This window comes from Oncorhynchus gorbuscha, linkage group LG09 (assembly GCF_021184085.1).
Source record: "Oncorhynchus gorbuscha isolate QuinsamMale2020 ecotype Even-year linkage group LG09, OgorEven_v1.0, whole genome shotgun sequence".
In the NCBI taxonomy this organism is placed as follows: Eukaryota; Metazoa; Chordata; class Actinopteri; order Salmoniformes; family Salmonidae; genus Oncorhynchus; species Oncorhynchus gorbuscha.
This window is the reverse complement of record NC_060181.1, coordinates 17358357-17502535: the sequence shown is the minus strand read 5'-3', so window position 1 is coordinate 17502535 and position 144179 is coordinate 17358357. Positions and strand designations below refer to the sequence as shown.

Genomic DNA, 144179 nt, shown 5'->3' with positions numbered 1-144179 from the left:
ATTTCTGTCCCTGTTCATTGATGTGTTCATTCATGGACATGTAAAGCGGCTGCCAATAGTAGTCATATGTAAGATATATGATGGCAGCACATCTGTGGAAACAAAACTGCTTGATTTTGTTGAATTGGAGAAACAGCAGAAAAAAATTGCAGCTGAGGTCCTGGTGGTCATCAAATAATGTAACCTGGAAAACATCCTCTGCTGACAACAAATACCAACTTTGGGGGACTGAATAGGCTGGGGGGGGGTCAATGTCCATACTAAAGTTAAAAATGTTCTGCAGTGGGAGGTGATTGGCTTAGGTTGTCCTGCCCACATCATTCATAACACAGCCAGAACAGCTTTGGATATGATGTTGAGTACCTGCTCACAAACATATTTGGAATATGTTCATATTTTCACCGTCGGAGTATAAAGACTAAAGGGCCTTTGTGAGTTTGTTGGCCAGGAGTACCATAACATTTTAGGAAACAGCTATGTTCGCTGGATGTCCATGCTCCCTGCTCTAGAAAGAGTGCTGAAAATGTGCCATTGGAATCCTTTATTTCTTTTGACAAATGCCCTGTGAACAATGTTTGAAGATCCACTGACTGAACTTTGGCTGGCCTTTGGCCATGGAAACTTGGCCGTATTCAGTGACACGATCAAGATGCTTGGAGGCCAGGACCGCTGTGCTGTGGAGTCCGCTGCAATTCTGAGAAATGTTGAGGCAAAATTGACTTATGTGACAACTTCATTCCAGTTTTGGTCAGAGGACTTCTGAGAGAGCTGGAGCCATGTCTAAAGAGAGCTTTCTCAAAACATCCCAATCATTCTTCACTATGGCTGTGAACTACTTGCAAGCATGGGGAAAGCACACAGATAATCTAAAAGATTTACATTGTCTCCTTTTAAAAAGGCAACCACTGCGTGAAGGCAGCAGGCACACTGCAGGAAAAATGCCCCAATGTGACCATCAATGAGGATACATTGTGTGACAAGGTTACTGGCCTGCAAGAGTTCCTAAAGGGGGGATCGCTTGAAGAATGGAAAACATCTGAGACACCGCTCAGTCAGAGATGGAGCACGGTGGTTAACGACTTCAAAGAGAACGACATCCCACACACTAACCTGGCTAGATTAGCGTCTGTTGTCATGTGCTTACCTGGAAGTAATGCACCAGTCGAGAGAGTGTTCTCCCAAATTAATGCTCTATGGACAGCAGCTCCGAAATAGATTCACTGTTCCTACCATCAAGGCTGTGCTTATTGTGAAGACAAACTTCAACCTCCCTTGCCAGGAGTTCATGGAGAAGCTGGCCAAAGACAGAGCAATCCTGAAGAAAATACATTCTTCTGAGAAATATACAGATTAGGTCACTATAAGTACAGTGGGGAGAATAAGTATTTGATACACTGCCGATTTTGCAGGTTTTCCTACTTACAAAGCATGTAGAGGTCTGTAATTTTTATCATAGGTACACTTTAACTGTGAGATGGAATCTAAAACAAAAATCTGCTCTTATTCTACACAGATTAGCAGGACCACTGAATGGCTGTTCAGATCGGACAGTTCTGTCTTGTCTGTAGTGTTTCTGTAACAGTTGTTTTCTCTGTCTATCAGTCTGCCTGTTAGACTCAATACATGAAACCGGAATTGTCCCCCTTTTTTATTTCATAGATAATAACATTGGATATTTTAATGATATATTGACCGCAGAACTGGAAATGTCCCCGGTTTTCATTTCAGAAATCTAGTCACCTTAGGTTAAAGAGCTATTGAATTTAGAAAAATTTGATTTGTCATTATGTTGACGGTCCCTAACTGCTGTTGGTGCACGTAAGGAAAACTACATGCGAATATCCAACCTGAAACTGTCTTTACCTCGGTGCGAATTGGTTAGGTTACTAATGTTTACTCATCTGATGTTGTAGCTGTCTGACTTTATTAGCAAAGCTCATTTTTACACCATAAACTCACTTATTTGACCAGATAAATTGGCTAATGTTGCTCAACATCTCTCTGCCGAGTCCATCACTATTTCTCCCTCACCTCAAACTTTACAAATGCCAGTAGGTTTCGGTTACAGCTCATGAAGTACGCTTCGTCACCTTCTCACCCCGGTCAGGTTTATCACCTAACGTTATCGTTCAGGGGGCGCGCTGCTCTAAATGACAAGCTGCCTTTCCAGTGCGCGCGCTGGTGCTGTAACTAGTGATTGGCTGTCTCTTCTTTCTTCCATTCTGTTATGTAAACGATTGGCGGAGCCTTGCATAGTCAACATTGCTACAAACGCGGTTTACTCGTTCGCTTACAGACAGCTGTGATCCAACCCACCCCCCCAAACTTTTTTTCATCGGATCTACACGAATCACGTAGGTCACCTATTTTGGATTCAAAACGGCGAATTACGCTAAAAGGTGACTAGTTTGTATCCCTGCAGGATTCAGTCTATTACAGTCAATGAGTTGAGGACAGTTTGAGTGTGTTTCTCCATCCTTGTAGTGGATCACCAGGAAAGCTATATATACACTCATTATACTGCACTTCACACAGGTCAGAGATCACTAGGAAAGCTATACACACTCATTATACTGCACTTCACACAGGTCAGAGATCACCAGGAAAGCTATATATACACTCATTTTTCTGCACTTCACACAGGTCAGAGATCACCAGGAAAGCTATATATACACTCATTATACTGCACTTCACACAGGTCAGAGATCACCAGGAAAGCTATATATACACTCATTTTTCTGCACTTCACACAGGTCAGAGATCACCAGGAAAGCTATATATACACTCATTATACTGCACTTCACACAGGTCAGAGATCACCAGGAAAGCTATATATACACTCATTTTCTGCACTTCACACAGGTCAGAGATCACCAGGAAAGCTATATATATATACACTCATTCATTTTTCTGCACTTCACACAGGTCAGAGATCACCAGGAAAGCTATATATACACTCATTTTTCTGCACTTCACACAGGTCAGAGATCACCAGGAAAGCTATATATACACTCATTTTTCTGCACTTCACACAGGTCAGAGATCACCAGGAAAGCTATATATACACTCATTTTTCTGCACTTCAGAGATCACAGGTCAGAGATCACCAGGAAAGCTATATATACACTCATTTTTCTGCACTTCACACAGGTCAGAGATCACCAGGAAAGCTATATATACACTCATTTTTCTGCACTTCACACAGGTCAGAGATCACCAGGAAAGCTATATATACACTCATTATACTGCACTTCACACAGGTCAGAGATCACCAGGAAAGCTATATATACACTCATTTTTCTGCACTTCACACAGGTCAGAGATCACCAGGAAAGCTATATATACACTCATTTTTCTGCACTTCACACAGGTCAGAGATCACCATCAGCCAGGCTCAGATCAATGGCCCCATACACACTCAGGTTGTACAACTGATGTTCATTGCATTTGGTGAACACCAGAGTCAGGTGATAGTTGAGTTGAATATTCCGATAAAGAGAGATTCGTTAATTTGTTCAAATTGCCAGTTGTACAAGTTGGTACCTGGTAGAAATACACATTTAGGTGGTCACACCTGCGGAAAAAATATGGTCCAAAGGCCCCAAACATGTTGCCATGGTAACGTGGGCAGGTGCGTGGTCTTGGTGGTGTGTGCTGGGTTGGTCTTAGAATTCCTAGGGACTGGGGGGAGAGCAGGGTGGGTCCTCCCACCATTGATATACAATATCAAGTGACGCAGCAGTGGATAGTTGAAGAGGTCTGTCTCCAGTACGCACTACCACCACTTCTCAAACAGTATCCTGTCCTGGGATAGGCCTAAACTGAGCAAGGTCTGGACCACGCTCTCTATCATAGGTGGAGGGCCACACAGGTAACACAGCATAGTGTTAGGGTCGACGTGGCGACGCAACTCCCCTTCTGATAGCCTCCCACCTGTGGAAGATCAAATCAACAAGAAAATGTACTTTCATGTAGTGCTGTCATTTTATGGGCTAGCATCCATTTAAATGAATTGGGAATGTATTTTTTAACAGCCAAACAAAATAAACTATCTTTAGTTTCATTTCCAACCCATTGCAGATTGTCTCAGTAAACATTTGTGGTTGTGTCAAGGTCATTCTGTAGTACTTACGGTACATGGACGGTTGGAGTTCCTGGTCGATGTCTGCCGTCTGTGCAGTGATGTGGAAGCCACAACTTCAACTGTAAACCCTTGCTCATCAAAATGTCATAAATCGATAGAATGAATGCATCAAGGGTGGCCATCTTGATTATAGTCAAGTTCTGCAAAGATGGACCTAGTTAAGCTGCAAGCTAACCCAGAACAGAGCGAGACATTTTACTCTTCATTGTAATCAGTGGGGTGATATCAATACTATGCATGGCAGACTCTCTTGGCTAAGAGTTGAGGAAAGACTGACTGCATCACTTCAAGTTATAAGAAATTCCAAATAGTTTGCACAGTCAACTTACATACAGCACTGAGAAACATACACTTTCCCCCACCAGACATGCCACCAGAGGTCTTTTCACAGTCCTCAAGTCCAGAACAAATTCAAGGAAACATACAGTATTATACAGAGCCATGACTGCATGGAACTCCCTTCCATAGTGAAGAGCAAACCTGGTTTCAAAAAACAAATAAAGCAACACCTCACGGCACAACGCCTCTCCCCTATGTGACCTACTTGCGGTGTGTGTGCAACTGATACACACACTACATGTTCATGTTTTTGAATGCATGTAAAGTCTTGTCTGTAGTCTTTTTTGTTACGTGTCAGACACCAGTAAGACCAAATTTCGCCATAATGGGGATCCTAATAAAATCAAATCAAAATTCTCTCTGCTTCTCTCACACAGCAAAGATGTTTAGGGACTGGGGAGAAAATGCAATAACGCAAAGAAAGCAACATTTTCAAACTGACATCAGTTTGACCGGTTTTAAGGAAATTAAAAGCTGTTAAAACGAGCCAAAAAATGTTTTGTTTGGCTTAGATGCATATTTTATGTGGTTGAAAGACTAAAATCAGATTTTATGGTGCTTATAAAGATAGGGCCCGTCTGTAAATGTGGCAGTGCTGGTCGTGTATTCATTCTCTATGATGAAATAAATAAATCATATTTCTCCACTCCTGTTCCTGAGTCAAAATTTACATTTGGTGTGTAATTTTACTGCAACAAATGCTTCATTCTGCAGGTGTTAATGTTATATTAGGCAATGCGAGAGGTTATAGACTTACAGTCCAGATTTCAGTTAGGTTACTATTCCATTTAAACCATCTGAACAGCACAGTTCCCTTGACGTGCCATTTTGACAGACACTACTGCACTGTTGGAGCTAGGAACACGTTTCTCTACACCCGCAATAACATCTGCTAAATATGTGTATGTGACCAATAAAAATGGATTTGAAGTCCCTTAGGCTACACACTAACAACAGATAATAAAAGAAACCTCAATGTAAACCCACCTACTCCCCTCCCAAACCCACCCGCCCTGCGGATATAACCACAGGGATTGCGAGTTATGAGTCAACCCACGTACCCCCCCTCACTTTGAAGAGCAGCTCTTGTTCGTTCTTGGCGCTGTAGCAGAGGTGGGTGGAGCCTATGTTGTAGCCCCTCCCTACTTTTGCGGGGTTCTGTCGTAGCAGGTCAACGTCGTGAAGCAGGATGGAGTATAAAGGGTTAATGCCCACGCCCCCAACAACAGGTCAACACAGGGGTCAGAGGGCACGGGGTCAAAGAAGAAGTTACCGCCCACACGCATTGCTACATGGGAGTCCATGGTGCACTGAGGAGAGAGAGAGAGAGAGAGAGAGAGAGAGAGAGAGAGAGAGAGAGGGAATAAATAGTTTTTATTTTGTAATGATAAATAACTCAGGTATGAGATGTGTCCACATTCTAGAAGTCTGCTTTCTGTTCCCTATTGTGGAGAAAGTCTGTTTTAGAGGTTAAAAAAGCAACATCCAGTGCAGCATCGGAGTCTCAGGAGACACAGACGCTGTTACACACACACACACACACACACACACACACACACACACACACACACACACACACACACACACACACACACACACACACACACACACACACACACACACACACACACACAGAGCTGTTACACACACAGCTGTTACACACACAGCTGTTACACACACACACACAGCTGTTACACACACACACACAGCTGTTACACACACACACACAGCTGTTACACACACACAGCTGTTACACACACACACACACACACACACACACACACACACACACACACACACACACATACACACACACACACACACACAGCTGTTACACACACACACACACACACACACACACACACACACACACACACAGCTGTTACACACACAGCTGTTACACACACACACACACACAGCTGTTACACACACACAGCTGTTACACACACACACACACACACAGCTGTTACACACACACAGCTGTTACACACACACACACACACACAGCTGTTACACACACACAGCTGTTACACACACACACACACACACACACACACACACACACACACACACACACACACACACACACACACACACTGTTACACACACACACACACACACACACAGCTGTTACACACACACACACACACACAGCTGTTACACACACACACACACACACAGCTGTTACACACACACACACACACAGCTGTTACACACACACACACACACAGCTGTTACACACACACAGCTGTTACACACACACAGCTGTTACACACACACACACACACACACACACACACACACACACACACACACACACACACACACACACACAGCGGTTACACACACACACACAGCTGTTACACACACACACACAGCTGTTACACACACACAGCTGTTACACACACACAGCTGTTACACACACACACACACACAGCTGTACACACACACACACAGCTGTTACACACACACACACAGCTGTTACACACACACACACACACACACACACACACACACACACACACACACACACACACACACACACACACACACACACACACACACACACACACACACACACACACAGCTGTTACACACACACACACAGCTGTTACACACACACACACAGCTGTTACACACACACACAGCTGTTACACACACACACAGCTGTTACACACACACACACAGCTGTTACACACACACACGGTTTTTCGGATGACTGCCTTGCCTGGTTCACCAATTACTTTGCAGACAGAGTTCAGTGTGTCAAATCGGAGGGCATGTTGTCCGGTCCTCTGGCAGTCTCTATGGGGGTGCCACAAGGTTCAATTCTCGGGCCGACTCTTTTCTCTGTATATATCAATGATGTTGCTCTTGCTGCGGGCGATTCCCTGATCCACCTCTACGCAGACGACACCATTCTATACACTTTCGGCCCGTCATTGGACACTGTGCTATCTAACCTCCAATCGAGCTTGAATGCCATACAACACTCCTTCCGTGGCCTCCAACTGCTCTTAAACGCTAGTAAAACCAAATGCATGCTTTTCAACCGATCGCTGCCTGCACCCGCTTGCCCGACTAGCATCACCACACTGGATGGTTCCGACCTTGAATATGTGGACACCTATAAGTACCTAGGTGTCTGGCTAGACTGCAAACTCTCCTTCCAGACCCATATCAAACATCTCCAATCGAAAATCAAATCAAGAGTCGGCTTTCTGTTCCGCAACAAAGCCTCCTTCACTCACGCTGCCAAGCTTACCCTAGTAAAACTGACTATCCTACCGATCCTCGACTTCGGCAATGTCATCTACAAAATTGCTTCCAACACTCTTCCCAGCAAACTGGATGCAGTTTATCACAGTGCCATCCGTTTTGTCACTAAAGCACCTTATACTACCCACCACTGCGACTTGTATGCTCTAGTCGGCTGGCCCTCACTACATATTCGTCGCCAAACCCACTGGCTCCAGGTCATCTACAAGGCCATGCTAGGCAAAGCTCCGCCTTATCTCAGCTCACTGGTCACGATGGCAACACCCATCCGTAGCACGCGCTCCAGCAGGTGTATCTCATTGATCATCCCTAAAGCCAACACCTCATTCGGCCGCCTTTCGTTCCAGTACTCTGCTGCCTGTGACTGGAACGAATTGCAAAAATCGCTGAAGTTGGAGACTTATCTCCCTCACCAACTTCAAACATCAGCTATCTGAGCAGCTAACCGATCGCTGCAGCTGTACATAATCTATTGGTAAATAGCCCACCCATTTTCACCTACCTCATCCCCACAGTTTTTATTTATTTACTTTTCTGCTCTTTTGCACAAGAATATCTCTACCTGTACATGATCAACTGATCATTTATCACTCCAGTGTTAATCTGCAATATTGTAATTATTCGCCTACCTCCTCATGCCTTTTGCACTCATTGTATATAGACTCCCCTTTTTTCTCTACTGTGTTATTGACTTGTTAATTGTTTACTCCATGTGTAACTCTGTTGTCTGCTCACACTGCTATGCTTTATCTTGGCCAGGTCGCAGTTGCAAATGAGAACCTGTTCTCAACTAGCCTACCTGGTTAAATAAAGGTGAAATAAAATAAATAAATAAAAACCACACACACACAGCTGTTACACACACACACACACACACACACACACAGCACACACACACACACACACACACACACACACACACACACACACAGCTGTTACACACACACACACACACACACACACACACACACACAGCTGTTACACACACACACACACACACACACACACACACACACACACACACAGCTGTTACACACACACACACACACACACACACAGCTGTTACACACACACACACACACACACACACAGCTGTTACACACACACACACACACACACAGCTGTTACACACACACACACACAGCACACACACACACACACACACACACACACACACACACACACACACACACACACACACACACACACACACACACACACACACACACACAGCTGTTACACACACACACACAGCACACACACACACAGCTGTTACACACACACACAGCTGTTACACACACACACACAGCTGTTACACACACACAGCTGTTACACACACACAGCTGTTACACACACACAGCTGTCACACACACACAGCTGTTACACACACACAGCTGTTACACACACACACACACACACACAGCTGTTACACACACACACACACACAGCTGTTACACACACACACACACACACACACACACACAGCTGTTACACACACACACACACACAGCTGTTACACACACACACACACAGCACACACAGCTGTTACACACACACAGCTGTTACACACACACAGCTGTTACACACACACAGCTGTTACACACACACAGCTGTTACACACACACAGCTGTTACACACACACACACACACAGCACACACACACACACACACACACACACACACACACACAGCACACACACACACACACACACACACACACAGCACACACACACACACAGCTGTACACACACACACACACACACACACACACAGCTGTTACACACACACCACACACACACACACACACACACACACACACACACACACACACACACACACACACACACACACACACACAGCACACACACACACACACACACACAGCTGTCACACACAGCTGTTACACACACACACACACACAGCTGTACACACACAGCTGTCACACACACACACAGCTGTCACACACACACACACACACACAGCTGTCACACACAGCTGTCACACACACACACAGCTGTAGCTGTCACACACACACAGCTGTCACACACACACACAGCTGTCACACACACACAGCTGTCACACACACACAGCTGTCACACACACACAGCTGTCAAACACACACACACACACAGCTGTCACACACACACAGCTGTCAAACACACACAGCTGTCACACACACACAGCTGTCACACACACAGCTGTCACACAGCTGACACACACACACACACACACACACACAGCTGTCACACACACACACAGCTGTCACACACACACAGCTGTCACACACACACACAGCTGTCACACACACACACACACACACACAGCTGTCACACACACACACAGCTGTCACACACACACAGCTGTCACACACACACAGCTGTCACACACACACACACACACACACACAGCTGTCACACACACACACACACACACACACACACACACACACACACACACACACACACACACACACACACACACACACACACACACACACACACACACACACACACACACACAGCTGTTACACACACAGCTGTTACACACACAGCTGTTACACACACAGCTGTTACACACACACACACACACACACAGCTGTCAAACACACACACAGCTGTCACACACACACACACAGCTGTCACACACAGCTGTCACACACACACACAGCTGTCGCTGTCACACACACACACAGCTGTCACACACACACACAGCTGTCACACACACACAGCTGTCACACACACACAGCTGTCACACACACACAGCTGTCAAACACACACACACACAGCTGTCACACACACACACACACAGCTGTCACACACACACACACACAGCTGTCACACACACACACACACACACACACACAGCTGTCACACACACACACACACACACACACACACACACACACACACACACAGCACACACACACACACACACACACACACACACACACACACACACAGCACACACACACACACACACACACAGCTGTCACACACACACACAGCTGTCACACACACACACACACACACACACAGCTGTCACACACACACACACACACACAGCTGTCACACACACAGCTGTCAACACACACACACACACAGCTGTCACACACACACACACACACAGCTGTCACACACACACACACACACAGCTCTCACACACACACACACACACAGCTGTCACACACAGCTGTCACACACAGCTGTCACACACACACACACACACACACACACACACACACAGCTGTCACACACACACACACACACACAGCTGTCACACACACACACACACACACACACACACACACACACACACACACACACACACACACACACACACACACACACACACACAGCTGTCACACACACACACACACACAGCACACACACACACACACACACACAGCTGTCACACACACACACACACAGCTGTCACACACACACAGACACACACACAGCTGTCACACACACACACACAGCTGTTACACACACACACACAGCTGTTACACACACACACACAGCTGTTACACACACACACACACAGCTGTTACACACACACACACACAGCTGTTACACACACACACACAGCTGTTACACACACACACACACAGCTGTTACACACACACACACACACACACACACACACACACACACACACACACACACACACACACACACACACACACACACACACACACACACACACACACACACACTCCTCTGCTTTATCTGTTGTCACAGTCCCCACACTCTAACCCAGTACAGACGGAAGAGTTAACAGGCCCATCAAACAATCCCAGGGCTGAGTACAGTCTCCAACCACTTTACTGTGGAATATCAGACGGCTTTATGTGGCGACAACCACAGTCACACACAGCTTACTGCTCAGAGAAGACACAGCTACTGGATGAGATCAGACTTACAATACAACCTAGAAAAACACACACACACACACACACCAAATGGAGAGACAGGCAGAAAGACTGACAGACACTGCTATTGATTTTGAGGCAGAAACAAAGTACATATGAAAATGTTCATTTCAATGTACACACACACACACTTACCTTGGTGTGTATCCAATGTGCGGGGGGATGTTCTGTGTATTTGACAGCCAGCTCGATAATGCCCTCTCTCTGCAGCAGACCTGGACTGGAACACACAGAGAATCCTCCTACCTTCTCCATACCAGGGATAAAGAAGTCCACCCTGGACACACAGAGAGACAGACCGAGAGACAAAAAGAGAATCCTCCTACCTTCTCCATACCAGGGATAAAGAAGTCCACCCTGGACACACAGAGAAACAGACCGAGAGACAAAAAGAGAATCCTCCTACCTTCTCCATACCAGGGATAAAGAAGTCCACCCTGGACACACAGAGAAACAGACCGAGAGACAAAAAGAGAATCCTTATTGTTAAATAATGCAAAACATGTCCAACTGAGAACGTAATCTAACGGATTCAAAAGCAACCTCAAAATGTACAGAATGTGTCCATGTCACTCACATATCTTTACATAACATACCACAGGAAGTGGTAACTTTCCACAAGTTTGGAGAAAAAGAAGAAAAAAAGTAGGCAATAACAACTAGCAAGCATCTCTCCCTCTCTGACACGTAAAACAGACACACACACACGTCTCTCCCTCTCTGACACGTAAACAGAGACACACACGTCTCTCCCTCTCTGACACGTAAACAGAGACACACACACACGTCTCTCCCTCTCTGACACGTAAACAGAGACACACACACACGTCTCTCCCTCTCTGACACGTAAACAGAGACACACACACACGTCTCTCCCTCTCTGACACGTAAACAGAGACACACACACACGTCTCTCCCTCTCTGACACGTAAACAGAGACACACACACACGTCTCACCCTCTCTGACACGTAAACAGAGACACACACACACGTCTCTCCCTCTGACACGTAAACAGAGACACACACACACGTCTCTCCCTCTCTGACACGTAAACAGAGACACACACACGTCTCTCCCTCTCTGACACGTAAACAGAGACACACACACGTCTCTCCCTCTCTGACACGTAAACAGAGACACACACACACGTCTCTCCCTCTCTGACACGTAAACAGAGACACACACACACGTCTCTCCCTCTCTGACACGTAAACAGAGACACACACACACACACACACACACACACACGTCTCTCCCTCTCTGACACGTAAACAGAGACACACACACACGTCTCTCCCTCTCTGACACGTAAACAGACACACACACACACACACACACGTCTGTCCCTCTCTGACACGTAAACAGACACACACACACGTCTCTCCCTCTCTGACACGTAAACAGAGACACACACGTCTCTCCCTCTCTGACATGTAAACAGAGACACACACGTCTCTCCCTCTCTGACATGTAAACAGAGACACACACTTCTCTCCCTCTCTGACACGTAAACAGAGACACACACACGTCTCTCCCTCTCTGACACGTAAACAGAGACACACACGTTTCTCCCACTCCTCCTACCCATCTGTCATATGGACTGGAGGAGGTGTAAGGTATAGTATTTACATCCATTACTGAACCCCGGCGGGGCAACGTACCAACCTCTTCTGTTTATACACAACACAAACCGCCCACCAACAGTATGGGCCACAGAGTTGAAGGGGATATTTATCAACTGAATGTACTTTTACATCATAAATTAAACATGTTTATGGATGTGTGCTTTGCTTTTAGCTACAATACTAATGCTGTTTTCCTTTGTAGCTCAGTGGGTAGAGCGTGCCACGTGTAACGCCAGGGTAGTGAGTTCGATTCCCGGGACTACCCATTGGTAATGAATGCACGCATGACTATGTCGCTTTGGAAAAACAGAGTGCTAAATGGCACATGTTATGAAGCCTGTTAGTGGGTCTGAAACAATCTTGTAAGTTGGAAATCCCCCCTAACTGCTTCCTGCTGTCATCATATGCATTTGTTTATCAACTTATTTTTTTACCTGTATTTTAACCAGGTGGGTTGATTGAGAACAATGTCTTTTACAGTTTCTCAATTGCTAAAACACTAAAACACCATTGGCTGAACAAAGTTCTCAGTTGCCTGGACTCATTTAGCTAATTATGCAGTCTGTTGTCAATACCTTAAACCATTTCACATGATAAAACACTATTTGCAGATCTCACTTAGACTTTTCAGCAAAACTCTAAACACATTCTCATTCTCAAAACACATTCTGCACTCTAATGCACATTTCATCCATACTGGTACTACAGTGGCAACAATCAAATACAAATAGAGAACATATGTCATTGATTGAACACAACCACTCAAAGATGATTTAACCCGTTTCAAATGATGTGACACAACCAATATTGATTTTATTTATTTCACCTTTATTTATTTAACCAAGTTGAGAACAAGTTCAACAATATAAGCCAGTTCAGAGAGCAAACAGGTTGTTGAAGGTGGGAAGGAGAAAGTCTGAGAATGGATACTGTAGTACAGTGTATTGTAGGCTGTATACTGTACAATGGATGAATTGTATGGCCCTGAACATTGTGCTTTCCATTTATTAACAGAACTGACTGCGCAATAGATTTTGACTGGTTGCAGGTTCATATCAACAAAGAACAAGAATTACAGTATCACAGAGACAAAGGGCAAGTTTGTGAGATGCAGGGTACAGTACTGTAAAAATAGGGGTACAAGGAGGAGGAAGAACAAAAAACTAAATTGCAAAGAGCAAAGCAGAGTAGTAATTTCTGATCAATTTTGAGCTACTAAGATAGAACATGTTTCCGTTCATCAAAGGACAATGACGAAAAAATATGAATATTTTTATTTATTAAAAATGTTCTTCTCCCTGAGAATTGTTTCTATTTTTTGGTGTATTGTTTGCTGACTGCTTGAGAGTGTATATCATTTTGATCTCATTGTTTATGATTTGAGAGCAGTGTTTGAACACAGGTAAAACTGTTTTGAGGCGAATGTTTTATTTTGCGAGAGGAGTCAGAGGTTATGTAAATAGTGCTTGAATACGAGGTTTTGTGTTGAATGTTTTCAGGAAATGGAGCAAGGTTTCAGAAATTGTGTTTTAGCAATTGAGAAAAACGAACACAATGACCTGGGGAACAGTGGCAGGGCAGAGCAACACTGTAAATAGCATTACACACATTCAATACAACACTTCCCTCTAGTGCCTGGTAAAGGTATTACAGCCATTATAAAAAGAGGTTTGCGCAAGACCTTGATGGATTGCAGCAGGTCATTTCTCTCACTGTGCGTGATGATTGACAGCAGCCTGTGCCCGATAATGAATCTGTTAACCTCTATACCTTTTGTCCAACAAACTGTTGATGTGATATACTGGTTAATTTACCGTATCTACCCATACCTATAGCCTACGCACTTGTGCAGATCTGAAAGGTGTAAACATCCTCTCCCCAAAGCCATTGGTGTAAATGCTGTATTCAGTCTCCTTTCAATGAGCTATGTATGTCGCCAAACAAATGACAGTACTGTACTACTCACCCACTGGCCAGCTCTGAAAGTGAAGTCTGGATGGACAGCTAGCCAGAGGCGTTTCACTGTCTCAGACTCGTTCGTCCATGATGCCACATACCCGCGCCGGATATACACGCTGGACACACACACCAACACACAGTTTACAAATGAAATAACCTGTCAATCAATCATGAAGATTAACACAATTAAACAGTGGCAATAGTTGAGAATCTGTACATTAGAAACCTTTAGCCTAGACATACACAGATTAACAAAATGTCTTCGATATTGTCAGTCTCATAACACAGATCTAAAACTGTTTTCAGTTTTGGATTGCATAAACCACAGGTTTGTTGCTACAGTACAAACACAGCTGGATGGTCACTCACATCTTGTCTGTAGTTGCTGGCTGTCCTCTCTAGATGGTCCGTTTGTCTTCTGGATGACATTTTCCTGAAAAGACAACAGAAATGCCTACTTTATTTAAACATGTCTGTCTATTAGAAAATAATGTAGCCAAGCGAATCAGCACAAAGGTCAGTTACGTGTTTAACCTCTGTGGCCCTTAGAAAGACTGCGGTCTCACCTGTGTGCTGACGTCAAAAGAAACAATAAATAGACTTGTACCCATTGTCAAATGGGTCCAGCAAACTGTAAGTAAATCATGATCATCTAAAAACAGGCGAGTAGCTCCGAGTGTATGGCAGCTTTGGTGTTGTTAAAGACGTGACAGGTGTAGTAGCCGCACAATCATAACCACCGTTTTTAAAAACAGAGAAATCCATAGCATGCTAACTCAGTCAGCCCAGTCACACAACAAGCCTATGCCCTTTTCACTTAACATTTACAGCTATCGTAGCACTGACTGCATTCCCTAAGGAATATAGCTAGTCTCTTTGAAAAGCAAGTCTTGCCAATGTATGACAATATGTTTGATATGATTTGCTTGCAGGTTAGATAACCTTCCTGAAATGTGTGGAAGATTTGTTGACTCCGGAAGTGATTGACGGCATGCTCTTTCGTGTGTTCATATTTGCGCAGATACTGCGCATGCCACATGGATGTTCTATCAATAATCAGTTAAAGCATTTGAGTCATGCAGATGTATAGTGTATAGATTTATTTTTTGGATAGTGCAGCCTAATGTTTTATTTTTTAGTGTGTTGGATAGGATATCATTGTGGTGAGCTGGTCTTGAGTTCAGTCTAACGTTACCTACCTCGTCTTTCTCGCAGAATTCAATGGAAGGGGAACGTGTCGACGGAGATACTCAAGTCCACACGATGAATAACAAACCTGGGAAAAAGCAAAGCAACACAACCAAGAGGACTATACAGTCTAACACTAATGGGGTTACTTTCAACTCCATCCGAATAAAAAAAGAACCAGGAGACTTTGAACGGAAGGAAATTGGTGACCATTCCAAACGTCCTTTGCTGGAGAAGCAAAAGCACGTCAAGCAGCATCAAACTACGTCCAACCAAGCGACCCGGTGTAGCAAGATATCGAGGAGTCCTGTGGTGATACTAACAAAATTGTCCAACGTAAGATGAGTTAGTAGTCTTTCCCCAACATGCGACTTTTAAGGATGGATCGAAATGTACAGAATGGTTACCTGGAGGAAAATCTAGTCCAGGGGAGGGTCATGTCATTTATGAAATTTCAAATTCCCAGTGTTTTAGAATTAGTTTCTTATTAGGCTATTTATCGACGTGCCTGATGCTGCCCCTCATCTCTGATTCTAAGCTGGGCACTCAATATCAAGTGAGCATATTGGCTATTTAGTGTGATGCACAGAGCAGTGCAGAGCAAGTTATATTTCTAAGATAGCTGCTGGGATGGTGTAAATTACAACTAGGCTGCATTATACACTGCAATGGATATTCCAACCCTGAGCTCTGGCCTGCTCTGCTCTTGCTGATCTGCCTAACCAATGGCTGTGCTGTGTAGCCTACAGTGGCAGTTCAGCAAGAGAGTCAAATGCTTCTTCCGCAAATACTATTTGATTAGGCCTAGTCCAAAAGATGAACTATCTTGCTCGCTGACTAGTCTATATCCTGTATCCTGTTCAGTTTGAGAAGATGAGGAGGACCGGAGGTCAACTTTGATAGCTTGCGGCTACTATATTGTTTTTAATTAAATCAATTATGTTTCCTGCCCATGGTGTATTTATCAGAGTTATTGACCTCCCAATAAACCAGATTTGAGTAACTTACATTGTGCTGAAACTAAAGCTGCAGCCGCAGCACAATCAATCGAAGATGGACAGCTCATAAACAAATTATGTAAGGTGTTGGTTTCACGAGCTGAAATAAAAGATCCCAGAAATGTTCCATAAACACAAAAAGCTTGTTGTGGACACATTTGTTTACATCCCTGTTAGTGAGTATTTCTACTTTACCAAGATAATCCATCCACCTGACTGGTGTGGCATATCAAGAAGCTGATTAAACAGAATGATCATTATGCTGGGGACAATAGAAAGCCACTCTAAAATGTGCAGTTTTTGTCACACAACACAATGCCACAATTGGCATGCTGACTACAGGACTGTCCACCAGAGCTGTTGCCAGAGAATTTAATGTTAATTTCTCTACCATAAGCCACCTCCAATGTCATTTAGAGAATTTGGCATGTGGTAACCACACCAACCCAGGACCTACACATCCGGGTCCTTCACCTGTGGGATCGTCTGAGACCAGCCACCTTGACAGCTGATGAAACTGTGTGTTTGCACAACCAAAGAATTTCTGCACAAACGGTTAGAAACCGCCTCGGAGAAGCTCATCTGCTGCTCGTCGTCCTCACCAGGGTCTTGACCTGATTGCAGTTTGAAATCATAACCGATAAATGCTAACCTTGGTTTGCTGATGTCAACGTTGTGAACAGAGTGCCCAGTGGTGGTGGGGTTATGGTATGGGCAGGCATAAGCTTCGGACAACAAACATAATTGTATTTTTATCGATGGTAATTTGAATACACAGAGATACCGTGACGAGATCCTGAGGCCCATTGTCGTGCCATTCATACTCACCAGACATGTCACCCATTGAGCAAGTTGGAGATGCTCTGGATTGACATGTACGACAGCATGTTCCAGTTCCCGCCAACATCCAGCAACTTCACACAGCCATTGAAGAGGAGTGGGATAACTTCACACAGCCATTGAAGAGGAGTGGGATAACTTCACACAGCCATTGAAGAGGAGTGGGACAACTTCACACAGCCATTGAAGAGGAGTGGGATAACTTCACACAGCCATTGAAGAGGAGTGGGACAACTTCACACAGCCATTGAAGAGGAGTGGGATAACATTACACAGGCCACATCCATAGACCAGGGCCTAATTTATTTTAATTGACCGATTTCCTTCAATGAACTGTAACTCGGTAAAATCCTTGAAATTGTTGCATGTTGCGTTTTATATTTTTGTTCAGTGAAGGTTGTTGGTTTATGCTGACTGTGGTTTCTTCATCTTTCTAATCTATTAAGGTGGTGCTTAAGACTCTTCTGAGAGAAACTAAAGTGCGTTTGGTGAAGGAGGAGACAGATGCCAGGAGGGATGAAGACAACAGTGAAGGTAGGACATGTACATACTCCAGTCTACACCCAATACTGCAGTGAAAATGGGTGATACATTACTGAAGATTTTAATTTTATATCAGCAGGGATTATTTCTTTATTCTGGAATTAGGAAAATTATATTTCTCTTTTTTATGTGTCCCCTCTCCCACCCCATAGGGTGTGAACATTATTTACAATAAGGGTTAGATGAAGAAAATCAGACCACTAATGAAAATGGATGGCCTCCCTTCAGCAAAATATATTTAACCTAAACCCTCCCTGAAGACTGTAAAAAAACAAGTGACCCTCCCCTATACCCAAATAGGAATTAAAACACAAAGCGGGTACCAGAAAACATGCCTAGCATTTATCCTCACTTCTTGGACAGACTAGAGCCTTACATATGTAGTTTTATAAACTGTTATTCGACCTGTGTGCATTAGAGGGCAATGCAGGAATTTTTATAGCACACAGGGCTGAGGGCCTGAAGGTTGTGAGTTCGCCATGGACAAGAGTTTGGGTGGAAAGATCTCCTTTATTGTAAAATCATTGCATGAATCTGTCACTGTGTTTTCAGGTCAGAGAAAAAATTGCCTTTTTATAAACATTTCATGCAATTGTTCATATTAGCAGAATCTTTTTTAATAACACACAAATTACAAGACTATACAAATGGATGGAGAGCGAGGCCTATGTGTTAATCTTATCATATTTCTCTAATGCCAAATCAGTGTGTTTTGTTTGCAACAAAACTGTCCCTGTTTGCAAATAATTAAATCTGAGACATCATTAGGAATTTGAGCATGGTACTTTCAAAAGTTAGGACTACCTTTCCACCCAAGACTGAGTAGGCCCTACCTTTCCACCCAAGACAGAGTAGGCCTACCTTTCCACCCCAGACAGAGAAGGCCCTACCTTTCCACCCCAGACAGAGAAGGCCCTACCTTTCCACCCCAGACAGAGTAGGCCCTACCTTTCCACCCCAGACAGAGAAGGCCTACCTTTCCACCCCAGACAGAGTAGGCCCTACCTTTCCACCCCAGACAGAGAAGGCCCTACCTTTCCACCCCAGACAGAGAAGGCCCTACCTTTCCACCCCAGACAGAGAAGGCCCTACCTTTCCACCCCAGACAGAGAAGGCCTACCTTTCCACCCCAGACAGAGAAGGCCCTACCTTTCCACCCCAGACAGAGAAGGCCTACCTTTCCACCCCAGACAGAGTAGGCCTACCTTTCCACCCAAGACAGAGTAGGCTTTCCTTTCCACCCCAGACAGAGAAGGCCTACCTTTCCACCCCAGACAGAGAAGGCCCTACCTTTCCACCCCAGACAGAGAAGGCCTACCTTTCCACCCCAGACAGAGAAGGCCTACCTTTCCACCCCAGACAGAGAAGGCCTACCTTTCCACCCCAGACAGAGAAGGCCTACCTTTCCACCCCAGACAGAGAAGGCCTACCTTTCCACCCCAGACAGAGAAGGCCTACCTTTCCACCCCAGACAGGGAAGGCCTACCTTTCCACCCCAGACAGAGAAGGCCTACCTTTCCACCCCAGACAGAGAAGGCCCTACCTTTCCACCCCAGACAGAGTAGGCCCTACCTTTCCACCCCAGACAGAGTAGGCCCTACCTTTCCACCCCAGACAGAGAAGGCCTACCTTTCCACCCCAGACAGAGTAGGCCCTACCTTTCCACCCCAGACAGAGAAGGCCCTACCTTTCCACCCCAGACAGAGAAGGCCTACCTTTCCACCCCAGACAGAGAAGGCCTACCTTTCCACCCCAGACAGAGAAGGCTCTACCTTTCCACCCCAGACAGAGTAGGCCCTACCTTTCCACCCCAGACAGAGAAGGCCTACCTTTCCCACCCCAGACAGAGAAGGCCTACCCTTCCACCCCAGACAGAGAAGGCCTACCTTTCCACCCCAGACAGAGAAGGCCCTACCTTTCCACCCCAGACAGAGTAGGCCTACCTTTCCACCCCAGACAGAGTAGGCCTACCTTTCCACCCCAGACAGAGTAGGCCTACCTTTCCACCCCAGACAGAGAAGGCCTACCTTTCCACCCCTGACAGAGAAGGCTCTACCTTTCCACCCCAGACAGAGAAGGCCTACCTTTCCACCCCAGACAGAGAAGGCCTACCTTTCCACCCCAGACAGAGAAGGCCTACCTTTCCACCCCAGACAGAGAAGGCCCTACCTTTCCACCCCAGACAGAGAAGGCCTACCTTTCCACCCCAGACAGAGAAGGTCTACCTTTCCACCCCAGACAGAGAAGGCCTACCTTTCCACCCCAGACAGAGAAGGCCTACCTTTCCACCCAGACAGAGAAGGCCTACCTTTCCACCCCAGACAGAGAAGGCCTACCTTTCCACCCCAGCAAAGTACATTTGTCTCATCTGCTATAGGAGGTTGTAGTTTAGCCTCTGATTGTCAAAGAAATGAAGCAATGCATATCCCCATATGCATTGGAGTCACGTCTGTCCTGTGTATTTTACAGCTTGGTTCACAAAGCATCTCGGACCAAAGCTCTGTTATACATCACTTTATTTAATCAGATCTGTTTTTTTTCTTAAATCTTAAGCTAACAATCTTCTCATAAAAGTTGTTCATAGTGCGTCGGACAGATGCGTTTTGCCATTTTCTTTCATACCTTCTCAATTCGAGTCTTGGTTTTAAATTAACAGCCCTTCACTGACAGAGGTATGCTATTTAAAGAGTGGATATTATTATTTTGAGGTCAACAACTCTGATAAATTCATAACGGGCAAGAAACCTATTGTTTTTAAATCTATTATAGTAGTAGCAAGCTATCAAAGTTGATATTTGGTCCTCATTTTCACAAGCTGAACAGAACACACTGCTATTCTGAGTTCAAGGCCTAATCACCTCTTTATCCCTTTCCCTCAGTCTCTTCTCCGCAGTTCTTTCCTTGTCCACACTGCACCATCTCCTTCACTGACTGTTACTTCCTGGAGAACCACATCAAGACCAAACACCAGAAGCAGTACCTGGCCATGCTGAAAAGCCATGTCTCAAAGAGTAAAACCGTGTACGCCCCCACACACAGCTGTCCCCAGTGCAGCTGCATGTTCCATACCCCACGACAGCTACACATCCACACCCGCCAGGCCCACCCCTCCGCCCTTCCCCAGAAACCTGCCCGTCCCCCCAGGGTTCCGGGGAAACTCCACCCCTGCCCGCAGTGTGCCCGTAGATTCCCGTACCTGGGAACCCTGCTGAAGCACTGCAAGAATTTGCACAAAATGGCTGTTTTTCGCACCGATGGTCATATCAGTTGTGCTGACTGTGGGAAGAGCTTTGAAAATTGCTGGGGACTAGGGCCACACCGGTGTCAAGAACCAGAGGGCACTAAACCTAAGGACACTAAGACGGTGGTCTGTCTGGAAGTCGGTTTCCATTGCTCAGAGTGTGGGAAGATCCTCAGTACTCCTACGAGCCTGGACACTCACATGCGCATCCACACTGGAGAGAAGCCGTACGAATGTAAGGAGTGCGGCAAGCGCTTCTCAGAGAACAGCGGTTACCGTTATCACTCGTTAATACACTCGGGGCTCAAGCCGTTCAAATGCCAGGACTGCGGGAAGACTTTCAAACGGAAGTCGCTCCTCTGGACTCACATGTCGGTTCACACTGGTGAGCGGAAGTTCTCCTGCACCCAATGCGATAAGCGGTATGCAAGCAGGGCCCATCTGAAGCTTCACCTGCGAACACACTCGGGGGAGAGACCTTTCAAATGCACCGTTTGTGGTAAAGACTTTGCTGACAAAGCTTATCTGAAAACACACTTGAAGATCCACAGCAACGAGAAGAACTACCACTGTGGGGTTTGTGGGCGGGCGTTCTTGAGGCTGGGGTTGTTGAAGTTACACATGCGCTCACATACCGGGGAGAGGCCCTACCACTGCACAGTGTGCGACAAGAAATTTTTCAGACTCTCACACCTGAAGAACCATCACCTGACTCACACGGGTGAGAAACCATACACCTGTACCGAGTGCGGTAAAAGCTTCACTCAGTCTGGGGATCTGTCCAAGCACAAGCTCCTACACACTGGGGAGAAGCCATTTGAATGCCCTGAATGCCCCAGCCGGTTTAACCGTTCTGGTTCTCTGTCCAGTCACATGAGGACCCACACTCACCGTGATATAAAGCCATACTCCTGCCAAGAATGTGGGAAGAGCTTTTATGAACAGAGTCACGTCAAAGTCCACATGAAGACCCACACAGGGGAGAGACCGTATCCCTGCCCCCACTGCCTTTTCAGCTTCACTCGGAAAGCACATCTCTCCAAACACCTGCCTAGATGTCGTAAATGATCCATGGTTGCCATTTTTTATTACACCTTTTTTATTATGAAATTCATTGTATTCATAGGAATCACTTTTAGATGAATCCACCACAGTAAAACAATAATGTTATATAGTCATGGAATACATTGAAACATTATTATACAGAGCAAAAATATAAACGCAACATGTAAAGTGTTGGTCCCATATTTCATGGGCTGAAATAAAAAATCTCAGAAATGTTCCATAAGCACAAAAAGTTTATTGCTCACAAATTTGTTTACATCCCTGTTAGTGAGCATTTTTTCCTTTGCCAGGATAATCCATCCACCTGACAGGTGTGGCATATCAAGAAGCTGATTAAACAGCATGGTCATTACACAGGTGCGCCTTGTGCTGGGGACAAAAGGCCCTAAAAAATGAGCCATTTTGTCACAAAACACAATGCTAGAGATGTTTCTAGTTTTAAGGGAGCGTGCAATTGACTTGCTGACTGCAGGAATGTCGACCAGAGCTGTTGCCAGACAAATGCTATGTTAGTTTCTTTACCATAAGCCGCCTCAAGTCGTTTTAGAGAATTTGACAGTACATCCTACCAGCCTCTCAACCGTAGACCATGTGTATGGCATTGTGTGGGCAAGCGGTTTGCTGATGTCAATGTTGTGAACAAAATGCCCAGTGGTGGTGGGGTTACGGCATGGGTAGGCATAAGCTATGGACAACCAAGACAATTGCATTTTATCGATGGCAATTTGAATGCACAGAGATATTGAGATCCTGAGGCCCACTGTCGTGCCCTTCATCCGCCGCCATCACCTTGTGTTTCAGAATGATAATGTTGCAAGGACGTGTACACAATTCCTGGAAGCTGAAAATGTCATAGTTCTTCCATGGCTTACATACTCACCAGACATGTCACCCATTGATCAAGTTTGGGATGCTCTGAATCAACGTGTATGACAGCATGTTTCAGTTCCCACCAATATCCAGCAACTTCGCAGAGCCAGTGAAGAGGAGTGGGACAACATTCCACAGGCCACAATCAACAGCCTGATCAACCTCTATGCGAAGGAGATGTGTCGCGCTGCATGATGCAAATGGTGGTCACACTAGATACGGACTGGTTTTATGATCCACACCCATACTTTTATGTTTAATTAAGGTATCTAGGACCAACAGATGTATATCTGTATTTGCAGTCATGTGAAGTACATAGATTAGAGCCTAATTGATTTATTTTAATTGACTGATTTCCTTTATATGAACTGTAGCTCAGTAAATCTTTTAAATTGTTGCATGTTGCGTTTATTTTTGTTCAGTATAGTAGATCATAGTTACATTGTTTTGTTAATGAACACCCTTTTTAGTACTTTTTTTCATTTCATTTAAAATAATATTACTGTATGCTGAATCTCCTGGGAACAACTGATGGTGACAAAGCCTACGAAAGAGAAATAAAAGTTATCAGTCAGCGAATTGATCAGTCTGCCATCTGAATGGTCTGAATTGTATGGCTCAAATCTTGATTGTGTACTCTAATACAAAATTATTCAGTCAGTTATCCTCAGATAATGGCTACAACTGTTTCCATCTGAACTAGGGGAGGCATAGCAAATACATAGTGTATTCAGACCCCTTAACTTTTTCCTCATTTTGTTACGTTACAGCCTTATTCTAAAATGGATTAAATAATTTCCCCCCTGAATCTACACACAATACCACAATGACAAAGCAAAAACATTTTATAATTTTTTTGCAAAAAAAATATCAGATTTACATACTGTAAGTATTCAGACCCTTTACTCAGCACTTTGTTGAAGCATCTTTGACAGTGACTTTTGGGTATGACGCTACAAGCTTGGCACACCTGTATTTGGGGAGTTTCTTCTGTTCTTCTCTGCAGATCTTCTCATGCTCTGTCAGGTTGGATGGGGAGTGTCGCTGCACAGCTATTTTCAGGTCTCTCCAGAGATGTTCAATCCGGTTCACATCCAAGCTCTGGCTGGGACACTCAGTGACATTCAGAGACTTGTCCCGAAGCCACTCCTGCGTTGTCTTGGCTGTGTGCTTAGGGTCGTTGTTCTGTTGGAAGGTGAACCTTTGCCCCAGTCTGAGGTCCTGAGAGCTCTGGAGCAGGTTTTCATCAAGGATCTCTTTGTACTTTGCTCTGTTCATCTTTCCTGACTAGCCTCCCAGTATCTGCCGCTGAAAAACATCCCCACAGCATGATGCTGCCACCACTATGCTTCACCGTAGGGATGGTGCCAGGTTTCCTCCAGACGTGATGCTTGGCATTCAGGCCTGAGAGTTCAATCTTGGTTTCATCAGACCAAATAATATTGTTTCTCATGGTCAGAGTCCTTAAGGTGCCTTTTGGCAAACTCCAGGTGGGCTGTCATGTGCCTTTTACTGAGGAGTGGGATCTGTCTGGCCACTTTACCATAAAGCCCTGATTGGTAGAGTGCTGCAGAGATGGTTGTCCTTCTGGAAGGATCTTCCATCTCCACAGAGGAACTCTGGAGCTTTGTCAGAGGGACCATTGGGTTCTTGGCCACCTCCCTGACCAAGGCCCTTCTCCCTCTGATTGCTCAGTTTGGCCGAGCAGCCAGCTCTAGGAAGAGTCTTGTTGGTTCCAAACTTCTTCCATTTAAGAATGATGGAGTCCACTGTGTTCTTGGGGACCTTCAATGCTACAGAAATTGTTTTGGGACCCTTCCCCAGATCTGTTCCTCAACACAATCCTGTCTCCGAGCTCTACGGACAATTCCTTCGACCTCATGGCTTGGTTTTTGCTCTGACATGCACTGTCAATTGTGGGACCTTATATAGACAGGCGTGTGCCTTTTACAAATCATGTCAAATCAATTGAATTTACCACAGGTGGATTCCAATCAAGTTGTAGAAACATCTCAAGGATGATCAATGGAAACAGGATGCACCTGAGCTCAATTTCAAGTTTCATAGCAAAGGGTCTGAATGCTTACATAAATAAGGTATTTCTGTTTTTAATTTGTAGTACATTTGCAAAAATTTATAAAAATCTGTTTTGCTTTGTCATTATGGGGTATTGTGTGTAGACTGAGGGGAAAAATGTAATTACGGCCTTATTGTCAAAAATACATACAAATTTGAAAAAAGGGGGAGGGGTCTGAATACTTCGGAATGCATTGTAGAGCCTGTATGTCCCCTTTCCTTTTGCCCTGTGAACCAGATGTGTGAAAAAAGGGGGAGGGGTCTGAATACTTCGGAATGCATTGTAGAGCCTGTATGTCCCCTTTCCTTTTGCCCTGTGAACCAAACGTGTGAAAAAAAGGGGGAGGGGTCTGAATACTTCGGAATGCATTGTAGAGCCTGTATGTCCCCTTTCCTTTTGCCCTGTGAACCAGATGTGTGAAAAAAGGTCAGGCCCTCAGCACGACTCCTCTTTTAAGACGGCAGAACACACCGCAGCACACCATCTCACATAGGCATCATTACTATGACCTTTAGAACACAGAATGAGAGAGGCCAGGAATACTGGGAGAAATGGGATTCATCATTGGAAATTGACTGATTGAAAGATGATGTAATTGTAACCTGTTCATTGTACCTGCCTGTTTTGTGTTTGTTTTCAATAAAAACAAATAAAAGGATTAATCATTATGCCTACATTATAGGCTATTTGCCAACAAACTCTGGCAATTTCATAAAATAGAATATTCCTTTATGTGCAGCATTGTACAAAATCATAATTGATTTCCTCTGTAATGTATGGGTAAATGATTTCCACACCATAGCACTTGCATTATATCCTTAACAGAAACACATCTAAATACAGGTATCGACAGAGGCAAGATTCTGATGCCACATGGGTAGCGTTGGCCCATCTCTGGTGACCTTCTGTGTCTTTCTCCTTCACAGCTTCTAGACATCTCTGGGTCTGCAGGTGAACAATCTGGCCACTCAGCTGAAGAAAAATCTAAATAATGAATTGTGTTTGTATCATCATGTCAAGTAACCACACAAACACCTACAGTGCCTTCAGAAAGTATTCAGACCACAGGATGTTGGTGTCAACTTAATTGGGGAGGACGGGCTCGTAATGGCTGGAGTGGAATGGTATCAAACGCATCAAACACATGGCTTCCATGTTTTAGATACCATTCCATTAGCTCTGTTCCAGCCATTATGAGCTCTCCTCCCCTCAGCAGCCTCCACTGATTCACACCCCTTGACCTTTTCCAAATTGTATTGAGTTACAGCCTAAATTTTAAATGGATTACATGGAGATTGTGTGTCACTGGCTTACACACAATACCCCGTAATGTCAAAGTGGAATTATTTTGGGGGGAAATCTTTACAAATAAATGAAAAGCTGGAATGTCTTGAGTCCATAAGTATTCAACCCCTTTGTTGGGGGCGGCAGGTAGCCTAGTGATTAGAGCGTTGTGTTTGATACCATTCCACTCCAGTAACCGAAAGGTTGCAAGTTCGAATCCCCAAGCTGACAAGGTACAAATCTGTCGTTCTGCCCCTGAACAAGGCAGTTAACCCACTGTTCCTAGGCCGTCATTGTAAATAAGAATTTGTTCTTAACTGACTTGCCTAGTTAAATAAGAAATGACATCATACGTTTCATGGACTCACTGTGTGGGCAATAATGTTCACCATGATTGTTTTATGACTCCCTCATCTCTGTACCCCACACATACAGTTATCTGTAAGAGCCCTCAGAGGAGCATTTCAAACACAGAGTCAACTACAAAGACCAGGGAGGTTTTCCAATGCCTCACAAAGCAGGGCAACTATTAGATCAAAGTAGATTGAAAAAAGAATAATAATAAACAACGACATTGAATATCTCTTTGAGCATAGTGTATCAGCTGCCGGAGATCAAGGAAACCGTCAGATTTCACCATGAAGCCAAAGTACTTTAAAATGGTTACAGGGTTTAATGGCTGTCATAGGAGAAAACTGAGGATGAATCAACAACATTGTAGTTACTCCACAATACTAACCTAATTGACAGAGTGAGAAGGAAGCCTGTACATAGTAAAAATATTCCAAAACATGCATCCTGTTTGCAATAAGGCACTGAAGTAAAACTGCAGAAAATGTTGGGCAAAGAAATGAACTTTATGTCCTGAATACAAAGCTTTATGTTTGAGGCAAATATAACCGATCACTGAGTACCACAACATATATTTTCAAACATGGTGCTGGCTGCATTAGGTTATGGATATGCTGGTCATCGGCAAGGACGAGGGTGATTTTTAGGATAAAAAGAAATGGAATAGATCTAAGCACAGGCAAAATCCTAGAGGAAAACCTTGTTCAGTCTGCTTTCCATTAGTGACTGGCGATAAATTCCCCTTTCAGCAGGACAATAACCTAAAACACAAGGCCAGATATACACTGGAGTTGCTTACCAAGACAACATTCAATGTTCCTGAGTGAACTAGTTACAGGTGTGACTTAAATCAGCTTGAAAATCTATGGAGACCTGAAAATGTCTGTCTAGCAATAATCAACAACCAATTTGCCAGAGCAAATAAAAAGAATAATGGTCAAATATTGAACAATCCAGGTGTGGAAAGACTCACAGCTGTAATTGCTGCCAAAGGTGATTTTAACATGTATTGGCTCAGCGGTGTGAATACTTATTCTAATAACATGTTTTTACTTTGTAATTATGGAGTATTGTGTGTAGATGGATATGAAAAACATGTTTTCACTTTGTAATTATGGAGTATTGTGTGTAGATGGGTAAGAAAAACGTTTTTACTTTGTAATTATGGAGTATTGTGTGTAGATGGGTAAGAAAAACATGTTTTCACTTTGTAATTATGGAGTATTGTGTGTAGATGGGTAAGAAAAACATGTTTTCACTTTGTAATTATGGATTATTTTGTGTAGATGGGTAAGAAAAACATGTTTTCACTTTGTAATTATGGAGTATTTTGTGTAGATGGGTAAGAAAAACATGTTTTCACTTTGTAATTATGGAGTATTTTGTGTAGATGGGTAAGAAAAACATGTTTTCACTTTGTAATTATGGAGTATTTTGTGTAGATGGGTAAGAAAAACATGTTTTCACTTTGTAATTATGGAGTATTTTGTGTAGATGGGTAAGAAAAACATGTTTTCACTTTGTAATTATGGAGTATTGTGTGTAGATGGATATGAAAAACATGTTTTCACTTTGTAATTATGGAGTATTGTGTGTAGATGGGTAAGAAAAACGGTTTTACTTTGTAATTATGGAGTATTGTGTGTAGATGGGTAAGAAAAACATGTTTTCACTTTGTAATTATGGAGTATTTTTCCGTAGATGGGTAAGAAAAAAATAAGTATGAATAACGTCTGAAGGCACTGTAAATAAGTACAATTTCATACAAATATAAATGATTTATTTTGTTGAAGTTTACAGTCGTGGGCGTTGATGTCACTTCATGACCTTTGCCCTTTCACTGACCTTGATGACCCTCTACCGTGATTTGCTGTGGGGCGGCTGATGGGCGGGACATGGTGTTAGTACCACCTTCTCCCCCTGGACGTCAAAACACAGCTGCCTTTTCTGGCACTCAAAGCACCTCGACCATGGAGTTCAGCTCACAGTGGTGGAGAGAGAACAGACGGAAGTAAAACTCTATAGTCTTTATCACTACATCAGCATCGTCATGACGTTTTGATTTAGGAATTTACCATCTGTTCTCACAGTCTGAAATTTCATAATCATCATAATCACCACCATTATCATCATCACCATTATCAGCATCATTAGATCATTGTCATCATCACCACTCAACACCATCATAATCACCACCATTATTACCAGGATCATTATCATCAACATCATCATAATTATCATCATCACCACCACCATGACCAGGATAATTATCATCAACATCATCATAATTATCGTCATCGCCACCATTATCAGGATCATTATCATCAACATCATCGTCTTCATGATTATCATTACATCACTCATCATCATGGTTACATGGTACCCGTTGCTGTTGCAGAGTGCTATGACCTCCGTCCTCCAGGGTCATCTGTACAATAGCCAGTGCCAACACTGTACAGCTTAAAAAATACAGGCATAATATGTTACAGGATACATGTTCAACATACAAGAAAAAACATACAGTATATTAATCAAATAAAAACACAGATAAGTGGGGGGGGAGGGGTGAGAGACTCCTACCTCCCCTGAGGGTGAAGGTCTGCCCTGTGGTATATAGAGTTCTGGGTAGACATCAGTCAGGAACCAGTGGAAGTTTCCTCCCCTCAGCAACCTCCACTGATATAAACGCATGCACACACACAGCACTTACCTGTCTGATGAAGTGATCTCTCTGTTAGTAGATCTTCCAGCCAGGTGTCAGCGATGCGGATGTTGTTCCTCTGGAGGATATCCTGGTCAGGGAGGGGGTAGGACAGGTGATGGCTCCTCAAGTGAGTCACTCTGGAGCAGGGGACCACCGCCATGAAATCCCCCACACAACTACACCTGGACAGAGACACACAGACAGATAGACAGACAGTTGACAAACATACAGTAGAGACAGACAGAGACAATTGGCAGAGACAGACAGACACAGTTGACAGATTTAGAGAGTTGCCAGACAGACAGTTGACAGACATAGAGTCTCCATTGAGTCCAATCAGACTCCATTACTTTTGCTACCATGTCAAAATGTCTCTGCATGCCTGTCAGACATCTCAGCTTGGATGTCAGCCCTCCACATCAAGCGCAACCTCGACTAATGAAGCTGCTCTTCTTCCCGGGGAATGCCTGCTCGCTCCATGACCTCTCCATCATAAGTTTTCCCATGTCACTCCACTCCTCCGCACACTCCACTGGCCTCCTGTCAAACCTTGCATCATCTTCCAAGACCCTGGTGCTTGCCCACGGAGCAGCAAGGGGACCTGCCTCTCCCTACCTTCAGGCTCTGCTCCAACCCTACATCCCAACCCGAGCACTCTGTTCTGCCTCCTCTGGTCTCTTGGCCTTCCCACCCATAGGGGAGGGCAGCTCCTATTCTGCCTTCTCTGGTCTCTTGGCCTTCCCACCCATAGTGGAGGGCAGCTCCTATTCTGCCTTCTCTGGTCTCTTGGCCTTCCCACCCATAGGGAGGGCAGCTCCTATTCTGCCTTCTCTGGTCTCTTGGCCCTCCCACCCATAGGGGAGGGCAGCTCCTGTTCAGCCCAATCAAAGCTTTTCTCTGTCCTGCCACCACAATGGTGGAACAAGCTTCCCCCTAGTCAGGACAGCGGAGTCCCTTCCTATCCTTCGATAACGTCTGAAACCCTACCACTTTGAAGAGTATCATCAATAACTCTCACGGCTCCCCCCAAAAAGCACAGACTTTGCTGATAAATAACTTGCTGAGGGGAAATGTATTTGATACGATTGTGATGTGTTGTTTTAAGACGAATGCACTAATTGTAGGCCGCTCTGGATAAGAGTGTTTGCTAAACAATATGGATATAGTTATCTGCAAGTAACCATTTCATAACCAGAATCATTTCATAAAAGATAATGGAAGAGGAGCAGGGGGATGGAGACAGTAAGGAAATAAAGTGGCTAAAGAGCGAGATAGAGAGGGGGGAAAGAGAGAGATGTGGGAGAAAGAAAGAGGGAGCGAGAGAGAGGCAGGAGAAAGAGAGGGAGAGAGAGAGGTGGAGTAGTGCCAGGCAGCAGGATAAGGACTCTGTTTAATCAACTAGTCTTAATGGCTGCTACCCTGCTGGACACAGCTCAGCCAGGTTGCACACCAGCTACGTACTGTAGGTCCGGAGGCAATTCAGGACTGGATATAATACACGGAGACATAAGGAAGAGAGATGTTTGTGTGCATGCGGTCCTGATGTGTGGATACCTGTCCTGTGCCACTCCAGTAGTGACTCCAGCCAGCCACTGCTGCACCGGCAGTGTGAGTCCATGAAGACCAGTGCCTCCCCCACAGCTCTGGCAGTGTGAGTCCATGAAGACCAGTGCCTCCCCCACAGCTCTGGCAGTGTGAGTCCATGAAGACCAGTGCCTCCCCCACAGCTCTGGCAGTGTGAGTCCATGAAGACCAGTGCCTCCCCCACAGCTCTGGCAGTGTGAGTCCATGAAGACCAGTGCCTCCCCCACAGCTCTGGCAGTGTGACGACCTGCCACGCCCAGACGCCGCATCCTGCAGACCAGACGCACTCCTTCCAGCCACGACACATACTCACTCTGCACATTTGTCAGGTGACCTTCAGATAGAAGAGGCAGAGTCAGGTTCAGGTGACCTAGAGATAAGGGATGTAGGTTCCGGTTCAGGTGACCTAGAGATAAGGGATGTAGGGTCAGGTTCAGGTGACCTAGAGGTTAGGGATGTAGGGTCAGGTGTGGTCCTTCTGTGGCACAGTTGGTAGAGCATGGCGCTTGTAACGCCAGGGTAGTGGGTTCGATTCCCGGGACCACCCATACGTAGAATGTATGCACACATGACTGTAAGTCGCTTTGGATAAAAGCGTCTGCTAAATAGCATATATTATATTATATTATTACCTAGAGATAAGGGATGTAGGGTCAGGTGACCTAGAGATAAGGGATGTAGGGTCAGGTTCAGGTGACCTAGAGATAAGGGATGTAGGTTCAGGTGACCTAGAGATAAGGGATGTAGGGTCAGGTTCAGGTGACCTAGAGATAAGGGATGTAGGGTCAGGTTCAGGTGACCTAGAGATAAGGGATGTAGGGTCTGGTGACCTAGAGATAAGGGATGTAGGGTCAGCTTCAGGTGACCTAGAGATAAGGGATGTAGGGTCAGGTGACCTAGAGATAAGGGATGTAGGGTCAGGTTCAGGTGACCTAGAGTTAAGGGATGTAGGGTCAGGTGACCTAGAGATAAGGGATGTAGGATCAGGTTCAGGTGACCTAGAGATAAGGGATGTAGGTTCAGGTGACCTAGAGATAAGGGATGTAGGGTCAGGTTCAGGTGACCTAGAGATAAGGGATGTAGGGTCAGGTTCAGGTGACCTAGAGATAAGGGATGTAGGGTCTGGTGACCTAGAGATAAGGGATGTAGGGTCAGCTTCAGGTGACCTAGAGATAAGGGATGTAGGGTCAGGTGACCTAGAGATAAGGGATGTAGGGTCAGGTGACCTAGAGATAAGGGATGTAGGGTCAGGTGACTTAGAGATAAGGGATGTAGGGTCAGGTTCAGGTGACCTAGTGATAAGGGATGTAGGGTCAGGTTCAGGTGACCTAGAGTTAAGGGATGTAGGGTCAGGTGACTTAGAGTTAAGGGATGTAGGGTCAGGTGACTTAGAGATAAGGGACGTGGGGTCAGGTGACTTAGAGATAAGGGATGTAGGGTCAGGTGACCTAGAGGTAAGGAATGTAGGGTCAGGTTCAGGTGACCTAGAGGTAAGGAATGTAGGGTCAAGTTCAGGTGACCTAGAGGTAAGGAATGTAGGATCAGATTCAGGTGCCTAGAGATAAGAGATGTAGGGTCAGGTTCAGACAAATGCCCAATTCCAAATGAACCCTTGGGATGGATGGGCACAGTTGTAACATGGGCATAGCACCACTCAGATTGACTACTTGGGGGCTAGGGGTCTATTCAGCTAACGAAAATAGTTTAAAAGGGTGAGAAGAGAGTGAACAAGTTTAGTTTGATATGCAGTTATGTTGTAGTGGTACTTTAGCCTATTGAGATACACTTCCTGTCTTGTGTTTGAGTACTGTGTCTTCTTCATGCACCATGCTGACTAAAAGTCTTCCACGAGAAGGACCTTGAGCAGGTGCTGCTTTGGCGCAGTGTTGGGCATGCTGTGCACAGTGCGCAGAAGCGCGGACCAAGCCTCATCATGGAAACAGATCCACTACGCTCTCGGGCGGCAGGGACTCACTGTAACGTTCCACGAGGCACCAGTCAATGCATTCCAATTGATTGGCGGGAGAATAGAGAGGGGATGGGCAATTACGCATGAACCCATAGGCTTCCCATTAAGCAATATACCATATTCGTGGTAGGGGTATCTTGAAAATAGAAGACATATTTATCCTTGATCGAGTTATCTAGTTATTTTTGCAACTTGGGGCTGAGGCACTGCATCTCAGTGCTAGAGGCGTCAATCCAGACACCCTTGTTCGAATCCAGACTGCATCACAACCGGCTGTGATTGGGAGTCCCATAGGGCAGCGCACAATTGGCCCAGTGTCATCCGGGTTTGGCCGGTGTAGGCCGTCATTGTAAATAAGAATGTGTTCTTAACGGACTTGCCTATTTAAATAAAGGTTAAACGATTTTTTTTTTTTTTACCGTGGTCCACTCCTTCGGCACATGCAGGACACTTACGCAGGATGACGTGCCTCGGACAGTCTTCTGTGCAGTGACATCCTTTCGCTCTCCACCACCTCGTTAAAGCCGTACTTCTGCAAAGCAGACTTGTTCATGTCCTTCTCCAGCCCCTCCAGCTTCAGCCGCACCGGTCTCCCCATACGGGACTGTCGATTCCTTCTTTAGCGCTCAATATAACCACCCAGTAACCACCCTTCCTCTGTGGAAGTGCTGGTTCCTCACCTGGGTTGAGGGCATGTAGAGAAGCTGGCCTTCCTGCAGCAAGTTAAGCGACTGGAGACCGGTTTGGCCCGGTCCCAGGAGTTCACGATCACCGGAGAGACGCTGGTCGGGACGGCGGGTCAAGCTGGGTGGGTCTGGGTTTGATCCCGAAAGACCAGCCATCAGACAGAGCATCATCTGTCGGCAGGCTCAAGGTCTGCTCCAACGCCTCACAGGGAGAGAGAGGAGGCGGAAGGGTTCACATAGATAAATCAGCGCTGAATCGTATTCCCTACATCCTTTACAGATGCTGTGCCTTTTGGCTACAATTTAATCATGAAGCTTCAGGCTTGCAACATATAGTCCGGAATTAAATGTCCCAAAGGTGTTACGCACAGATGTTGTTGATCTAGATTTTTTTCATCCCTGCATGGTAATTCCACCACGAGCCTACATTTTTCCCAAAACTTCAGTTCTACGCACTTCGCCTCAGCTTGGACAAGTGCATCCGAAGTGCCGCTGGTTTGCAGTTCTATGCCCCTTGTTCGTGATGCTCATTGCTGTGGGAATGAGAGAGGTGCGTAAAATATTCCCTTCCACTGCGCTCCCGTGGTCTTAACGCAAGATTTAACCCTTGCAAGAATAACGGATTTGAAGCGCACACCTGTTTAAACACTGTAGCTCTCTGTCACCATAATGACTTAATGGGAATAACAGTTTAGGAAAGACCAAGGTCAAATTCGTTTTATACTGGATATTCGATAGATGTTCGGTTTTCTCTAATCAATAGCTTTTGAACCAAGCATGCCATGACAATGAAGATGGTATATTCTGAATCAGGGTGGATGGAGAACAAGCCACATCAACTTTTTTTAATAATAAGATTTCGGCTTTCAGTCTTTAATAGCTCTTACACAAGTGTTCCATGAATAGGAACATTATGTTTTCGGAATCAGGTGAGGATGGACAACAATCCACGGCTTTGACAAAAAGTATTATATATATTTATTTGCTTTCAATCTTCAATAGCTCTTACACAAAGTGTGCCAAGACTATAGAAGTTATATATTCTGAAATGGGAGGATAGACAAAAATCTAAGGCTTTAGTTTTTTACAAATTTCAATTTTTGTCCATCCTCCCCCAATTCAGAACATATAATTGCCATCGTCGTGGCACACTTTGTGTAAGAGCTTTTGAAGACTGAAAGCAAAGATCCAGAATATATCACTTTCATTATCATTGCACGCTTTGTGTAAGAGCGATTAAAGATATCCCCCCAAAAAGCTGTGGATTTTTGTCCATCCTCCGCTGATTCAGAATATATGATTTATATGGTCATGGTACGCATTGTCTATGAACTATGGAAGACTGAAGGCAAAACAAATCAAATAAATATGACATTTAAAAAAAAAATCTAAGCCCGATTCAGAATATATCGTTTTTATAGTTTTCATAGCTCCCGCTCTCCCTCTCTGGTGCCAGGCTGCCCTTCATTACACACTCCTGTCACAATCATTACGCGTAGCATTGGACTCACCTGGACTCCTTCCCTTTGTTGATTTCCCCGTCTCTAACTGTCTGCTCCCCCGTTTGTTCCCTGTATCTGCATTAATGTTGTTATGTGTTCTTGTCCAATCTCCGTCCTGTCCTGTTCCCTTCCATGTCTGTTTATAATTAAATGTTCACTCCCTGTACCTGCTTCTCGCCTCGACCAGCTTCAATCCCTACAGAATGCAGACACCACTAAAAGAAGCATCAGGGAGTTTTGGTTGGTGACGTCGGGTCTGGGGGCCGTTGCCGAGGGAACTGGGGGTGCCTCAGCTAGCTCCTCGGGCTACCATGCCTTAGCTGGCTAGAAAGGTTGTCTTGCCTCAGTGGGCTCTGCAGGCGCCCACACCACGTCATGCTTCAGCCGGCCCATCAGACTCCCACGCCTCAGCCGGATCGTCGGACTCCCACGCCTCAGCCGGATCGTCGGACTCCCACGCCTCAGCCGGATCGTCGGACTCCCACGCCTCAGCCGGATCGTCGGACTCCCACGCCTCAGCCGGATCGTCGGACTCCCACGCCTCAGCCGGATCGTCGGACTCCCACGCCTCAGCCGGATCGTCGGACTCCCACGCCTCAGCCGGTTCGACTCGCCCAGGTGGGACGCCGGGTGGCGCCCCTAGGGGGGGGGTACTGTCACACCTGCTCCCGCGCTCCCTCTCTGGCGCTCGAGGACGCCAGGCTGCCCTTCATAACGCATACCTGTTACCATCATTACGAGCAGCAGCAGCGCTCATTGGACTCACCTGGACTCCTTTACTTTGTTGATTGCCCCGTCTATAATGATCTGCTCCCCTGTTTGTTCCGTGTCTGGATGAAAGTCGTTATGTGTTCTTATCCAGACGCTGCCCTGTCCTGTTCCTGATCCATGTCTGTTGATTATTACATGTTCACTCCCTGTACCTGCTTCTCCTTTCTACCAGCGTCCATCCTTACACAAAGTCATGGCACACTTTGTCTAAGAGCTATTGAAGATTGAAAGCAAAAAATGCAATAATAAACTAAAAAACTAAAGCTGTGGATTTTTGTCCATCCTCCCCTGACTCAGAATAGTCAAGGCATGCTCGGTTCAAGAGCTTTTGATGAGAGAAAACCCAATTTCCACCATATATCCAATATAAAACTACTTTGACCTAATTTTAGGGAACCAATATCTATAGCCTTAGGCAGGCTACTATAAAAACAGAAAAGCAAATAGAGGCAAATAACTCAAATACATTAGGTCATCCAAATCCATTTGTCATGAGTAACTATTTAGCCATCATTAGGGCCTATATCTGTTGTCAAACTGAAAGAAGGGGCAATATAAACAGAGAACAGACCCGTTCATCAACATCATTTATTTGTGTGGCTCAGTTGGTAGTACATGGCACTTGCAACACCAGGGTTATGGGTTTGATTCCCATGGGGGACCAGTATGAAAATGTATGCACTCACTACTATAAATCCAGAGCATCTGCTAAATTACTACAATATTTATTTTTTTAAATGGTAAGCGTACTTCCCTCCTCGCAGTGACCTCAAGACAGCATCTCTCCCTGGTGCGTCACACATCAACGTTTTTCCCCGAGCCAACTGGCCAACTGCTTCATGGTCCCATGACTGTCTGTTTGCGCTGTGAGGCCAGCGGCCGCAGACACGATCTCTCCAGTTTTCACATTGATTATTGGCAGCCTCCACAGCTGTTTTCTTCCCCTTTGTTGGAAGCAGGGCTCCACAGGGGCCCAAAATCTCCTTTCCTCCTTCCCCCCTTTTGGTCAACTTTTAGATTTAACATATTTTCAATGAGACCCATGCAGCCAACTTTAACATGAATGTGGCCACAGTATGCTGAAAGGACAACATGAGAAATACATAGTCTACATAGTCCATATAGTCTTAAGTCTGTCTCTATCTTGTCGCTCTGTATGTTTCTCCTTATGTCTCAGTCTCATGATATATCACAGGGGTGGGCAATTCCAGTCCTCCAGGGTCTGGTTGGTGTCACACTTTGTCTCCATCCCTAGCAAACACAGCTGATTAATAAAATTGAATCCTAAACTAAAGATCATGATTAGGTGATTATTGGAGTCAGGTGTGTTAACTGGGGCAGAGCTGTGACACCAATAAGGCCCTCGAGGACTGGAATTGCCCACCCCTGTATGGACTCACTATGTATGGCCTTCTCTCTATGTTGGCATGCTGTCTGTCAGTGTTGACAGAGTTATTTCTGTCTTTATAGTTGGTTGTCTCTATAATTACACAGAGTGAGTGGGTGGTATAGCTCTGTCCCCCCTCCCCCCACTAAACGGTCCCCTCCAGGATGACATCCGTCCCCCTCTAAAGGATGACAGGGCGGAGACATCAGTCTCCCTGATGGAGTCCACTGCTCTCGTGTGTGAAGTCTCCCCTAGGTACAGATCTAGGATCAGCTCCTAATAAACTTAACATTTAGTGTGGATAATGCAAAGTTTTTTATTTTTTATATTTTTTATTTTACCCGTTTTCTCCCCAATTTCATGGTATCCAATTGTTTTACTAGCTACTATCTTGTCTCAACGCTACAACGGGCTCGGGAGAGACGAAGGTTGAAAGTCACCACCCAACCAAGCCGCACTGCTTCTTAACACAGCACGCCTCAAACTCGGAAGCCAGCCGCACCAATGTGTCGGAGGAAACACCGTGCACCTTGGTTAGCGCGCACTACGCCCGGCCCGCCATAGGAGTCGGCCAACCCCTCCCTAACCCGGACAACGCTAGGCCAATTGTGCATCGCCTCATGGACTTCCCGGTCGTGGCCGGTTACTACAGAGCTTAGGCGCGAACCCAGAGACTCTGGCGCTGCAGTACAGCGCCCTTAACCACTGCGCCACCCGGGAGGCCGGATAATGCAAAGTTGACTTTAGATCAGGGTCTAGGGGTGACCACCCTACTCCGATTACAGAGGAGAAGGAGGGGGAGGGCACACCTGGAGAGAAGGAGGGGGAGGGCACACCTGGAGAGAAGGAGGGGGAGGGCACACCTGGAGAGAGAAGGAGAGGGAGGGCACACCTGGAGAGCGAAGGAGAGGGAGGGCACACCTGGAGAGAGAAGGAGAGGGAGGGCACACCTGGAGAGAGAAGGAGGTGGAGGGCACACCTGGAGAGAGAAGGAGAGGGAGGGCACACCTGGAGAGAGAAGGAGGGGGAGGGCACACCTGGAGAGAGAAGGAGAGGGGAGGGCACACCTGGAGAGAAAAGGAGGGGGAGGGCACACCTGGAGAGAGAAGGAGGGGGAGGGCACACCTGGAGAGAGAAGGAGGGGGAGGGCACACCTGGAGAGAGAAGGAGGGGAGGGCACACCTGGAGAGAGAAGGAGGGGAGGGCACACCTGGAGAGAGAAGGAGGGGGAGGGCACACCTGGAGAGAAGGAGGGGAGGGCACACCTGGAGAGAGAAGGAGGGAGGGCACACCTGGAGAGAGAAGGAGGGGAGGGCACACCTGGAGAGAGAAGGAGGGGAGGGCACACCTGGAGAGAGAAGGAGGGGGAGGGCACACCTGGAGAGAGGAGGGGGAGGGCACACCTGGGAGAGAAGGAGGGGAGGGCACACCTGGAGAGAGAAGGAGAGGGGAGGGCACACCTGGAGAGAGAAGGAGGGGGAGGGCACACCTGGAGAGAGAAGGAGGGGAGGGCACACCTGGAGAGAGAAGGAGGGGAGGGCACACCTGGAGAGAGAAGGAGGGGGAGGGCACACCTGAGAGAAGGAGGGGGAGGGCACACCTGGAGAGAGAAGGAGGGGAGGGCACACCTGGAGAGAGAAGGAGGGGAGGGCACACCTGGAGAGAAGGAGGGGGAGGGCACACCTGGAGAGAGAAGGAGGGGGAGGGCACACCTGGAGAGAGAAGGAGGGGGAGGGCACACCTGGAGGAGAAGGGGGGGGAGGGCACACCTGGAGAGAGAAGGAGGGGAGGGCACACCTGAGAGAGAAGGAGGGGAGGGCACACCTGGAGAGAGAAGGAGGGGGAGGGCACACCTGGAGAGAGAAGGAGGGGGAGGGCACACCTGGAGAGAGAAGGAGGGGAGGGCACACCTGGAGAGAGAAGGAGGGGAGGGCACACCTGGAGAGAGAAGGAGGGGAGGGCACACCTGGGAGAGAGAGAGAAGGAGGGGAGGGCACACCTGGAGAGAAGGAGGGGAGGGCACACCTGGAGGAGAAGGAGGGGGAGGGCACACCTGGAGAGAGAAGGGAGGGGAGGGCACACCTGGAGAGAGAAGGGGGGGGACCTGGAGAGAGAAGGGGCACACCTGGAGAGAGAAGGAGGGGAGGGCACACCTGGAGAGAGAAGGAGGGGGAGGGCACACCTGGAGAGAGAAGGAGGGGAGGGCACACCTGGAGAGAGAAGGAGGGGGAGGGCACACCTGGAGAGAGAAGGAGGGGAGGGCACACCTGGAGAGAGAAGGAGGGGAGGGCACACCTGGAGAGGGAGGAAGGAGGGAGGGGAGGCACACCTGGAGAGAGAAGGAGGGGGAGGGCACACCTGGAGAGAGAAGGAGGGGAGGGCACACCTGGAGAGAGAAGGAGGGGAGGGCACACCTGGAGAGAGAAGGAGGGGGAGGGCACACCTGGAGAGAGAAGGAGGGGGAGGGCACACCTGGAGAGAGAAGGAGGGGAGGGCACACCTGGAGAGAGAAGGAGGGGAGGGCACACCTGGAGAGAGAAGGAGGGGAGGGCACACCTGAGAGAGAAGGAGGGGAGGGCACACCTGGAGAGAGAAGGAGGGGGAGGGCACACCTGGAGAGAGAAGGAGGGGAGGGCACACCTGGAGAGAGAAGGAGGGGAGGGAGGAGGGAGAGGAGGGGAGGGCACACCTGGAGAGAGAAGGAGGGGGAGGGCACACCTGGAGAGAGAAGGAGGGGAGGGCACACCTGAGAGAGGAGGGGAAGAGAGAGAAGGAGGGCACACCTGGAGAGAGAAGGACCTGGGGGAGGGCACACCTGGAGAGAGAAGGAGGGGAGGGCACACCTGGAGAGAGAAGGAGGGGAGGGCACACCTGGAGAGAGAAGGGGAGGGGGGGAGGGCACACCTGGAGAGAGAAGGAGGGGGAGGGCACACCTGGAGAGAGAGAGGGGGGCACACCTGGGAGGGAAGGAGGGGAGGGCACACCTGGAGAGAGAAGGAGGGGAGGGCACACCTGGAGAGAAGGAGGGGAGGGCACACCTGGAGAGAGAAGGAGGGGGGAGGGCACACCTGGAGAGAGAAGGACCTGGAGGGGGAGGGCACACCTGGAGAGAGAAGGAGGGGAGGGCACACCTGGAGAGAGAAGGAGAGGGAGGGCACACCTGGAGAGAGAAGGAGGGGGAGGGCACACCTGGAGAGAGAAGGAGGGGGAGGGCACACCTGGAGAGAGAAGGAGGGGGAGGGCACACCTGGAGAGAGGAGGGGGAGGGCACACCTGGAGAGAGAAGGAGAGGGAGGGCACACCTGGAGAGAGAAGGAGAGGGAGGGCACACCTGGAGAGAAGGAGGGGTAGGGCACACCTGGAGAGAGAAGAGGGGAGGGCACACCTGGAGAGAGAAGGAGGGGAGGGCACACCTGGAGAGAGAAGGAGGGGGAGGGCACACCTGGAGAGAGAAGGAGGGGAGGCACCTGGAGAGAGAAGCACACCTGGAGAGAGAAGGAGGGGAGGGCACACCTGGAGAGGAGAAGAGAAGGAGGGAGGGCACACCTGAGAGAGAAGGAGGGGAGGGCACACCTGGAGAGAAGGAGAGAGAAGGAGGGGAGGGCACACCTGGAGAGAGAAGGAGGGGGGAGGGCACACCTGGAGAGGGAGAGAAGGAGGGGGAGGGCACACCTGGAGAGAGAAGGAGAGGGAGGGCACACCTGGAGAGAGAAGGAGAGCACACCTGGAGAGAGAAGGAGGGGAGGGCACACCTGGAGAGAGAAGGAGGGGGAGGGCACACCTGGAGAGAGAGAGAAGGAGAGGGAGGGCACACCTGGAGAGAGAAGGAGGGGGAGGGCACACCTGGAGAGAGAGGAGGGGAGGGCACACCTGGAGAGAGAAGGAGGGGGAGGGCACACCTGGAGAGAGAAGGGGGGAGGGCACACCTGGAGAGAGAAGGAGGGGAGGGCACACCTGGAGAGAGAAGGAGGGGAGGGCACACCTGGAGAGAGAAGGGGGGAGGGCACACCTGGAGAGAGAAGGAGGGGAGGGCACACCTGGACCTGGAGAGGGGAGGGCACAGGAGAGAGAAGGAGGGGGAGGGCACACCTGGAGAGAGAAGGAGGGGAGGGCACACCTGGAGAGAGAAGGAGGGGGAGGGCACACCTGGAGAGAGAAGGAGGGGGAGGGCACACCTGGAGAGAGAAGGAGGGGAGGGCACACCTGGAGAGAGAAGGAGGGGAGCACACCTGAGAGAGAAGGAGGGGAGGGCACACCTGGAGAGAGAAGGAGGGGAGGGCACACCTGGAGAGAGAAGGAGAGGGGAGGGCACACCTGGAGAGAGAAGGAGGGGAGGGCACACCTGGAGAGGGGGAGAAGGAGAAGGGGAGGGCACACCTGAGAGAGAAGGAGGGACCTGGGGGAGGGCACACCTGGAGAGAGAAGGAGGGGAGGGCACACCTGGAGAAGAGAAGGGGAGGGCACACCTGGAGAGAAGGAGGGAGGGCACACCTGGAGAGAGAAGGAGGGGGAGGGCACACCTGGAGAGAGAAGGAGGGGGAGGGCACACCTGGAGAGAGAAGGAGGGGAGGGCACACCTGGAGAGAGAAGGAGGGAGGAGGGGGAGGGCACACCTGGAGAGAGAAGGAGGGGAGGGCACACCTGGAGAGAGAGAGAAGAGAAGGAGGGGAGGGCACACCTGGAGAGAGAAGAGGGGAGGGCACACCTGGAGAGAGAAGGAGGGGAGGGCACACCTGGAGAGAGAAGGAGGGGAGGGCACACCTGGAGAGAGAAGGAGGGGAGGGCACACCTGGAGAGAGAAAGGGGGAGGGCACACCTGGAGAGAGAAGGAGGGGGAGGGCACACCTGGAGAGAGAAGGAGGGGAGGGCACACCTGAGAGAGAAGGAGGGGAGGGCACACCTGAGAGAGAAGGAGGGGAGGGCACAGAGAGGAGGGGGAGGGCACACCTGGAGAGAGAAGGAGGGGAGGGCACACCTGAGAAGGAGAGAACCTGGAGGAGGGGAGGGCACACCTGGAGAGGAAGAGAGAAGGAGAGGGGAGGGCACATGAGAGAAGGAGAGAAGGAGAGGGGAGGGGGCACACCTGGAGAGAGAAGGAGGGGGAGGGCACACCTGGAGAGAGAAGGAGGGGAGGGCACACCTGGAGAGAGAAGGGAGGGGAGGGCACACCTGGAGAGAGAGGAGGGGAGGGCACACCTGGAGAGAGAAGGAGGGGAGGGCACACCTGGAGAGAGAAGGAGGGGAGGGCACACCTGGAGAGAGAGAGAGAAGAGAGAAGGGGAGGGCACACCTGGAGAGAGAAGGAGGGGGAGGGCACACCTGGAGAGAGAAGGAGGGGGAGGGCACACCTGGAGAGAAGGAGGGGGAGGGCACACCTGAGAGAGAAGGAAGAGAGCACAAGGAAGGAGGGAGGGCACACCTGAAAGAAGGAGAAACCTGGAGAGAAGGAGGGGAGGGCACACCTGGAGAGAGAAGGAGGGGGAGGGCACACCTGGAGAGAGAAGGAAGGGGGGAGGGCACACCTGGAGAGAGAGGGGAGGGGGAGGGCACACCTGGAGAGAGAAGGAGGGGAGGGCACACCTGGAGAGAAGGAGGGGGAGGGCACACCTGGAGAGAGAAGGAGGGGGAGGGCACACCTGGAGAGAAGGAAGGGGAGGGCACACCTGGAGAGAGAAGGAGGGGAGGGCACACCTGTCTGCTAGAAGGAGGGGGAGGGCAACCTGGAAAGAAGGAGGAGGGCACACCTGGAGAGAGAAGGAGGGGAGGGCACACCTGGAGAGAGAAGGAGGGGGAGGGCACACCTGGAGAGAGAAGGAGAGGGAGGGCACACCTGGAGGAGGGGAGGGCACACCTGGAGAGAGAAGGAGGGGAGGGCACACCTGGAGAGAGAAGGAGGGGAGGGCACACCTGGAGAGAGAAGGAGGGGAGGGCACACCTGGAGAGAGAAGGAGGGGAGGGCACACCTGGAGAGAGAAGGAGGGGGAGGGCACACCTGGAGAGAGAAGAAGGAGGGGGAGGGCACACCTGGAGAGAGAAGGAGAAGGGGAGGGCACACCTGGAGAGAGAAGGAGGAAGGGAGGGCACACCTGGAGAGAGAAGGAGGGCACACCTGGAGAGAAGGAGGGGAGGGCACACCTGGAGAGAGAAGGACCTGGAGGGGGGCACACCTGGAGAGAGAAGGAGGGGGAGGGCACACCTGGAGAGAGAAGGAGGGGGAGGGCACACCTGGAGAGAGAAGGGAGGGGAGGGCACACCTGGAGAGAGAAGGAGGGGGAGGGCACACCTGGAGAGAGAAGGAGGGGAGGGCACACCTGGAGAGAGAAGGACCTGGAGGGGGAGGGCACACCTGGAGAGAGAAGGAGGGGAGGGCACACCTGGAGAGAAGGAGGGGGAGGGCACACCTGAGAGAAGGAGGGGGAGGGCACACCTGGAGAGAGAAGGAGAGGGAGGGCACACCTGGAGAGAGAAGGAGAGGGAGGGCACACCTGGAGAGAGAAGGAGGGGAGGGCACACCTGGAGAGAGAAGGAGAGGGAGGGCACACCTGGAGAGAGAAGGAGAGGGAGGGCACACCTGGAGAGAAGGAGGGGTAGGGCACACCTGGAGAGAGAGAGAGAGGAGGGGGAGGGCACACCTGGAGAGAGAAGGAGAGGGAGGGCACACCTGGAGAGAAGGAGGGGAGGGCACACCTGGAGAGAGAAGGAGGGGAGGGCACACCTGGAGAGAGAAGGAGGGGAGGGCACACCTGGAGAGAGAAGGAGGGGAGGGCACACCTGGAGAGAGAAGGAGGGGGAAGGGACACCTGGAGAGAGAAGGAGGGGGAGGGCACACCTGGAGAGAGAAGGAGGGGAGGGCACACCTGGAGAGAAGGAGGGGGAGGGCACACCTGGAGAGAGAAGGAGAGGGAGGGCACACCTGGAGAGAGAAGGAGGTGGAGGGCACACCTGGAGAGAGAAGGAGAGGGAGGGCACACCTGGAGAGAGAAGGAGAGGGAGGGCACACCTGGAGAGAGAAGGAGGTGGAGGGCACACCTGGAGAGAGAAGGAGAGGGAGGGCACACCTGGAGAGAGAAGGAGAGGGAGGGCACACCTGGAGAGGGAAGGAGAGGGAGGGCACACCTGGAGAGAGAAGGAGAGGGAGGGCACACCTGGAGAGGGAAGGAGAGGGAGGGCACACCTGGAGAGAGGAGGGGGAGGGCACACCTGGAGAGAGAAGGAGAGGGAGGGCACACCTGGAGAGAGGAGGGGAGGGCACACCTGGAGAGAGAAGGAGAGGAGGGCACACCTGAGAGAGAAGGAGGGGAGACCTGGAGAGAAGGAGGGAGGGCACACCTGGAGAGAGAAGGAGGGGAGGGCACACCTGGAGAGAGAAGGAGGGGAGGGCACACCTGGAGAGAGAAGGAGGGGAGGGCACACCTGGAGAGAGAAGGAGGGGGAGGGCACACCTGGAGAGAGAAGGAGAGGGAGGGCACACCTGGAGAGAGGAGGGGGAGGGCACACCTGGAGAGAGAAGGAGAGGGAGGGCACACCTGGAGAGAGAAGGAGAGGGAGGGCACACCTGGAGAGAAGGAGGGGTAGGGCACACCTGTAGAGAGAAGGAGGGGGAGGGCACACCTGGAGAGAGAAGGAGGGGAGGGCACACCTGGAGAGAAGGAGGGGAGGGCACACCTGGAGAGAGAAGGAGAGGGGAGGGGCACACCTGGAGAGAGAAGGAGGGGGAGGGGAGAGAAGGAGGGGAGGGCACACCTGGAGAGAGAAGGAGGGGAGGGCACACCTGGAGAGAAGGAGGGGAGGGCACACCTGGAGAGAGAAGGAGGGGAGGGCACACCTGGAGAGAGAAGGAGAGGGAGGGCACACCTGGAGAGAGAAGGAGGGGAGGGCCCACCTGGAGAGAGAAGGAGAGGGAGGGCACACCTGGAGAGAAGGAGGGGAGGGCACACCTGTAGAGAGAAGGAGGGGAGGGCACACCTGGAGAGAGAAGGAGGGGAGGGCACACCTGGAGAGAGAAGGAGGGGAGGGCACACCTGGAGAGAGAAGGAGGGGGAGGGCACACCTGGAGAGAGAAGGAGAGGGGAGGGCACACCTGGAGAGAGAAGGAGGGGGAGGGCACACCTGGAGAGAGAGGAGGGGGAGGGCACACCTGGAGAGAGGGGAGGGCACACCTGGAGAGAGAAGGAGGGGAGGGCACACCTGGAGAGAGAAGGGAGGGGGAGGGCACACCTGGAGAGAGAAGGAGGGGGAGGGCACACCTGAGAGAGGAGAAGGAGGGGAGGGCACACCTGGAGAGAGAAGGGGGGAGGACACACCTGTAGAGAGAAGGAGGGGAGGGCACACCTGTAGAAAGAAGGAGTTGGAGGGCACACCTGGAGAGAAGGAGGGGAGGGCACACCTGAAGAGAGAAGGAGGAGGGAGGGCACAGCGTCTGCTAAATGACTTAAATGTAAATGTGATGTAAATTAGAGAGAAGGAGGGGGAGGGCACACCTGGAGAGAGAGGAGGGGGAGGGCACACCTGGAGAGAAGGAAGGGGAGGGCACAGAGAGAGAAGGAGGGGAGGGCACACCTGGAGAGAGAAGGAGGGGGAGGGCACACCTGGAGAGAGAAGGAGGGGAGGGCACACCTGGAGAGAGAAGGGGGAGGACATACCTGTAGAGAGAAGGACGGGGAGGGCACACCTGTAGAAAGAAGGAGTTGGAGGGCACACCTGGAGAGAAGGAGGGGAGGGCACACCTGAAGAGAGAAGGAGGAGGGAGGGCACAGCGTCTGCTAAATGACTTAAATGTAAATGTGATGTAAATTAGAGAGAAGGAGGGGAGGGCACACCTGGAGAGAGAAGGAGGGGAGGGCACACCTGGAGAGAAGGAAGGGGAGGGCACACCTGGAGAGAGAAGGAGGGGAGGGCACACCTGGAGAGAGAAGGAGGGGAGGGCACACCTGAGAGAGAAGGAGGGGGAGGGCACACCTGGAGAGAGAATGAGGGGAGGGCACACCTGGAGAGAGAAGGAGGGGAGGGCACACCTGGAGAGAGAAGGAGAGGGAGGGCACACCTGGAGAGAGAAGGAGGGGGAGGGCACACCTGGAGAGAGAAGGAGGGGGAGGGCACATCTGGAGAGAGAAGGAGGGGGAGGGCACACCTGAGAGAGAAGGAGGGGAGGGCACACCTGGAGAGAGAAGGAGAGGGAGGGCACACCTGGAGAGAGAAGGAGAGGGAGGGCACACCTGGAGAGAAGGAGGGGAGGGCACACCTGAGAGAGAAGGAGGGGGAGGGCACACCTGAGAGAGAAGGAGGGGGAGGGCACACCTGGAGAGAGAAGAAGGAGGGGAGGGCACACCTGGAGAGAGAAGGAAGGAGGGAGGGCACACCTGGAGAGAGAAGGAGGGGGAGGGCACACCTGAGAGAGAAGGAGGGGGAGGGCACACCTGGAGAGAGAAGGAGGGGGAGGGCACACCTGGAGAGAGAAGGAGGGAGGGCACACCTGGAGAGAGAAGGAGGGGGAGGGCACACCTGGAGAGAGAAGGGCACACCTGGAGGGAAGGGGGGGCACACCTGTAGAGAGAAGGAGGGGGGAGGGCACACCTGTAGAAAGAAGGAGTTGGAGGGCACACCTGAGAGAGAAGGAGGGGAGGGCACACCTGAAGAGAGAAGGAGGGGGAGGGCACACCTGCTAAATGACTTAAATGTAAATGTGATGTAAATTAGAGGGAGGGGGAGGGCACACCTGGAGAGAGAAGGAGGGGAGGGCACACCTGAGAGAGAAGGAGGGGGAGGGCACACCTGGAGAGAGAAGGGGGGGAGGGCACACCTGGAGAGAGAAGGAGGGGAGGGCACACCTGGAGAGAGAAGGAGGGGGAGGGCACACCTGGAGAGAGAAGGAGGGGGAGGACATACCTGGAGAGAGAAGGAGAGGGGAGGGCACACCTGTAGAAGAGAAGGAGTTGGAGGGCACACCTGGAGAGAAGGAGGGGAGGGCACACCTGGAGAGAGAAGGAGGAGGGAGGGCACAGCGTCTGCTAAATGACTTAAATGTAAATGTGATGTAAATTAGAGAGAAGGAGGGGAGGGCACACCTGGAGAGAGAAGGAGGGGGAGGGCACACCTGGAGAGAAGGAGAGGGGAGGGCACACCTGGAGAGAGAAGGAGGGGAGGGCACACCTGGAGAGAGAAGGAGGGGGAGGGCACACCTGGAGAGAAGGAGGGGGAGGGCACACCTGGAGAGAGAAGGAGGGGAGGGGACACCTGGAGAGAGAAGGAGGGGGAGGGCACACCTGGAGAGAGAGGAGGGGAGGGGAGGGCACACCTGAGAGAGAAGGAGGGGGAGGGCACACCTGGAGAGAGAAGGAGGGGAGGGCACACCTGGAGAGAGAAGGAGAGGGAGGGCACACCTGAGAGAGAAGGAGGAGGGAGGGCACACCTGGAGAGAGAAGGAGGGGAGGGCACACCTGGAGAGAAGGAGGGGAGGGCACACCTGGAGAGAGAAGGAGGGGAGGGCACACCTGGAGAGAGAAGGAGGGGGAGGGCACACCTGGAGAGAGAAGGAGGGGAGGGCACACCTGGAGAGAAGAGGGGAGGGCACACCTGGAGAGAGAAGGGAGGGCACACCTGGAGAGAGAAGAGGGGAGGGCACACCTGGAGAGAGAAGGAGGGGAGGGCACACCTGGAGAGAGAAGGAGGGGGAGGGCACACCTGGAGAGAGAAGGAGGGGAGGGCACACCTGGAGAGAGAAGGAGGGGAGGGCACACCTGGAGAGGAGGAGAAGGAGGGGAGGGCACACCTGGAGAGAGAAGGAGGGGGAGGGCACACCTGCTAAATGACTTAAATGTAAATGTAATGTAAATTAGAGAGAAGGAGAGGGAGGGCACACCTGGAGAGAGAGGAGAGGAGGGGGGCACACCTGGAGAGGGGAGAGGGGAGGGCACACCTGGAGAGAAGGAGGGGAGGGCACACCTGGGAGAGAAGGAGGGGGAGGGCACACCTGGAGAGAGAAGGAGGGGAGGGCACACCTGGAGAGAAGGAGGGGAGGGCACCCCTGGAGAGAGAAGGAGGGGGAGGGCACACCTGGAGAGAGAAGGAGGGGGAGGGCACACCTGGAGAGAGAAGGGGGGGCACACCTGGAGAGAGAAGGAGAGGGAGGGCACACCTGGAGAGAAGGAGGGGTAGGGCACACCTGTAGAGAGAAGGAGGGGGAGGGCACACCTGGAGAGAGAAGGAGGGGGAGGGCACACCTGGAGAGAAGGAGGGGGAGGGCACACCTGGAGAGAGAAGGAGGGGGAGGGCACACCTGGAGAGAGAAGGAGGGGGAGGGCACACCTGGAGAGAGAAGGAGAGGGAGGGCACACCTGGAGAGAGAAGGAGGGGGAGGGCACACCTGAGAGAGAAGGAGGGGGAGGGCACACCTGGAGAGAGAAGGAGGGGGAGGGCACACCTGGAGAGAGAAGGAGAGGGAGGGCCCACCTGGAGAGAGAAGGAGGGGAGGGCACACCTGGAGAGAGAAGGAGAGGGAGGGCACACCTGAGAGAGAAGGAGGGGAGGGCACACCTGGAGAGAGAAGGAGGGGAGGGCACACCTGAGAGAGAAGGAGGAGGGAGGGCACACCTGGAGAGAGAAGGAGGGGAGGGCACACCTGGAGAGAAGGAGGGGAGGGCACACCTGGAGAGAGAAGGAGAGGGAGGGCACACCTGGAGAGAGAAGGAGGGGGAGGGCACACCTGGAGAGAGAAGGAGGGGAGGGCACACCTGGAGAGAGAAGGAGGGGGAGGGCACACCTGGAGAGAGAAGGAGAGGGAGGGCACACCTGGAGAGAGAAGGAGGGGAGGGCACACCTGGAGAGAGAAGGAGGGGGAGGGCACACCTGGAGAGAGAAGGGGGGGAGGACATACCTGTAGAGAGAAGGACGGGGAGGGCACACCTGTAGAAAGAAGGAGTTGGAGGGCACACCTGGAGAGAAGGAGGGGGAGGGCACACCTGAAGAGAGAAGGAGGAGGGAGGGCACAGCGTCTGCTAAATGACTTAAATGTAAATGTGATGTAAATTAGAGAGAAGGAGGGGGAGGGCACACCTGGAGAGAGAAGGAGGGGGAGGGCACACCTGGAGAGAAGGAAGGGGAGGGCACACCTGGAGAGAAGGAGGGGGAGGGCACACCTGGAGAGAGAAGGAGGGGAGGGCACACCTGGAGAGAGAAGGAGGGGGAGGGCACACCTGGAGAGAGAAGGAGGGGAGGGCACACCTGGAGAGAGAAGGAGGGGAGGGCACACCTGGAGAGAGAAGGAGAGGGAGGGGGGCACACCTGGAGAGAAGGAGGGGAGGGCACACCTGGAGAGAGAAGGAGGGCACAGCGTCTGCTAAATGACTTAAATGTAAATGTGATGTAAATTAGAGAGAAGGAGGGGGAGGGCACACCTGGAGAGAGAAGGAGGGGGAGGGCACACCTGGAGAGAAGGAGGGGGAGGGCACACCTGAGAGAGAAGGAGGGGAGGGCACACCTGGAGAGAGAAGGAGGGGAGGGCACACCTGGAGAGAGAAGGAGGGGAGGGCACACCTGGAGAGAAGGAGGGGAGGGCACACCTGGAGAGAGAAGGAGGGGGAGGGCACACCTGGAGAGAGAAGGAGGGGGAGGGCACACCTGAGAGGGGGGGGCACACCTGGAGAGAGAAGGAGAGGGAGGGCACACCTGGAGAGAAGGAGGGGAGGGCACACCTGTAGAGAGAAGGAGGGGAGGGCACACCTGGAGAGAGAAGGAGGGGGAGGGCACACCTGGAGAGAAGGAGGGGAGGGCACACCTGGAGAGAGAAGGAGGGGAGGGCACACCTGGAGAGAGAAGGAGGGGAGGGCACACCTGGAGAGAGAAGGGAGGGAGGGCACACCTGAGAGAGGGGGAGGGCACACCTGGAGAGAGAAGGAGGGGGAGGGCACACCTGGAGAGAAGGAGGGGAGGGCACACCTGGAGAGAGAAGGAGGGGGAGGGCACACCTGGAGAGAGAAGGAGAGGGAGGGCACACCTGGAGAGAAGGAGGGGAGGGCACACCTGGAGAGAGAAGGAGGGGGAGGGCACACCTGAGAGGAGGGGGAGGGCACACCTGGAGAGAGAAGGAGGGGAGGCACACACCTGGAGAGAGAAGGGGAGGGCACACCTGGAGAGAAGGAGGGGGAGGGCACACCTGAGAGAGAAGGAGGGGAGGGCACACCTGGAGAGAGAAGGAGGGAGGGCACACCTGGAGAGAGAAGGAGGGGGAGGGCACACCTGGAGAGAGAAGGAGGGGGAGGGCACACCTGGAGAGAGAAGGGGGAGGACATACCTGTAGAGAGAAGGAGGGGGAGGGCACACCTGTAGAAAGAAGGAGTTGGAGGGCACACCTGGAGAGAAGGAGGGGAGGGCACACCTGAAGAGAGAAGGAGGAGGGAGGGCACAGCGTCTGCTAAATGACTTAAATGTAAATGTGATGTAAATTAGAGAGAAGGAGGGGGGGAGGGCACACCTGGAGAGAGAAGGAGGGGGAGGGCACACCTGGAGAGAAGGAAGGGGAGGGCACACCTGGAGAGAGAAGGAGGGGGAGGGCACACCTGGAGAGAGAAGGAGGGGGAGGGCACACCTGGAGAGAGAAGGAGGGGGAGGGCACACCTGGAGAGAGAAGGGGGGGAGGACATACCTGTAGAGAGAAGGACGGGGAGGGCACACCTGTAGAAAGAAGGAGTTGGAGGGCACACCTGGAGAGAAGGAGGGGGAGGGCACACCTGAAGAGAGAAGGAGGAGGGAGGGCACAGCGTCTGCTAAATGACTTAAATGTAAATGTGATGTAAATTAGAGAGAAGGAGGGGGAGGGCACACCTGGAGAGAGAAGGAGGGGGAGGGCACACCTGGAGAGAAGGAAGGGGAGGGCACACCTGGAGAGAGAAGGAGGGGGAGGGCACACCTGGAGAGAAGGAAGGGGAGGGCACACCTGGAGAGAGAAGGAGGGGGAGGGCACAGCGTCTGCTAAATGACTTAAATGTAAATGTAATGTAAATTAGAGAGAAGGAGGGGAGGGCACACCTGGAGAGAGAAGGAGGGGGAGGGCACACCTGGAGAGAGAAGGAGGGGGAGGGCACACCTGGAGAGAGAAGGAGGGGGAGGGCACACCTGGAGAGAGAAGGAGGGGAGGACACACCTGGAGAGAGAAGGAGGGGGAGGGCACACCTGGAGAGAGAAGGAGGGGGAGGGCACACCTGGAGAGAGAAGGAGGGGGAGGGCACACCTGGAGAGAGAAGAAGGGGGGAGGGCACACCTGGAGAGAGAAGGAGGGGAGGGCACACCTGGAGAGAGAAGGAGGGGAGGGCACACCTGGAGAGAAGGAAAGGGGAGGGCACACCTGGAGAGAGAAGGAGGGGGAGGGCACACCTGGGAGAAGAGGGAGGGCACACCTGGAGAGAGAAGGAGGGGGAGGGCACACCTGGAGAGAGAAGGAGGGGGAGGGCACACTGGAGAGAGAAGGAGGGGGAGGGCACACCTGGAGAGAGAAGGAGGGGAGGGCACACCTGGAGAGAGAAGGAGGGGAGGGCACACCTGGAGAGAGAAGGAGGGGGAGGGCACACCTGGAGAGAGAAGGAGGGGGAGGGCACACCTGGAGAGAGAAGGAGGGGGAGGGCACACCTGGAGAGAGAAGGAGGGAGAGGGCACACCTGGGGAGAGAAGGAGAGGGAGAGGGCACACCTGGAGAGAGAAGGAGGGGGAGGGCACACCTGGAGGAGAAGAGGGAGGGCACACCTGGAGAGAGAAGGAGAGGGAGGGCACACCTGGAGAGAGGAGGGGGAGGGCACACCTGGAGAGAGAAGGAGAGGGAGGGCACACCTGGAGAGAGAAGGAGAGGGAGGGCACACCTGGAGAGAAGGAGGGGTAGGGCACACCTGTAGAGAGAAGGAGGGGGAGGGCACACCTGGAGAGAGAAGGAGGGGAGGGCACACCTGGAGAGAGAAGGAGAGAAGGAGGGCACACCTGGGAGAGAGAAGGACACCTGGAGAGAGAAGGAGGGGAGGGCACACCTGAGAGAGAAGGAGGGGAGGCACACCTGGAGAGAGAAGGAGGGGAGGGCACACCTGAGAGAGAAGGAGGGGAGGGCACACCTGGAGAGAGAAGGAGAGGGAGGGCACACCTGGAGAGAGAAGGAGGGGAGAAGGGGGGGGCACACCTGGAGAGAGAAGGAGAGGGAGGGCACACCTGGAGAGAGAAGGACCTGGAGGGAGGGCACACCTGGAGAGAGAAGGAGGTGGAGGGCACACCTGGAGAGAGAAGGAGAGGGAGGGCACACCTGGAGAGAGAAGGAGAGGGAGGGCACACCTGGAGAGAGAAGGAGAGGGAGGGCACACCTGGAGAGAGAAGGAGAGGGAGGGCACACCTGGAGAGGGAAGGAGAGGGAGGGCACACCTGGAGAGAGAAGGAGGGGAGGGCACACCTGGAGAGAGAGAGGCAAGGAGAGGGAGGGAGGGCACACCTGGAGAGAGGAGGGGGAGGGCACACCTGGAGAGAGAAGGAGGGGAGGGCACACCTGGAGAGAGAAGGGGGGGGCACACCTGGAGAGAAGGAGGGGGAGGGCACACCTGGAGAGAGAAGGAGGGGAGGGCACACCTGGAGAGAGAAGGAGGGGAGGGCACACCTGGAGAGAAGAGAGGGAGGGGGAGGGCACACCTGGAGAGAGAAGGGAGGGGGAGGGCACACCTGGAGAGAGAAGGAGGGGAGGGCACACCTGGAGAGAGAAGGGAGGGCACACCTGAGAGAGAAGGAGAGGGAGGGCACACCTGGAGAGAAGGAGGGGGAGGGCACACCTGTAGAGAGAAGGAGGGGAGGGCACACCTGGAGGGGGAGAGAGAGAGAAGGAGGGGAGGGCACACCTGGAGAGAAGGAGGGGGAGGGCACACCTGGAGAGAGAATGAGAGGGAGGGGGAGGGCACACCTGGAGAGAGAAGGAGGGGAGGGCACACCTGGAGAGAGAAGGAGAGGGAGGGCACACCTGGAGAGAGAAGGAGGGGAGGGCACACCTGGAGAGAGAAGGAGGGGAGGGCACACCTGGAGAGAGAAGGAGGGGGAGGGCACACCTGGAGAGAGAAGGAGGAGGGAGGGCACACCTGGAGAGAAGGAGAGGGAGGGCACACCTGGAGAGAGAAGGAGGGAGGGCACACCTGGAGAGAAGGAGGGGGAGGGCACACCTGTAGAGAGAAGGAGGGGGAGGGCACACCTGGAGAGAGAAGGAGGGGGAGGGCACACCTGGAGAGAGAAGGAGGGGGAGGGCACACCTGGAGAGAGGGGGGAGGGCACACCTGGAGAGAGAAGGAGGGGAGGGCACACCTGGAGAGAGAAGGAGGGGGAGGGCACACCTGGAGAGAAGAAGGGGGAGGGCACACCTGAGAGAGAGAGCACACCTGGAGGAGGGGGGAGGGCACACCTGGAGAGAGAGAAGGGGGAGGGCACACCTGGAGAGAGAAGGAGGGGAGGGCACACCTGGAGAAAGAAGGAGTTGGAGGGCACACCTGGAGAGAAGAGAGGGGGAGGGCACACCTGAGAGAGAAGAGAAGGAGGGAGGGCACAGCCTGCTAAATGACTTAAATGTAAATGTGATGTAAATTAGAGAGAAGGGGGGAGGGCACACCTGGAGAGAGAAGGAGGGGAGGGCACACCTGGAGAGAAGGAAGGGGAGGGCACACCTGGAGAGAGAAGGAGGGGGAGGGCACACCTGGAGAGAGAGAGGGGGAGGGCACACCTGGAGAGAGAAGGAGGGGGAGGGCACACCTGGAGAGAGAAGGGGGAGGACATACCTGTAGAGAGAAGGACGGGGAGGGCACACCTGTAGAAAGAAGGAGTTGGAGGGCACACCTGGAGAGAAGGAGGGGAGGGCACACCTGAAGAGAGAAGGAGGAGGGAGGGCACAGCGTCTGCTAAATGACTTAAATGTAAATGTGATGTAAATTAGAGAGAAGGAGGGGAGGGCACACCTGGAGAGAGAAGGAGGGGGAGGGCACACCTGGAGAGAAGGAAGGGGAGGGCACACCTGAGAGAGAGGACAGGGAGGGCACACCTGGAGAGAGAAGGAGGGGGAGGGCACACCTGGAGAGAGAAGGAGGGGGAGGGCACACCTGGAGAGAGAAGGGGGGAGGACATACCTGTAGAGAGAAGGACGGGGAGGGCACACCTGTAGAAAGAAGGAGTTGGAGGAGGGGGGAGGGCACACCTGGAGAGAAGGAGGGGGAGGGCACACCTGAAGAGAGAAGGAGGAGGGAGGGCACACCTGGAGCTAAATGACTTAAATGTAAATGTGATGTAAATTAGAGAGAAGGAGGGGGAGGCACACCTGAGAGAGAAGGAGGGGAGGGCACACCTGGAGAGAGAGGAGGGGGAGGGGGGAGGGCACACCTGGAGAGAGAAGGAGGAGGGAGGGCACACCTGGAGAGAAGGAGGGGAGGGCACACCTGGAGAGAGAAGGAGGGGGAGGGCACACCTGGAGAGGGACCTGGAGAGAGAAGGGGGAGGGCACACCTGGAGAGAGAAGGAGAGGGAGGGCACACCTGGAGAGAGAAGGAGGGGAGGGCACACCTGGAGAGAAGGAGGGGAGGGCACACCTGGAGAGAGAAGGAGGGGGAGGGCACACCTGGAGAGAGAAGGAGGGGAGGGCACACCTGGAGAGAGAAGGAGAGGGGGCACACCTGGAGAGAGAGAGAAGGAGGGGGAGGGCACACCTGGAGAGAAGGAAGGGCACACCTGTAGAGAGAAGGAGGGGAGGGCACACCTGGAGAGAGAAGGAGGGGAGGGCACACCTGGAGAGAAGGAGGGGGAGGGCACACCTGGAGAGAGAATGAGAGGGGAGGGCACACCTGGAGAGAGAAGGAGGGCACACCTGGGGAGGGCACACCTGGAGAGAGAAGGAGGGGGAGGGCACACCTGGAGAGAGAAGGAGGGGGAGGGCACACCTGGAGAGAGAAGGAGGGGAGGGCACACCTGGAGAGAGAAGGAGGGGAGGGCACACCTGGAGAGAGAAGGAGAGGGAGGGCACACCTGGAGAGAGAAGGAGAGGGAGGGCCCACCTGGAGAGAGAAGGAGAGGGAGGGCACACCTGGAGAGAAGGAGGGGTAGGGCACACCTGTAGAGAGAAGGAGGGGGAGGGCACACCTGGAGAGAGAAGGAGGGGGAGGGCACACCTGGAGAGAGAAGGCGGGGAGGGCACACCTGGAGAGAAGGAGGGGGAGGGCACACCTGGAGAGAGAAGGAGAGGGAGGGCACACCTGGAGAGAGAAGGAGGGGAGGGCACACCTGGAGAGAGAAGGGGGGAGGGCACACCTGGAGAGAGAAGGAGGGGAGGGCACACCTGGAGAGAGAAGGAGAGGGAGGGCACACCTGGAGAGAGAAGGAGGGGAGGGCACACCTGGAGAGAGAAGGAGGGGGAGGGCACACCTGGAGAGAGAAGGGGGGAGGACATACCTGTAGAGAGAAGGACGGGGAGGGCACACCTGTAGAAAGAAGGAGTTGGAGGGCACACCTGGAGAGAAGGAGGGGGAGGGCACACCTGAAGAGAGAAGGAGGAGGGAGGGCACAGCGTCTGCTAAATGACTTAAATGTAAATGTGATGTAAATTAGAGAGAAGGAGGGGAGGGCACACCTGGAGAGAGAAGGAGGGGAGGGCACACCTGGAGAGAAGGAAGGGGAGGGCACACCTGGAGAGAGAAGGGGGGAGGGCACACCTGGAGAGAGAAGGAGGGGAGGGCACACCTGGAGAGAGAAGGAGGGGGAGGGCACACCTGGAGAGAGAAGGGGGGGAGGACATACCTGTAGAGAGAAGGACGGGGAGGGCACACCTGTAGAAAGAAGGAGTTGGAGGGCACACCTGGAGAGAAGGAGGGGGAGGGCACACCTGAAGAGAGAAGGAGGAGGGAGGGCACAGCGTCTGCTAAATGACTTAAATGTAAATGTGATGTAAATTAGAGAGAAGGAGGGGAGGGCACACCTGGAGAGAGAAGGAGGGGGAGGGCACACCTGAGAGAAGGAAGGAAGGAGGGCACACCTGGAGAGAGAAGGAGGGGGAGGGCACACCTGGAGAGAAGGAAGGGGAGGGCACACCTGGAGAGAGAAGGAGGGGGAGGGCACAGCGTCTGCTAAATGACTTAAATGTAAATGTAATGTAAATTAGAGAGAAGGAGGGGGAGGGCACACCTGGAGAGAGAAGGACCTGGAGAGAGAAGGAGGGCACACCTGGAGAGAGAAGGAGGGGAGGGCACACCTGGAGAGAGAAGGAGGGGAGGGCACACCTGGAGAGAGAAGGAGGGGGAGGACACACCTGGAGAGAGAGGAGGGAGGGGACACACCTGGAGAGAAGGGGGGAGGGCACACCTGGAGAGAGAAGGAGGGGGAGGGCACACCTGGAGAGAGAAGGAGGGGAGGGCACACCTGGAGAGAGAGAAGGAGGTGGAGGGCACACCTGGAGAGAGAGAGGGGAGGGCACACCTGGAGAGAAGGGGGAGGGCACACCTGGGAGGAGAGGGGGAGGGCACACCTGGAGAGAGAAGGAGGGGAGGGCACACCTGGAGAGAGAAGGAGGGGGAGGGCACACCTGGAGAGAAGGAGGGGGGAGGGCACACCTGGAGAGAGAAGGAGGGGGAGGGCACACCTGGAGAGAGAAGGAGGGAGAGGGCACACCTGGGAGAGAAGGAGGGGGGAGGGCACACCTGGAGAGAGAAGGAGGGGGAGGGCACACCTGGAGAGAGAAGGAGGGGGAGGGCACACTTGGGAGAGAGAAGGAGGGGGAGGGCACACCTGGAGAGAGAAGGAGGGAGAGGGCACACCTGGAGAGAGAGAGAACCTGGAGAGAAGGGGCACACCTGGAGAGAGAAGGAGGGGAGGGCACACCTGGAGAGAGAAGGAGAGGGAGGGCACACCTGGAGAGAGAAGGAGGGGAGGGCACACCTGGAGAGAGGAGGGGAGGGACCTGGAGAGAAGGAGAGGGAGGGCACACCTGGAGAGAGAAGGAGAGGGAGGGCACACCTGGAGAGAAGGAGGGGGAGGGCACACCTGAGAGAGAAGGAGGGGGAGGGCACACCTGGAGAGAGAAGGAGGGGAGGGCACACCTGGAGAGAGAAGGAGGGCACACCTGGAGGGAGGGCACACCTGGAGAGAGAAGGAGGGGGAGGGGACACCTGGAGAGAGAAGGAGAGGGCACACCTGGGGAGGGGGAGGGCACACCTGGAGAGAGAAGGAGGGGGAGGGCACACCTGGAGAGCACACCTGGAGGAGGGGGAGGGCACACCTGGAGAGAGAAGGAGAGGGAGGGCACACCTGGAGAGAGAAGGAGGTGGAGGGCACACCTGGAGAGAGAAGGAGAGGGAGGGCACACCTGGAGAGAGAAGGAGAGGGAGGGCACACCTGGAGAGAGAAGGAGGTGGAGGGCACACCTGGAGAGAGAAGGAGAGAAGGAGGGCACACCTGGAGAGAGAAGGAGGGGAGGGCACACCTGGAGAGAGGAAGGAGAGGGAGGGCACACCTGGAGAGAGAAGGAGAGGGAGGGCACACCTGGAGAGAGAAGGAGAGGGAGGGCACACCTGGGAGAGAAGAGAGGAGGGGAGGGCACACCTGGAGAGAGAAGGAGGGGAGGGCACACCTGGAGAGAGAAGGAGGGGAGGGCACACCTGAGAGAGAGAAGAGAGAGGGAGGGCACACCTGGAGAGAGAAGGAGAGGGAGGGCACACACCTGGAGAGAAGGAGGGGTAGGGCACACCTGGAGAGAGAAGGAGGGGAGGGCACACCAGGAGAGAGAAGGAGGGGAGGGCACACCTGGGAGAGAAGGAGGGGAGGGAGGGCACACCTGGAGAGAGAAGGAGGGGGAGGGCACACCTGGAGAGAGAAGGAGGGGAGGGCACACCTGGAGAGAGAGGAGGGGGGCACACCTGGAGAGAGAAGGAGAGGGAGGGCACACCTGAGAGAGAAGGAGGGGGGAGGGCACACCTGTAGAGAGAAGGAGGGGAGGGCACACCTGGAGAGAGAAGGAGGGGAGGGCACACCTGGAGAGAAGGAGGGGGAGGGCACACCTGGAGAGAGAATGAGGGGAGAGGGACACCTGGAGAGAGAAGGAGGGGAGGGCACCCCTGGAGAGAGAAGGGAGGGAGGGCACACCTGGAGAGAGAGAAGGAGGGGGAGGGCACACCTGGAGAGAAGGAGGGGGAGGGCACATCTGGAGAGAGAAGGAGGGGGAGGGCACACCTGGAGAGAGAAGGAGAGGGAGGGCCCACCTGGAGAGAGAAGGAGAGGGAGGGCCCACCTGGAGAGAGAAGGAGAGGGAGGGCACACCTGGAGAGAAGGAGGGGTAGGGCACACCTGTAGAGAGAAGGAGGGGGAGGGCACACCTGGAGAGAGAAGGAGGGGGAGGGCACACCTGGAGAGAGAAGGCGGGGAGGGCACACCTGGAGAGAAGGAGGGGGAGGGCACACCTGGAGAGAGAAGGAGAGGGAGGGCACACCTGGAGAGAGAAGGAGGGGGAGGGGGGGAGGGCACACCTGGAGAGAGAAGGAGGGGGAGGGCACACCTGGAGAGAGAAGGAGAGGGAGGGCACACCTGGAGAGAGAACCTGGAGAGGGAGGGCACACCTGGAGAGAGAAGGAGGGGGAGGGCACACCTGGAGAGAGAAGGGGGGAGGACATACCTGTAGAGAGAAGGACGGGGAGGGCACACCTGTAGAAAGAAGGAGTTGGAGGGCACACCTGGAGAGAAGGAGGGGAGGGCACACCTGAAGAGAGAAGGAGGAGGGAGGGCACAGCGTCTGCTAAATGACTTAAATGTAAATGTGATGTAAATTAGAGAGAAGGAGGGGGAGGGCACACCTGGAGAGAGAAGGAGGGGAGGGCACACCTGGAGAGAAGGAGGGGAGGGCACACCTGGAGAGAGAAGGAGGGGGAGGGCACACCTGGAGAGAGAAGGAGGGGGAGGGCACACCTGGAGAGAGAAGGAGGGGGAGGGCACACCTGGAGAGAGAAGGGGGGGAGGACATACCTGTAGAGAGAAGGACGGGGAGGGCACACCTGTAGAAAGAAGGAGTTGGAGGGCACACCTGGAGAGAAGGAGGGGGAGGGCACACCTGAAGAGAGAAGGAGGAGGGAGGGCACAGCGTCTGCTAAATGACTTAAATGTAAATGTGATGTAAATTAGAGAGAAGGAGGGGGAGGGCACACCTGGAGAGAGAAGGAGGGGGAGGGCACACCTGGAGAGAAGGAAGGGGAGGGCACACCTGGAGAGAGAAGGAGGGGAGGGCACACCTGGAGAGAAGGAAGGGGAGGGCACACCTGGAGAGAGAAGGAGGGGGAGGGCACACCTGCTAAATGACTTAAATGTAAATGTAATGTAAATTAGAGAGAAGGAGAGAGAAGGAGGAGGGGAGGGCACACCTGAGAGAGAAGTAGGGCACACCTTAGAGAGAAGGAGGGGGAGGGCACACCTGGAGAGAGAAGGAGGGGGAGGGCACACCTGGAGAGAAGGAGGGGGAGGGCACACCTGGGAGAGAGAAGGAGGGGGAGGGCACACCTGGAGAGAGAAGGAGGGGAGGACACACCTGGAGAGAGAAGGAGGGGGAGGACACACCTGGAGAGAGAAGGAGGGGGAGGGCACACCTGGAGAGAGAAGGAGGGGGAGGGCACACCTGGAGAGAGAAGGAGGGGGAGAGGTAAAGAGAAGAAGAGAGGATGAGATGGAATGAAAGGGAATGGAGAGAAAGGAAGAGAGAGCCGAGTCAGGGAGAAAGAAAGACTGACTAAGTAACAGAGGGGATGAGAGGTAAAAATACGATCTAGAAAATGAAAGAAAGGAATGTTAGAAAGAAAGAGAGCATAAGTTACAGGGCAGATTTCTCATCCCACACATCCTCCCCAGGAATGTTCCTTCATTCCTTCCTCATCTAGAAGCCAGTGGTGTAAGTAAGGAGGGGGGCAAGGGCTTGCTTGTAACCCCCCCCCCTTCCCCTTGTCAGAGAGGTATATTTGTTCTGAATAGCCTATTTCTATCTGACAGTTCCAAAGCGTTGGGTTGTATTCGGTCATCACTAGTTAACACAACCCTAACCCTAACCCTAATTATGACCAAAAAGCACATTTTTGTAGCCAAATTTGACTTTGTGTCTGTGGAGTCTGGTTTTATGGCTGGGTTATGTATTGGAAGCCCTTGTAGTCTGTCAACACTTCCTGGTTTTGTGTGAACTCAGATGACAGTTATCAGGTCTAGCCAGCAGAGGGTGGCATGAGTGTTCAGCCAGAGAGTAAATATTCTCGGTGTCATCTGCTTCAAGATCAGTAGCTCTGGATCATTATTTTTCCAGATTCCAGCAGAACCTTCAGCCATTGGGACCAGAGTGACAGCCAGTAAATCAAAGAGAACATTCAGGTTAAGCAGGTAGAGACCTCCCTCCCAACCCCACAGGACCTTTCTCTATGTAAATACATTTCATTACATCACTTATTTGAAGCTTCGCTAAGATCCTTTCATTTTCAGCCAGAGCTAAGATATGCTATATCCCCAGACCTCAGACATCATCAGAAATATTGTAAATTGTGAATCAACACCTGCTCACACAAAACCAATATACATTGGAGGTTGGTTCACTACAACCAATAGATGAGTTGAAAATGTAATTTGATTTCCGTAACTGGAACTAGGGGCCTAGCCGAACCATGAAAAACAGCCCCGCACCATTATTCCTTCTCCACCAAACTTTACAATTAGCACTATGCATTGGGGCAGGTAGTGTTCAACTGGCATCCGCCAAACCCAGATTCATCTGTCTGATTGCCAGATGGTGAAGCGTTAATCATCACTGCAGAGAACGCATTTCCACTGCCCCAGAGTTCAACGGCGGTAAGCTTTACATCACTCCAGCCAACGCTTGGCATTTTGCATGGTGATCTTAGGCTTATTTGCGGCTGCTCAGCCATGGAAACCCATTTGATGAAGCTCCCAACGAACAGTTCAGTCAAATTTCAATCAAATGTTATTTATATAGCCCGTCTTACATCAGCTGATATATGCTGTACAGAAACCCAGCCTAAATCCCCAAACAGCAAGCAATGTAGGTGTAGAAGCACGGTGGCTAGGAAAAACTCCCTAGAAAGGCCAAAACCTAGGAAGAAACCTAGAGAGGAAACAGGCTGTGAATGGTGGCCAGTCCTCTTCTGGCTGTGCCGGGTGGAGATTATAACAGAACATGGCCAAGATGTTCAAATGTTCATAAATGACCAGCATGGTTGAATAATAATAAGGCAGAACAGTTGAAACTGGAGCAACAGCACGGTCAGGTGGACTGGGGACAGCAAGGAGTCATCATGTCAGGTAGTCCTGGGCATGGTCCTAGGGCTCAGGTCCTCCGAAAGAGAGAAAGAAAGAGAGAAGGAGAGAATTAGAGAACGCACACTTAGATTCACACAGGACACTGAATAGGACAGGAGAAGTACTCCAGATAAACAAACTGACCCTAGCCCCCCGACACATAAACTACTGCAGCATAAATACTGGAGGCTGAGACAGGAGGGGTCAGGAGACACTGTGGCCCCGTCCGATGATGCCTCCGGACAGGGCCAAACAGGCAGGATATAACCCCACCCACTTTGCCAAAGCACAGCCCTCACACCACTAGCGGGATATCTTCAACCACCAACTTACCATCCTGAGACAAGGCCGAGTATAGCCCACAAAGATCTCCACCACGGCACAACCCAAGGTGGGTGCCAACCCAGACAGGAAGATCACGGAAGACAGGAAGAACAGTTCTTGTGCTGACGTTGCTTCCAGAGGCAGTTTGGAACTTGATAGTGAGTGTTGCAAACGAGGACAGACGATTGTTACGTGCTTCAGCACTCGGCGGTCCGGTTCTGAGAGCCTGTCTGGCCTACAACTTCGCGACTGAGCCGTTGTTGCTCCTAGATGTTTCCACTTCACAATAACAGCACTTACAGTTGATGGGCAGCTCTAGCAGGGCAGAAATTTGACAAACTGACTTGTTGGAAAGGTGGCATCCTATAACGGTGACACTTTGAAAGACACTGAGCTCTTCAATACAAGCCATTCTACTGCCAATGTTTGTCTATGGAAAGTTCATGACTGTGTGCTCAATTTTATACACGTCAGCAACGGGTGTGTCTGAAATAGCTACATCCACTAATTTGAAAGGGTGTCCAAATACTTTTGTTTATGTAGTATATCACACAATGACTAATGCCTCTACATTTCTCTCTCAGATATTTTTGCGTTTAACATCTTGTTTCTAATCCACTTTTCCTTCTTCTTTGCTGCCTGAATCTCAGTGTTTTCATTCTTCCTTAATCTCCTCTTTTATCTCTTCCTGTCCCTGAGACTCTTTAACCTCGCCCTCTGCTTCCTGTCCCAGAGACTCTTTTACCTCTGCTTCCTGTCCATGAGACTATTTTACCTCACCCTCTGCTTCCTGTCCCAGAGACTCTTTTACCTCTGCTTCCTGCCCCTGAGTCTCTTTTACCTCACCCTCTGCTTCCTGTCCCTGAGACTCTTTTACCTCACCCTCTCTTCCTAACTCCCTTTACCTGCATTAAAGCCCTTGTTCCACTCTCAGTAGTGGACCTCAGTTCCTCCTTAGCCCAGGGGGAGATGGGTGGGAGGATGGGGGGAAGGAGAGTTTGTTGCCATGCAACACAGGAAGGAGGGACCTCGATGGAGGGAGGGGCCATGTCTATCTACCACCCAGGCCACGCCCCTTTAATCCGATCACCCCTCAGCTACCGCCCCTGCCCCTTAACCACCAGACCTACTGGTCCGCCCACGCCCCCACCCAGCTCTAACTTCCACTACGCTCTGTCAGACTCATCCCGCTCTGACTCTATGATGTTCGTGGTGGTGAACTCCTTCTCATGGTCAAACTCAGCTCCAGCCATCATCTTCCGGATGTCCCCCTTGGATTCCATGAAGACCTTCCTAAGCTGGTCATCCGTCTGAGCTTCCCAAACCCCCTCTCTGATCTCATCCACCATCCTCTTCATGGGCTGCTCCACACGTCTCTGTCTCTTTTTACAGCACTGGCCCTCGTGGTTCAGACCGTCTTTCCTAGTTCTCTCCCGAAGCTCCAGGCTTTTCTCCAGGCTCTCTGCTGTCCTCTTCACTTAATCCAACTGCGCTTAATGTTTACTCACTAAACCGTTTGGTAAACTTATAGGTTTTAAACTGGGTTGTCTACTATATATGGATTTGAGAACTACATAAATAAAATGTGTGTTTGTAAATGAAATCTAATGACATGTATGATACATGATAACCATACATAATGACTACTGTAAATTATAAACATCTAATGACATGTATGATACATGATAACCATACATAATGACTACTGTAAATTATAAACATCTAATGACATGTATGATACATGATAACCATACATAATGACTACTGTAAATTATAAACATCTAATGACATGTATGATACATGATATACATAAACTACTGTAAATTTATCCTGGTGCCATCTTTGATACATGAGAAAACATTTACCTGGGCCTTTTGAAACATTTGCAGGATGAGTATGTTCAGTTACAGCACTAACCTCACCGGCCGACGGGCGACCATCCAAGCACCTGGACAACGGGGTGAAACATCTCCATGTGCACAGCTATCTCTGAATAGTATGGTATGGTATGGAAGGATGTAGGCCTACCATCATTGTGTGGTAGGATGTAGGCCATTACTTTCATCCTACAATGCTGCACACTTCATTGTATTTCTATGTGAAATTGAGCAGACATGTCAAAGTGAAGGGTTAATGTCATTGTGTGGGACAATGTCTGGTTCCACCATGCAGAGGCGGTGCAGGCAGAGGCGGTTCAGGCATGGTTTTGGGCCCATCCCCGATTTGTGACCCTATACCTGCCCCCGTACTCATACTCTCCTATTGAGGATTTGTTTTCAGCATGGGGGTGGAAGGTGTACGATCGCCATCCCTATGAGCACCCTCCTTCTGACCATGGATGAGGCATGAGACGACATCAATTCAGACCACAGGAGGCTGCTGATGGGAGGACGGCTCATAATAATGTCTGGAACGGCGCAAATGGAATTGCAGGCCGAGTATGGAAACCATGTTTGATGTATTTCCTAGCATTCCACTCATTCTGTTCCAGCCATTACCACGAGCCCATCCTCCCCAATTAAGGTGCCACCAACCAATGTCAAGCTTGGATTCACCATGCCATGTTTTAGCACGTAGTGGCACTCCTACTGAATTAAAGCAAGCAAAGGCATGGAGACTATCTGGTTGCTAGACTCAGGGTTGTTGATCGTGATCCTGCAGTCACCAGCATGTCTGGACTCCACAGTTGGCTCATGACAGTCATCAATCTGCAAGTTAACTACGGAGAAATGAAAATGAGAGAGAGAATATAAATACTGCAGAAATTCAGTTAATTCGGTTAATTCAATGTACTGGTAGAGTAGTGAGTGAGTGAGAGCCAGAGAGTGAATGTTCTCTCTGTCCCCCCCTCCCTCCCTCCACACGCACCTCCCAAATATTTATATTAGGTGTAGAAATCATTTGCTGTCCTGATGTCATGTGACAAGGTAGACATGGGTCAGTCAGTGGTCCAAACTGGTGTCTCTTGTTAAGCTGTCTAATTGATAGGACATCTCCGATGGTCACATGTTCATTTGTGCTTATCAACCAGGCCATCAAAAGCAGATAGTTGTCACGTACTCTACCCCGGTCAAAAGTTTTAGAACACCGACTTATTCCAGGGTTTTTCTTTATTTTGACTATTTTCTACACTGTAGAATAATAGTGAAGACATCAAAATTATAAAATAACACATATGCAATAATGTAGTAACCTAAAAAGTGTTAAACAAATGTATTTTATATTTGAGATTCTACAAATAGCCACCCTTCGGCTTGATAACAGCTTTGCACACTCTTGACATTCTCTCAACCAGCTTCCCCTTTAATGCTTTTCCAACAATTTTGAATATGCTGAGCATTTGCTGGGTGCGTTTCCTTCACTCTGCGGTCCGACACATTGCAAACCATCTCAATTTGGTTGAGGTCGGGGGATTGTGGAGGCCAGGTCATCTGATGCAGCACTCAATCACTCTCCTTCTTGGTAAAAGAGCCATTACACAACCTGGAGGTGTGTTGGGTCATTGTCCTGTTGAAAAACAAATGATAGTCCCACTAAACACAAACCAGATGGGATGGAATATCGCTGCAGAATACTGTGGTAGCCATGCTGGTTATGTGTGCCTTGAATTCTAAATAAATCACAGTGTCACCAGCAAAGCACCCCCACACCATAACACCTCCTCCTCCATACTTTACTGTGAGAAATACACACATGGAGATCATCCATTCATCCATTCACCCACACCGTGTCTCACAAAGACATGACAGCTGGAACCAAAAGTCTCCAATTTGGTCTCCAGACCAAATGACAAATTTCCACCGGTCTAATGTCCATTGCTCATGTTTATTGGCCCAAGCAAGTCTCTTCTTATTATTTGTGTCCTTCAGTAATGGTTTCTTTGCAGCAATTTGAGCATGAAGACCTGATTCACATAGTCTCCTCTGAACAGTTGATGTTGAGATGTGTCTGTTACTTGAACTCTGTGAAACATTTATTTGGGCTGCATTTCTGAGGTGCAGTTAACTCTAATGAACTTATCTGCAGAAGAGGTAATTCTGGGTCTTCCGTTCATGTGGCGGTTCTTATGAAAGCTAGTTTCAACATAGCGCTTGATGGTTTTTGCGATTGCACTTGAAGAAACTTTTAAAGTTCTTGAAATTTTCTGCATTGACTGACCATGTCTTGAAGTAATGATGGACTGTTGTTTCTCTTTGCTTATTTGAGGTGTTCTTGCCATAATATGCACTTGGTATTTTACCAAATAGGGCTATCTTCTGTATACCCCCCTACCTTGTCACACAACACAACTGATTGGCTCAAACACATTAAGAAGGAAATTAGCTTTAAGGCACACCTGTTAATACCACATTATATTTGGTATTGTATTTTTGTATTTGGTTTAGTCTCAGTATGAAAGTGTGCTGCAAGACAGGGTTGTAGACTATGACGAGTACATCGAGTCCCTGACAAGAGACCTGAGGGAGGCCATGGAGACGGTACAGGTGTAGGCAACCAAACCGCTGAAGAGGCATGCAAGCCTCTCCAACAGGTAGATCAGAGGAGCTCCAGTGGAGGTCAGTGATCCGTTGCTGCTGGCGAATAAGGGTGAACGTGGAAAGAGGAAGCTGGCTGATCGTTGGGAAAACAACCTCTATATTGTTACGGAGAAGAATAGTGACATCCACATCTTCAAGATACATAACATGTCGACTAGCCAGGAGAAAAAGGTCCACCGTAACCTGATAATGCCTGTAAACGTCTAGCCTCTCCCTGACACTGCCTTAGAGACACCTAATACGGGAGACCGTGAGGTTCAGAGTGAGGAGATGGAGGACTCATTAATGAACGATATACCAGAAATGGACGTTGGTGAGAGGACTAGTGTGTGGGTATTAGAACAGACCTCGGAGGAAACAGAGTCGGAGCCCTCTGAAAGAGACCCCAGATGTGCTGGAAGATGGGCCACTGGCGAGGGACCCTCAGAACTCACCACATTCTGAGGGTGCCACAAGCGTGTCAGCGCTAACCTTTGGAGAAGAAATGTCCGAACGCTCTGAAGAAGGAAGGCATTCTGAAGATGCCGCTGGTCGCACAAGCTCCAGCAACAGTCACAGAACCTTTGACCTTGACTATCCACCGACTGTGGACAGTGACCCACCAATGGTGGTTGTAGTTGAACAGGTTAAACTTAATGATAACTCTGTTAGGCCTGTCAGGTCAGGGGCTGGTCAGGTTAGGAAACGCCCAGTGAGACTTATAGAGACTATGCAGACACAGAGGGTTTTTCATACAGAGTTCATTAGAATACCTGTGTGGGCACCTGTGTCGGCATAGGATTAGAATCCAAGTTGGCCTGTAGATTTCCTGTAGAAAGCCCTCTTTTTTTTACTTTCAAGAGACCCCATGGAGGTAATGGGTCAGAGGTCAAGTAGGCCAAGGTTTTTCTGTCTTGGTTGTAAATGATCATCGTTGGTGGAATTAGACCAAGATGCAGGTTAATCATATTCTTTAATGATAACCAGAAAACCAAGAACGCTCTAACCAACAAAACCTACAGCCTTGTAGTGCTCAACAGCAACAATACAAGGACAAGATCCCACAACATAGGTGGGGAAAAAAAGGCTACCTAAGTATGATTCCCAATCAGAGACAACGATAGACAGCTGCCTCTGATTGGGAACCACACTCGGCCAAACACAAAGAAATACAACACATAGAATGCCCACCCAAATCACACCCTGACCAAACCAAATAGAGACATAAAAAGGCTCTCTGGGGTCAGGGCGTGGGTTCTTATTGTCACTGAGTGTACTGAACATGTAACAGGCATGTTTCCCTGTGGGGTCTTTGAATTCCCCTAATTCTCTTTAGAGAATAGTCTTTGCACTGGAATATTTGGTGACATATGCATTGCAAGGTATTGCATACCTAGTTTTGCAAGTGTAATTTAGCACGGGAGAATGTAACAGGGTTGGTTATGTTTCCAGTTGCCTCTAAAGAAAGGTGTATTTAGTGTTCAAGTATTCTTATTGGTTGTTCAACTCTGATGACAATAAGGCGTGTTGTGATTGGCCTCGCTTGCAGATAGGGGAGATCCCGAACGCCAAGTCTCCCCAGTATGAAAATGTGATGCAAGGGGCATGTTCTGAATACTGTTTTCTATTTTACATTGTGTACAGGTTTGCTGTACATTGCTGATTTATACATGTATGGGTATATGGTACCTGTTCGGGGATTGAGGTGCTTTCTGGGATGTGCTTTAGTATATGATTGCTGTATATAAGTGTGTTAGCTAGCATGCTAGTCACATAAGCCCACTGCTAACACAGTTGTTTTCATGCTACAGATTTGACCATCGACAGCCATCAACATCATCAAGCCCTGCACAACTAACGTGCTGTTTCCTATTTAACAACAGCAGATACTAAATAATGCTCAACTGGGACCACTGGCTGGGGTGATTTATTTGGACAAAACACAATGCAAGGAGAGTACGATCGACATATGTTACAAAGGCACACCTGTTAAATGAAATGCATTCCATATGACTTCCTCACAAAGCTGGTTGAGAGAATGCTAAGTGTGTACAAAGCTGGTTGAGAGAATGCTAAGTGTGTACAAAGCTGGTTGAGAGAATGCTAAGTGTGTACAAAGCTGGTTGAGAGAATGCTAAGTGTGTACAAAGCTGGTTGAGAGAATGCTAAGTGTGTACAAAGCTGGTTGAGAGAATGCTAAGTGTGTACAAAGCTGTTATCAAGTCAAAGGGTGACTATTTAAAGAATCTCAAATATAAAATAGATTTGGATTTGTTTAACACTTTTTTGGTTACTACATGATTCCATATGTGTTATTTCATAGTTTTGATGTCTTCACTATTATTCTACAATGTAGAAAGACCTTGAAAAAACCTTGAATGAGTAGATGTTCTAAAACTTCTGCCTGGTAGTGTATACGCAGGTGCAGAAGGTGAGTTTAATCATGAAGAATGCAGATTAACAAAACATGAGAAGCATACAGAACATAAATGAAAACAAACCAATAATGCCTGATGACTGAGACTACTGAGGGCTAAATAAAGGGAAGGTAATCAAGGTGATGAGGAAGTCCAGGTGTGCATAATGAAGATTGCCGGTGGTTAGTAGACCAGCAATGTTGAGCACCGGAGTGGGCATAGGTGTGACAATAGTAAACAGACAGGAGTATGTTATTTTGGAGTGAGAAATTGTATCATTCATTTGAATTGTTTTCACAAATGGTGTTAAGTGTTTTAATTTAATTGACCAAAATATGAATTCTCAGAGCAACAATGTTTGTTTTTGTCATATAGGAACCCAGCGCCTGATTTGGATTGATTTAATATGACCCATTGAGTCTGACTAAGGGGAAATACAGTATAGGCCAATTCGATAGTATAGAGGGTTAGTTTGTCAAAAACAACGTTATTAAATTATCATTAGGATTCATCAAACAGCACCACGTGATGGCAGGACCAAAATGATTGCCTATATCGACTAGAACAGGCATAGTAGCTTTCTCAACTTCACTGGGTTACCAAATCATCAGACCACCTGTCATTAATATTCCTCCCACGTGCCAGTTAGGCTACTCTCATAATAATCCAGTATTTTCTCGCCAAACAATACATAATTGTAGCTACTTTTATGCCTAACAGAAAGAATCCCTACACCACTCAAAATGCCATAGCAAATTGCAGCCGTTTTTTATTAAATAAAACACACTTTTGATAAGAATCGCAATAATATATTTGTGAAGACCAATAGACTGGCCAACTGTAGGCTACATGACAGATTTCTCATTGCCTTGTTTTTGCACTCGCTGGGGCTGTTCTCGTGACAGCAGACTGATGGCTGGTCACGATGATCGTCACAGGTTGGGCTGAGTTAACGAGACGGCTCGCGCGCCATAAGATAACCGCACACTTTCCGGTTTGCATAGGGCAGTATAGACCTATACCGCTGCGTTGACGTGAATTTGAGAGAATGTCCCAAGACCTATGCAGTAAAATTCGTCAGATATACGTTGAATAAAGCCATTTATTTGATTATGTGATTTGTGCGTAAAGGCAGCATTTCAACAGGAATGCAGGAATTGTACATTCCTGTTGAAATGCTGCCTTTAAGGAAAAGGCTATAGGCCTACACAAATATGTATTTATTAGCCTATCGAAATATGTTTTCTTTTGATGTTTTACCTAAATTGTTATTGATTTTTGTTTAAAAATGGTTAGGATTGAACAACACAAAACACATTCGAAAATATTATCTCCATCAATAAAAAAACTCGGTAATAAGGCAATATTAAAATTAATAGGCTCTGTTTGATCAAGATGTACAGGAACTGTCATGATTCAAAATTTAAGTAGAATATGCGAATATTTTGATAAAATAATATTCGGTATTTTAATTATTACAATAACTCGTGAAATAGCTTGGGTCTCTATTTCATTGAATTTCGATGCTTCATACAAATCCAGACCTGGCTAAAGGCCTTTTAGCCAGACAAATCCAGACCTGGCTAAAGGCCTTTTAGCCAGACAAATCCAGACCTGGCTAAAGGCCTTTTAGCCAGACAAATCCAGACCTGGCTAAAGGCCTTTTAGCCAGACAAATCCAGACCTGGCTAAAGGCCTTTTAGCCAGACAAATCCAGACCTGGCTAAAGGCCTTTTAGCCAGACAAATCCAGACCTGGCTAAAGGCCTTTTAGCCAGACAAATCCAGACCTGGCTAAAGGCCTTTTAGCCAGACAAATCCAGACCTGGCTACAGGCCTTTTAGCCAGACAAATCCAGACCTGGCTAAAGGCCTTTTAACCAGACAAATCCAGACCTGGCTAAAGGCCTTTTAACCAGACAAATCCGAATTTGTTGACTTACATTTACATTTACATTTAAGTCATTTAGCAGACGCTCTTATCCAGAGCGATTTACAGCCTCCACCAAATTGGACTAGGATTTGACTCCATGCATATAGCTTCTACCCTTTCAGACCTCCAATTATTCTTCCACTTCTTGGATACTGGTAAATTATTATGTATGTTGTTGTTTAGGTGACGAGAGAACATGAGACATTTTGTAGTTGTTTTAAATGTAAGAGACAGGACAGAGCAGAGGGGATGGGGACTGAGACGGTCCACATGAGGCTCGCGACCTAATGAAGGATGAGATGCGTCTTGTTATCAACATCACATGTTTGCGCGTGCATGCAGCCCTGTATTAAATTATGGAACTCGGGGCACGCGGGGGAAGAAAGGGAGAATACATGTGTGTGCGTGAAGGAGCAGTTCTGTTTTTGGTGGGGTCTGCGTGAGGTGCAGCTTTTTATTCAAGTCGAAATGGGAGCTTTACATTATGTGTGTGTTCTGGCTTGCACTGTTTTCGTTTCTCAAGCAAATGGACTCAAAAGTAAGTACATTTTTGTTAGCTTTTTGGGTTTTAGCTGTGCCTATCAATCAGGGTTGCGGTATAGGATGCTTGGATGCAGATGACGTATCCGGTTTTGGCAAATGATTAACTGAAATGATATAGGGATAGTTGTTACATTGTTAATTGATAATTGCTATGCTGTTTGTTTTCTATTTGTCATTTTCAGCCTATAAAGGTTTATTACTGCACTCTGTCAAGTCTTTCAATTAACTATAGGTCGAAATCATTTACATTTATATGCCTTTTTTTCAGTTTACCCTGTGGTTTTCTAAATACTATTTACAAGGAAAAGGCAACGCTCCTTTAATTGTTTTCTTCTGACCTTGCTCATCTCATAAGAATTTCAGAGAAGCGCGAGCTGTTATTGCGTTGCCAACGTCCGTGCGCTTGTCCTGTCAGTCACAGTCCCATGAGCCCAATTACACAATTTGCGCGCATGCACTTGGAGATCTGTCCTGTGCATTTTCCAAAGGTTACTTTTATTCAGTATACAACACGAATATTTAAACAAAATATTTTCCACTGGTCAGTCCATATCCAGAAAAGTACAGTTTATTATGGTTAAGGAAATAGACCTTGTTAAACGAATTAACACGATAAACTTACATTAGGGCACTCACATTAGATAGATTTTCCAAAGTTTTTTAAAAGCGCAATTTTAACCATAAATCTATAGGCCTAAGTCTCAAAACAAAATTGTACTCTCTCTCCCTTCCTCTTTCTTTCAGCTTACCGGGACATGTTCCCTCACAAGCATTCATTGTCGATGAAGTTCCCGCCGATCCCTGGTTGGAGCCCAGACAGCAACCCGTGGGATGACTATATCTACCCGCCCTTTGGCCCCAAGGAACTAACGCGGAGAAAAGGTGAGCACCTTGTCAAATTATGCAAATAAAGTTTATAATGTTCTCACTTTAAAACATTACAACATTTATCAACTAATTTCACCTCTGTATCCAGGTAAGCCCGTCAAAGTGCGCCTGACCAGCGACAGTCCAGCAATCAAAGGTTCTATAGTGTCATTCACTGCCAAGCTGGAGTACCCCCCATGTCAGAAGGAGGACACCAACGGGGAGCTGGTGTGGGATGAGCACTGTCCAGATGGTATGGAGCTGGAGGCCTCAGGTCCTTCCCACAAACCACTCTACACCAGCACTGTCACAACACAAGCACCTAGCACAAACAAACCTACACACTCCCACTCAGAGACACCCAGACATGCACACACACATGCACCTTGGTGGACTTACCATGAGGAGGAATAGGCAATTACCTCAGGCCTCTCATCATCAAGTGGCCTCATTCCTGTGCATTGTTTCACATGATATGATTGCAAAAGATTGTCACTGAAATTAAGTTGCAGCAATGAGAAGAAACAGAAAGATGTCATTTTCAACAGAAAAATGACCTAAATTCTTTAGTAGAAGGACAGGTCTGCTGATAATAAGGTGCTGCTGATAATACTGCCGTAGTCCTCCAGGCAGAGGACATGTCCCACTGGGCACACTGGTTGAATCAACGTTGTTTCCAGATAATATAAATGAAATTACGTCAAACCAAGGTAGAATAGACGTTGAATTTAGAATTCAGCTACATGTGAATTGATGGAAAGTTGGAAGGTATACAGTGCACTGTTCGGATCCTGCAATTATTTTGGATGAATGTGCAAAGGTAACCTACTTTTTGAAGTGATTTGTTTGAAAATCAAATTAAAGCTGGTTGTGTTCATGGCACATTAAAAGGTGATACATTTTTACAGTTTAATTAAATGTCTTCATGACAAAACCCATTTTCAAAATGTGTGCCTCAGTGTCCTCAGTCTGGCCTCTGCCTGGGGCCTCCACATTGTATTGTATTGTATCTAAGGATCTCCATTAGCTGCTGCCAAGGCAGCAGATACTCTTCCTGGGGTCCAGCAACATTAAGGCAGTTATATACAATAAAAATATGACATTACATTTTATAAACACATCAAGTGTGTTCTCTCAGGCCACTACTCTACTACCACATATCTACAATACAAAATCCACGTCTACCTATGTGTAGAGTGCGTGAGGTATCATGTGTACAGTTGAAGTCGGAAGTTTACATACACCTTAGCCAAATACATTTAAACTCCGTTTTTCACAATTCCTGACATTTAATCAGAGTAAAAATTCCCTGTCTTAGGTCAGTTAGGATCACCAGTTTATTTTAAGAATGTGAAATGTCAGAATAATAGTTGAGATAATTATTTATTTCAGCTTTTATTTCTTTCGACACATTCCCAGTGGATCAGAAGTTTACATACACTCAATTAGTATTTGGTAGCATTGACTTTAAATTGTTTAACTTGGGTCAAATGTTTCGTGGTAGCCTTCTACAAGCTTCCCACAATAAGTTGGGTGAATTTTGGCCCATTCCTCCTGACAGAGCTGGTGTAACTGAGTCAGGTTTGTTGCTCGCACACGCTTTTTCAGTTCTGCCCACACATTTTCTATAGGATTGAGGTCAAGGCTTTGTGATGGCCACTCCAATACCTTGACTTTGTTGTCCTTAAGCCAATTTGCCACAACTTTGGAAGTATGCTTGGGTTCACTGTCCATTTTGAAGAACCATTTGCGACCAAGCTTTAACTTCCTGACTGATGTCTTGAGATGTTGCTTCAATATTTCCACGTAATTTTCCTCCCTCATGACGCCATCTATTTTCTGAAGCGCATCAGTCCCTCCTGCAGCAAAGCACCCCCACAACATGATGCTGCCCCCCCCCCCAACCCCCGTGCTTCACGGCTGGGATGATGTTCTTCAGCTAGCAAGCCTCCCCTTTTTACTCCAAACATAATGATGGTCATTATGGCCAAACGGTTCTATTTTTGTTTCATCAGAACAGAGGATATCTCTCCAAAAAGTAGGATCTTTGTCCCCATGTGCAGTTATAAACCGTAGTCTGGCTTTTTTATGGCGGTTTTGGAGCAGTGGTTTCTTCCTTGCTGAGCAGCCTTTCAGGTTATGTCGATACAGGACTTATTTTACTGTGGATATCAATACTTTTGTTCCTGTTTTCTCCAGCATCTTCACAAGGTCCTTTGCTGTTGTTCTCAGATTGATTTGCACTTTTCTCACCAAAGTACGTTCATCTCTAGGAGACACAACACGTCTCCTTCCTGAGCGGTATGATGGCTGCGTGGTCCCAGGGTGTTTATACTTGTGTACTATTGTTTGTACAGATGAATGTGGTACCTTCAGGCGTTTGAAATTGCACCCAAGGATGAACCAGACTTGTAGAGATCTACACTTTTTTTTCTGAGGTCTTGGTTGCTTTCTTTTGATTTTCCCATGATGTCAAGCAAAGAGGTACTGATTTTGAAGGTAGGCATTGAAATACTTCCACAGGTACACCTTCAATTGACTCAAATGATGTCAATTAGCCTACCAAAAGCTTCTAAAGCCATGACATCATTTTCTGGAATATTCCAAGCTGTTTAAAGGCACAGTCAATTTAGTGTATGTAAACTTGTGACCCACTGGAATTGTGATACAGTGAATTAAAAATTAAATAATCTGTCTGTAAACAATTGTTGGAAAAATTACTTGTGTTACACACAAAGTAGATGTCCTAACCGACTTGCCAAAACTATAGTTTGTTAACAAGAAATTTGTGGAGTGGTTGAAAAACAAGTTTTAATGACTCCAACCTAAGTGTATGTAAACCTCCAACTTCAACTGTGTCTGTGCCTGTGTGTCTCTCCTGTGTGTCTCTTCACAGTACTCTGTTCCACAAGGTGTATCTTTATCTGTTTTTAAATTGTGATTCTACTGCTTGCATCAGTTACTTGATGTGGAATAGAGTTCCATGTAGCCATGGCTCTGTGTAGTACTGTGCACCTCCCATAGTCTGTTCTTCACTTGGGGATTGAGAAATCACTAAGTACGCCCCTGCACATAAAAAAAACACACACACACACAACAGCTGATTACAAGATCATTATACAATCAGCAATTAAGCATTCATAAAAACTGAATAACTCAACATTGAGACATGAAATAGGCTAGGGTGTACTACATTCTGTGAATTGACTGTAATTCTCCCCTCCACTGCCCTATTCAGCTAACAGTCAGCTTAAATCTGGCTATGTATTTAACTGGACCTCCTGGCTAGATGACTACGGCTTTGGAAAGTGTACTGACCTGAAGAGATGTAACGTCTTCCCAGATGGGAAACCCTTCCCTCAGAGCAATGACTGGAGACACAAGGGCTACGTCTACGTATGGCACTCCATGGGTAAGAGTCTCACTCAAACACAGTCATAAACACACATATACATGCACCATGTCCCTCTCCCTGTCCTCCCGGAGGACCTGAGCCCCAGGACCATGCCTCAGGACGACCTGGCCTGATGACTCCTGGCTGTCCCCAGTCCACCTTGGTTGTGCTGCTGCTCCAGTTTCAACTGTTCTGCCTGCGGCTATGGAACCCTGACCTGTTCACCGGACGCGCTACCTTGTCCCAGACCTGCTGTTTTCAACTCTCTCTCTCTCTCTACCGCACCTGCTGTCTCGACCTGAATGCTCAGCTATGAAAAGCCAACTGACATTTACTCCTGAGGTGCTGACCTGTTGCACCCTCTACAACCACTGTGGTTATTATTATTTGACCCTGCAGGTCATCTATGAACGTTTGCACATCTTGGCCATGTTCTGTTATAATCTCCACCTGGCACATCCAGAAGAGGACTGGCCACCCCTCAGAACCTGCTTCCTCTTTAGGTTTCTTTCTAGGTTCCTGCCTTTCTAGGGAGTTTTTCCTAGCCATCGTGCTTCAATCTGCATTGCTTGCTGTTTGGGGTTTTAGGCTGGGTTTCTGTATAAGCACTTTGCGACATCGGCTGATGTAAAAAGAGCTTTATAAATACAATTTATTGAATTTGATTGATTAGATGAGCTCTATTAAAGGTGAGGAGGCAGGTGCTTAGAGATGGAGATCTGCTATTACTCAAACTCTTTCTGCACTCTGATTCCTCCCTCCATCTCTCGTTCCCTCCTCCCTCCCTCATCTCTCCTTCCTTCCTCTCTCCTTCCCTCCTCCCTTCCTCCCTCTATCTCTCCTTCCCTCCCCCTTCTCTCCCTCCATCTCTCGTTCCTCCCTCCCTCTGTCTCTCCTTCCTTCCTTCCTTCCTTCCTTCCTTCCTTCCTTCCTTCCTTCCTTCCTTCCTTCCTTCCTTCCTTCCTTCCTCCTTCCTCCCTTCCTTCCTCCCTCCCTCCCTCCCTCCCTCCCTCCCTCCCTCCCTCCCTCTATCTCAACTCCCTCCCTCCCTCCCTCATCCCTCCTTCCTTCCTCCTCCCTCCCCTCCCTCCCTCCCTCCCTCCCTCCCTCCCTCCTCCTTCCTTCCCTCCTTCCCTCCCTCCCTCCCTCCTTCCTTCCTCCCTCCCCCTCTATCCCTCCTTCCTTCCTTCCTTCCTCCTTCCCTCCATCTATCTCTCCTTCCTTCCTCCTTCCTTACTCCCCCTCTCTCTCTCTCCTTCCTTCCTCTCTTTCCATCTATCTCTCCTTCCTTCCTCCTTCCTTACTCCTTCCCTCCCTCTCTCTTTCTTTCTTTCTTTCTTTCTTTCGTTTCCTTCCTTCTTTCTTCCTTCCTTCCTTCCTTCCTTCCTTCCTTCCTTCCCTCCCTCCCTCCCTCTATCTCTCCTTCCTTCCTCCTTCCCTCCCTCTATCTCTCCTTCCTTCCTTCTTTCTTCAATCCCTCTATCTCTCCTTCCTTCCTCCTTCCCTCCTTCCCTCCTCCCTCCCATCTCTCCCTCCCTTTCTCTCCCTCCCCCAGGTCAGTACTCTGAGACGTGTGATGGCTCCTCTTCCACCCTAATAGTGAACACCAGTGACATAATTTTGGGGGCGGAACTGATGGAGGTCATGGTGTACAGGAAACGCGAGCGCAGAAAGTACAGCCCCCTGGCCACCGACAAGGCAGTCTTCTTTGTCACAGGTGAGTTCGCTGTATACACTACGTCTACTCTCCAAGCATCACGTATCTCAATCAGCAACCTTTCTTCCTCCCATCTACTATCCTTCCTTCCCCTTGTACATCTTATAGGTCACCAAGCCCTTCCCCTTGTACATGTCTCTCTCAAATGTCAATATGCCTTGTATACTGTTGCTCAGATTAGTTATCATTGCTTTAGTTCACTATGGAGCCCCTAGTCCCACTCCTCATACCCCTGATACCTCCTTTGTCCCTCCTCCAACATATGCGGTGACCTCACCCATTACAACCAGCATGTCCAGAGATAAAACCTCTCTCATCATCACCCAGTGCCTGGGCTTACCTCCGCCATACCCGCACCCCACCATACCCCTGTCTGCGCATTATGCCATGAATATATTCTACCATGCCCAGAAACCTGCTCCTCTAATTCTCTGTCCCCAATGCTCTAGGCGACCAGTTTTGATAGCCCTTAGCCACACCCTCATACTACTCCTTCTCTGTTCCGCGGGTGATGTGGAGGTAAACCCAGGCCCTGCATGTCCCCAGGCACCCTCATTTGTTGACTTCTGTGATCAAAAAAGCCTTGGTTTCATGCATGTCAACATCAGAAGCCTCCTTCCTAAGTTTGTTTTACTCACTGCTTTAGCACACTCTGCTAACCCTGATGTTCTTGCCGTGTCTGAATCCTGGCTCAGGAAGGCCACCAAAAATTCAGAGATTTCCATACCCAACTATAACATCTTCCGTCAAGATAGAACTGCTAAAGGGGGAGGAGTTGCAGTCTACTGCAGAGATAGCCTGCAAAGTAATGTCATACTTTCCAGGTCCATACCCAAACAGTTCGAACTACTAATTCTGAAAATCACTCTCTCCAGGAATAAGTCTCTCACTGTTGCCGCCTGCTACCGACCCCCCTCAGCTCCCAGCTGTGCCCTGGATACCATTTGTGAATTGATTGCCCCCCATCTAGCTTCAGAGTTTGTTCTGCTAGGTGACCTAAACTGGGATATGCTTAACACCCCGGCAGTCCTACAATCTAAGCTAGATGCCCTCAATCTCACACAAATCATCAAAGAACCCACCAGGTACAACCCTAACTCTGTAAGCAAGGGCACCCTCATAGACGTCATCCTGACCAACTGGCCCTCCAAATACACCTCCGCTGTCTTCAACCAGGATCTCAGCGACCACTGCCTCATTGCCTGTATCCGCTACGGTGCCGCAGTCAAACGACCACCCCTCATCACTGTCAAACGATCCCTAAAACACTTCTGTGAGCAGGCCTTTCTAATCGACCTGGCCCGGGTATCCTGGAAGGACATTGACCTCATCCCGTCAGTTGAGGATGCCTGGTCATTCTTTAAGAGTAACTTCCTCACCATTTTAGATAAGCATGCTCCGTTCAAAAAATGCAGAACTAAGAACAGATACAGCCCTTGGTTCACTCCAGACCTGACTGCCCTCGACCAGCACAAAAACACCCTGTGGCGGACTGCAATAGCATCGAACAGTCCCCGCGATATGCAACTGTTCAGGGAAGTCAGGAACCAATACACGCAGTCAGTCAGGAAAGCTAAGGCCAGCTTCTTCAGGCAGAAGTTTGCATCCTGTAGCTCCAACTCCAAAAGTTCTGGGACACTGTGAAGTCCATGGAGAACAAGAGCACCTCCTCCCAGCTGCCCACTGCACTGAGGCTAGGGAACACGGTCACCACCGACAAATCCATGATTATCGAAAACTTCAACAAGCATTTCTCATCGGCTGGCCATGCCTTCCGCCTGGCTACTCCTACCTCGGCCAACAGCCCCGGCCCCCCCGCAGCTCCTCGCCCAAGCCTCTCCAGGTTCTCCTTTACCCAAATCCAGATAGCAGATGTTCTGAAAGAGCTGCAAAACCTGGACCCGTATAAATCAGCTGGGCTTGACAATCTGGACCCTCTATTTCTGAAACTATCCGCCGCCATTGTCGCAACCCCTATTACCAGCCTGTTCAACCTCTCTTTCATATCGTCTGAGATCCCCAAGGACTGGAAAGCTGCCGCAGTCATCCCCCTCTTCAAAGGGGGTGACACCCTGGACCCAAACTGTTACAGACCTATATCCATCCTGCCCTGCCTATCTAAGGTCTTCGAAAGCCAAGTCAACAAACAGGTGACTGACCATCTCGAATCCCACCGTACCTTCTCCGCTATGCAATCCGGTTTCCGAGCCGGTCACGGGTGCACCTCAGCCACACTCAAGGTACTAAACGACATCATAACCGCCATCGATAAAAGACAGTACTGTGCAGCCGTCTTCATCGACCTTGCCAAGGCTTTCGACTCTGTCAATCACCATATTCTTATCGGCAGACTCAGTAGCCTCGGTTTTTCGGATGACTGCCTTGCCTGGTTCACCAATTACTTTGCAGACAGAGTTCAGTGTGTCAAATCGGAGGGCATGTTGTCTTGTCCTCTGGCAGTCTCTATGGGGTTTCCACAGGGTTCAATTCTCGGGCCGACTCTTTTCTCTGTATATATCAATGATGTTGCTCTTGCTGCGGGCGATTCCCTGATCCACCTCTACGCAGACGACACCATTGTATACACTTTCGGCCCGTCATTGGACACTGTGCTATCTAACCTCCAATCGAGCTTCAATGCCATACAACACTCCTTCCGTGGCCTCCAACTGCTCTTAAACGCTAGTAAAAACAAATGCATGCTTTTCAACCGATCGCTGCCTGCACCCGCATGCCCGACTAGGATCACCACACTGGATGGCTCCGACCTTGAATATGTGGACACCTATAAGTACCTAGGTGTCTGGCTAGACTGCAAACTCTCCTTCCAGACCCATATCAAACATCTCCAATCGAAAATCAAATCAAGAATCGGCTTTCTATTCCGCAACAAAGCCTCCTTCACTCACGCTGCCAAGCTTACCCTAGTAAAACTGACTATCCTACCGATCCTCGACTTCGGCGACGTCATCTACAAAATTGCTTCCAACACTCTACTCAGCAAACTGGATGCAGTTTATCACAGTGCCATCCGTTTTGTCACTAAAGCACCTTATACTACCCACCACTGCGACTTGTATGCTCTAGTCGGCTGGCCCTCACTATCAAATCAAATCAAATCAAATCAAATCAAATCAAATTTTATTTGTCACATCCACATGGTTAGCAGATGTCATCTACAATGCTTGTGCTTCTAGTTCCGACAATGCAGTGATAACCAACAAGTAATCTAACTAACAATTCCAAAACTACTGTCTTATACACAGTGTAAGGGGATAAGGAACATGTACATAAGGATATATGAATGAGTAATGGTACAGAGCAGCATACAGTAGATGGTATCGAGTACAGTATATACATATGAGATGAGTATGTAGACAAAGTAAACAAAGTGGCATAGTTAAAGTGGCTAGTGATACATGTGTTACATAAGGATGCAGTCGATGTTGTAGAGTACAGTATATACATATGTATATGAGATGAATAAAGGGTAAGTAACATTATATAAGGTAGCATTGTTTAAAGTGGCTAGTGATATATTTACATCATTTCCCATCAATTCCATTATTAAATGGCTGGAGTTGGGTCAGTGTCAATGACAGTGTGTTGGCAGCAGCCACTCAATGTTAGTGGTGGCTATTTAACAGTCTGATGGCCTTGAGATAGAAGCTGTTTTTCAGTCTCTCGGTCCCAGCTTTGATGCACCTGTACTGACCTCGCCTTCTGGATGATAGCCCTGAACAGGCAGTGGTTCGGGTGGTTGATGTCCTTGATGATCTTTATGGCCTTCCTGTAACAACGGGTGGTCAGGTGTCCTGGAGGGCAGGTAGTTTGCCCCCGGTGATGCGTTGTGCAGTCCTCACTACCCTCTGGAGAGCCTTACGGTTGAGGGCGGAGCAGTTGCAGCTGTACATAGGATCTATTGCATCTGTAAAGTTTGTGAGTGCTTTTGGTGACAAGCCGAATTTCTTCAGCCTACCTCTTCTTCACGACGCTGTCAGTGTGAGTGGACCAATTCAGTTTGTCTGTGATGTGTATGCCGAGGAACTTAAAACTAGCTACCCTCTCCACTACTGTTCCATCGATGTTAGGGGGTGTTCCCTCTGCTGTTTCCTGAAGTCCACAATCATCTCCTTAGTTTTGTTGACGTTGAGTGTGAGGTTATTTTCCTGACACCACACTCCAAGGGCCCTCACCTCCTCCCTGTGCTCGTTGTTGGTAATGCCTACCACAAACTTGATGATTGAGTTGGAGGCGTGCTACCTGTGAACAGGGATGATCATGGGGCCCCCGTGTTGATCGGGGAGGAGATGTTGTTTACCCTCACCACCTAAACACACCGGCCAGCTGGTCTGCATGCTCGGAGGGCGCGGCTGGGGATGCCGTCTGGGCCTGCAGCCTTGCGAGGGTTAACACGTTTAAATGTCTTAATCACCTCGGCTGCAGTGAAGGAGAGACTGCATGTTTCCGTTGCAGGCCGTGTCAGTGGCACTGTTTGTCCTCAGCGGGCAAAAAAGTTATTTAGTCTGCCTGGGAGCAAGACATCCTGGTCCGTGACTGGGCTGGATTTCATCTTGTAGTCCGTGATTGACTGTAGACCCTGCCACATGCCTCTTGTGTCTGAGCCATTGAATTGAGATTCCACTTTGTCTCTGTACTGACGCTTAGCTTGTTTGATAGCCTTACGGAGGAATAGCTGCACTGTTTGTATTCAGTCATGTTGCCAGACACCTTGCCCTGATTAAAAGCAGTGGTTCGCGCTTTCAGTTTCACGAATGCTGCCATCTCCACGGTTTCTGGTTAGGGAATGTTTTTATCGTTGCTATCGACATCTTAACGCACGTTCTAATGAAAACGAATCAGCGTATTCGTCAATATTCCCACCTGAAACATGTCCCAGTCCACGTGATGGAAGCAGTCTTGGAGTGTAGAGTCAGCTTGGTCTGACCAGCGTTGGACAGACCTCAGCGTGGGAGCCTCTTGTTTTAATTTCTGCCTGTACAGGGATCAGCAAAATAGGTCGTGGTCAGCTTTTCCGAAAGGGGGCGGGGCAGGGCCTTATATCCCGGAGGGGCTTGGTGTCCTATATTGTCGCCAGACCCACTGGCTTCAGGTCATCTACAAGGCCATGCTAGGTAAAGCTCTGCCTTATCTCAGTTCACTGGTCACGATGGCAACACCCATCCTTCCAGCAGGTGTATCTCATTGATCATCCCTAAAGCCAACACCTCATTCCGCCCTTCCAGTACTCTGCTGCCTGTGACTGGAATGAATTGCAAAAATCGCTGAAGTTGGAGACTTTTATCCCCTCACCAACTTCAAACATCAGCTAGCTGAGCAGCTAACCTTCGCTGCAGCTGAACATAATCTATTGGTAAATAGCACACCCATTTTCACCTACCTCATCCCCACAGTTTTTATTTATTTACTTTTCTGCTCTTTTGCACACCAATATCTCTACCTGTACATGATCATCTGATCATTTATCACTCCAGTGTTAATGTGCAATATTGTAATTATTCGCCTACCTCCTCATGCCTTTTGCACACATTGTATATAGACTCCCCTTTTTTCTCTACTGTGTTATTGACTTGTTAATTGTTTACTCCATGTGTAACTCTGTGTTGTCTGCTCACACTGCTATGCTTTATCTTGGCCAGGTCGCAGTTGCAAATGAGAACCTGTTCTCAACTAGCCTACCTGGTTAAATAAAGGTGAAATAAATAAATAAAACATCTTATAGGTAACCAAGCCCTTCCCCTTGTACATCTTATAGGACACCAAGCCCTTCCACTTGTACATCTTATAGGTCACCAAGCCCTTCCCCTTGTACATCTTATAGGTCACCAAGCCCCTCCCCTTGTACATCTTATAGGTCACCAAGCCCTTCCCCTTGTACATCTTATAGGTCACCAAGCCCTTCCCCTTGTACATCTTATAGGACACCAAGCCCTTCCCCTTGTACATCTTATAGGTCACCAATCCCCTCCCCTTGTACATCTTATAGGTCACCAAGCCCTTCCCCTTGTACATCTTATAGGACACCAAGCCCCTCCCCTTGTACATCTTATAGGTCACCAAGCCCTTCCACTTGTACATCTTATAGGTCACCAAGCCCTTCCCCTTGTACATCTTATAGGACACCAAGCCCTTCCCCTTGTACATCTTATAGGTCACCAAGCCCTTCCACTTGTACATCTTATAGGACACCAAGCCCCTCCCCTTGTACATACTATAGGACACCAAGCCCCTCCCCTTGTACATACTATAGGACACCAAGCCCCTCCCCTTGTACATACTATAGGACACCAAGCCCCTCCCCTTGTACATACTATAGGACACCAAGCCCCTCCCCTTGTACATATTATAGGTCACCAAGCCCCTCCCCTTGTACATACTATAGGACACCAAGCCCCTTTCCTTGTTTATAGGTTAAGCCCCTCCCCTTGTACATCTTATAGGACACCAAGCCCCTCCCCTTGTACATCTTATAGGTCACCAAGCCCCTCCCCTTGTACATCTTATAGGACACCAAGCCCTTCCACTTGTACATCTTATAGGTCACCAAGCCCCTCCCCTTGTACATACTATAGGACACCAAGCCCCTTTCCTTGTTTATAGGTCACCAAGCCCCTCCCCTTGTACATCTTATAGGACACCAAGCCCCTCCTTGTACATCTTAAGCCCCTCCCCTTGTACATCTTATAGGACACCAAGCCCTTCCCCTTGTACATCTTATAGGTCACCAAGCCCTTCCACTTGTACATACTATAGGACACCAAGCCCCTCCCCTTGTACATCTTATAGGACACCAAGCCCCTCCCCTTGTACATTTTATAGGACACCAAGCCCCTCCCCTTGTACATCTTATAGGACACCAAGCCCCTCCCCGTGTACATCTTATTATAGGACACCAAGCCCCTCCCCTTGTACATACTATAGGACACCAAGCCCCTCCCCTTGTACATACTATAGGACACCAAGCCCCTCCCCTTGTACATACTATAGGACACCAAGCCCCTCCCCTTGTACATATTATAGGACACTAAGCCCCTCTCCTTGTACATATTATAGGTCACCAAGCCCCTCCCCTTGTACATACTATAGGACACCAAGCCCCTTTCCTTGTTTATAGGTCACCAAGCCCTTAGTCAGGTGCAGCTTTAGCACTTTGCTTTCACTTATTCAATCAATTCTGACTAGCCATAGAGAGTCAGGGATTTTGCTGATTGGAACGCAGGCATAGTATTGTCTCTCTTACACATCATCCAAACAGCCGTAGAAGGAGGCTTAACATCACAGCCACAGGCCTGCTCATGGCTTTGAGCAAGAAATTGACTGTCAGGAATTAAATGGACTTGACATGGGGATAGTCATGTTTTGAAAACTAAGGGAGGAAAAAAAATTTTTACAAACTTGTTCTGTACTGTGAAGTTAATCTGAATATGTGCTTCATGTTTTCACATAGGCAGGAGGCCAATATATTCTCAAATGTATTTTATTTGAAGTTTCATTCTGATATTGTGATATTTGTTCTACTGCGACATTGATGTCTTGGAAATGATGCCATTGGGGTGTTGTAAGCCCCACAGCTGAGTGTGTGAAAATGCATATGACTCGTGTTCTACAGTGATGTAAATGTCGCTGTACATTGATGTCTAGAATATGAGGCTATAAGAATTTTGGACTTGTGTAAACCCCACAGCTAATCTCAAGTGTGTGAGTTTACTGCAGTGACGTCTAAAATGCTTTGAATTAATCAGCACCTTGGAGAGTGCTGTCCATTTCACCACCATAGACAGTAGGCTACTTGGCTGTTTACTCTGTGTGCTGCGCTGCTATGTTGAGTTTGTTCCTTTTTTTCTCAATATGTTCCGGTACCTCATACCCCCCAAAATTACCCCCCCCCCCTCACTATGGGTGTGTTCGTAAATTCAGAGTGTTGTCAGATTATCTGTTGGTAAATTAAGAGTGTTTCGCTCATAGGGCGCTCTGGCCGATGAGTAGGGTTGATCCGTGCGTTCTGACTTCACAACGGAAGTCAAGCCCCCAAGCTAACTGGCTAAAGTTAGTTTGCTAGCTAGCTACTTCTGGACACAAATGAGAGAACACCTCACTCTGACCATTTTAACCTCTCTAGCAGAGCTGGTTAGGCAGTTTTCATGTTATCCAGAGTGTTGGTGAATGTAACTGTGCTGCTGGCAACAATTTCATTTTTATTTTTTTGCTGACATTCACTGACACCGGTCATATTCTATTTGCTCGTTTGTAAATGCATCAGTTATTCTGCACTCTGGTACACTCAGACGTGAGTGCTCTGAAATCGGAGTAGATAACCAGAGAGAATTTACAAACACACCCTATGTGTTCCAGGACCTCCCGATTTACAAATGAAGCACTGGATACAGATAGATGAACGGACGTGTCATGTCTAAGGGTTTCTCGTTAACCTTTACCCATCCACAGACAAGATCCCAGTGGCTGTGAATATTTCCCAGAAGGCATCAGCCAATCTGTCGGACAGCGTATTTGTGCGTGGCGAGGAAGTTGTGTTCAGTGTGTCCGTTCACGACCCTAGTGACTACCTGAAGACCGCAGACGCCGTCGACTACATCTGGGACTTCAAGGACGGCAACCAGCTGGTCACCCATAGCAATGTAGCCACTCACTCCTACAGTGCGGTAGGAGGTGTCAACGTGAAGCTGAGGGTGGAGGCGAAGTTCAAGATCCCATGTCCTCCGCCCACGCAAACTACAGGTACGCACACTTGAGTCACACACTTCACTTCAGTGGATATTGCAGGTACACAAACCTAGAAGTACATAGTACACATTGATGAGCTCCATCTTTCACCATATTACTGGCCCTCCAGCCTGGAATAAGGTATGCACCATTGGGGGAATGTTGTTTTAGCTGATTGCGCTGCAGCCCCATATCCGTCTTTGAAGCGTTATGTCATATCTCTCTTTTTCTCTCCTTCAGCGGCCCACACACCTCCCCCTGGCACTCACGCCATCACTCGCAAAATGGAGACAACCCATGGTTTTGGTAAGAATGACCTCTGTAATGTGTGTTGAATAGAAGTGTCAGAGTGTATGAGGAAGTGTTTTCTCTTGTGAGTTTAGTTCTATTCAGCTGACATAAACTGTCCAAATTCCACTGTCTCGTTTCCAGTGCCAGTCACCACTGCCAGACCCGCCTCCAACACACCTGTTCCTATGACTACAGGCTTCCCGACAACAGAGCCCCTCCCCCCGACGGTTGCTGATGTGACTTTGGCGCTGTTCAACCCGATACAACTTTTTGCACAGTTCTTGCTAGCTGGCCCCACCCCCATGTCCCTGCCCACTGGCCCTACCCCAATGTCCCTGCCGGCTGGCCCCACCCCCATGGCCCAGCTCCGCTACGCACATCTGGCAGGCAATGATTGCTTCCGCTACTTCTACGGAACCTTCCAGACCAACATCACCATTATTGGTGGGTGGATGAGGATATAGTGTGTCTCAAATGGCATCATATTCCATTTATAGTGCACTACTTTGGGGCCCATAAGGCTCCCATATGTCTCTAGTCAAAGTAGTGCCCTATATAGGGAATAGGGTGGCATTTCAGCCATAAACACTCTCATAGGGGCAAATACTAAGTTCCACTGGCCAATGTCTACAAAAATGTTCACTTAATCATGCATTGATGCCAATGGGAGTGGAAGTTAGTATTTGCCCCATTGTGAAAAAGTCTTCAATCCAAGCATGTTTTAATCACTCGATCCATGCCTTACCCAATCACAGAACCCAAGCACTTCATCAACAGCCAGCCAGCCAATCGGATCCTGGACGTGTTTGCTGCCAAGGTCACCAACACTGACATAAGCTTCCTGGTCAAGTGCCTGGGCAGGTGAGTGGAACACAATTGGATGTGGCTAAGGCAACCCTCAGACATGTTTTTGGACTAGTGAAAAATATAATTTGTAATGAATATTAACCCACAAACCACTGCATAGTTGCCCCATCCATCTACCATAACCACCCTCCTCTTCCCCTTCCCCAGCACTCCCACCTCAGCCTGCACCATCGTCTCGGACCCCTCTTGCCAGCAGGTGAGGAACATCGTGTGTGATGACGTGCCCCCATCGTCGGAGTGCGAGGTGCGCCTGCGGAGGACCTTCCTGGAGCCAGGGACCTACTGTGTCAACATCACCCTGGAGGATGCCAGCAGTCTGGCCCTCACCACCACCACTACCATCACCATAAGCAACACTGACCCTGACACACCCGGTAGGTCACAGGGCTAGACCCTGGGGTCTTATTCAGTGAGTCCCAAATGGCACCCTACAGTGCATTCGGAAAGTATTCAGACCCCTTGACTTTTTCCCAATTTTCTTACATTACAGCCGTATTTTAAAATGGATTAAATAGTTTTCCCCCCTCATCAATCTACACACAATACCCCATAATGACAAAGCAAAAACATGTTTTTGAATTTTCTTTACCATTTTTTATTTTTTATTATAAAAAATAAAAAGCTGAAATTACACATTTACATAAGTATTCCGACCCTTTACTCAGTACTTTGTTGAAGCACCTTTGGCAGCAATTATAGCCTTGAGTCTTCTTGGGTATGATGCTACAAGCTTGGCACACCTGCTCTGTCAGGTTGGATGGGGAGCGTCGCTGCACAGTTATTTTCAGGTCTCTCCAGAGTTGTTCTATCGGGTTTAAGTCCAGGCTCTGGCTGGGCCCGTCAAGGACATTCAGAGACTCCCGAAGCCACTCCTGCGTTGTCTTGACTGTGTGCTCAGGGTCGTTGTCCTCTTGGAAGGTGAACCTTCTCCTCGGTCTTGAGGGGCTGAGTGCTCTGGAGCAGGTGACCGTAGTGATGATGCCAGGTTTCCTCCAGACGTGAAGCTTGGCTTTCAGGCCAAAGAGTTCATTCTTGGTTTCATCAGACCAGAGAATCTTGTTTCTCATGGTCTGAGATTCCTATAGGTGTCTTTTGGCAAAGAGCAGGCTGTCATGTGTTTTTACTGAGGAGTGGCTTCCGTCTGCTCACTCTACCATAAATGCCTGATTGGTTGAGTGCTGCAGAGACGGTTGTCCTTCTGGAGGAACTCTGGAGCTCTGTCAGAGTGACCATCTCCCTGACTAAGACCCTTCTCCCCCGATTGCTCAGTTTGGCTGGGCGGCCAGCTCTAGGCCAGCTTCCATTTAAGAATGATGGAGGCCAATGTGTTCTTGGGGACCTTCAACGCTGCAGAACATTTTTGGTACCCTTCCCCAGATCTATGCCTCAACACAATCCTGTCTCGGAGCTCTACGGACAGTTCCTTCGATCTCATGGCTTGGATTTTGCTCTGAAATGCACTGTCAACTGTGGGACCTTCAATAGACAGGTGTGTGCATTTCCAAGTCATGTCCAATCAATTGAATGTACCACAGGTAAATCAAGTTGTTGAAACATCTCAACGATGATCAATGTAAACAGGATGCACCTGAGCTCAATTTCGAGTCTCATAGCAAAAGGTCTGAATACTTATGTAAATAAGGTATTTGTTTTTTAATTTGAATACATTTGCAAAACATTTTAAAACCTGTTCACTTTTTCATTATGAGGCATTGTGTGGAGATTGATGAGGATTTTTGTTTTATATAATCCATTTTAGAATTAAGGCTCTAACAACAATATTTGGGAAATATGAAGTGGTCTGAATACTTTCCTTATGCACTATATATAGTGAATAGTTTGTGGTATGGATGGGCCCTGGTCAAGGTAGATCACTATATAGGGAGTAGGGTGCCATTTGGGATACAATGTTGTGAATGTGTATAAATCCACAGCCATAGATGGAATTTTCATTTTGAAGTTTGTTTTGTTTGATGGTATTGAGGCACAGTTTACACCTGATATTAAAGTGGTTTATTTCTCTCCTAATCTCATCCCACCTCTCTCCACTTCTTTCCATCCCTCACCCCTTTGATTCTCGACTCCCCTCGATTCATCCCACTGCTCTTTCTCTCTGTCAATTTGCCTCACATTTGTGTCTCTCCCCCCATCTGTTTGTAGAGTCTAAAGCTCCTCATGCTGCAGAGGTTGTCCTCTCCTCCAGTGCTATTCTGGTAGCCATCTTTGCCTTCACTGCCTTCATGGTCTACAAGTAAGTCAAGCCACTCAGTATTACTTGTGCACACTCAGTTTCCCTTACTCATCTCTCATCTCCCCCACTTCATCTCTTTCCCCTATCCCCCTATCTCTGTCCACTCCTCCTCGACTCTCCCTCTCCCTCAACCCCTCCTCCCTCACTCTCCCACCCCATCTCTCCTCCCTCACTCCCCCACTCCATCTCCCCTCCATCTCTCCTCCCTCACTCACCCACCCCATCTCCCCCTACCCTTCATCTCTCCTCTCTCCCCCCTACCCTCCATCTCTCCTCCCTCACCCCATCTCTCCTCCCTCCCCTCCATCACCCCATCCCTCCCCCTCTCCCTCCCCTCCATCACCCCATCTCTCCTCCCTCCTCCCCCCTACATCTCCCCCTCCCTCCATCTCTCCTCCCTCACTCCCTCCCCCTCCCTCACCCCATCTCCCCCTACTCTCCATCTCTCCTCCCTCCACCTCTCCTCCCTCCCTCACTCCCTCACCCCCCTCCATCTTTCCCCCTCACCCAATCTCTCCTCCCTCCCCTCCATCACCCCATCTCTCCTCCCTCACTCCATCACCCCATCTCTCCTCCCTCACTCCCTCCCTCCATCACCCCATCTCTCCTCCCTCACTCCCTCCCCTCCATCTCTGCCTACCCTCCATCTCTCCTCCCTCACTCCCTCCCCTCCATCTCTCCTCCCTCACTCCATCCCCTCCCTCACCCCATCTCCCCCTACTCTCCATCTCTCCTCCCTCCCTCCACCTCTCCTCCCTCCCTCACTCTCCCCCTCCATCTCTCCCCCCTCACCCCATCTCTCCCCCTCACCCCATCTCTCCTCCCTCACCCCATCTCCTCTCCCTCACTCCCCCATCTCTCCTCCCTCACTCCCCACCTCCCCTCTCACTCCCCACCTCCCCCTCTCACTCCCCACCTCCCCCTCTCACTCCCCCTCTCACTCCCCACCTCCCCCACTCCCCACCCCCCCTCTCACTCCCCACCTCCCCTCTCCTCCCCACCTCCCCTCTCACTCCCCACCTCCCCTCTCCATCTCCCCACCTCCCCTCTCACTCCCATCCCCCCACTCTCCTCCTCCCCTCTCACTCCCCACCTCCCCTCTCCCTCCCCACCTCCCCCTCTAAACTCCCCAAGCCCCTGAGGACTCCCCACCTCCCCCTCTCACTCTCCACCTCCCCCTCTCACTCCCCACCTCCCCACTCCCCACCTCTCCCTCTCCACCTCCCCCTCTCCTCCCCACCTCCCCCTCTCGGAGAGACACCCCACCTCCCCCTCTCACTCCCCACCTCCCCTCTCAGGCTCCCCATTTCCCCTCTCATTTCCCCACCTCCCCCTCTAACTCCCCACCTCCCTTTTCTCCTCCCCACCTCCCCTCTTCTCCCCACCTCCCCCACTCTCCACCTCCCCCTCTCACTCCCCACCTCCCCTCTCACTCCCCACCTCCCCCTCTCACTCTCCACCTCCCCCTCTCACTCCCCACCTCCCCCTCCATCTCTCGCTCCCCTCTGTCTTATCTCTCTCCTCCTCCACCACCCATCCATCTCTCTCTCCCCTCCCAGGCGCTATAAAGTCTACAAGCGGGTGAGGAGGTCCCTGGTGGAGGACGCCAGTGGCCATGTTGGTGTTGGGGGTCGTATGGGCCGGCTGAGGGAGGTAATATTCCCCACCAACGAGGAGAGTCGCCGCCTGCTGTCGGAGAGACACCCCATGTAGACCCACCGATGGTACTCCAGCCACAGGCTGCAAATTTGGGGTGTGAAACATTTTGAAAGGTGCAGATAGAAATAACTGGATTCGCTTTTGTACCTGACAAACAAGCATATCTGTTCTACACAATACATTTCTATCTCAATGTTCTGCAACTTTATATAATCCTTAACAGGCCCCAGGATTTTTACTCAGAGGTTCTTCAGTACCAAGTTTAATTTTAGCACGTTCATAAATGCATCACAAATAAGATATCTATACCAATAACTAAGAGAACTAACAACTGTTAATAAGATGGCAAGAACATTTAACTTTTGATAATATGAAAATACTAGTGCCTTTTCTGTTTAGTTGACTTTGTTGTAGAAAAGTATGTCTATAGGAAGTCTACACCCTACTTGGATTTTTTCACATTTTGTGTTACAAAGTGGGATTAAAATGGATTTCATTGTAATTTGTCAACAGTCTACACAAAAGGTATATATTTTAAAGATGAATGAAAAATAAAACACTAACATACCTTGATTGGATAAGTATTCACCCCGAGTCAATACATGTTAGAATCACCTGTAGCGGTGATTACAAGCTTTGCACACCTGTTGTGCAATATTTTCCCATAAAAAAAATATTCAAGCTTTGTCAAGGTGTGGAGGATCAGGGCTAGACAGCCATAGTTGTTCAAGCTCTGTCAAGGTGTGGAGGATCAGGGCTAGACAGCCATAGTTGTTCAAGCTCTGTCAAGGTGTGGAGGATCAGGGCTAGACAGCCATAGTTGTTCAAGCTCTGTCAAGGTGTGGAGGATCAGGGCTAGACAGCCATAGTTGTTCAAGCTCTGTCAAGGTGTGGAGGATCAGGGCTAGACAGCCATAGTTGTTCAAGCTCTGTCAAGGTGTGGAGGATCAGGGCTAGACAGCCATAGTTGTTCAAGCTCTGTCAAGGTGTTGAGGATCAGGGCTAGACAGCCATAGTTGTTCAAGCTCTGTGAAGGTGTTGAGGATCAGGGCTAGACAGCCATAGTTGTTCAAGCTCTGTGAAGGTGTTGAGGATCAGGGCTAGACAGCCATAGTTGTTCAAGCTCTGTGAAGGTGTGGAGGATCAGGGCTAGACAGCCATAGTTGTTCAAGCTCTGTCAAGGTGTTGAGGATCAGGGCTAGACAGCCATAGTTGTTCAAGCAGATAAGTCTAGTGTAACTTGGAACATTCACTGTCTTCTTGGTAACTCCAGTGTGCATTTGGGCTTAATGTCCTGCTGAAAGGTTAGTTAATTGTCCAGTGTCTGGTAGAAAGCAGACTGAAGCAGGTTTTCCTCTAGGATTTTGCCTGTGCTTAGCTCCATCCCATTTCTTTTCACGGAATTTGCCAATGTCAAGCAGACCCATTACGTGATGCAGCCACCATGCTTAAAAATGAGTGATGTGTTTGCTCCAAACATAAGGCTTCGCATTTAGGCCAAAAAGTGTATTTTATTGTTTTGTTGCATACAGGATGCATGTTTAAGAATATTTGTATTCTTTACACTGGTCTTACACAGTGCATTCAGAAAGTATTCAGACCCCTCGACTTTTTCCACATTGTTACGTTACAGCCTTATTCTACAATGGATTAAATACATTTTTTCCCCTCAATCTACATACAATACTCCATAATGACAAAGCGAGAACAGGTTTAGACTTTTTCAAATGTATTAGAAATAAAAATAAAATCTTATTTACATAAGTATTCAGACCCTTTGCTTTGAGACTCAAAATTGAGCTCAGGTGCATCCTGTTTCCATTGATCATCCTTGAGATGTTCCTACAACTTGGAGTCCACCAGTGGTAAATTCAATTGATTGGACATCATTTGGAAAGACACCTGTCTATAGAAGTTATCACATTTGACAGTGCATGTCAAAAGAAAACAACCAAGCCATGAGGTCGAAGGAATTGTTCTTAGCGCTCCGAGACTGGATTTTGTCGAGGCACAGATCTGGGGAAGGGTACCAAAACATATCTGCAGCATTGAAGGTCCCCAAGTACACAATCTGGAACCAAGACTCTTCCTAGAGCTGGCCGCCCAGCCAAACTGAACAATCGAGAGAAGGGCCTTGGTCAGGGAAGTGACCAAGAACCCGATGGTCACGGACAGAGCTTTAAGATTTCTCTGTGGATAACCATTTCTGTAGCACTCCGCCAATCACACCTTTATGGTAGTGGCCAGATGGAAGCCACTCACTAAAACACCTAACAGCCTGCTTGGAGTTTGCCAAAAGGCACCTAAAAGACTCTTGACCATGAGAAAAAAATATTATCTTGTCTGATGAAACCAAGATTGAACTCTTTGGCCTGAATGCCAAGCGTCACGTCTGGAGGAAACCTGGCACCATCCCTATGGTGAAGCATGGTGGCAGCATCATGCTGCAGGGACTGGGAGACTAGTCAGAATTGAGGGAAAGTACAGAGAGGTCCTTGATGAAAACCTTCTCCAGAGCACTCAGTACCTCAGACTAGAGCGAAGGTTCACCTTCCAACAGAACAATGACCCTAAGCACACAGCCAAGACAACACAGGAGTTGCTTCTGGACAAGTCTCTGAATGTCCTTGAGTGGCCCAGCCAGAGCCTGGACTTGAACCCAATCGTACATCTCTGGAGAGACCTGAAAATAGCCGTATAGCAATGCTCCCCATCCAACCTGACAGAGCTTGAGAAGATCTGGAGGATTATATGAGAAATACAAGTGTGCCAAGCTTGTAGCGTCATACCCAAGAAGACTCGAGGCTGTAATTGCTGCCAAAGGTGCTTCAACAAAGTATTGAGTAAAGGGTCTGAATACTTAAGTGAATGGAATTTAATTTAAATACATTTGCTAAATGAGTTTAAAAACTAGTTTTTTGGGGTAATTATATGGTATTTGGTATAGATTGGTGAGGAAAATGTTTTATTTAATACATTTTAGAGTAAGGCTGTAACCTAACAACATGTGGAATGTGTGACTGCATCTGAATGCTTTCCAAAGCACTGAGTGTCATTGTTGTGGAGTCATTACAATGTTAATCCATCCTCAGTTTGATCCCATCACAGCCATTGAACTCTGTAGCCTTTTTAAAAATCACCAATGGCCTTATGGTGATATCACTAAGCAGTTTCCTTCCAGTTCTGCATCTCAGTTCAGAAGGACATCTTTGATGTGTCTGGGTGGTTTAAGACGTCATAAATTATTAACTTTATCATGCTTAAAATACACTTTAAGTTACCAGGGGTGTTGACTGTGTACGGCAAATGACAAAAAACGTTTGGGCTGGGGCAATGTTTGAGGCAGCTCTGGTGGGAGAGTAATAGTAAGTTCCCATCCAATTTCAATATCTATCCGCTTCCATTAGCCTTTTCAGATCTGTGAACGGCTAAGGGCCTAGGAACCAAAATGAAGCTGGGCAGAAGGTTGATAGATCTTCAGAGGTATCGATTTTTTCCTCACTCATGAATTTATTAAAATATTTTTATGCTGCGCTTCAAGCTTAATGGCTTACTTTTAGAAAAAGCTAACGTAAAACAGTTTAAACTTCAGTTTGACATTACTGTCCATTCTCTGTGCCATCTACATGTGTTGCACAAATGTACTAAAGTTACTAGTTAGTGATTGTGTTTTTTATTTTATTTAGTGTGAAACTGACGTTTCATTCTGGAAAGTTTAAGATCGGTTTTGAATATACTGGAAATGTGTAACATACCCATCTGTATGCGTCTCTTTGGGGGCTCACAAGTGATGTAACAAGTAACCTGATTAAATACAATTTATTAAAAATTGGACTGAACACTATTACACGGTTGTAGTAACGGACCAACTAACAATTTTGACAATTGCACACGTCAATATCACTCCATAAAATGTTTTGCTAGCGGTAGCTAGAATATGTAGTGGCCATTTAGAGAAAACCAAACCATAGATTACGGTTTCTCCTGGCCGATAAACTACTTTCAGGGTGAGGGACCATTTACGTCAAGTTGTAATATCCTGAACTTCCGCTTTAACAAAAGGTTAAATTACACAAAACATTTAGAAAAAGTGCATCTTCCAGTAGATGGAAAAATACATGAGAAATAAAGTGAAGGACATGGGAGCCAATGTCACTTAGTTTTTATTCAGAGGCGTTTGACAAGTTGAGTGATGTGAAGGGGCACAAGCATGTTCACAGAGGGCATCGTGCCTAAAGCAAACCACTTTTCCAAAAAGAGGGACTCCCTAACCCAGTCCCTCCACTTTCCCCACAAACATGAATTTCCATGTTACACATCGAAGAAAATACTAACAGAACAAATCGCTATCAAATTAATGTAGCATTCGTGAAGACAAAAGGTAAGAAAGACAGTATTTATTGTTAGTGTCAAACCAGAAACAAAAGGCAGGCCCCCTTTTTTTTTTAACAGTTTATAATTATTTTTTACTTATCGTCCATTCACTGAATCAAAAAACTGCACGGGTGAAAAGACCTTTTCACAAAAAACCCAAGCAAGAAAGTTCAATACATGGAAGCCACTACCAAAAATAAAAGCAGAAAAAGCAATGTTTGAGGATTTTCAATCAATTAAGCAAGAGTAGATTATATAAATGCTAGCAAAGGAAATATTTCGGATCACTTTTTCAATTATTCCTTTAAATTCTAAAAAGTGTACATGATTTGTTAATTTTCATTTATATCTGGGAAAGCGGAAGGGGGACAGCAGAAGGGGGGACAGCGGAAGAGGGGGACAGCGGAAGGGGGGACAGCGGAAGGGGGGACAGCAGAAGAGGGGGACAGTGGGAGAAGAACCCAAATCTAATAAATAGAAGTATGCCTCTAATTCAAAATGTGTTTCTAAAGAGGTAGATCAAAAAACAGATGACGAGGTGGGGGGGTAAACGTCACTTGTGCCCCTCATGTACGTAAGCGCGAGGTTGGACTGCGTGCGCACGTACGCGCCCATGCAGAGAAGTGTTGGGGGGGAGACTGGTGTCGGAGCGAGTGCGTGGGCACTGGGGGGGTGAGGGCGTGGGCGCTAGGCGGGGTGAGGGCGCTGGGAGGGGTGAGGGTGTGGGCGCTAGGTGGTGTATGGGAGCGAGCGCTAGGGGGGAGGTGAGGGCGCATGCCGCCACAAACCCCCCCTCGGCTGAGGTAGACAGCGTTCTATTGTGGAAGAATGGATACACTCAAGCACTTTTACCACAAAACATATTTACATTCTGCATAAAATATAAAAAAGGATAAACTTGGTATAGTATTTCTTTGTTGTTGGATAAAAAAAAAAAAACTTATCTTCCACGTCCCAAACAGGGTTCATTTAGTAAAACGTTGTGTGCCGCTTGGCTTTTTGTAATGAATACTAATTTGAACTGCTTTCTCTCACTTCAACCAAAGGTTACAGCTGCTGCTGCTGGTTAAACAGTTACAGTAGATTCCATAAAGGCATCCATCAGTGACTCCTCCTACCTTCACCATGCAGTAAACTACACTAACAGACTGACTCGGCGGCTACTGGGGCCACTGCAAAGTCGCTCTTTTTTTTAAACCCATCAGGCTGTGGACCGCACTTTCACTTGTAAGAAACTTGGAGTAACTTCCACATTTCACCCTATTCCCCATGTATTTCACTATAAGCGAATTTGAGACTGATGGTTCAAGGCCTAAGCAGGTAACAGAAAAACAACAAACAGACCATGCTGCTCTGCTGTGTCTATTTCTATGAAGGCAACAGAGAGAGAACTCAGTGCTCAGGCCCCTCCCATTGCCCTTCCAGGAAGACAGAAAAAAACATTTAAACGTACCGTCAACAATAAGTGTCAGAATCCCCAAACTAAACGGCGTCGCTGCAGTATGTACGGATGGCATGAATCGGCATTACTCTAATATAGACGTGCTTTTTGTAGTTTTCAGAAGATGGTGGATTCCTCAGGAAAACTGAGGTGATGTATTCTCTTGATACTCCCATCAGCAGCCAACTGAGTTGAGCGCCAACTCCGCCCTTGGCTCTATGTACAGACAGACTATGTACAGGGCCACCGTCGTCACGTTGATGCTGCTGGAGAGCACTAGAGTTGAAGGCAAGGTCAGTTGGCAGCTGACCAAATTGTTAATTTTCTTAAAAAAATAAAAATGTTCAAGAACTATTAGCTTTATAAAGTATACAAAATACCACAAAGCAAATTTTAAAAAATGATTTTTTTTCTCATATATATATTATATATATCAATTTTCTTATTTTTTTCTCGTCGTCTTCTTGAGGTACTAGAGATCCTGAGGTAGTTCAGTAAAATGCATATTAAATTCGTTTTCCTGGCCAACACTGTTCAACACGTCCCTTAAGTGTTAACTTATCCTCAACTCTAAATATATATTTATATATCTATAAAATGCATCCGAATTTATAAAATGCCACTATCAATACCAGCACAGGGGCACCCCATTAAACCACCGCTGGGGTTCCTGTCCAATCAAACAAGAGTATTACCCCTAGCCCTGCCTATCTGTCTAAACCCCTTCCCGTAATCTTTCATCATCCTACCAGGACTCAGAGCAATGCCTTTTTCTTTCCACAGAAAACTTAGGAGAGAAAGCTTCAACCAATTAAACAAACACTTCATCCAGGGCGAAAAACAAAAGTCGAAATAAAAAAGGTAAAAACTGAAACGAGTGTCAAAATGAACACCTGTCATCAACATGTGAGATGGTGAGTGTTACCACACCAGGGAGGGGGATAATTCTTATGTCTTGGTGTTGTCTACAAAATGGAACCAATCAGGACCCATCCGTGTGGTGAGAGGGTGTGTGACAATGTTGGAACCCTCTGAAGTATAATCACAGAGAGGTGAGGTGATTTGTTTTTTTTTGTTTTTTTTGGGGGGGGGTTAAGGTCTATCCACACTGATGTTGTTGGTCAAGGAGGTCATTGAGAGGGGTATGGGGTGTACAGTCAGGTACCCATGACCCTTAACCCCTGAGATGAGCGCGTCGTCCCTGCCCGTGTTTACCCCTCTGGTCTCTGCTCTGTCTTCGGGCGGTTCAGTCACGGGTCCCCAGGTCTACTTCCGGGAGGGCCGGGCTAGCCCGTCCCCACGGGGCGAGGGTTTTGGCTGTTGTTGCCGCCTCACATGGGACAATATCTCCTGGATCTTCCTCTGGGCCAGCTGGGGAGAGGTCAAAGGGCAAAGGTCAGGAACCTCATCTAACTCTGGCATGCACACAGCCAATTCTTCTAAGGTAAGTAGAATAAAGAATTCACCAAGAAGGTTAATGTGGCGGCTTCAGAAACAGCACCCTATAGTGTTGAAATGACACCCTATAGTGTTGAAATGACACCCTATAGTGTTGAAATGACACCCTATAGTGTTGAAATGACACCCTATAGTGTTGAAATGACACCCAATAGTGTTGAAATGACACCATATTCCTTATATACACTGCCTTGCAAAAGTATTCAGATCCCTTGGATTTCTTCACATTGTGTTACAAAGTGGGATTAAAATGGATTCATCAACAATCTACACAAAATACTCTAGCATATATTAAAGATGAATGTCTGTTGCATTAGTATTCAGTTTCCTGAGTCCATACATGTCAGACACCTTTGGTAGCCATTACAGCTGTGTCTTCTTGGGAATGTACAATATTTGTCCCTTTTCAAAATGCTTCAAGCTCTGTCAAGATGTTGGGGATAATTGCTAGACAGCAATTTTGAAGTACTGGCATAGTTTTGACATTAATCGGATTGAAATACTAACTTAACCACTTCAGAACATTCTAGGTCTTCTTGTTAGGCAACTTGTGTAGATTTGGCTTTGTGTTGTAGGTTAATGTCCTACTGACAGGTGAATTAATCTCCCAGTATCTGGTGGAAAGCAGGTTTTCCTCTAGGTTTTTCCTTAGCTTAGCTCCACCACATTTCTTTTCATCTTGAAAAACTCCCCAGTATTTGCAGATTTCAAGCAGACCCATACCATGATGCAGCCACTACCGTGCTTCAAAATAAGACCATTTGCCACAAACAAAAAAAAGGCTTTGCATTTAGGCCAAAAAGTGTTCCTTTGCCATGTTTTTCCCCAGTATTACTTTAGTACCTTGTTGCATACAAGATGCATGTTCAGAATAATTGCAACTTGTTAATTAGTGTTCTTTTCACTGTCATTGAAGTCATTATGGTAGAGCCACTACAATGTTGATCCATCCTTAGCTCTCCCGTCACAGCCACCTAACAGTAGCTCTTAGAACCACCCAATGGCCTCATGGTGACGTCCCCGAGCAGCTTCATTCCGGTCCTGCAGCTCAGTTCAGTAGGACGACTTCATCTTTGATGGGTCTGGGTTGTTTAATACATCATCCACAGCATACCTTTATCATGCTTAAAGAGATTCAATGTCTCATTTGTTATTGTTAATCATCTACCAATCACTGCCCTTTATGAGTGTTATGACATTTTTTCCCCTGGTCTTTGTAATGGATTCTGTGCTTGACATTCGCTACTTAACTGAGGGACCTTATAGATGTATGGGGGGGGGGCAGAGGAATGGTTACTCTTTTTTATTTCACCTTTATTTAAAAATCATGTCCACCCCTATCATTTCCATGTACACTTTTTGATTAGTTAAGCCACATTTTACTCCTGAACCAATTTAGGCTTGACAAGAAAATAATTAAATACCACTTTGTAAAAATAAAATGAAGAAATCCAAAAGGATCTGAATAGTTTGGAGCACAACCCTGGTCAAAACTAGTGCCCCTGATAAGGAGTAGGGTGCCATTTCAGATGCAGGCATTGGTTAATGCTACACAGCTGTGAAGTCGTATGGTGGACAATCATTACATAAGGAAGCAGACATTGTACATTTTACTCAAACCACATCTGTTGGCTTTACGAAAGTTCAACAACCCAACTATACACCCTTTTCCCCTACAGCAGTGGCTCCAAATTCATCTTTTTGAAGGAACTCAGTCCAGCTTTCAACTTACTCTTGCAAGTTTTAATAGAATGCACACGGTACAATTTCAAAATTGGCTAGTGCATCAATGTTAGTTTCATGTCAGTCATTGCATACCGTAGCGATATTTATAACATGCCAGAAATGTCCAGATCAACTAGCCCATGTCAGCTAACGGTTTTTAGCCCATAGATTTTGTTGTAATGTTTGAGTCACTCAAATATCACACACACACACACACACACACACACACACACACACGGCAAAATGTATATAATTACAGGAAATAAGATTTGAACCTGCAACATGAGGGGGTGTGAACAGTTTGTGCCCATAGATAGATGGGGTGCATGCACGCACACATGGGGGTGCAGGATGTTCCACAATGCTGGAAGGGGCCAGAGTGAAGAAGTTTGGGAACCCCTGCCCTACAGCACACAACTATACTCCCTTTACCCTACAGTAGGGATTCATATTTTAGAGAACCTACCAAGTTACAATACTGGGAATAATTCATATTTATCACGAGAGCCCTGGGAAATACCTCAAATCAGAAGTGCCCACTTAAAGCATTTAAAAATCAAGATATGGCCGACATGCCAGGGTTCTCCCCAAAGAGGGGTGCTGCACCACCTTGTCAGCACCACTATGGAAACATTTCAGAGCAAATTAAAACAAATTCAGTCATGATAAGAGTAACCATTTTTCATTCCGTTATGAATTGTGAAACAGGACATTCATAAATTGAGCATTACCATGTTCTTCAATTGAGAGCATTTCAGGAGTAGGCGATCGACAGAGCACACTCAGGACACACCCAGAGTATAGTGTTAGCCAATCAAACATAACGGCAGTCAAATTACAAAAGTTGCTAAGCTTGCTAGATAACCTCCAAAGAATGACAGATTCTATTTTTGTCAAAATCAAGTTGATTATACAGATAGCAGTTCAGCTCATGCATAACTGGGGAGTGAAAATAGTTTAAATAACTCTGCTTTAAAAATATCCATATCTACTCGTACAGTTTGTTCATCACACCTGCTCTACCGAAGCTCTCATACGGCCAGCAAGTACAGGAGAAATGTTAGTGGTATTTTGACGTGCAAAGGCAAGAGGTGTGCTTTGATAATTCTGTAATATATAGGTTGTGTTAAGTTAGGAATCTTCATGTGAGACAGGAGTCAGGATTTTGGGTTACAGTGGAATTGGATAGGAAGAGAGCCTAGGCTGTAGGACAGGAGAAGATCATTCAGAGGGAAAATGCTAACAGACTTCATGTCTGACAGAGATGCATAGACCAATCAAACTTGACTGTTTGAAGTGTCACAATAACAGCTATAGGTTCTACTGCAGGCTTTTCCTGTAGGGATTATGAACTGCATTTGGGTCGCTTGTGCAGTCCGGCAGTGTCAATGTGTGTACTTTGAATTAATGCCGACTGTGTGAATTAAATATGCTAGGCTAAAGGTTTCCGTGGGACAACCCGCTTGGATAATGCACCATTTTATTATCTGATGCTGTTCATGTTGTGTATTTGTGGAATTGCATTAGTGCTAAATGCTGTAATAGTCTTGTCATTATATTTTTTTACAGTCTCAGGATCCTCGTTACCCATGTTAACTTCTTGGATATAGGGGGCGCTCTTTTAATTTATGGATAAAAAAAACGTTCCCATTTTAAACAAGATATTTTGTCACGAAAAGATGCAAATATGCATATAATTAACAGCTTTTGAAAGAAAACACTGACGTTTCCAAAACTGCAAAGATATCGTCTGTGAGTGCCACAGAACTAATGCTACAGGTGAAACCAAGATGAAATTTCATACAGGAAGTGCCCCAGATTTTGAATGTGCTGTGTTCCAATGTCTCCTTATTTGGCTGTGTATGGGTCACGAATGAGCTTAGACTGTCGTTTCCCCAAGGTGTCGACAGCATTGTGACGTATTTGTAGGCAAATCATTGGAAGATTGACCTAAACCTCTTGCTCCTACCTGACACACAGGCGTCCCATCTAGACATCTGGAAATGCAAATGCGCTACGCTAAATGCTAATAGTACTAGTTAAAACTCAAACGTTCATTAAAATACACATGCAGGGTATTGAATTAAAGCTACACTCGTTGTGAATCCAGGCAACAAGTCAGATTTTTAAAATGCTTTTCGGTGAAAGCATGAGAAGCTATTATCTGATAGCATGTAACACCCCAAAAGACCCGCAGGGGACGTAAACAAAATAATTAGCATAGTCGTCGCTACACAAACTACACAAATAAAATGTGACCATCTTCTTTGTTGGCACTCCTAGATGTCTCATAATCACTATTGGGTCTTTTTCGATTAAATTCGGTCCATATATAGCCTAGATATCGATCTATGAAGACTGTGATAAACGGAAAAAAATAGCGTCTTATAACGTAACGTCATTTTTTAAAATTAAAAAAGTCGACGATAAACTTTCACAAAACACTTCGAAATACTTTTGTAATGCAACTTTAGGTATTAGTACACGTTAATAAGCGACCAAATTGATCACGAGGCGATGTATATTCTTTAGCTGTCCGTCTGGAAATAATGTCCGGGTAAATCTCAACCAAAATATCCGGTCGGAGACTTGAACAAATGGCTCGTCTCTTCTTCGTTTGACCAAGAAACAAAGCCTAGACAAATGACAAGACTGTTGACATCGTGTGGAAGCTGTAGGTATTGCAAAGACAGCCCCATTTATTGTGGTTCGCCTTTATCAATGGGTTGAAGTGGCGGATGGATATACATTTCCATTTTCAGTGATCAGATTTTCCTGCGCTTTTCGATGAAACGCACGTTCTGTTATAGTCACAGCCGTGATTTAACCAGTTTTATAAACGTCTGAGTGTTTTCTATCCACACATACTAATCATATGCATATACTATATTCCTGGCATGAGCAGCAGGGCGCTGAAATGTTGCGCGATTTTTAACAGAATGTTCGAAAAAGTAGGGAGTAGGAGTAACAGGTTAAGAGACTACATCTACCAGGTGGCCGCTTGGTGTCCTCCGCTGCAATTATTGCGTAATCTCCAGCTGCGTGTATTTTTAGTTTGCTTCGAGGAGAAACACAGCGGCCACGAATGATTTATCATCGAATAGATATGTGAAAAACACCTTGATGATTGATTCTAAACAACATTTGCCATGTTTGTCGATATTATGGAGTTAATTTGGTAAAAAGTTCAGCGTTGTAGAGACTGCATTTTCTGATTTTTTTCTTAGCCAAACGTGATGAACAAAACGGAGCCACTTCTCCTACACAAGTAATATTTTTGAAAAAACTGAACATTTGCTATCTAACCGAGTCTCCTCATTGAAAACATCCAAAGTTCCTCAAAGGTAAATGATTTTATTTGAATGCTTTTGTGAAAATGTTGCCTGCTGAATGCTTGGCTTAATGCTACGCTAGCTATCAATACTCTTACACAAATGCTTGTGTAGCTATGGTTGAAAAGCATATTTTGAAAATCTGAGATGACAGTGTTAACAAAAGGCTAAGCTTGTGAGCCAATATATTTATTTAATTTCATTTGCGATTTTCATGAATAGTTAACGTTGCGTTATGGTAATGAGCTTGAGGCTATGATTACGCTCCCGAATACGGGATTGCTCGACGCTAGAGGTTAATCCCTATAGCACATTCTAGATGGTCAGTTTCAGCATGAACCAGCCTTTAAGCCCACTGCTACCAGAGCTGACTGGGATGAATAGCCCCCTGCCAGATATGACTCAGTGCCACTAGCAGACACTGCCTTGCCCAGTGACAGGGCTGGAGGAACATCACTGCCTTGCCCAGTGACAGGGCTGGAGGAACATCACTGCCTTGCCCAGTGACAGGGCTGGAGGAACATCACTGCCTTGCCCAGTGACAGGGCTGGAGGAACATCACTGCCTTGCCCAGTGACAGGGCTGGAGGAACATCCTTGAAATGATAGATCAATCCATCTGATCCTTTCAGAACATCATTATTATTTGCTGTTGCAATTTAAAAAATACACGAATCAAACTTCACTTGAAGTGTAAGATACCTGGCTTGCATAGAAGTGTCCAGTGATTTTGACGATGACCTGGTCATTCTCATCAGGCGTCTGGTCTCTGGGGACCACCACCTCAGCACTGGTCAGGTTCTGCAGCTCATTCACCTGGGGGGGATTGTGAGAAGTGGAGAAAACATAAAAGATCCATTCATATTACAGCCTAGGTAATAGGTGGTGCTTTCAATTATTCTGCAGCAGAATTAGAATACATCTGGCAACCATAGTCACACACAGGAGTCTGCTTACCGTTTTGCCTCCCTTGCCGATGACACGCCCAGCAGCGAAGGAGGGCACCTTGATGTGTGCCTCCAGTTTCACCTCCTCCTTCGGCCCAAAGAAGTTCTCCTCCTTTAGCTTCCCAAAGATACGACCCTGAGCCTGGAACAGGGCCAAGAGTCAGAGGAATTTCCACAACCCTTGATTCAAGAGTCTTCATCTTCAAAATATCTTAATTAACTTGACTGGGGCATCAATCAACATCTGTGAATGTGCCAGATTTAGTCAGCTAGCCAGTTAACTGTACAGACTACAATTTTGTTCTATGGATTTCTGGGAGCAAAAAATACAAGGCTTTTCCTCTGGTGTTGTGGGTATTGGACACCGCATGGCTGGTGGAGAAAGCGACAGGGGCTCTCAAGGGCTCCTACCTTGAACTGGGCCTCTGGTGGTCCCGCGATGATCACCATCCTCTGCTTGGCGTCCATGCCGTCTGGAGGTGCTACCTGAGGGGAGGGACATAACACCTTAACACACGTGACCTAAATCAGGTCCCACTGCTTCCCTTTACCCCATCAGGGGTGCATCATAACAGCCTGAAGAGGGCACCACACAAATCCAATCTGAACTGGAGCTCTAATCCAATATGCAGTTGGAGATCTGAGAGGATTGATGGATATAAGACGAAAAAGGAATCTGAATATTCGAAATTAAAATACCTGGTTTGCATCTACGACACGGACTTCATCTGCACTGATCTAAAATGAAGGGGGGAGAATAGGCGAAAAGAACAAAAGTGATATGAGAAGCTATTTTAAGTTATTGAGATGCAGCTCAAACCCCTCCTGTCAGTTAAGTCCCTCACCTTAATGGAGGCTCCGGCGTAGCGCGACAGCTGCTTGATGTGTTGACCCTGTTTTCCGATGAGCGCTCCGACCGCCAGCGCCGGGATGAACAGATGTACCGTCTCCGACTCCGGCTGCCCCTGGCCCTGTGGAACAGTAGAGGCCACACGACCATAATCAGAACACTACAGAGCCAGTCTGACCGTAAGGAGACCACACCAGGCAAACAGCAATAGCAGCCCAGTTGACCACACCCAAGCAACTGATGCAGCAACACAGGAAGAAGCCTCACAGGGCTGGCGTTCCAAATGGTTCCCCATTCCCTCTTTAGAGCACTACTTTATTTTGATTTACTTTTTCTCCACAATTTCATAATTTCCAAACTGAAGTTATGGTCTTGTTCCATTGCTGAAACTCCCGTACGGACTCGGGAGAGGTCCAGAGCCATGCGTCCTCCAAAACACGACCCTGCCAAGCCACACTGTTTCTAGACACTTCTCGCTTAACCTGGAAGCCAGCCACACCACTGTGTCCGAGGAAACGCCATACAACTGGCGACCAAAGGAAACCCTGGCCCGCCACAAGTCGATAGAGCACGATGGGGCGAGGACATCCGACCAAACCAGGATGATGCTGGATCAATTGTGCACCGCCTAATGAGTCTCCCGGTCATGACACAGTGCACTACTTTGGATCAGAGCCCTATGAGCCCTGGTCAAAAGCAGTGAAATAGAGGGAATAGGGGGTCATTTAAGACACTGCCGGGGAGACCAGAAGCAGACCTGATAGGAAACTTCCTAAGTGTTTTATTAAATATGAGGTACAACTTTGTTAACCAGTCAAATCTATCCCAATTTAACTTTTCCCCTCCGTAGCATATAGAATCACAATAGCACTGCATAATCATGAAACAACTGTATATACATATTTGAAGAGGTTGAATAGAACTAAACAAAATCCTCAACTTCCGAACGTGGAGTGGGTCCCAATTATCTCTCCTTTCTCCCCAAGTGAACACTTGTTCACTTCCCTTCATGGGTTTGAAAGAAGAAAAAAAGACTGGCATATGGACATTCCCTCCTGCCCATGACAATACAACACTTAAATTAGTGGGGAATGGTGAACGAGTGAGGAAGGAGAGATTTCTTGGGACACACCCAGGCTATAAGAGACCCTGACTCTAGAAAGATGAGAAAATCTAGCATCCAGCACCTAGCTCAGGTAACAGCATTCCCAGAGGAATCTCCATTTCTCTGCAGCAACTGAACACATCCAACTAAACCACAGTATATGGATGGACCACTCAGATAATCCCTTTCAGAATGCTTGACCCGGCTTAGTCACACACACACACACTACAACAGATTATTGTATTAAAAAGATGACCTGCAGTAAACGGCGTGGGCTCACTGCACATGCCTGGTGTTAGAGGGAAGTAAAATGGGTGAGATCTTTTAGATGACGGGGCAGGGAGGCATGGTCCTGCAGGGATTACTATTCCCTATTTAGTGACTGTGGTCAAAAGTAGTGCACTATGGGGAATAGGGTGCCGTTTGGGACAGCGCTGCTGGTTTTAATCTAGAGGACACCAACTCATTACACTTCAGTTGAGGGTAAAGTCATCCAACCAGAGATCACATTCAGAAGGCTCCAGATGGGAGACAACCTTTTCACCAGGAGGCTGTTCCAGATCAAATTGTCTAATAGAAAGGTGCCCGTTTGGATACATCTGCGACCATTTGTAACCTTCTAAACATGCCACGGTGTTCAATTGCTACACTTTCTTCAGCTGAAGATTTGAGGCCAAACTAAACTGTGGCCACCACCCAGCAGATTTTAGGGAAATTAACAAAACATGAGTTAGGCAATCCCTAGGGGTCATAGGTTACTGGGAGGGGCTTGGCTGTGGCAAGCCCTGCCTTTCTACCCAATCCAGCAGCTAGCAGCCAGAAGCCGTGCAAAGCACTGTGGGAAGGGAGACTTACAGAGAGGGGCTGGCTGCTCGCCGACAGCACAGACGCCCAAAATGGCCCTTCGCCCCCGAAGTAACTGCTCTATAGGAGAGAATAACAAAGCCAAGTCACTGTCCTGCCCCCAAATGGCTGCTCTATAAGGAGAGAGGAACACAGACACGGTCACTGAAAGATCCAAAATGGCTTCTCAGTCAGACGTTGGTCTGTTGTAGGTTTCTTCTTGCAGAACTGCTCTGTAAAGAGGGGACATCTTTAAGCATCACCAAGAAGCACTGTGGAGTAAACCCAGGGAGGTGGGGGGGGGGGGGAGCAGAAACTCACCCCGAAGGAGGAGTAGCCACCCTGGGCACCGGGAGGTGGGGCGTTGTGTCCCATGGAGGGGCCCATACCTGGAGCACCACCAGGGAACAAACCCAAGGCATTCAGGTTGAGTCCTGGAATCAGGTTAGACTGGAGCTGGGTAGAGAGAAAGATTTACTACTAGACAAAATGAACCAAGAACAGAAACATTCTCTGGGATAAACGACTCAAATACAAAGTTCACTTTTTATGTGGGTAGCTGCACAGCCTAAAACAAAAGCCATGATCTCCCAGGTTGCATCCCAAATGACACCCTGTTTATTCCCTATAGTACAAAAGTTGAAGTAGGGTGCCATTTTGAGCAACTCCAGATTATTTGTTTCCACCAACATTGCCCCCAGTGGGTTAGTACAAGGACCTACGTTCATTGCGGCCACGTCGTTCTCATACGACTCCCTGACCTTCTTCATCACTTCCTCCTCAGCGCGGGAGCAGGCCTCGATGGAACCCTTCACTGTGATGGTCCTCTCAGGGTTGTACAGGGTCAGGTCCTGGAGACTGAAGGACATCCATTACCACCTTTGTTTCTAATGTGTGTGTCTTATGAGACATTAGTCATGACTACCCCCGTGAGGCTCTAAATAGGTCAGATCAGCTTGCAATAAATAACTTCAACAAGACTTCTCACCCGCAGGGTGAGTGAGGTCAGAGCGTGTCAGCCTGACGGAAGCGCCCCTTTTTAACAAACTGTATAAAATTGGTTAAGAATTAACATTAGACTAGAGACGTAGAGCTGCAGCTCACATTTAAAGTGGTTTGAACTCAATCTCAACATGAGGTAGACAGACCTCCCAGACAACTGGTAGACCTCCCAGACAACTGGTAGACCTCCCAGACAACTGGTAGACCTCCCAGACAACTGGTAGACCTCCCAGACAACTGGTAGACCTCCCAGACAACTGGTAGACCTCCCAGACAACTGGTAGACCTCCCAGACAACTGGTAGACCTCCCAGACAACTGGTAGACCTCCCAGACAACTGGTAGACCTCCCAGACAACTGGTAGACCTCCCAGACAACTGGTAGACCTCCCAGACAACTGGTAGACCTCCCAGACAACTGGTAGACCTCCCAGACAACTGGTAGACCTCCCAGACAACTGGTAGACCTCCCAGACAACTGGTAGACCTCCCAGACAACTGGTAGACCTCCCAGACAACTGGTAGACCTCCCAGACAACTGGTAGACCTCCCAGACAACTGGTAGACCTCCCAGACAACTGGTACGCTGATTATGTGTCCTAAGTATTTAGAAAAGCAAATTGAAGTGGGACCATTCTACTACCCTGCTCAAATCACCGAATTACACTACTCATCACCCCACTGGGAACCATCTACACAGCTAGCTAGCCAATCTTCAAAGGAAGGAAATTTCAAGAGCGAATGGAAAGAATCAATTCTGTAGTTCTGTTCAGGACTACACGACAAGTCACGGGATAACGGGATAACGGACAACTACAAAGGAAGACAACAGTATGAGACTTGTTGGAAACATTTTGGACCGAGCCTTACAAGCATGCCGCGAAAAGACCCAACCACCTTCAAGGAAGCCAGTTCCGAGAGGTACGACCTTTCACGTAAATACATTCACGATTTCTTAGTCCAAGCGGGTAAAAACAGTTTAATTCGGGAGATGGTAACTAAATAACCGCTGTCGTGGTGCCCTAAGTCCTAATGAGTGAAAAGTTGCATGATAAAAAATAAAATAAATAAGAAGAATCGGGTAACAATTAAACATGCTGGATTAAATAAATCAGATTCATGTTAGAAGTCAAGTCACATCTAGGGTTGCGAAGGGTTGGAAACTTTCTGGTAAATTTACAGAATTTTCCAGAACATTTCTCATGGGAAGTTAAGCCCGATAATTTTGCTTAAATTCAAAATAGTTTACTTTTAACAGTTTACCATTTTTTGGGGGTGGGGGGGGGCACAAGGCAATGTTAGGACTTGCAACCCTCTGCATGCACAGTGCATTCCTCCATCACATGTACAGCTGATTCTCAAGATCTTGCACACTAATGAGATGCTATTGAGCCCACACTACTTCACTGAGACAAGGCTACATGCTTTCTGGTAAATTTTGATTACAATACTGGGTGGGGTGAATATATTTTATATGACTAATTATTTTTTGTTAACTAGTAAATAGTAGCCAACAGCAAAGTGTGTTTAAATCATTTCTAAACTTACTCATTTCAGCTAGTTAGTTTTAGCTTGCTTGAGCCTATATAATAATAATAAATGCCATTTAGCAGACTCTTTTATCCAAAGCGACTTACAGTCATGTGTGCATACATTCTACGTATGGGTGGTCCCGGGAATCGAACCCACTACCCTGGCGTTACAAGCGCCATGCTCTACCAACTGAGCTACAGAAGGACCAGCCTGCTAACTGAGTGGTGTTAATTCACCTGTTTCCATACAGGTTTAATTTTAAAGCATTTATCTTACAAAGGAGTTGTTTAATCTAACTGCTTAACTATTTCTGAACATGGATTTGGTTTGTTTTTTACTATTTTTTTCCTAATCGTCAGAGGAAAATGCCACAGGCACTATGATGTGTGGAGACATTTCAGTGCAGCTAATGTAGAAGGAAAAGCTGTGTACATTTGCAAATACTATGCCAAATAATATGTGAAGAATGCAACAAAGATGAAGAATCATATGGCCAAGTGCATAAAGTTCCCTCGGAGATTTCTGAATGTGCTTCGGCTAGCATACACCCCTTCTACCAGACATGCTGATCTACTCATTTGCTGAATGCAAAGTTCAACAGAGTTCAAGTGAAGGTCAAGCAAATCATAGAGAAAGCAGAATGTATTGCAACAATCCCTGATGGGTGGTCAAATTTTCGTGGGTAAGGAATAATTAACTACATCAATTGCCACCCCTCAAACAGTATTCTACCAGAGCAGACAAGGGACAGACACACCGGTCTCTACATTACAGATGGGCTGAAGGCAGTCAATGACCTTGGACCACAGGAGGTATTTGCACTGGTGACAGACAATGCTGTGAACATGAAGGCTGCTTGGTCGTAAGTGGAGGAGTTCTACCCTCACAACACACATTGGCAGAGCTGCTAATGCATGGAATCTGCTCCTCGAGGACATCATGGCACTGAAAACAATGGATACACTCTACAAGAGCCAAGGCAATGTTTAGTTATGTTAAGGGCCATCAAGTTACAACAGCAATCTACCTCACCAAGCAAAGTGAGAAAAATAAGAGCACCACATTGAAGCTGCCCAGCAACACCCGCTGGGGGGGTGTTGTCATGTTTGACAGTCTCCTGGAGGGGAACTAGTCTCTCCAAGAAAATGGCTATATCAGTCTGCTGAGATTGACAGCCCCCATCAAGAGGATCCTCCTGGATAATGAATTTTGCAAGAGTGGTAAACAGCCTGAAACCTATAGCAGTAGCCATTGCACGGATTGATGGAGACAATGCCATCCTGTCTGATGTTCAGACTCTGCTTGTAGAAGTGAGAAGATATCCGTACTGCCCTGCCCACTTCACTGTTGCTCCAAGCAGAAGAAACTGCAGTTCTGAAATGCATCAAAAAGAGTGAAGAATCATGCCTGAAGCCCATAGACACCGCAGTGTACATGTTGGACACCCAGTATACTGGCAAGAGCATCCTGTCAGATGCAGAGATCAACCAGGCCTATGGTGTCATCACTACCGTGTCTCACCACCTTGGCCTGGATGAGGGCAAGGTTCTTGGCAGTCTGGAACAGGACACTTCCAAGCAAGGGCTTTGGGATGGAGATGTAATGTGGCAGTTGTGCCAACATATCTCATCAGCCACCTGGTGGAAGGGACTGTTGATACTAGGCTCTTTCCCTGTTGCGTCCATCATACTCCAAATCCTCCAAATCCCACCATCATCCGCCTCAGAGCGCAACTGGTCCTCGTTTGGGAACACACACCAAAGCATGCAACAGGCTGACCAATACAAAGGTTGAAAAATTGGTGGCAAGCCGGACAAATTTTGGGCTTTTTGAGCCTGACAACGAGCCATCCTCAACAAGGTTGGAAAGTGACAGTGAAGATGAGGCCTCAGAGTCTGATGTCCAAAAGGTGGACATTGATGAGGTCCAGGGAGAAGACATGGACGCCTGAGAGGAAGGCAACCAAGGCTTTAGTTTCTAGACTATAGTTTTACAGATCTATGTTGAAAACCTTTTTGGGAGATGTGACGGATCATTCAATATTCCCTTTCGTTGTTCAGTGAAATCATCCCATGTGAAGTGTCAACTCATTTAATTAAAAGTTAAAAATTGTAACTAAATTATTCCTCTCTTTCTATTGGAATGGTTTAATAATTTGCAATGATGTCTACTTATGATAAGGTAAAAGGTTTATGTTTGTCTCCATACGATATGGTAAATATATCCAATGCAAAAAACATCTACATTTAAAGGGTTATTAATTCACACACTCACATTAAATCCCACAGAAAGTTTCCTCTGAATATTGCCCAAAATGTGCAACCCTTGTCATGACACACTCATCTTGTCTGCAGTAGTCATTCTGATGGTATGTGCAAAGAACCTATAGATTAACAACTCCAGAAACAGTCTGCTTCGCAATGCATTCCCAGAAATGTTGGTTTGAAAACTGTGGCTTGTGTATTTGAGTTTATGGGTGATTGTACGGGGATGTTAGTCTTCTTACGGGGAGATGGTGATCTTGGTCTCTGTGTCCACTTCAATCTTTTTTAGGTTCCTTCCTTCCTTCCCGATTAGTCGGCCCACAAAGTTGTTGTGAGCCAGAATCTTCAATGGAATCTCCTCAGTACTGTGGATAAAGGAGACACCGAGACAAGAGAGAAGACTGCTCAATGGGTCAAGTTATAGAATAACAATTAAGAATAGAAGTTTGGTATCCTAACATGACTGACTAGGCATGGGCAGTTGAACTCAACATGGTTTTGGAGGCCTGCTGGTTATGTGCGTGTGTATGTATGCGTTCTCCAGCTGAACTCACAACTTGGTGTCGAGGGCCTCCTTCTGCATGATCTCCATGATGGTCCTGCAGGCATTGGAGCAGCCCTCTGGGGTGGAGTGGACCGTGATGGGCTTCTCTGCTGCTCCCGCATTCTCCTTTCTGTGGATGTCGATCCTATAGAGGGGCGAGAGAGAGACTGATTTAGAAGGGAAGAGTCGTTTGCGTTACCCTCTAAACAGTCTATTCTAGCGATTACACTACCGACTGGTCCCGTACTACTCACAACCGGAGACAGTCGTTCAATACCTGTGTCCACCCTCCGTACTGGCTCAATCTCACAGAATCACTAGAGATGGTTGAAAAAGTCAACGTCCATCATTTTCAACTTGAGATGCCTTGAGGGGTTCACATCAATAGGTAGTTAGAGCCAAAATTAACATTTTCTCAGTGAGTAATTTATTCTGTGGGAGTGAGCTTTGTATTGCCAAGCCTCATAAAATGATATTTATGGATATAAATCAAAGCCATGTTCAGTAGCCAAAAATAGCAGATAGAAATGTCATTAAGAGCTAATATGATTCCTTATTCTACATGTAAGAGGGGTGTTTGTTGTACATGCAAAACATTGCATCCTGCTGAATGCACCCCATTAGAATGTTGTGTACATGAATGTGTACATGAATGTGTACATGATCAGGGAAGCAGTCCTACTTTGAGTGTGTTTGTTTTGTGACATTGCGAATTGTGGCTCCTTCCTTGCCGATGATGGCTCCTACGAACTGTGTGGGGACGAGTATGCGCAAAGGGACGTCCGACTGCAGTTTGGGGCGTGCCCCCAGGCCTGGGGAACCCGATCGCAGAGGGCCACGGGGGACAAAGCCCCTCTTACCCCCTCCCAGGGTCGGGGCGACAGCAGCCGCCGTCTCGTCAGGGATGTACGACACCTTCAGGGCAAAGTTCTCCATCAGGAAGCCATTCAGCTTTTCCATCGCCCTGGCAACCACAGAGGAAAAAGCCGTCAGTCACTAGGCAGGTTTCCATTGATGCAGGTTTATTTGAGAAAAGCAATGTGTCAAAAAAAATAAAACGTGTCATGGAAACTTCAGATATAGAATACATTTCTAATAGAGAACTTTTACCCGTTCGATGGGGTTTAATTCTTATTTTGTTGAATGTTTATTATTGTGACAAATGATGGAAACTGCTGTTCAAATAAAATTGCCCTATCATTTTGAAGGTAGGGGGGGGGACATGTTATGGCCCCAGTTGCATCTGCAAACAAATCATTTCTCTGTACGGAATCCATATCCTACATGTTAGCTGTAGGCTAAATAACCAGACGGGAAGTTAACAATGGCTTATTAGGCAAAAATACATTTTGTTTTTTAACCCCCTTAACGCCATATCCAATTAGGATCTTGTCTCATCGCTGCAACTCCTTCGATACATGACCCGCCAAACCGCACAGCTTAACACCCGCCCACTTAACCCGGAAGCCAGCCGTACCAATGTGTCAGAGGAAACACCATTCAACTGACGACCGAAGTCAGCCTGCAGGCGCCCGGCAAGCCACACAAATGTTATTTGTCACATGCGCCACATATACAGTGGGGTAAAAAAGGATTGTCATCCACCAATTGTGAAAGTTCTCCCACTTAAAAAGATAATCCTGTAATTTATCATATGTATACTTCAACTATGACAGACAAAATAAAAGAAACCAGAAAATCACATTGTAGGATTTTTAATCAATTTATTTGCAAATTATGGTGGAAAATAAGTATTTGGTCAATAACCAAAGTTTCTCAATACTTTGTTATATACCCTTTGTTGGCAATGACAGAGGTCAAACGTTTTCTGTAAGTCTTCACAAGGTTTTCACACACTGTTGCTGGTATTTTGGCCCATTCCTCAATGCATATCTCCTCTAGAGCAGTGATGTTTTGGGGCTGTTGCTTGGCAACACGACTTTCAACTCCCTCCAAAGATTTATGGGGTTGAGATCTGGAGACTGGCTTGGCCACTCCAGGACCTTGAAATGCTTCTTACGAAGCCACTCCTTCATTGCCCGGGCGGTGTGTTTGGGATCATTGTCATGCTGAAAGACCCAGCCTCGTTTCATCTTCAATGCCCTTGCTGATGGGAGGTTTTCACTCAAAATCTCACGATGCATGGCCCCATTCATTATTTCCTTTACAAGGATCAGTCGTCCTGGTCCCTTTGCAGAAAAACAGCCCCAAAGCATGATGTTTCCACCCCCATGCTTCACAGTAGGTATGGTGTTCTTTGGATGCAACTCAGCATTCATTGTCCTCCAAACACGACGAGTTGAGTTTTTACCAAAAAGTTTCATCTGACCATATGACGTTCTCCCAATCTTCTTCTGGATCATCCAAATGCTCTCTAGCAAACTTCAGACAGGCCTGGCTTAAGCAGGGGGACACGTCTGGCACTGCAGGATTTGAGTTCCTGGCGGCGTAGTGTGTTACTGATGGTAGGCTTTGTACCTTTTGGTCCCAGCTCTCTGCAGGTCATTCACTAGGTCCCCCCGTGTGGTTCTCGCATTTTTGCTCACCGTTCTTGTGATCATTTTGACCCCACGGGGTGAGATCTTGCGTGGAGCCCCAGATCGAGGGAGATTATCAGTGGTCTTGTATGTCTTCCATTTCCTAATAATTGATCCCACAGTTGATTTCTTCAAACCAAGCTGCTCACCTATTGCAGATTCAGTCTTCCCAGCCTGGTGCAGGTCTACAATTTTGATTCTGGTGTCCTTTGACAGCTCTTTGGTCTTGGCCATAGTGGGGTTTGGAGTGTGACTGTTTGAGGTTGTGGACAGGTGTCTTATACTGATAAGTTCAAACAGGTGCCATTAATACAGGTAACGAGTGGAGGACACAGGAGCCTCTTAAAGAAGTTACAGGTCTGTGAGAGCCAGAAATCTTGCTTGTTTGTAGGTGACCAAATACTTATTTTCCACCATAATTTGCAAATAAATTCATTAAAAATCCTACAATGTGATTTCCTTTCTCCATTTTGTCTGTCATAGTTGAAGTGTATCTATGATGAAAATTACAGGCCTCTCATCTTAAGTGGGAGAACTTGCATAATTGGTGGCTGACTAAATACTTTTTTGCCCCACTGTACATGCACCGAATACAAACTTACCGTGAAATGCTTACTTACAACCAACAAAGCAGTTCTAGAAATAGAGTTAAGAAAATATTTACTAAATAAAAGTAAATTATTTCATAAATTACAAATAAAATAAAAATAAAAAGGTTATGTACAGTGCATTCGGAAAGTATTCAGACCTCGACTTTATTCACATTTTGCTACAATGAGTTTAGAAATGTTGGCAAATTGTTTAAAAAAAAACAGAAATACCTTTACATAAGTATTCAGACCCTCTGCTATGAGAATTGAAATTGAGCTCAGGTGCATCCTGTTTACATTGATCATCCTTGAGATGTTTCTACAACAATTAGAGTCCATCTGTGGTATATTCAATTGATTTGACATGATTTGGAAAGGCACACGCCTGTCTATATAAAGGTCCCACAGTTGACAGTGCATGTCAGAGTGAAAACCAAGCCATGAGGTCGATGTAATTGTCCGTGGATCTCCGAGACAAGATTGTGTCAAGGCACAGATCTGGGGAAGGGTACCAAAAGAAAGGACTGCAATATTGAGGGATCCCAAGAACACAGTGGCCTCCATTCTTTTTCATTTAACTAGGCAAGTCAGTTAAAGAACAAATTCTTATTTACAATTTAAATGTACCTTTATTTAACTAGGGAAGTCAGTTAAGTTAATTCTTATTTTCAAGGATGGCCTAGGAATAGTAGGTTAACTGCCTTGTTCATGGGCAGAACGACAGATTTCTAACTGGAATCGTACTAGGTCTATAGTGACGCCACTCGGGAGCCTTAAATGGAAGAAGTTTGAAACCACCAAGACCTCGTCTTAGAGCTGGCCAGCAGGCTAAACTAAGCAATCGGGGGAGAAGGGCCTTGGTCAGGGTGGTGACCAAGACCCTGATGGTTACTCTGACAAAGCTCCACAGTTCCTCTGTGGAGATGGTTTTTCTTCTGAAAGGTTCTCCCATCTCTGCAGCACTCCACCAATCAGGCCTTTATGGTAGAGTGGCCAGATGGAAGCCAGTCCTAAGTAAAAGGCACATGAAAGCCTGCTTGGAGTTTGCCAAAAGGCACCTGAAGACTGACCATGAGAAACAAGTTTCTCTGGTCTGATGAAACCAATATTAAACTGTTTGACCTGAATGCCAAGCATCACATCTGGAGGAAACCTGGCACTACGTTGAAGCATGGTGGCAGCATCATGATGTCGGGATGTTTTTCAGCATCAGGGACTGGGAGACTAGTAAGGATCGAGGGAAAGTACAGAGATGTCCTTGATGAAAACCTTCTCCAGAGCACTCAGTAAATCAGACTTGGGTGAAGGTTCACCTTCCAACAGGACAATGACCATAAGCACATAGCCAAGACAACACAGGAGTGGCTTCGGGACAGGTCTATGAATGTCCTTGAGTGGCCCAGCCAGAGCTTGTACTTGAACGCGAAAGAACAGTTCTGTAGATACCTGAAAATAGCTGTACAGCGATTCTCCCCATCCAACCTGACAGAGCTTGAGAGGATCTATGGAGAAGAATGGGAGAAACCTCCCCAAACACAGGTATGCCAAGCTCGTAGCATCATACTCCAGGCTGTAATCCCTGCCAAACAAATTCAACAAATTACTGAGTAAAGGGTATGAATACTGAAGTAAATGTAATATTTCAGTTTATACATTTGCTAACATTTCTAAAAACCTGTTTCTGCTTAGTCATTATGGGGTCTTGTGTGTAGATTGATTGGGGGGGGGGAACAATTGAATCCATTTTCCGCAAAACGTGAATAAAGTCAAGGGATGTCTGAATATTTTGAAGGGGGGGGGGGGTTCAATGTAAATAGCCCGGTGGCCATTTTAATAACTGTTTTCAGCCATCTTATGGCTTGGGTGTAGAAGCTGTTAAGGAGCGTTTTGGTCCTAGACTTGGCGCTCAGGTAACGCATGCCATGCGGTAGCAGAGAAAACAGTCTAACTTGGGTTACTTGAGCCTTTGACCATGTTTTGGGCCTTCCTCTGACACCAACTTGTATATAGGTACTCTGTGGAGACTCAAGTCACCCTAGTCATAGACTGTTCTCTCTGCTACCGCATGGCATGCGTTATTAGAGTCCATCTGTGGTATATTGGGGTGGCAGGGTAGCCTAGTGGTTAGAGCGTTGGACTAGTAACCGGAAGGTTGCGAGTTCAAACCCCCGAGCTGACAAGGTACAACTCTGTCGTTCTGCCCCTGAACAGGCAGTTAACCCAATGTTCCCAGGCCGTCATTGAAAATAAGACTGTGTTCTTAACTGACTTGCCTGGTTAAATAAAGGTAAAATATAAAAAAATCTGAGCGCCAAGTCTAGGACCAAAACGCTCCTTAACAGCTTCTATACCCAAGCCATAAGATTGGTGAACAATTATTCAAATGGCCCCCGGACTATTTACATTGAACCCCCCGCTTTGTATATAGTTACTGTATGGCAAGAAACTTGGCCCCAGTGATGTACTGTGCTGTACGCACTACCCTCTAGCATCTCAGGTGCAAAGCAGTTGCCATACCAGGCAGTGATGCAACTGGTCAGGATGCTCTCGATGGTGCAGTTGTAGAACCTTTAAAGGATCTGGGGACCCATGCCAAATCTTTTCAGTCTCCTGAGCGGGAAAAGGTGTTGTCGTGCCCTCTTCACAACTGTCTTGGGACCATGTTAGCTTGTGGGTGATGTGGACACCAAGGAACATCAAACACTCGACCCGCTCCATTATAGCCCTGTTGATGAGAATGGGGGCGTATTCGGGCCCCCCCTTTTCCTGTAGTCCACAAGCATCTCCTTTGTCTTGCTCAAGTTGAGAGAGAGGTGTCTGACCTCCTCCCTATAGGCCGTCTCATCGTTGATCAGGCCTACCACCATTGTGTCGTCAGCAAACTTGATTTGTTAAGAGTTGTGCTTGGCCATGCAGGCATGGGTGAACAGGGAGTACAGGAAGGGACTAAGCACGTTCCCCTGAGGGGCTCCCGTGCTGAGGAACGGAGTGTTAGATGTGTTGTTGACTACCCTTACCACCTGGAGGAGGCCCGTCAGGAAGTCCGGATCCAGTTTCCAAGTTAACATAACCATAGCTACTGTCACAGCACTAATAATATAAAGCTGTCAGTCACAAGAGGAACTTGCTTGCCCCCCCTAGATAGGCTACTGATGCAAAGGTCAGATGTGTTCCAAGGTCAACTGATAATTTTATTTTCTCACTACTGAAACAAGATCTGGATGATAAAAGCATTAGAAGAATCATGTGTATTAGTGCAGGGGTGGAACAAACCCCTGTTGCTCTTCAAGGCCAGGACTGACTGTTCTGTGAACTGCACTAAATGTTCCCATTCATTTTCATACACCGTCCACGCCCACTTTATCAGGAATGGTCAGGGTGCCACACACACCAGAGGGCAGCAGTGAGCTAGCTTCTCTCAGCCAGCATGTTACTCCTATAGCAGCCACTTAGAATGGACTGCTTTGGAGGGTGACGAGGAATGCGCTGCACTAACAAATCAAAGGGGATCAATTCAAATGCAGTGCTGTGAAAAGTGCAAACCACCTAAACAAGTCTCTGCATTCTACAAGAGCAGTCTTAAACTAAGAAAAGGTGTGTGCTTACTGTCTGGCCTGGTCCTTGGCACCGTATCGAACGTTGACCACTGCAGTGTCTGTGTCTGTATTTACTGTGGAGGGAGAACAGACAACACCCACAGGGCAATACAGGTTTATTCACTAAACATGCACTTCAACTGAACAGTCACAGACTTTAACAAAAACCTACTAGAAACAGCAGATACAGAAAGGCTATGGTGTGTGTGTGTGTGTGTGTGTATACCTTGCTCGCAGTTCTCCACTGTGCCGTACTGAGCCAACATGCCATCCAGAACCTGAGTCAGAACCACAGGGGAGAGAATGTGACTTGAACCAGACCAGAGTTCCAGTTAGATACCAATGTCTTTTTCACACTGTCATGGGGACTCAAACTGGCTTTCTAGTGAGTACAGTTTTAGTAAGTCAGCCTTGTGTGAGAGAACGGCCCATCCATCTCCTGTTTCTGTAGCGTGAGGCTGCTTGATGCATCAGTGGACAGGGCAGGACCCTGGACAGGACGTTAGTCTATCGCAGGGGGGGGGCAGTGGACAGGGCAGGACCCTGGACAGGACGTTAGTCTATCGCAGGGGGGGGGGCACAGTTCAGTGCAAAACAGGAAACAGCAGAGCAATTTTAGTTAAATTCTGTAAGATTATACAGGTTAACGCCAACGTTCATAAACACCCAGCAGGTGATCAGGAACACATGCCCTGGGGATACGTTTCCCTTAGGTACACATTTACCTCCCCCAATTCTACATTTAACTACTAGTGGGGGAAATGCAAAACTGACCGAAGGGTCGAGGGGCAACATACTACAGCCGCATCCCAATGACAAGCCCATGGGCCAATCACGATAATAAACATTTACAGTTAAGCCACACATTCATCAATATTTTGTATTTTCTATGGATCCACAGTACGCTTCCTGGGGTCCAGCAAAATTAAAGGCTGTTTATACACTTTTAAAAACAATACATTCACAGACTGTGCCCTCGGACCCCCTACTCCACCACAACTACATATGTACAGTACAAAATCCATGTGCATGTGGATAACAGCAGAGCCCTATACTACGAATCTGGTTTGAGGAATTAGCGAGGTAATTGAGTTTAACTCGGGATAAATCGGTACCACCAATGTGGCTCACCTTTTAGCCAGGTACATTTCTATGGCAACGAATCCTCTAGAACTAACCTACTCCGTGGTAGGCCAACTCAGGTTTAGACTCCAGTTATCCCTGAATGAAGTGTTTGAGAAGTGAGTTGAAGACCAATCAAATTCCTTCATTCTCCGGACCAAATGAGGAAGATGACTGATTAAATATTTTATTCATTAAGTATTTTATTAATTAAAATGAGCTAAAATAGGAATGTTCAAATACATACACATTTGAAACTAAAACGTGCAGTAAAACTTTTGCAAAAAAGGGACTTGTGCATTGATAACAGCTCAACACCAAAAGAATGTAATTTGTTCTGACAAGCACACCAAAGAAAGATATAAGGAACACTGCCCTTCTAATAACCCATTTCACATATCCTGCTGAATCTGCAGGTAAACTTTTCATTTAGATTTCGGAAAAAATTATGTTGTGGCACAGACCATGGGTTGATGTTTCAACATAATCTCATTGACGAGTTTGACGGTCGACTAGCCATGTGCGACGTGAACACGCAGTTACAAGCCCAGATGGAGCAGGCTCCAGGAAGCAACGGGTACACAACCAATATCTACCATCGTAACATGGATGAAGCTTGAGCTGGAATGTGATGCTGAAGCTCGCTAATTTCAAATAAACCCGAGTACATCTAGCTAGACGTCCCTTCTTATTTAACTAGGCAAGTTAGTTAATAGCAAACTCTTCTTTACAATGACAGCCTCCTGCAGGAAGGGGGCTGAGATTAAAAATACAAATATGAGCGCGCGCACACACACACCCCCAGGGATACCTAAGACAACATAGCATGGTATCAACACACCATAGCATCACAGAACATGGTACAAACATTGGGCACAAACAACAGCACAAAGGCAAGAAGGTTGTCATCAGCCCTGTGATCCAACTGGCCCTTCAACACCACCTATCAACCAGGCTTTACGAGTCAAGCAGGAGAGAGCTCTTTCTAAATTTGTGATCTTTAATTTCCCCACATTATCAAGCCGAACTGATCTTTATCCACTTGTGAGTCCATAGAGAAAGACACCAAAAATCTGTAGGAGCCAAACCAATCTGGAAAACTTCAAATAGCTAAATCTAATGTTCCTCTTCAAGTGTAGTCATGGATGAGAAGGTGGGAGAGAGCGAGGGACAGGAGTCCAAACACAGCCTACAGGGAGAGGACCTCCAATCATGCCCAGGCTTACTGAAAGCTTCACCCGAGCACTCACAACCCCCCTTTCTGACCAATCAGAGTCATTCCCAGCCCCCTTTCTTCCAAACCACCAATGCCCTTCCCTCCCGCCCCTGAACTATCTCAAAGACGTCCCATTGGCTGTTCCAGCACTGATCCTACATTCCCTGTGGTGAAGAGCACCTGCATATTCACTGGCTTCCACGTCTGCCCGTCTCCAGGGCTCAGCCAATGAGAATCCAGGCCATTCAGGAAAGGGTGGAGTGCATTCCTGCAGGAAGCAGTGGTTGGGTTGGGGGAGGGGTGGGGTGGGACAGGAGTAATGCTACACATTCTGTGAGTGTCTGTCCATAGCACATGGAGGCAATACAGAGCAGGCCCACCCGCCAACCACGAGCTATCCTAGTGAACAAGCCAGCTCTTTGCCTGCATGGCTGTGTACTGAGGCACCATGTTATCTCCCTGATAAGATACAAGGTCTCCTTTACGTCAAAGACAGTTCTGTGTTCAGTCCCTCCCTCCCCCATTCCAACCCCCCTCCCCCATTCCAACCCCCTCCCCATTCCAACCCCCTCCCCCATTCCAACCCCCTCCCCCATTCCAACCCCCATCCCCCATTCCAACCCCCATCCCCCATTCCAACCCCCATCCCGGTCAAATAACCATCAGCTAACTAACATGCTATAGACTACCACCCATTTACACAGCACAAGACAAGCCAACCAGTGCAAAATGCTTTTTGTCAATTTAGAGCAGTTACATCAAAGGTGGAGAGGCTGAAATCAGTCACACTTTGGCCCATGCACTACGAGTTTAGAATGGAAGAGAACGTTGTCCATTAACTCCTTTCTATTTGGTCAAAATGAGACCTGAAACACCCTTTTCTAAAGTAGATGTTTCCTGTGATACAGACCCAGTCCATTCTCTTTAGACAGCGAGCAGAAAGGATCCAGGATTATCTTAGACAAGTGGAACTAAATGAGCAACCTGTGGGCAATACCGAAGATGACTTAGGGTTGAGCGTTAAATGTTCATACCGTTTCTGTACCATATTGGGATAAAAAGTATTACCAGAAGTGCACACCAGGGGCACTATAAAAAAAACTATAGAAACGTTTTTTGGTGCACAAACAATTTAGACACCAGGAAGCTTGATCCAGGAGGGGTTTGAATGTCTCTGCTGTAAACAAGAAGCTTGAGATTGACATCTAGGCACTTAGATAGCAAGTTAGCAAACCAAATGCATAGCTGGAGCCTAGCGCTGGATATCATTTGACACGTTACATTTCTTATAGTTCTGCTTAACTTAAAGCACCCAACCCTGCTGCAGGGGTACAAAATCATATCGTCAGTAACTGGTAATACTACTGAGAAGGAGTCTGATTCTTGAGAGAAACGACCACTGGTATAAGGTACATCTCCCAGGCCTACTGAGAATGAGTCTGATTCATGAGACAAACGACCACTGGTATAAATTCCTTTCGAAGGCAGTACTGCAGGACAATATCCAATTGATAAATTGAGAATGAATGGCAGTAGGTGGTGTGTAGAAATAACAAGAGATCTGACCATGTCTGCATGAGCAAGGTTTGATCTCTCACAGGCCGGGGATGCGCACACACCGTCATGCGTGTCACACTCTTGTTGCACAACGCACCTTACTGTACACCTGCAGTTCATTAGTAGGTCACTCGCCTAAAAGGTAATCCTCCACAGTTACACAGACTATCACAGCTCCATTGATCACACACGCACACACACACACACACACACGGCATGAGCACAACAACCAACAAGTCTGCAGCAATGAAATAGATGAGGTAATGTAGGCACATTTTAATTATGATACTGTCATTACCACCAATGAAATAGATGAGGTAATGTAGGCACATTTTAATTATGATACTGTCATTACCACCAATGAAATAGATGAGGTAATGTAGGCACATTTTAATTATGATACTGTCATTACCACCAACAATAGCTTGAAAAAGACTGTCCTATGCTTGCACTCACCTCCATATCAAGTTTTTCCGGATGAAATATTCTTACAAAATCAACTGCTAAATTACTACCTGTACTAAAAAAGTAAATTAAGTACCAAAACACAACCTATTCCTTTCATAGTGACCCTATGGGACCTGGTCTAAAGTAGCACACTACATACGGAATAGGGTGCCCTTTGGTGCGTGAGCCTAAATATAAAAGTTCCATAATGAGACAGCCAGAAGAAAATGGCGACCTGCAAGACTAGCCTCTGTTCTAAAGAACTAATGAGTGGATCCAAAACCAAAATGGAACGCAAAGATGGCAAAGAACCTCGTCAGTGGACTCATTAACACCCAATAAAAAGGCTTACATTCACATCCTGTTTCAAAATATTTTTTTAACGTTAGTTCCCATTGAACGGGACCGAGTATAGCTTGTTAGATCCAAAGCTTTACCAATGGACCAATTAACACTTACCTCCCACTGCAGATGAGGCGGGATGTTCCTGATCTGCAGCTTACAGCTCCTAAAAGGAGAGGGGTAGAGAAGGGAAGAGGGAATAAATGAGTGGATCCAAAAGTCAGCATTAAGGGTTCGTTGGGTTAAAGGACAAATTGACCGGTTCAAAAAAAATAAAGTAATAAAACAGAACGTTAGTAGGTGCCTCCTTCCCTCTTACAGTCTTACAGAGCACAGAATGCTGGGAGAGGTGCACAAGCTGTGGACATGACTAATGTTTTAATACACACACACACACACCCCCCCCAAGCCCAGCGGGTGTGCACCAGAGGAGGGAGGAATGGATGGAGAGCGGGAGGGAGAGAGAGGCTGTTACATTGTTGGACTGGTTGCTTGATCGTGTGGAGAAACACTTCAAACCAGCTGATAATGAGAAGCATCGGGTGGGAGAGAGAGAGTGAGGAGAGGGGAGAGCATGGCAAGGAGATGGAGGGAGGAGAGGTAGGGGGAGGAGAGCATGGCAAGGAGATGGAGGGAGGACAGGTAAGGAGGGAGGAAGAGAGATAGGAAGAAAGGAGGGGAGGGGTATGGAGGAGAGGAGCAAAAAGGAGAAAGGCAGAGGAGGAGAGTGAGCGCAGAAAAGGGAGGGATGCCAAGCCCAGGAAAGAGGGAACCTCCACTAGCTGTGTCAAAGCAGAGAGAACAGATGGGGATTCAGAACGAAGGAGCGCTCACATCACAGTCAACAGGAGCACAGTGGCGCAGAACAGACTATCCTACCAATTACTGTTAGTATTCAGAATGTCCTGCATTTCAAACTCCAAACCACATTTTGAAAACGTTTGGTTTCGATGAAAACATTGTGAATACCAAGGACAAATACTTTAGAGGTCATACAGATGCTTGGTTGGAGTAGTGAATTGTAACGAGTCTGGATTTAAACAGTTCAGGTGGTACAGCATGGCGCTTGCAATGCCAGGGTTGTGGGTTTCGATTCTCATGGGGGACCAGTATTGGAAAGTAGTATGAAAAATGTATGCACTCACTACTAAGTCGCTCTGGATAAGAGCATCTACTAAATTACAAAAATGTACAATGTAATTTGGTGTAATTGTGACAAGTTTCATAAAAAGGTGATCGTTTTGACCACGGAGTTAAACGTGGGAACAGTGTCCAGGCTGCTCTAAAGTCCACCACCTGTTCCCACACTAAAGGAACACAATGTACATGCAGCTGGGAGTTCCAGGGCAGACTGTGACCCCTACTCAGTTCTACACAGACCGTACACCCACCCACAACACACATCTATCCAACACTCCTAACCAAAACCAAACCCCTACAATCTCACTGTAAACTTCTCCCACTGACATCTAGTCAAGACAAACGACAACAACAACTTCCAGTAGGACCAGAAAAGAAAAATCCATATCATGGCTAAAAGTACAGTTTTGACCAGGAAATGAAGACCTGGGTGTGTTTACCATGAAATGTCAAAAGACCTTTTGATACGTGACAAAAAATACATTGGAGACGTTGTATTTTGTGGGTCAGGACTAAAGCTTTGCAGAGCAGCAATGAGCAGGCCTCCATTCTTCATCTGTATTATTTGTTCCACGAGTTCAGGATGTCATATCACACTCCTGCTCTTCACGGACTTAAGTTTAAAAGAGTAGAGAAGTCTAATAGACTATTCAATCGAAGTATGATTGGTTCAAATTGAAAACATGATTTCCTACTCAACTGGTCTTAAGCTGTGCAAGTCAATGAGTGAGTCAAATGTTAACGTTTCCACGAACAGGCTGGTTGGTAGCCTTAAAGATGTTTCTCAGCCCGCCACCCACACAGCCCAGCTCACACTTCATTATATGAAGAGAGAAAACAAGCTTTACATTGGAGCATACTAAAACTGTGATGCACAGAAATCCACATCTGCAGTCTAGAAGGTTTGTGGGCGTCCATGCATGCAGGACTAGGCCACAGTGAAAACTTAGTAGGGGAAAGTTCAATGACATTTGCCGTTAGTATTCATTTATTTCCAACCCCCTCACGTACCACAAGAAGATTTACACATTCTTTAACATGCACTCAATCTTTAGGAACTTTCAGCATTGTCACACCAACAGGGCCTCAAATTAAATTGTATTAATTTATTTGGACCATAAACATAGATATATTCTAAATGGCGAATTGTAGAAAAAAATACCATTAAGAGTCCGAGAGGAATTGCAGCCCTTTCCGGTCTACTGTGCCATTCCTGGCTGATACAGACCCCTTTCTCCGTGTGCACGTTGCTCTGCATTGCAGTGGGAATGCTGTGCAAAATGTGCAAATGCACCAAGCACTTCAAGCCAGATTAACCTATAGCTCCACACACACGGACAAAGTCAGCCGGGGTATTGGGGGCATTCCCTAGGCCCAGCCTTTGATTTGGGAAAAGGGGTGGTTTGGGGGGGGGACAGACACAAGGGCCCTCTGCCCTGTAGGGGTGGGGCTCACGTTTCCATGGACACAAGTCCACTGACAGAAACATGGAGGGGTGTGGGGACCGTGAGGGCTGAGTTGTGATGCAGTGTGTGTGTGTGTGTAAAACCCATAGGAGGAATCCCATGTCGAGCAACATCAGACTTCACCACATCCAGCCCCGTTTCTCACTACCATGATCATCCATGTCACTACCCCTCCCCCACCATCCATCTTATCATAGAAACAATACAACAGAAACACCGGCACCCACACTATAAATCCATGTCAGGAAACACAAACACATACCCAGGTCTGTGCTCAACGCCCATCCATCCACACTCATTGACTATTCAGTATGCAGGCGTTCTGAATGACTGATCTCAAAAAACTGCTCACTTTCCCCTGCACTCTTACATGGGCCATTCCCCTGCACTCTTACATGGGCCATTCCCCTGCACTCTTACATGGGCCATTCCCCTGCACTCTTACATGGGCCATTCCCCTGCACTCTTACATGGGCCATTCCCCTGCACTCTTACATGGGCCATTCCCCTGCACTCTTACATGGGCCATTCCCCTGCACTCTTACATGGGCCATTCCCCTGCACTCTTACATGGGCCATTCCCTGCACTCTTACATGGGCCATTCCCCTGCACTCTTACATGGGCCATTCCCCTGCACTCTTACATGGGCCATTCCCCTGCACTCTTACATGGGCCATTCCCCTGCACTCTTACATGGGCCATTCCCCTGCACTCTTACATGGGCCATTCCCCTGCACTCTTACATGGGCCATTCCCCTGCACTCTTACATGGGCCATTCCCCTGCACTCTTACATGGGCCATTCCCCTGCACTCTTACATGGGCCATTCCCCTGCACTCTTACATGGGCCATTCACCTGCACTCTTACATGGGCCATTCCCCTGCACTCTTACATGGGCCATTCCCCTGCACAACAAGTGTCCATTCTGCAGTAAAAAAAAAAAGCAAAAATGTAAAGCAAAAAAAATGGCTAAATTGGTTTGAGCTAGAATTGGAATATTTCTAAATTAAATCTGATAATTTGCATGCATAAATAGCTAAAAATTGTACTTCCCTGCAGCATGGTATGCAATGGTTCTGTAGCATAAAACTCCACACTATCACAGTGTCTCTTGCTCCATGATAAGCATGAGTGAGTTGAGGGACCTTTAGTCCCACTAGCTAGATGGGACAAGTGGCCATAGAGAATTTCGGGCACCCCCGTGCTTCTATCCAAAATCCCTTCTTTGCAGGTTGGGCCCCACAGTGACCTCCTGACCCCAAATTCTTTAATAAGAGCTGGGAGCTACTACTCCTCACAAAGCCGCAGTTACTGGGTTAGAATGACCATGGAAGTGGGCTTTGCTTTTACGACTTACGATTTTTTTGTCTGTTGGTTAAATGAATAGGGCAATGGGTGTATTTTTTTGGTTTAAATAACGATGGTTAGGATTTAATGACCTACGCCCTTAGCCATTTGATGAGAATATTGATAATATTTTATCTACATGTGCAGTTTTAGAACGTGTGAGTAAGTTACTATGCCAATACAACTTCAGATTTGTTGTCTGGTATAAAAATGTTTTTTTAAAGGTCCTAGACTAATACTAAACTAGGTTAAAGTTGAACCATCTTCACAAGGCAGACTGGTACGAGTTGTGGAATTTTACATTACTGACATTCAATAACACTGATTCATCAACACTTACACAGCAGCTTCCTACTCGCCCCTTGACCTGCCTGAATGCCTAATGCACCACACACGGGACACCTCTCAAATCATGCAATTCTTTATTTTTTTTAACAGATGGAAGTTATATTTCATTTCAGCGTTCTTCGAAAAACTAATGAATATAGCTTTAATCAGGTCACAGTGTAACATGTTATAGGGTCTGTGTGTGTCCTACAAACTGACTAGTACAGCTAATAGAGCATGAGAGTTAACATGAAATAAACAAATTAGTGAGGAACTATAAGGAGCCAAAATACACCTACAGCCTAAATGTCGGTGGTTGACCGCTGGGCCCAAAACGACCTTAACTTATTGCGTTATTACATTTAACGCCTGTAACCCCTCATGATCAAGCTACAGCGATTACAATGTGTAGGCCAAAGACCAACAATGACTATGGAAAATGTCACGTTGGAGTAGGACTAAGGCAAATGGCACCAAAACTTAGCCCACCCACCCCAACAACCTGCATGCACCCCTCCTGCCACATGCACACCTCGATGTGCTGATCCCACCCAGGCCCCCAGTGTTTGGTCTGGAGTGTGGAGTCACGAGCTCTGCTGGTCGGCTAATGCGTAGCAACCTAGCGGTGCCAAAAGCCCTTGGACCTCATTTAGAAACCATGTGTATGTACAAAATATGACCCTAAACATGGGTGCTCTAGTTCACACGCTATAGTTGCCATTTACTTTTTTTAAAACAACTTGAAGTGAGATTTTGTGGGAAGCTGAGCACACTTTAGACCGTGTGTGCACAGTTTCTAGTGGTGGAACTATTGCATTGCAAGCAGCCAAGTATTTTGATAAAATGGCGGATAAAATGGACGCGTTTGTTCATAACAGGTTAATAACAATATGCAATTGTTTGTCGTTAGTGAGAAGAAAGATCAATTTAGTTTATCTTGGCATTCTAAAATATTTAGAGATAGGGATCTATTTTGCTATATTAATGATATTATTTCCATGATAATTGAGGGCTCCAGAGTGGCACAGCGGTATATGACATTGTATCTCAGTGCTAGAGGCGTTACTACAATTCCAAGCTGTTGACACAAGCGGCCGTGATTCGGAGTCCCATAGGGCGGCGCAAAATTGGTCCAGGTTAGGGTTCGGCCAGGGTAGGCAGCCATTGTAAATAAGAATTTGTTCTTAACAGAACTGCCTGGTTATATTAAAAGGTTAACTAAACTTTAATTCAATTGCTGATTTTTTAAAAACCTTTCTGTGATGTTTTCATACTCACCAGGTAGCCTATAGGCCTACAACAAGTTACAATACCATTCTTCTGATATTTTGTTTAATAGGACACTTGATAGCTTATTTATTTACTACTATTTCAAGTACTTTGATCTATGCTGTCTGGTCAGGAGCTTAGTTTAGCAGTAGAATAGATGATTACACTGCCCTATCACACAAAAAGGCAGTAACTGCTAATTTGGTCAGAAATGTGTTATTTATTGTTGCAAAAATGACTACATGCTTAATCATGTGAACAAGTATCCTGCCTCTATTGTATTGTGTTTTGGAGAACATGGGGGTCGTGTTAGCAGTAACTGCATAAAGTTACTGTAAAACCAAGGTAAATAAAAGCTATTTTTCTCAGTTCCATGCTATGAGCAGTTACTGCCTTCTTGCATGGTAGGGCAGTATAGGCTACTTCCATACGTCTCAACACTGTCACTTCAAATTTCGTGTGTAGACAATATTTCATTTGTAAACATAATATATTTTGATAACCTTTGCAAAATAAATTCCTCACCTTTCTGGCCTTGATAGGTTCATATTCCCGAGGTATCCTACAACAAATAAATTGGGCCCCAGTAGACAAGCTATTTAAGTATTTTGCTCTATGAAAAAGGTAGGGAGCATAGTTTATAACAAATAGTAGAATTTAACAGATGAACAGCTCATCTTCTGCATTGAAGTGCGTATGGCTACCACTAAATAGACATAGTTGGCAGTGAAGCGTATAGGTTCAATAAAAAGTAAATACAAAACGCCTGTTTACAGGTCCACAGCTATTTGCAATTGTGTTTGTCTTTCAATAACGTTGTCTGTCAGGTAGCCTTGGCCTGCAGCAAATGTCATGGCTATCAAACCACCAAAGACCTTTGATCAAGTTCGCCATTGCCATTTCCTTCAGAAAACTGCCTCGGCCCAATTCCAATACTTCCAAAGTTTGTAGAAAATAGGGTTTATTGTTGTCACCATAAAAAGGTGAATGGGCATTTTTCAGGTGGAGAAGTAATGCTTGTTTGTTCGCAGAATTTCAGGACATTCTGATTTATAAATGGGAAACATTCGTGCGCCAAGTTTGGAAATCTTTAGATATTTTTGTACGAGCGCAGTCTTTTCAGAAAGGGCGGCCATAAATGGTGTGAAATTTACGCAACAGTTATGAGGCCCCTTGTTTGCCCTAGAAAGCATATGTAAATTACAATCCCTAAACTCTAAACTTTGTTGATAAGGATCAAGTTCCATTCCAGTGGTGAATCCTTTAAAAGTTTGAGATAAATCAAGATACTTAATTAAATAGTGATCCATTCTGACTACTACATTTGTAGTCATACATGACCACATGCTGACAGATCAATCACGGGACGGCAGGTTACAATGAAGCTCATGCCCTCATCAACTCTGGACCTCAAAGCCAGTTCCACTACCCCCCCTCTCTCTAATTGAGCACTGATTTAGATCTGGGACACCAAGTGGGTGCAATTAATTATCAGGTAGAACTGAAAACCAGCAGGCTCTGGACCTCGTAGAGCAAGACTTGAATACCTCTACCGTCGACATTAAGGTTGACTCTCAGGCAGGATGAAAATGATTATATTGACCACGATCCTTTGCTAGTAAAGGCCACTTTCACCATAATCCTTAAATATTTTTTGGGTGCCATTCAGCAATATGGCGGGTTTCAAATTCAAATAGTTCCGGCTTCACGTGCCATTGGGAGTTTTCCACAGGAATAAGTGGATGACATCAGCGCTATCACCATCTACTGGTTTTAATGTCTACAGTCCCAACCTGGAACACTGGAGGACACCAGGAGCCTCTGCCTTCTTGCTCGCACTTCCCCTTCCCACAAGTTCAAAGGTTAAGTTGTGGTGATTGGCCGAGCCTCCAGCTGACACTCAGCGGGCTGGAATGCAGAGGGGCCCCAGTGCACACCTCAGTGTGTGTGTGATGGGCAGGATACGGTTCCCAGTCGCTCCTATAACCTTTCCTGTGGCAAAGGGGGACTTAATCTTTTTTCTCTCCTTTTTCTGTAGGTGGAGGCCAAAAAGCACCAGGCTTACACTTCACTACATATATTTTATTTTATTTAGCTAGGCAAGTCAGTTAAAAGGCCTACCTACTATAAAGGCCTACCACTACAAATCGCCAGTGTCTGTACACGTCAAAGACTAATTATTTAGCAAAAAATATCTAGCACTTTGGGAGGGGAAAGGTCAACAAATTGACCAGAGTGATTTGGCTTTTCTTTTTAAAAAGGTTAATGATTCCATCCCAATAATGAAGGAGCTAAAAGCAGTAAACGCATTTAGGGGGAGCCCTGCGGAAGTTCATTTTGGCCTTAACCTCGACAATTCAATGCATGGACATTTCAAAGCATGCAAATAAATATGTCCACTATAATAATTCTATATTTGAAATATGTTAACACCATTTTGTGCAGAATGTCAATAAAAACAGATTATTCGATTTAGTAGGCCTACATGGTGGTATCGGCAATTACACAAATCATAATTAGGTTCAACTTGACTTCAATATACATTTTTAAAAGTTGACCAGATGCTTGTTTCTAATTCCTCACAAACATAGCAGTAGCCAAACATAACAGTAGCCTTTATCCACTGCTTTTAGCTCAAATTATTTAAATCATTAAAATTCACATCTAAACACATTAAAGTGCATTTCGGCTCTAAATCCTCTTCCTCCAAATCCTCAAATGATTTCAATAATTACTCATTTCAATGACAGCAATTAAAATCCAAGAAAGGTTTCATGAAGGACTAAATGTTTCATGTGGCGGGTATCCTACATGCCAAGCCAAATTGTTGCATTTTTTTGTCCCTCTTCCACGTAAATGAGGATCAATATCGCCCCAGACTAAAGGCTATAACTCAGCATAGTTTAATCCTGTTGACTGTAGCCTACACGGAGCTACATGGTCTTTAGCAGACCGGGGGTTTTCCGAGTCCATCTCGTGCACCATCACAATGAGCGAGGAGAGCAGAAGCATGGGGCAGCAAGGGAGAATCACGGTCAGATCCTTCTCAAATGGACGACTTCAGAGGGCCTACGCCTTAACACACACATTCATACATGTACACACACCTAAGCAGGCCCAGAATGCTATTGCTGCTTAAAATAGCCCTACAGTTTGCAAGTGTTAAACACTTGGAGATTTGCACTATATAGGTTAACTACTTCCACAGATGGGAATGGTGTCTAAAATAAGGTACATATATTTTTTTTTTAAACAAGTCGCATATTTTAGGTCGCCATAGGCTTGACGGTATGAGATCCTTCATGCCCGTATAATTCGACCTCTACACACACACCCTATGAATTTCTGCTTGCCCCAAATGAACAAACATTCCGTCCCTTCCTGCTGACGCCCCAAACACACTGACTACAAGAGACAATCAGACCACTTCAATCAAATAACGTTACAAAAATAACATGTTTCCAGAAGTGTCGATGGAGATATGTACAATTTGGCTCAGGACAGCAGCAGCCCCTTATAGCGTAAATGGATCAGTTGGACAATAAATGAGTTTATAATCAGAATTTACCTTTGACGTTTAGGGACCGAGTGCTCCACTTCTATGAGTTTTCCATGTAGTTCAACTTTACCTATAGTGAGGAGAATAAATGCAAATTTTAGTTCACAATTAGTTAAGTTCTCTTCAACTGTTCTCATAGGCAGCCAAAAGTAGGCCTCAACTGTAGTTTATGACCAAAAAGGCCTGGCACGAAATAACGTTAATTTCAATCGGAAGCACAATTGTGTGACCATTCAAATGACAGAAATTACTTTATTTTCACCGAACGTAACGTGAATGTCTATTCTAAAAGGTTAAATATGGTATCGATGACAAGTATCCGACACCTGAGCTAAATAAGAGGATATTTCGTAAAATCGTATTTTTTTATTTCTAGATTGTGGCCTGCTAAATGCCACTGTTTGTTCCACATTGCGTACATTTGTTGTCGTTTCTAAATTGTAAATAAAAAGTCGTTTGCATTAGTCTTGCATTTCGTTGGCCTACATTTGACCAATACACAATTAAGCCACCTGGTGTGTCAGCATAGGGCACATGCACTGTGTGCTATAATTTAACAAGTTAGGCCATACTTCCATTAAGACTTTGTTGGTCCACGATGAGAGTGCAAACTCAAAGGCGGCAACAAAAGTAACAATATAGAGTTACCTTTAATCGAAGTGATCCATGTTAGACACAAGCCTGCAATGTGCGACCACTGCCTGTGTGCCCCCTTGCTCTGAATGGCGTTACCTTGGACAGGCGTTTCTTCCTTCATTCACTCAAACAAGTTACTTCAACGTTTTTGTACAACATAAAATTCACACTTTGAATTTATTAAAGGCATGGACTATCCTTCTACCGTGTCAGGAGCCAAGCGTGAGGCAAGGAGACAAGCTTGGATACACCCCCACCCTATTGGACTCCATGCATCCATCTACAGCGGTTAAAGTAAACCCGTAGCCATTTCCGCAATAAAGCACCGTTCGAACGCCTTTTTTATTGTCTCACCTGAAAGAATGTCGATGGCCATCATTGCTATCTTTTCATCGGGGCAATCCACGAACGCATAACCAGTTTTGATGAGAAACGGACCACTGTGCGGAATCTTCCACTGCTCAAAGATAGTTTCCAAGTCCTCGGCACTCGCCTCTTCACTCACGTTTCCAATGTACAGCTTATTCATGGTCTGCGCTGAAATGGACAATCTTTACGCAGAAGGAAATCGTGATTTGCTCTATCGGGTTTGGAGTCGCCAAAATCGCCTTACTACTCAACGGAGTGGCGGTGGCGTGCTTCCCCCCAGTCGTTGAAGCCACAGATATATTTGACGGGCAACCTCGTCGCGTTTGCGCTTACTCGCCTCTTCTCTATCGCGCAAAAAAATATTTATCTTAATTATTTATTCAGTTTCTCCAAAACGATAGCTGACTGAGTGAAAAAGGACACACGACTTTTTTTGTCTTCCTTCAAACCCCTTGGCAAAGAGACAGATAAATTCACACGTTAAGGCTCGTGCCCGCCTCTGAATAAAACCAATATGAAGAAGGGGAAGGAAAAAAAACTAGGATATTCCGGCTTTTTTGAATGAGCCACGTGTTCAAACTACAAATCAACCCCGCACGTGAGGAATCCAAATTGCTCAATTAAGTGTTGGATTGGGAATATGTCACGGGAATCTGGGGTGGGGACCGTAGTCGAGAGAAAATGAGGGGAAGGGTGGATTGGTGTTGGGGGGAAAAACCTGGCGAGCTATGTGAGTTAAGATATTCTGTGAGAACCCAGTGTATCTTTTACTAGAATCACATTTGTGTGCCTTTCTCTGCAAAACCTCGCTTCCCATTGGTCGCTGGTCGAAGTAGTAAAACAGCAGTGCGCGCACGGATATAGCAAGGGGCAACAGTGTTACGCGCACGCGAGACTGCGGTGGGTGTAGGGTAGGCATACTATAGAGAACATTATGGTGGGAGAGGAAGAAGGGGGAGGTGCCATTCATAAATTATAACATCGATCGACATAATTTATGCATGTGAAAGACATTTGAATTGAATCAATGAAAGTTTAGAATGCGTCCTCCTTAGGCCCATGGCCCGGTCAACATGGGAATGACACGCTTACTACCAACCACATGACGGCATCCATCTTCTCTAACAAGATTCAGGTGGTTCCCTGCTTTAGTCTACAATACAGATTTGTCCATGTCCACACGAAATGGCAGAGAGGGGAATAGGGTGTCTTGGGGCGAGATTGCTTGTTTGTTTTCGAAAACCCCCATCTGGAGAAGAAACCTATAGTAGAACCTACTGCATATGGCGAACCGCTTACTATTTCCCGAATGGGTATATATATATATATATGCTTTGTTCAGAGAGGGAAGGTCTCGTCATCCAGAGAAATGCCCCTAGCGAATTGGCGACAACAAGCAAGCAGGTTTCTTTCAAATACAGTCTGGCTGGGCTTAGTACGTTAATTCAGATAATTAATTACACTTGTTAAAATGTATCCATTATAAAAGTGTAGTTTGGGGTAGATGAAATTCACAAACGTGCAACTTCATTGACAAGTACCAAATTACTAGGCTACATTTACCATATGTCAAGTCCGTCAAATATCCATGCTGATATTCCGGCTAAAATTTATAAAAAGATGTTCAGCTAAAGATATTGAGGGAATAATATAATGAAAGTAATTATACTTGGTCTAATTATTCTACGTTATAAAGTGGATTTATATCTGCTCAATAGGCCCACATTCGAAACGCATGCATGGCCCCTGTTGAATTCCGTTTTAGTGATTTTATGCACACATACCTGAGCAGAGTTGGATAGTTCATAGTTTAGCCAGTACCTGTACAACTTGTTTAGTACTACGCAATATGAATGGGAGTGCATATAGTTTATTCAGCTGTTTATTCAACTTTTAAATAATGTGTGTGATCAACATCTAATGCCATATTGATAAAATGCGTTCTTCAAATGTATACTGCAGGAAAAGTTCGTAATTTTGCTTCTAGACAACTTAAGAACAATTGAGGATTTCAGTTTTATGGACATGTTCATGTTAGGCATAAGGAAATAAATTGTGACTTGTCAAAAGCCTCAAAAGGTAGGCCCTCTGCTATGGCACACTGGCAGCATTTTAGTTCACGTACTCTGAGCTGGCCAAACAGAGTGATCTACTATTGGTTGGAAAGACTGACCAATCACAGAGCCCATTCTCACTCCCCTACCACTCTCGCTGGCTCGAGCTCAGCGTGTTCAGTCATTGGCTATTTTGCACCGCTATTCTATATGAATCAGCGCGCGAAAGAAAATGTCGTTTTTCTACTTATGAATAAAGGTGATAATCAATTCTTAATCTAACGAAATAATTCAGATGCAACTAGATACATGTTAGGCTACGCCACAAAAGCAGTCCCATTATTTGAGTTGGTAAAGTGAGTTAAATTTGGAGATGGAAATTATCTTATATAAAATGAAAATATAATTACAAGGAAGTCCTAAATGAAAGGGTTTCAAACAAACCACTATTAGGCCTATACGTTCTTCTGCTTCGCAAATTCACCTGTAATTGTTTAAATGGTGAACATTAAGATATGTGTAATCTTTCCCTAATCATGTTAAAGCCTATTAAACTTTAAACAACAAACAACCGCGTTATGAATTCGTTACAGTTCAATAGCCTATATTGATTTAAATTTATTAAATGAGCCCAACTCTAATTACATGCGTTGTGAAATAACGAAATGTTTATATGAGACCGTTTTCTATAAATGTGTAATAGGCTATGTGTTCATATAGATAAAAGATTGGACTATCAGTGTTACTTAAAGTCTACACGTTGTTCACGTCCAACAAAAGTCGCAGTCCTGGTTTACGATTCCAGGCTTGTACAAGGCGCTCAGGAACTGCGAAAGGGTGAATATATCCGTGAGGAATGTACATAATTAGTCCCCGCCCCCATTCTTTGGGGGGAAACTTCGGTATGGCTGTATTCCATAGGGGTAAACAGGCTTCCATAAAGAAAGTTTCATATCCGAGACTACGTCTTGTGTGGAATGATTAAAGATAGTTATGAATGGAAAGCACACGGGAAACATCGGTGAGATTTTAAGATCAAATAGGATGATATTTCTTTCCATATGGAAGTTTAAACAATATATATATAGTAAGTGATATATCGTGTTGTGGGGAACAATGTCTCATTCGTTCCGGTTGTTAAGTGAAACAAGGGAAACCTTTATGGAAACAAGGGATACCGTTTTGGGTGAATCTACAATCGAACCCTTAAAAACTACAATCGAACCCTTATCTATTTATTTATACTTCAGTCGACTATCTCTAATCATCTCTTTGTTAGTCACAATTGCATTCCAATGGTTGACTGCTTGAGCTAGAACGTATGGAACATTCTTGTAGTGAACGCCATGTTGTAGTGAATGTCGAAAAACGTGTTTGAGAACTTTTCTCTAAGGATTTTTATAATTGATGTGATATTGGATAAATTGCTATTTGAAACCGACATTCATATATGGCACTTAAATTGCATTAAATGTACCTTAAAATGTTTTGTTTTTTAATAATTGTATTTGTCTTTTCCCCTGTGATGTCCCCCTATAGACTTCCACACAGAAAATGGCGGTGTTCTGCCTAAGCCAATTTCAATAATCATTCTAGAAAACAAAGTCAATTGGTAATGAAAGTTTTTAAGCAAATGACAAAATATGAAATTCATTAACATTAACTTTCTAAACATTGTTTGTTCCCTTTACATAGTCCTTAAAAAACGTGTGATGTTAAAGACTGTTTTTGAAGTGATTTGCATTGGACTATGCAGTCAAATAGTTGTTCGAGAGCCGTTTTGTCAGCCTCTGGATCTAGGCCTACTTTTATGTGAATGTAAGTGTGATCGTTTTAATTAGTGATTCATAGTATTGCTGGTGAAGATGTAAAATGTTTCTGGTAATGAACTTTAGAAATAGCTTAGGAATGTTTTAATAATTCAATATTTGTTTGATAACAGCAATTAACTTGTCAGAAACCTGTCCAGAAATAGATGTTGATACATTACACTGTACAATATTACATGAAACAATAAATCAACTGATTTATAAATGTCAGCTAATTGTTTTCTTGATAGAAATGGTCTAATATCAAGTTGCAGTATATCGCCATTTCATGGTACATTTTATTTACTCCAATTCAATACAAAAAACACATTTATGAATGATAACCTCAGGGAATATTATGCAGTTGAATTATATTTCAGTAAACCTCATGATTTGAAAATGTATCTGGTTTTTATATATTAAATGATATCAAATTAGTTTCCTGAATGGTCTTCAGGTAAAATGGAACTGACCCAAGCTCTGATGCAAACTACTCTTCAAGTCACTTCATTTGAACACCTCCATGCATACATTAGCCTATGTTAATTTAATAACACATTTCCAATTTGCTTTGGAATTGATGTATAATGAAGTTGTGATCAATGGTTGATTATGGTGTTATGCAATCATATTTGAAACGGTTATTTATTGGTGTTGTATTGAAGCAACTGTACAAAGAAAAAATAGGTTTTACAGGGTCAGATATAGTAGTACAGCACCCCTGGATACAATTATGGTTAAGGGCCTTGCTCAAGGGAACATCAACATATTTGTTGCACCTTGTCTGCTCAGGTATTCGAACCACCAGCCTTCTGGTTACTAGCCTAATGCTCTAACCTCTAGACTAGCTGCTGCCCTTAGTGCCAATGGTAAGATCATTCATAAGAAGACAACAAAATATACTTAAGTTCAGACCTAGCCTCTGCAAGTTTGAAAACCAAACAGATTAAAACACCTCTCACCAATAAAATAAAAAACAATACTGGCATGCAAGCTGGCAGCCGGTATAGGTTTTTAAATGAATAAAAAACAAATACATTTTAATTAACAGGTGAAAAATTAGCTGAGTGCAACATTCAGAATGTTGCAGATAGAAGTGTGATGAATCGAGTATAATGACTTATGTATTACATGATAAAGTATCATGTCTGTTCTATATTCTGGACATCATATTTTCATCTGCCATGGTGGGAACTTGACACCCAGAATCAGAATAACATATATTGTCCTACAAGAGGAAAATCTTTAAAGTAAGCCTTTGGTCACTGGAAAAGAGATCTTGCCTGATTAATTTAGATACTACATTATCATACCAACTGAATAATAACTCCGCTAAAGTAGGTCTATAGACAGTCATGATAGATCAGGGATGATGAACAGTGATCATCTCAGTCCAAAAACCACCCCTAGACCCTTACCTACTCATTTGGTGTTTGCAGATCTGAAAGAGACCGAGAGGTATAAGCAACATGTTGATAGACCTCTAAAGTTGTCTCTGCCATATTGCTCAAACCTATCTGGTCCTTTCAAATCTGCAGATACAGAAGTGATAGGTGCTAGGGTTGTTTTGGAACCGGGCGGAACTAGTCATTAGTAATCCACTATTTAGGGAATAGGGTGCCCTTTGGGGGACACATCGTGTTTCTGCTCATGAGGTCAGGGAATAGGCTATCAGCTCATCTTGACTGCGAGGAAGAGGATATCCTTGTGCCACTGTTTCTCCTTGCAGACATATAGCAGAGATAGCCGTGCAGTTGTGTCGGGCTTCAACGTCAAGGGCCACTCATCTGGTTTCCACACATGTGAAAGTCACTTTTACATTTCCTAACACAACTTTGTTTTATTGGTTTAACTGGTGAATGTTTGATTCACCAATGTTTGGATATGATTTAGTTGATTATGTTTTTTCAGTCTCATCCAGTGAAAAGCAGGTGAAGCTTACTGTTCTGAAGTCATCTGCATTTTAAATGCTAAATACTTGTGATCAATAAGTATGTATGATCAATTTTCAATGAGTATGTATGTATGTATCCACGATCAATGTTCTAGAATGTTTACATTACTATTCACCAACAAGCCTCTGTAACAGATGGTGATGCTGATTTAAAGGTGGTCAGAGAAAGGTGAAAGTGGTCTTTTGAGTCGTTTACCCTCTTTCAAACATGTGCTACTCTACTTTAATTCAACCATTATTTTCAAAGATAGTTACGAAACGTGGCAACGTCTTCAAATTATGTAGACAATGCCACGCACAATTACGTAGAAAACTTCTTAGCATCCCTTGTCTGTCACGAATATTGAGTAATATTATATCCTGAACAAAAAGATAAAACACAACATGCAATAATTTCAAAGATTTTACTGAGTTACAGTTCATACAAGGAAATCATTCAATTTAAATAATTGAATTATGCTCTAATCTATAGATTTCACATGACTGGGAATACAGATATGTACCTGTGGTGGTCACAGGTGCATTTTCAGAAAACCAGTCAGTATCTGGTGTGACCACCATTTGCCTCATGCAGTGCGACACATCTCCTTCGCATGGAGTTGATCAGACTGTTGATTGTAGGTGTGGAATGTTGTCCCACTCCGTTTCAATGGTTGCGTGAAGTTGCTGGATATTGTCGGGAACTGGAACTCGTCAACCCAGAGCATCCCAAACATGCTCATTGGGTGACATATCTGGGGAGTATGCAGGCCATGGAAGAACTAGGACATTTTCAGATTCCAGATCCTTGCGACATGGGGCCATGCATTATCATGCTGAAACATGAGGTGATGGCGCGGGATGAATGGCACGACAATGGGCCACAGGATCTTGTCACAGTATCTCTGTGTATTCAAATTGCCATCAATAAAATGCAATTGTGTTTGTGGTCCGTAGCTTATGCCTGCCCATACCATAACCCCACCATGGGGCACATCATGTTTATAACATTCACTTCAGCAAACCGCTCGCCCACACAATGCCATCCACATGGTCTGAGGTTGAGGCCGGTTGGCCGTACTGTCAAATTCTAGAACAACGTTGGAGGCGGCTTATGGTAGAGAAACAAACATTGCATTCACTGGCAACAGCATTGTGCGAGAACTGCACATTTTAGTGTGGCCTTTTATTGTAACCAGCACAAGGTGCACCTGTGTAATGATAATGCTGTTCAATCAGCTTCTTGATATGACATACCTGTCAGGTGGACGGATTATCTTGGCAAAGGAGAAATGCTCACTTCCAGGAATGTAAACAAACTTGTGCTCAAAATTTGAGAGAAATACGATTTTTGTGCATATGGAACATTTGAGATATTTTAGTTCAGCTCATGAAACATGGGACCAAGACTTTACATCTTGCATTTTATATTTTTGTTCTGTGTATTTAAACTTACTCTGCCAATTGTCTGTGGTTTTGGTCCCACATCTGGTTGAAATTTGAGAGAAAATACCCACAGGAAAGTATTATAAAACCGGGATCTATTTATGTGACAATCAAGATTGTCTTTTGCTCATGACCGAATGCATGAGCACAAGATGGAAGTACACACATGCAAACCAAGCATACTAACCAAAGTCTTGCAGGTGTTTACATGGTTTTGCGCATGTGCCAGGTGATATACATTTCTACTTCTGTACCGGTTCTCTAAAAAGTCTGGAAAATAATACTTTCCTGTGAATATTGTGTCTCAAATTTTGAGCAGTTGAAACCAATAAATCCAAATATAATTGTATTCAACAATCCGGCTTGTAGAGGACCTGAGAGGCCCATTTCCAGAATCAAACACTCATGTTCCAGACCATGAATTAAGATATTCACTGTCTGGTCCCCAGGAAACCTCAAAGTACGACCTCTTTCACTGTAGTTATTCCTCTTTACATGAGGAAGATGAAACTATAGGTCAACATCAGTGGTGTAACGTACTTAAGTAGTACTTTCAAGTATTTTTACTTAAGTAGTTTATTTTGGGTATCTGTACTTTACTATTTATATTTTGGACAACCTTTACTTTACTAGATTCCTAAAGACATACATTCCTAAAGACAATAATGTACTTTTTACTCCATACATTTTCCCTGACAACCCAAAGTACTCGTTCCATTTTGAATGCTTAGCAGAACAGTAAAATTGTGAAATTCCCACACTTATCAAGATAACACATGGTCATCCCTACTGCCTACGTTGTGCCAGACTCACTTAACACAACAGCATCTTTTGTAAATAATGTCTGAGTGTTGGAGTGTGCCCCTGGCTATCCATACATTTAAAAAAAGAAAATGGTGCTTGTCTGCTTTGCTTAATATAAGGAATTTGAAATTATTTATAATTTTACTTTTGATAGTTCAGTATATTTTAGCAATTCAATTTTTATACTTAGTTGAAGTCGGAAGTTTACATACACCTTAGCCAAATACATTTAAACTCAGTTTTTCACAATTCCTGACATTTAATATTAGTAAAATTCCCTGTCTTAGGTCAGTTAGGATCACCACTTTATTTTAAGAATGTGAAATGTCAAAATAATAGTAGAGAGAATGATTTATTTCAGCTTTTATTTATTTCATCATATGGTGTCAGAAGTTTACATGCTACAAAATACTAATTGAGTGCATTGCCTTTTAAATTGTTTAACTTTGGTCAAACGTTTCAGGTAACCTTCCACGAGCTTCCCACAATAAGTTGGGCCAAAATGTACATATTCCTCCTGACAGAGCTGGTGTAACTGAGTCAGGATTGTAGGCCTCCTTGCTCACACACGCTTTTTCAGTTCTGCCCACAAATTTTCAATAGAATTGAGGTCAGGGCTTTGTGATGGCCCCTCCAATACCTTGACTTTCTTGTCCTTAAGCCATTTTGCCACAACTTTGGAAACATGCTTGGGATCATTGTCCATTCGGAAGAACCATTTGCGACCAAGCTTTAACTTCCTGACTGATGTCTTGAGATGTTGCTTCAATATATCCACGTAATTTTCCTTCCTCATGAAGCCATCTATTTTGTGAAGTGCACCAGTCCTGCAGCAACGCACCCCCACAACATGATGCTGCCACCCCGTGCTTCACGGTTGGAATGGTGTTTTTCGGCTTGCAAGCCTCCCCCTTTTTCCTCCAAACATAATGATGGTCATTATGGCCAAACATTTCTATTTTAGTTTCATCAGACCAGGGGATATTTCTCCAAAAAGTACAATCTTTGTCCCCATGAGCAGTTGCAAACCGT

The 144179-nt window shown here is 47.1% G+C and overlaps 3 protein-coding genes and 1 pseudogene across 6 annotated transcripts; 2 read left to right on the top strand and 2 right to left on the bottom strand.

The window, feature by feature from the left end:
* Positions 1 to 3312: 3312 nt before the first annotated feature.
* Positions 3313 to 16252, bottom strand: LOC124043089 (annotated as a pseudogene).
* On the top strand, positions 16186 to 23418 carry LOC124043216 (gastrula zinc finger protein XlCGF57.1-like). The gene is made up of 3 exons (XM_046361544.1): positions 16186 to 16802; positions 18751 to 18838; positions 21727 to 23418. The coding sequence occupies exons 1-3, from the start codon at positions 16500 to 16502 to the stop codon at positions 23154 to 23156; spliced, it is 1821 nt and encodes a 606-aa protein (XP_046217500.1). The 5' UTR covers positions 16186 to 16499; the 3' UTR covers positions 23157 to 23418.
* A 48783-nt stretch (positions 23419 to 72201) lies between these two features.
* Positions 72202 to 92737, top strand: LOC124043215 (protein QNR-71-like). 2 transcript variants are annotated; one of them, XM_046361543.1, is made up of 12 exons: positions 72202 to 72371; positions 73121 to 73258; positions 73353 to 73496; positions 76482 to 76655; positions 78193 to 78354; positions 86821 to 87111; positions 87337 to 87402; positions 87529 to 87831; positions 88143 to 88248; positions 88402 to 88628; positions 90415 to 90505; positions 92065 to 92737. In XM_046361543.1, exons 1-12 carry the CDS (start codon positions 72302 to 72304, stop codon positions 92216 to 92218), a joined length of 1926 nt encoding a protein of 641 aa, XP_046217499.1. In that variant the 5' UTR covers positions 72202 to 72301; the 3' UTR covers positions 92219 to 92737. The 2 variants fall into 2 exon arrangements, with proteins under 2 accessions (XP_046217499.1, XP_046217498.1); XM_046361542.1 differs by having other exon boundaries at positions 73353 to 73517.
* A 3574-nt stretch (positions 92738 to 96311) lies between these two features.
* Positions 96312 to 135816, bottom strand: LOC124043214 (insulin-like growth factor 2 mRNA-binding protein 3). 3 transcript variants are annotated; one of them, XM_046361538.1, is made up of 17 exons: positions 135088 to 135816; positions 134107 to 134167; positions 125105 to 125153; positions 120530 to 120581; positions 120314 to 120377; positions 114263 to 114544; positions 113591 to 113725; positions 113279 to 113401; positions 108961 to 109096; positions 108560 to 108694; positions 108251 to 108319; positions 106286 to 106411; positions 106140 to 106178; positions 105852 to 105926; positions 105451 to 105582; positions 105196 to 105309; positions 96312 to 99350 (listed from the first exon to the last, which is right to left on the bottom strand). In XM_046361538.1, the coding sequence occupies exons 1-17, from the start codon at positions 135260 to 135262 to the stop codon at positions 99246 to 99248; spliced, it is 1872 nt and encodes a 623-aa protein (XP_046217494.1). In that variant the 5' UTR covers positions 135263 to 135816; the 3' UTR covers positions 96312 to 99245. The 3 variants fall into 3 exon arrangements, with proteins under 3 accessions (XP_046217494.1, XP_046217495.1, XP_046217496.1); XM_046361539.1 differs by lacking the exon at positions 135088 to 135816 and adding an exon at positions 134746 to 135068; XM_046361540.1 differs by lacking the exon at positions 108251 to 108319.
* Between the last annotated feature and the right edge of the window lie 8363 nt (positions 135817 to 144179).

Excerpts from the sequence above, each read along its gene's own strand:
- LOC124043214 (XM_046361538.1), bottom strand. The coding sequence starts at position 135,262 with ATGAATAAGCTGTACATTGGAAACGTGAGTGAAGAGGCGAGTGCCGAG. Across the intron at positions 113,726-114,262 it reads ACAAAACAAACACACTCAAA|GATCGACATCCACAGAAAGG; the intron begins GTAGGACTGCTT and ends GCCCCTCTATAG. Across the intron at positions 105,310-105,450 it reads TCGGCAAGGGAGGCAAAACG|GTGAATGAGCTGCAGAACCT; the intron begins GTAAGCAGACTC and ends AATCCCCCCCAG.
- LOC124043215 (XM_046361542.1), top strand. The coding sequence starts at position 72,302 with ATGGGAGCTTTACATTATGTGTGTGTTCTGGCTTGCACTGTTTTCGTT. Across the intron at positions 72,372-73,120 it reads TCAAGCAAATGGACTCAAAA|CTTACCGGGACATGTTCCCT; the intron begins GTAAGTACATTT and ends TCTTTCTTTCAG. Across the intron at positions 73,259-73,352 it reads GGAACTAACGCGGAGAAAAG|GTAAGCCCGTCAAAGTGCGC; the intron begins GTGAGCACCTTG and ends CTCTGTATCCAG.
- LOC124043216 (XM_046361544.1), top strand. The coding sequence starts at position 16,500 with ATGGAAGGGGAACGTGTCGACGGAGATACTCAAGTCCACACGATGAAT. Across the intron at positions 16,803-18,750 it reads TACTAACAAAATTGTCCAAC|GTGGTGCTTAAGACTCTTCT; the intron begins GTAAGATGAGTT and ends TAATCTATTAAG. Across the intron at positions 18,839-21,726 it reads GGATGAAGACAACAGTGAAG|TCTCTTCTCCGCAGTTCTTT; the intron begins GTAGGACATGTA and ends CCTTTCCCTCAG.